Here is a 144179-nt window from a genome sequence, read left to right as displayed (position 1 = left end):
AAACTTTTCCCATTGTTTTGGTTTTGGTGGTGAGCCTGTGGGCTAGTTGAATTTCCTATTCGGCGGGTTACATTCCCCGTTGCCATTTCGTTTGTTTGTGGGTGGTGTAAAATCGATAATACACTTTGGGATGACTTTACGAGTGGATTGTAAATATGCAAACTACAAAAAACTGTCCCGTTTTATGCGTGTCCCTGGGGTGTACGTGCAAACAACTCAAAACTTAACAACAACCAACACAATGGTATTATGGTTCCCACCATCGAGCCGTGTATCAATTAATTGAATATTTGATATCAGCTTTTCATGTGGCTTATGGTTTCGTTTTTGTCACGAGTGTAAAACAATTTCTTTGTGCTTTGGTGTGGCATTTCAGCGGAAGAGAAGTAGTGGTTGTGTAAGGACTAAATCAAACAGCACAGCACAATTCGAGTGTGTTTTGATTTCAGAATGGCACTTTTGTGCAGCGATAGAATTGAATTGTGTAGCAGTTATTCCACCATACAGTTAACATAAGGGGTTTTGAAATATGTGGGTATTAGATTAGCGGACAAAAAAATATGTCAGTTAATTGAAAAAGGATTAATTTTGGTATTGTTTGATGAGCACTTTTCCTAGTGGAAGGAAATACAGAGTTGCTGTACAAACCCATTTCTACTTTGACGCTGAGAATCCAGATTTATCACGAAAATAATCAGATACAGGGTTTGGCGTTGACATGTTCGGCAGAATTATTGAGCGACGGTAGAACGTTGTTGCTAGAAAAGCAATTTGCAATGGACAAACAGCAATGGATTTGACAGAAGCTGCTAGACACTTTACTAGCTGCAGTGTTGCCAGCCCCACCTTTTGATGATTGCTCAATAGTTCTGCCGAACAAATGTTTTATGTACCCGTACAAAATAACATCTCGCTGAACTTGTTAATATTAACCCCAAGTTATTGCAATTAGTTTGAAGATATTCCAATTATTCCAGAGTTGTTTCGATTTCCCGTTACTCAGTTACTCCTGAATCAATACTCCTGAGTTCCTGAGAAGTACTCTGATTGTTATGGACTACTCCGAATCGTTTAATCAAAGTCAGCATTGGGTACAGGACGATGCATGTAGAGTAAAATGACAAGTAGCCGTGGGAACCTTTTTGACAGTTAGAAGAACAATTGTTTTCGTTTATCGTCCATACAAAAGTGTTGCTAAGCAGAGGTGGCCTCATCTTCAGTGATGGTTCAGAGTGGTTTCGTTACCAAGAAGATCGTTCATTTATTAAGGCTGTATGTCACGTTCAGGTATAAACGTAAGGTTAGTCTATTCAGAATTACATTCTATACTCTAATCTAGCAGTCTCGAATTCATCAACAATTCTTCTAAAGTTTTTCAGGGAGGTTACAACTTACCATCACTATTTTCCAAGAATAAATGGAGATGTTTTATAATCGTTATATTCACAAAGAGCTCCAGCAGTTTCTAATCTAACCTCATTTACTGAATATCACGCCATGTGATAAGATGTCATGTAGTAGAGCACAAATTTACTCATTAAAAGTTTTCAAGCGTATGTGTTCATCTGTGGTGAAAAATGAACAATTAACATAAATAAATGTTTTAAACATTGAAAGAATAATAAACTAATTTCAACAAACCGGCATCCAAAAATCACTGTCTGATTTTGTAAATTACTTTTAATCGCACTTCTTCAGCTGACCTATTAAATTTTAACAACACGACACAGTACCATCTCATCACCAGTTTGTCTGAGGCACCGTGTCTGAGGGCTTAATTTAATGAAGCTCCTTGAGAACTCCTATATCCTTGACTTGATTTGCTCCTTTCTTTAAAACCCAACGCGAACCCAACCCCATAAGAATGCCATCAAAAAGTGTAGCATTGATTTGAAGGTACTGCTTACGAAACCTCAACATTTATGCTGCTGACACCTGTCGGTGTGTTGTTGCGTGTATATAAGGCTGCCGAGACTAGGTAAAATGAGCACCGCATCGTTTCGCTTTGTGTACAACGCTGAAGTTCATGGTTTAAAACACCCAAAAACCAGCGCCTTCTTTCGTCCGGGTGCGCGAAGCATTCCCGGCATAACTTATCTCTTCATTAACATGCCATTGGTTGCTTTTGCACCCAGCCCGGTCGCTTGCTGCCTTGCTGTTCACGTAGGCTGTGTGAATGAAGTTCAAAGAGTAACCCTTTTTTGTGAAGCCATTCCTGCCCGACCCGGTACATCGGTTGTCTGCGAGGTCCTGTCATCCGAACTGGTTGCTTCCCTGTCTAGCAGAAGGCTTGGTCCCCGCTTTCGCGCATTCTCTTCGCAAAAGGTGTTTAAAAGCGCCATAAAAAAGGGTGCCACTGCAAATTCCCTACAATGTTGTAGCTTATTCTTACATTTTTCACCCTCCTTCTGTCCCACTGTTGCTTCCCACGCTTCATTTTTTCGGTCCACCTGCAAAGTCCTTGCACTGTGCAGTGTTAAATCCTCTCCCTTATTTGCACACTCAAATGAACACATTAATCTTGGCCTATCAGAAACCGGGGCAATAAAGTTCGTTGCACGTACCGTTCGCTTCCGTACCCATTCTGTCACGTTGCAAAACTTCCTCAATACAAAATCATTTATTTTGCGCAAGTTTTACATTTAACACTTGGCAGAATTGTTCGAATGGTTCGCAGCCGTTTGCCGTGCCGAGTTCACACCGCTAAACGGTACGCGGACGCTGAAGAAAGCAATGCAAACCCGCATCGCCGTGGTGGTGGGAGGAAAAGTTGGTATAAATAATCAACGAGTTGGAATATTTATTACAGCCAATTCTGCCACCGCTATTCCGCCCCATTCTATTAGCCGTTTGTTAAGTTGGAAATTGTTACTGGACCGTGTGATCCGGCCGGCCAGGCGGCAACGGTTCGACGTAGCATTACGCTCGGCGAACAACCTGACAACTCTTTAAGTAACCGATTCCACTTAATTTAACGCATTTACGCATGAAATTAAACATTACGTTAACGGTGGGAAATTGAAAGCACCGTACGCCACTGTTCGCCGTGTGGTGTGCTTTTGAAAGCGCTTTATATCTCAATCACAACAACGGCAACAACAACAAAAAAACAAGCCTCCGGAGGAATTGGTGTGGCTGGGCTTTGCTTTGTTTTGCAGAGGAAAACATGCAAATGCGGTGCCGAGCCACAAGCCTTCATTGGAATGCCTTACGTGGAGGTGGCATCCATCCATTGTGGTACCCTCGCGTCGGTTCGGTTACGGAATGTATAAATAATCATAAAACGATTCCACTTTTAAAAAGGTTGTGTGAATGCGTTTTGGCTCCATGGTCGAAGTCCCTTTCTTTTTCGCTTCTGCAAAGAATCATATTCGCAATCCGACCAGGGCATGGATTGAGAACCAACCTTCGAATGTATCTATTTCGCATAACGGATAAAACGCTTCAGCACACATACCCGTTTGGTCCATTTTACCTTCCCGCGAACGAATAAATTACTACCCCCCCACCCCTCTCGGTCTCTCACACACTCGAGGACTTAGTTCGCAGGGCTTCACATATGGGCCCTGATGTAAGCAACGACCCTGCTTTGTACAAGGAGGCGAGGCACTACAATAGCAAAAAAAATCGAAATCATATCAGGTAGTGTCCGTGTGCTTGGAAAATACACACACACACACACATATATAGATATAGAAGGGAAAGACAGTGCTTCTACGGGGTGGAAAGGGTTGCAAATGGCGGGCAAGGCGTTATAGGGCGTCCGGGTAGGTGGAACCTGTTGAAAGTGTTTCATAAATCAAACGGAAGCCTGGATGGATGCTACCAGTTGCTTTCTTTGTTCTACTAGTACACCATCCAGCCTGCTCCCTAGCCCATCCGTTCTGATGTGTACGTGAGTGTTGCGAGGATCACGTAGAACCCTAGCAGAAACATTACGTCGACAAGGCGAAAAGTTACTTCGGCGCACTGGGGAGTAGTGTATTTGATTTTAATTTTATGTTCGTAGTCAGTAAATTTGCATAATTTTCGTTGGGTTCAGATTGTTCAATAAGTCTCAAAGGTTCTAAGCGACTACAAGGATTATTTTGTCACTAACACCTCACGAGTAGCAGGTTGTATCGCGAATTGCATATCTTAGAGGGCATGTGAAACATTTCGCCTAAATGTATGCAATCAACTGTTTACAGATCGTTTATAAGCTTTCTTTTGTCTAGCTGTAGTAAAAAAATAAGGGACGAAGTAGTAAATAATTATGAATTTTAAATGTCCAGCAACAAAACTGAACACATTTCAGCCCACCCTCCTTTAAACATAATCTCAACGTTTAGCTTTATCCCTTACCCAGGACGTGAACCACCTTACACAAGCACGTCCGTGCTGACGGGCAGAAGGCCGCCCGACCGACTAGCGTACCGAAGTGTGCACACTTTGGAATTGAAAAATGCTAAGCGAGTGTGGAGTAAAAGCAGCGAAAAACGAAAGCAAGAGCCAAACTGGAGCGAACAGTTTTCTTCCCTTCCGCGACGGTGGTATCCCTGTGAATCAGAAAATCGTGCCAAATCGCTGGCTCGATGGTGTCATTCGGGCACTGCGCTGCCGTCGCTGCGATATACGATGTTTGCTGGCGTACTGAGGGTGGATGGTTCCCGTACTGGATGGATATTGTGCTGGAAAATTGTAGTTACAGCCAGGTTCGTTGCGCGTTGTTTGATGTTCCGCGTTAGAGGCGTTCAAATGCCAGACGGAGGCGCAGTTTGCATGGCTATGAATGATTAGCTTCGAATCACCTGAGCGCCATCAATCATGAAAAAAATCGTGCCTCCCACCTAGAAGAGGGCCACATGCCATCCCTTCCCGCCCAAAAAAAACCCCGAGAGGTGTGAGTGTAATGTGAATGAAAATCAAATGTTGACGTGTAGCCTTTTTTTTCCTGTGGTCCTTTTTTATTGTTTCCACTACCAAGTCCACCGGTAAGGTCCTCCAGATGTATTTTCATTCCGGCGCTCGGTGTTGCGTGCATAAATTTTCCCTTTTTCCAAACTGACACCTTCACTTTCCTAGGCCCTGCTCAAGCGACACTTCGGCAGTATTTGACATCAGGGCAACATGTTGCGTGCCGGTTGGCCGTGTTCGCCTCGATTGTTGGTACACCTACGATGGGAACCAAAACAAAACAAAAAAAAAACTGGGGGAAGGTATTTTGTTTCTTTGTTTACTGAATTTAATCCTCCCCGATCGGTTTCCAGGAAGGCAAGCACATGCTCGTGTTTAGAAAACGTTTATATGGCGGGTGGTGGGAAATGAATGGAATGGGTGAAGATTGAAGTGATTTGGACAATAAATAAGGCTAGAATTTATTTTCCGACACGTCAACTAAGGTCGTCTGGGTAGGACAAATCATTCATTATGGCAGGAAGAAAGCGCTCCAATTGAAGGCGAACGTTGAAAGCTTACCCCTACTGGAGGGCGTATCCATTTCGCTAAAGAAAGCATTAATTTTAAAGCGTTTTTTATGTATCTAGGATCCAGTAGTATCGTCAAACGTCGATTTAAATTAAATTTCGACCCATAGACATTAATGGACGCTGAATTAGTTTTATCTTTTATGCTTTTCCCGCGGTATCATCGTGCCGGAAAAGTCGACCCTGAATGCCAGAAAGGAAAAAACAACCATTAATATAATCTTGAAAAAAAAACCCCTTCCACCCGGCACCCGGCTGCTGTCCATTTCTACGCGCAAAACGTAAACCAAAAAGGAAAAAGGAATCCATTCCAGGCCAACAAGCTGTTTATTGATGTTACGTCCAAAATTTGCTCGATGGCGGGATGGTGAAAATTTGTTGCAAACGAGGATCGATCAATACCCACCGGAACGAAATCAGCTCGGCAAAAATCAACAACAAAAAAACACAGAAATCGAAGTCTCTTGCTGATGGTTTGACGGTACAGAATACGTCTGTTTGATTCGGATGAACTCATCTCGCTTCAATTGCTTCCGATATGGGTGATCCGATCCGGAGTGGCGGATGAAAATTGATGGTTTCCGGTCCCTCCCACCCTCGGGGGTTTTGGAAAGTGCGAGATGGGACAGCATAATGGTTTAATTTAGAAATAGAGGTAATGATGTGATTTGTTTTCCCCCTCTGGGGCGTTTAGCAATATGACTCGGTTCACACATTAATGAAAATATATTTCGAGTTTGGTTGGAAATAAATTTTAATATCAAGCAGGTTAAGGGGTTGCTAACATGTCCTTTTATCGAAACCGAACGTTTTTTGTGTTTTGCTGTGTTAGGAGAGAGAGAGAGCAACAACAAAAAAAAGGATAACACCCTTAATATAAGAATAGCAGGCGTGTAACACGGAGCGTTTCGTAATGTGCAAAATGGAAATTGCTCTAACATTTCACAACGCAAATAAACATACAATCGCACCACCGGAATGTAACGATTCGACTGTGCAAATGGGCGTTTTGGGTGAAACCTATTCCTACCCATTGAATGTTTATTTATTTACTTCAGTCTCTTTCTCTCTTCACCGCGGACTACAGACTGTTTCGATTACTACCAACAGTTTCCTTCCGTGCATCTGCTTTGCTCCACACACATGCTTCGGAAGAATGCCTGGTTCTTTTTGGGCGAAAAACCAAAAAAAGCATTAGCATTCAAAAATCTGTTGCAATCGGTTTTGACGAGTACTGTCGGTTAATTTATCGCTCTTCTTCGCATCAAACGCAATCACTCCGTTTTTTGGCAGGTTAGTTTGAATGGTGCATCAAAGCGAATCTGTAACGAATAGTAGACTTTAATTTGAAATTGAAAGCTTTCCAGAAGCGACTCGTTCGGAAACAACCCTCAAGTACAAACTATTTTCCCGTCGAGTTGTGTAGACGCTGTGATGCTCGACGCTTGGTTTCGCTTTCGTACTGCTGCACGGAACACATTTATCATTTATCTTGAAGATTGGATGGACGAGTTTTCCACCATCCACCGTGCCTTTGCGGCAAGTTTTACCCTCTCACCGACATTCGTTCGGTGGTTTTCCCCCCCCCAGACGATGCGGTTTCAATGGTGTTTGTTATCTGTTGCGCAATGATTCGTCTTATCGTCGCTGTCATCCCTGGAGCACCGTCTGGGTTGGGATTGTTGTTCAAAGTTGTCATTATGTTTGATCAGCTCGGTTCGCTACCGCAATGCATCGCACCCGACCGTTGGCGACGGCGAAAGATTATAAGCCCCACCAGTAGTATTCGCAAGCGGAGAAAAGACCGCTTTTGGGTGGTTCTTTTTTCTGCTTTGTTACACTTTCGCTCGCAAAAACCGATAAACGAAAGGCGATGGTTGGGTTTGGAGTTTCATCCACCATACAACCCGCGTTGGTCTGTATTGAAGCAAATTGAATTTTCCATCAAGTGGATTGGAATGAAAACGATACGACCAAAGAACAAAAGCGACCAAGGTGTTTTTTTTCTACCACCGCCATGACACGATGAAGCAGTTGGGAACAGAAAAAAACATTGGTTTAGTCTAGAGTTTGGAACAAGTTACGTAAAGAGCCGAATTAATGAACGAAATTGATAAATTGAAATGTGGGAAAATGCGCAACACGTGCTGTTTTCTTTGCTGTTTTTTGGTGTTCTTTTTGTAGAGATGTATCATGAAGAACTCTCTCGTCTTTCCTCTTCTTGTGGAGCTCAAGAAATGATTTTAATTACAGAGTAAACGAAAATGACGAACAGAAAATTAAATGAACCAATGTTTTAACGAGGCATTTTGGTATAGAAACGTCATATTTCTTAGATAAATCATTTCGGAACAAACTCAGGAATTATTAAACCTCGTGTAAAGCATATCAATTTCGGGTGGCTTGAGATGTGATACACTTTTTCATCGAGTTTTGGTTCAACTTTCGTTTCATTTCATTTATTCATTCCTTCCTTTTCGGTTTTTATTTTCAAGGTTAAATTCATATGATCGGAACGAATGTTCTTACCGCAGTAAAAAAGAATTCACAATCTTTCATCGCACCTTGTGGAATGCAAATAATTTCCTCTCCATCCGGTACCGGCCACAATCGACCACCGATACGGGTACGAGCCGAAATAGAATTGAAATATTTTGCTCCCTGCCCCCTGCTCTGGTCAGCTCCACAAACGGTCATTTTCCCGTACCAAACGCGCGAAGGGAGCAAAATCATGCAAAACATCTTGCTTCGCCGTACATCGCGTATTTTGTTTGGGCGCGTGGCAACATTTAAACACACCGCGCAACGTACCGAATCGGGTGTGGAGTCGCGTTTAATTCAAAGATTTAAATAGCGACTGCTGTGCCAAAGGGCCAAGAGCAGGGCCATACGCAGGGCGCCGGGCCCGAACTGAACTCTGAACTTCAAACAATCGATTCACCTTGGGCACACACGCTCGATGCTCGGGGAGTTCTGGTGTGGACTTGACCGTACTCTACCACCGATTGGGTGGTAGCGGAAACCAATCAGCACTAAAACAAAATCCAGCCGTCCGGCTATAAATAGCGCCAAGATGTTGCAGGAAAAGAATGCGGCCGGACGGCCCCACCTACGCAACATGGAACGGCTGGACAAATGCGGTAACATCGGGGTCAGCGGTGTGCAAATATTTGGACGCTGGTTTCATGTTTTCAATTTAAAATTAGCTTTTAATTACTATCAGCTAATGGCAGTGTTTATCAATCGCTTTCATGGTGCATGGAAGTGAAACCATCGGTAATTGGTAGCGAAGCGGAGATAAAAACCACAGCCTAATCCTCACCATTAGCCGAATAATGGGGATGGAAAACGTCTTCGGCAAAGCAACTCGATAAGCAGTTGCTGACCCGATGGGAAAGGTCTTTCTTGCCGTGAAATGAATGAATAGAAGAAACTAATGTTATAATCCAACAAACAAAAGGTTGCGGGTTTCGGAAAGGGAAAAGTTTGTAACTCCGAGCGGAAATTCTATTCCAGTGAACATTGGAACCTCCGTCATCATGGCCATCATCATCATTATCGCGATAGAAGCTGGGTGGAAGCGGGTAGAAGTTGTGGGAGACGATTGTAAAAATAACGCCAAGATGCTGGGCAAAATAGCGTGCGAGTAAAACCAGACACACTCAACAAGTCGACCCCCTACCCGTAAAACCAGGGCACCGGCTTCCAGGAACTTATCCGTCTGCTCAACACTGCCGAACCTTCAAATCATCCAACCAAGCGTTCCAGCGATCGACCGGCCACGACCTTCGACGGTGTATGTGAGCGACTGTGAGTTCAACTTTTTAAGTGATGCGTTTAACCTCAACATGGTGTGGAAATGGAATATGGATGGGAGGGGGAGAAAACAAATGGCAAGCCGACCGGAAAAAGCCGTTAGATGACCATTTGTGGTCCATGTTTCGTTCTCCTGTAGCGTTCCCTCGCCCTGTTTTACATCCTCCTCAGTATGTGTGTGTTGTATGTGGCTTGTGGGGCTTCTTCTCCTCATATCCATTGACTGGCCACACGATGCGACTCTTCTTGAAACGAAAACACATTTGACATTTTCCCACACCCCAACGATACCCGCGTATACTTAATCTCATCCGTCCATTTTGAGGTTAGTTTGTTACGGTCCATTTTGGATGTGTGTTTGGTTGCCATCACCTTTCCACGCGCCAATGAACCGAAGATCGGATTCCCAGATCAGATTTCAAGACCCGCTTTCACGGTTTTCCTGCCCGAACCAGATGGATGCCGTCTCGCCGATGGTACAAAACACGGTTAGCACAATTAGTCAACGAACTCCGCCATTAGGAGGGAGTTCCGGTGGGAGGGAAGGACCCGCAACGGAAGGTCTGGTAGTGACGTTCGGTATCTAACGGTCTTCATCCGGTTACGGTTTGAGTGATTGGTCATTGACAGCTCGAGATTTAGCGGGAGCGTAACTTGTGCCACTGGGGAGGGGGAGTGAAATTGGCGCTCTTTAACGATTGGCGACGATACTTTCTTTCGCATTCAGCGAATCGTGGCGTGATTTGTATCTCGATGATGGTGAACCGAACCGGCGGTCGTGCGGACCATTGACGTTGAGTGATGAATCTGTTTAGCCGCCCAACGGTGTACGGAGGGGGCGCGTTAATCTTTTGAGCCATTACATGGATCCGAGGTAGAGATTACTTAAGGCAATAAGAGCTTATTACCTGATGCGGATGTGGATAGGTGCAGTGAACTTCGTATACCACACACTGTCAAGCCGGTAAGACACAAGATCGACACAAGGTAAGCAACGAAACCGAACAGCCAAAACCACCGAATGTACCGACAGATTACACCCGGAGAAAAGTGACACCCACAATCGAACTCCGGGGTGAAACTCCAGTAATGGAAGAATAGCAAAACTTGTTCGTAACTATCCGGTTCCCGGATGCGAAAGTTCGCCTTCCTTATCGTGGAGGAAAAGTTTTCGCCATCCGTTGAACAAAAAAAAAAAACGCCGTCTGCAAATCGGTTCGAAAACTGTCCGCAAAACTTTCCACCACCGCTGTTGCGCTGTTCGGTTACACTAAATTTCCTCTCCATTGCAAACATTGGGTTGAAGTTATATACATTTCATTGCTTTTGCACACACACACCCACGTACCCGATGGTTGGAACGATAGTACACACTTACCTAAATGGCATTTTCTGAGTGGACAGGGGATGAAAACCCTCCCCGGAGAGGATTGTGTATGAGGAAACGCACCTCACCAACCGGTACGGTCCTGGGGTAACTTTTGCATTCAGCTGTAACTTCCCGATAAAACCGACAGGCAGCAACAGGCGATTGGGAAATGGGCAAAGATGAACCCAAAAAAAAAAAGAAGGAAAACCCGAAACCCCCAAAAACCACGATCGAATAACTTTTGCCAAAGCTTCCGGTCCACTGTTCTGTTGACACAAGTGATTACGAGCGTCGATCTCTTATCACCGTCGGCAGCATGTGCTTGTGTCTAGGTTCTGTGCCAGTTCGGAAATTCGGTCCAATTTTACTGCTGGCTCAAATGGCAAATGGTTCCTTCCCGCAATAGGTGCCCTTTGCGAGGAGGTGTTCCCGCACGCTAGGGTTGGTTCTGTTGCTAATTCGTATTCAAGCAGTATCGCACATCGTGCGAGACCCCACTGTGGACACTTTGGTAGCTTGCTGCCGGTAGAGCAACAGGGTGAGAAATTGAATCATGCTGTGGGATTCGTTTCGTTTTTCTTTCTCGGCAGAGTACTGAGTCGGGAATTTGGTCTGCACTCTCCATGGCACGAGTGCACCGGCCAAAGAAAACGATACAGCACGCTCCACTCCACTGGGTTGGCGTTTCTGCTTGGACCAATTTGCCCAAGAACTCGATTTGATATTCATATCTTATTGGTCTCGCAATCGGTAGTGGTACGGTTTACGGTTCTTGGCGTCCTTATTTCGTATGAAGACCAACACAAAAAAAAAACCCCGCCATGTCTGGAACACACACACACAGCACGGTGAAACACGAGTGGTGCACAAGTGGCATAAAAATATGCAAATCATACTGAAAACCGGCGGATAGGGAAGGAATTGAAAGCTATTTGATAGCGTTGCACCACCATCCATGTACGACCATCAAACCACGGGCTCGTGCAGACGAAGGGAATGGCTGTATCTTACACGTCGTCAAGTTTTCCCACCTTCTGCCCACGTTTACGAAACGACACGACTTCTTGGCTGGGTGGCGTCCCACGTACATTCGCGAACGGGTGGGAACTCACCTTCACAACACTGTTGTGCCGGGCGTGTCTAGGTAGCTTCCCCAAAGGACACGGTTACGGCAAACGCCCGCGAAGTACGTATTGGTAATCGAAAAACACATCAACATCACCATCATCATCATGAGGTATCGGTTGTGGGACCGTTTATCGGTGGCTCGTTAGTGCGAGATCTTCCCGCGGAACGTGTGGCCATATTTTCCCGGAAGTTGTCCTACGGGTGATAGGGTTTGTGAAATTGCTTGTACACGAAACGGCGCGTGTGCGATGGAACCGTACCACACTGGTGGGAAGGTGTTAAATGGGTTGTGAAAAATTGAATGTTCGGTGGAATTTGGTATCCTTGGAGGCGACCGTACGTAGAGTTTTTGAACTTCCTGATGTCTATCGTGTGTTGTACAACTGGAGAAGATGATAGACTTTTGCTTTGGAACATAAAAAATGGACAAATTCCTGGGATTCTTCATGCGAGTGCCATGCAGAAGAGCTCTGTATTGTTTCATGTTTTGTCGCTACCCTATTATGCACAGCCAACATTGGACAACGATGGCAGTTATTGTGTAATGGCCACTACGAAAATAGTAATGCATCTACTATGGAGGGTGAGTCACACTGGAGTGAAGAAGCTACTTCCTATCCATCCGATATATCAATCTGGTTTTTTATATCTTCTCCTGTCTTAAGAAAGACCAGAATGTCAAGTAGTAGTCCCCGCAGTATGGACCGACATGATAACAGACATCATCGTAAAGCGCAGAAGGATCTGAATCGCAGCAACCAAGAGAGAGCTCTGCGTTCTCCTTGGAAGTTGAAAAAATCGGTCAAACAGTGAGAAAGAATCAGGACAGGATAATCAGACTTTGTTTTATGTTTGTCAAGAACAGTCGCAACTGACTAGTAGACAGTCTTCTGGTTCTTCAAAAACAATGGACAAATTTTTAAGGACTTATCTTAATCGGAGTTTCTAATTCAATAACTCAAAGGACATATAAAATCAAACATTTTTGTTTCGGGTGGCATTAGACTTGGGAGTATTTGTGCTGAACGCTTATTAAGCATAGGGTTTAAGATAATATTATTGCACTTTATTATCAACAATGGTTTTTGGACAACTCTCTTTATAATTTGAAATTTTCTAAAAAATTTATTCGTTAATGTTGATATTCTTTGTACTACTGTACTGTACTGTAAAATGATTTATATATCTTCAGTTCATTAACCAATCATTTGCCCAACAATGGGAATTTTGCCGAATGCTCTATCTGCACTGAAGAACACTTCGCCAGTGCAAAACTATACAACGCAAAGTGAAGAATGAAATTTATCACAGCACACTGTCTTGAATGATTTATGTGCAACGGTAGCAGCAGCAAAGGGGGAGGAAAAAAAACGAAACTATTTTGCACGGGGGCCCACACAATCACGTGCCAAACGTGGCGGTACAATAGGGGGGTCTGAATGACTGACGATCGTGTGTCAAAATCGTGTGGCAAATGGTGGCTGAAATTTTGTGTTCCCATTCGCGCGTGTGTCTGCTGGTGCATTGAAAAATTCATCCCACTGCAGCACGGGCGTGTAATCTCGTTACTTATGAAATAACGCTGTTCGTCTGTCGGTGCGATGTCAACTGTCAATCTATTTAGCGTTTGCCTATTTCTCGCTAGTGAGACCGTTTGTCGCCGTAGTCGTTTTGTGAATTAACTAACGACCTCAATAGTGTTTTATGTTGTTATTTTTCTACATGCGTTAAGGTTATGCTGTAAGCTCGCCGAGTCGAGAAGACTCTTTTTGGTTTAGTAAGTACAGCAAAAAGTTTATTTACGATAAAAAAAAGGAAAGATATAAGCCTCTACGTACAGCTGTATCGGGCGGGCTTCATCGCTTCAGCGAATGACAATCCAACTGACAGCGACAACGATCATTGCCAAAGACGATTCACGATGGTGTAATAAATCCTACGAACACATGTTCATCGCTCCCGTAACCGTACCGATCCGCACATAAACAACGGGAAGCTCGTTGAACATCGTTTATTTGGCTATTAAATTGGGCGTATTTTGCCAGCCGCTTCCATAGACTGGTCCAGGCGCGCTAAGGCAGACCACGGAAATAGATTTCCCAGCGAACGGAAAATCTCCCCCCCTTTTAGACCCAAACGGTCGCATGAAGGAAATTTATATTGTCACCATCACGCATGGGATGGAATGAAACGGGCGGGCTAGTCATCTAACATCTTCTTAATAAACAGTTAACGGGGCGCTAACAGACCATGAACGAGCGACATCAGTCGGTGGGGTGGAGCAAAAGATCCCCCTCGTCCGTATGGATCATCTGCATTGGGGGGCGAATTTTCTCGGCCTTGCGAGACACGCCGGCGATGGTAGCTTTACGACGTAATAACTTCCGCATTTTATTTACCAGTGCGGTCAGTTCATCTTGCTGCATCTAATAGGCATGATAGAGTGAAGGCTCGTGTTGTCCGTCTTCTAGGACGATTGTCCTCTGTTAAAGATGAACTACCAACAAAAAACAAAACGTCCGGAAATAGTTCGATTTTGTAGCAGCAGAGTAGGGCGTAGCATCTGTGGGAGCGCTACCACAGACGTGTTGTGGCTAATCGGGTACGTGTCAACATTAAGCATTTGGCACAACGAAAGGAAACGTCTTTTTTGGACGAGTCTCGAACATTATCACTTCTCACCGACCGGCTGATTGGGACGTACAGCTCGCCCAGCACGAATTCCGGTTCCTCTATTGGACGTGCCCTTTGCCAGCAACTGAAGATCTGACTTATTGGATTTGTTATGCTTGACGTGTGTCCGAGAGGCCCATCTGTTCGCAAAAACCCACAGCGAAATGAACGCAATCGGACACAGGCTTTGCGTCAATCCTGCCCGGCCGGGGCCCGAATCTATCTATCCCAAGCGAGCAAACAACCGTGTCAGCAAACGCACGATGCGAAACACGATAATGATCAGGGACAACGGCTCGAGGCGGCTCCGATGACGTGACTACATTTTTATTCATCCATTTAGGGGCTGGCCCGATTCAGCCTTTGGGACGCATCGGCAACCGATAAGAGATCCGATACGCCCGATACGGACAACGATTACAACGGCCCGGGGGTGGGGGTGTGCTGGAGACAGAAGTGTTGATGGGGGTCCATCGACGATTAGCATCATCATCTGAAGCCGACGAACAACGACGGTCCGAAAAGGGCACAATCCGGTAGACAAATTTCAATTTTCCGCAATGGACGAATGTTTCGTCAAACTTTCCCTCCAAACAATTCCCCCCCAGGGTTTCGTGTGTTCGGGGGTGCCTTTTGCTTCAAGCGGGGTGAGATACTCCAGGGGAAACATTTCGAGAGCCCTTTAAGCCGTAGGGAGCACCCCCCCCCGCTAGACCAAGCGGTGCTGCTGACAGTGGTGTATTCTTCGCTCACTAATGGACGACATTATTTTTGCTGATGTTTCCGTCCGATCGTTACGGTGCTGAAGGTTACCGGCAGGGATGCAGGCGAGCTGTTGAGAACGAATTGCTCGAGGGGTTTTTTTCCGATGGAAGATATCCCCGGAGAGGGCCATTTTGAATGGGTTTTGTGTCATTTTTAGATCCTTTATAAATATCCTAGAGTGATGGAGCAGGGTTTTTTTTTTTTGTTGGCTCCGACTCGATGATAAACTGTTCCACCGAATGAAACTATTGACAATAAACCTTTCCCTTTGTTATTTGACTTTGGGGAAAGTTTAGCACCAGCGCGCGAATGTGTGCAATGGAGTGACCTATTTCTGATCCATTGCTACTTTCAGTCTTTAAAAGTGATAGCACCGCTTTGGTCGGGAGTGACAGATGGCTGTCAGAAACCGGACTGGTGAGCTTTGGTCTAACTCACCTGTAAAAAGGCATCTGTATTCCTACACCATTCGTTTGATTGATTGACATCGATACTCCAAAATATATCGACCGTAAAGCAGTAAAGCAATCGCAACTGGTCGTGGGTCGTGTATTCAACGAACACACGAAACACCGGTCGCCGTTGTGTTGAGGACGATCGTTGTCTACTGCCAAAACTACTGCCCAACCAACCAATAAACACACCGACTCACGCGCACACGTGAAATTTATGTCCCTTTGCTGCCACACACACACAGGTACGGGTGCGGAAATAGTCGCTAAAGGCACGCTATTATTTTCACCGAGTTTCGAAACGGGAGTTCGGATTATGTTATTGTTATTTACCACCCACAATGGACGCGATTATCTTACGCTCGGTTTCCAGCCTCTAACCTCGATGGCTGAACGGTGAACGCGCGGTCCCCGTTGGGTCGAATATTTTTACGCATGTTTACAGTAAAATTGGCGCACGTTCTGAAGGTTGGAAAATTTATGGACCACGATTAATGACATTTCTGGCGAGCTGGGGTGGAAGGTTAGTGGCAGTGATCGTGGTGTTGGCATTATCATTCGCATTTTCTTTCCACTGACTTTCGAATCGAGAGTTCCTATGTGTGTGTGTTTGGATGGATAAAGCAACCGTGTAAGTCACCAGCAAAGTCATCCACCAGTGCACAACGATTGATTGGGGAAATTGTAAAACTATTGACGTCCTCTCATCCATCTCCATTCTATCCACCTTCGGCTCGGAGTAGAGTGTGGTGAGAATGAAACGGTCCCTCTGTAACTACGGTGAGATGGTTCGACAGCTGGACGTCCCTAGTAACCGGAACGTTTATGGTGTCGGTTCGCTCGGATGATGGATCGTTTCTCCCTTGATGGAAAGCAGTGCCGATGGAGATTGTTGAAAGCGACCAATCAGCTGGGTGCGGTGCGGGTTTGTGAGGTAGTTCGTTTGAGATTTGGGGCACTGCTGCTGGTATGATGATGAGGCACATTATGACCATCGATTTACGACCCACCATGATTCAACGTACGTCCCATTGGGATGTCCGGTGTTAATCGTCATCCGATTTGCTACGTATCGATACACACTTAAACCGTGAAGGTGTTAACTGTGTGAATGTCATCGATATAGATCATTTACGCTTCTGTTTCCATCATTCCATATCGAGCAGAGCTTGACTATTTTCGCGTTCATAATCTCTACAGTGTTTAACTTAGGTTTAACAAATCCATATATCTCCATATCGATTTTAGGAGATTTGCTATGGATAAAAATTATTAGAATGTTCAGAATAAAATCATTTCAACATGCACGTATGCAAATGAGGATAATTACTTTAGGATTAATTTGAGATAATGAGTAGATAAAACCTCTTCAGGACTTCTGATTGCTACTAGTAATTTAATTGATATTGGTTTAACCTTAATCCTTGTTATTTATTATGTATTAATGTATTATTATTATGTATTAAGCATGCATCAGACGAGTTCTGATAAGTGTTGTGTTTAATTAATTCAATTCAAAGTTTCATTCAAAACCATGAATTTTACATTTATTCTTATATTGATTCCACGCATGTTAATTACATATTTTGTATAATAATATAAACCTTTACTGTTTGACGATTTTAAAACCAGTACTTGAGAACATTTAAGCCCATTACACTCTAGAGGTACGAAATCTTAATCCAAACGGCATTTCCCACTCACTCACTCACGCGCCAGAGGCACTCACTAAGTGTTCCTGCCTGTAAAGGCATACCTAAATTATCATCTGATACCATTCAAAACAAGCTGGGCCATTTAATTTAAAAAATACCAAGGTGTTAACAATAATTTCACCCATTTCGTTCTACCCTGCATGACCTAACTATCTCTTTTTTTTTGCGATTAAGCTCCACTTTCGGGTGTGGAAACGCATTTATCATGCGATAAACTAACCGCTTTCACCGATTTAACAATCTTTTTTTTCTTATCCCGTTTCGATGTAACACAATGCTCGGGTGGTCAGAGATTTCGCTTACGGTACAACGAACAAAAAAAACCCAAACACACACAAGCGATTCTCCGATCGTAATGGCTGTGTGTGTGTGTGAAGGGGGGGGGGGGGGGGGAGGTGATTGCATTTGGGATAATCACTCGATAGAACGGCTTCAGTTTGGCAAACGTTTTAACCGCACCACGAACGTTCGGTGGGTGTGCAGGACCCTGGTTGGTGGTGCAAAATAAAGGGAGGAACCTGCCCCAACCCATCGGAGCCGGTGAGGGTGGTTGGGGTGGAGGGTGTAGGGGCAGTGGGGGTAAAATATGATCTGTCAAAACAAATGCTATTTTTAAGACGAGATTTATTTTTCCCACTCGGTAGTTTATCTAGTAAAGATTGAACGGCTACCGTGTGGCTGCATCATCATCATCATCATCATGAATGGTCAGTAACGGGTAACGGCAGCATCGGCCTCGATCGGTTCGTGTATGGTACGTTGTGTGCCTTACACCACAATGGGGATGCAGCGTCATTGATTAAAAGTAGGAACACCGACAAAACGCCCATGCCCGTCGTGATCGTTTCGTTTGCTTGCATTACAACCGCCGCATGGCAGCTCGATGTCCGTGTCCCAAGGTGGTTGAAGCAAATCGAGCTTTAGCGTGATTGAAAATCTACCATGGTGTGTGAGTGTTGCGGTAAGTGTTGCCGTGTCATCGGAGGTTTCGAGCGCCGTGCAAACTATACACCACTTAGTGAGTGAATTGAACGTTCGTGATCGTGATGGTAGATTTTTCTCCCACAACCGGAGATAATCTATGGTCACGTACGGCCCAGAAGGAAAACATGGATGGAGAATTTTGCTCCACACTGAATCATTCGCCACAAAACGAGTGCTTCCGGTGGTAGTACCCAGTCGACCAGTAGAGCAAGTAAAGAAAAGAAAAATAGAGCGGATAACAAACGATCGTCCATCGACGGTAGCAATACGTGGCCCCCCGGAACCGAATGTCTTCCCGGTCGAACGTGAATTGCATTTTCGATCGAGCAAATCTATTCCCATTGTGCCATTTTTCCTTTTCACCGTACTTCCGTACCTTATGTCCGTGGCAGGAAAGCAGGACAATCACAATGGTAAACAACATATTTATCCACTGTTTGTGTGTGTGTGTGTGAATTCCTTTATCACATTGCTTCATGCTCCCTGGAGGAATATAGGCATGGCAAGTGATTTTTGGATTTCAATTTGCAATTTTGCACCCATCCGACCGGGGTTTTTTTTTCCCACGGTGGGACGTCCAACTTATTGGTCCCGTGAGACCGTCATACTCAAAACGCGCCCGATCACATGCCGTGCCATGATGATGGTGCCCCGAAACGCTTACAAATAGCTGTCGTTGGTGGTTGCCATCGAAAAGTTCTTCGTATTACACGCTCAATTAAATATGACATGATACGGTCACTGGTGTGTGCCGTTTTTGCAGCTGGTGGTGAGGAACGTGGAATTTCTTCCTCTATCTCTCTCTCTATCCTTCCTTTTCCTGCAACAAACTTTCTCCAGCGAAACACATTCCGCAAAGGCTCCACGTCGAAATAAGGCGAATGAACGTACACAAATTCCTGGGAAACGGTTCACCCTGCCATTCATGGGAAGTGTGAAGCAAAAAAGTTAGGTTAGAACGTTTTTTGTTTTTTACTTTATGAACCAACAGACACATTCGTTCCGTCTTTATGGGAACCATCAAATCCGAAATGTGCCACTGCTCAATAGAGTTGATGATGATACGGCAAGGTCTAATCGGTTATCGAAGTAAATTTCTGCTTGAACCTGCTCCGGAACTTTGTCCACTTTACGACAGCTTGCTGATGCTGACTCTTCCCCCACACACACAAATGTGTCCAAGAGTCTAGTGGCGAATAAGGTGCCTTCTTTTTTATTCGCAGGAAATGTGAAAGTTTCCCTCGTGAGTGGTGTGACTCTTCGTTTGAAACATGCACCGTTCGTGCGCTCGCTGACGTATGAATCATGCAGCACTTTTTCGGACATGTTTTTTTTTTTTTAAACTGTCCAGCAAAGATGGATGTTGTTTCCTGCCATCCCCCCCCCCCCCCCGAAAGTGGAACGATCTATCGCTGAACGAAAATACCACCAGCAAATGTGCGTTCCGTTGACGAGCCATCCTTAGCGGTGGAGTGTGCCGAGGAGGAAAGCAAGGGTAAAACAACAGTTCGATGGTGGGATAGGGTTATAAATATTCGACAATGTCCGGTTCGTCTGTATTTTTCTGCCCGTATTTTACGTTTCCTTGGTGTTTTTATTATTCATTTAAGCAGAACATCCCACGGTTGAAGCTCACAGTGCAGGGGGTTCTGAGGGTGATGTTTTTGTTGACCCATCTGGCAAAATGGCAATGAAGCTTAATGGATGTGTGTCTGTCCGGGTACGGTACGGTCGGTCCCTTCCTCCTTTCCCTGGAGATGTTACAGTATCAACCTTTCCATGGATGGTAAATCTTCGGTACCTTTTCGATGGGTCTAAGCTCTCAGAGGTTTGTCGTTAAACGATTTAGTTTGAGCTTTTTTTTCTCTCTCTCGTTTTCGAGGGTCTGTGAGTGTGTATGTTTAGGAATTTGCACGGAAATAACGTTCTTCGAAAGTGGAACGTATTGACACTTTTATCTTTGCTGTAGCCTGAATATCATCCATTCTCTACCAGTTCTTTCGCTTTGCTGGTCTTTCCAGTGTGTTCCCTCAAGGACACTCCAATAAAACCGAATGCACGTTTCCTACGGGAAAGCATGTTTGTTTGTGATACTGTGGATAAATATTTTCATTGAGTTTGGAAAAGAATGTAGTTGGGAAGCAAATGAATAATGTGAGAATATTTTTTCGACAAATAAGTAGTTCAATAACATACATTTACGATCTATGTGTGAAGCACAATTTTAAAGCATCACCAAACAGCTTTGAAAACCTTTCAGCGATTCCAATCTCCATCGTCAACCTTGGGACACTGAGGACACTTGTAACTAGTAAAACAATCGCAAGAACAACAGCTTACCAGTATCATACAAGGGTACTCTACAAGATAAAGGACATCATTACGTCAAGATTCACTCAGTATCGTCTGCCATCGGGACCAGATTTTCATGCCCGAACGACCACCGGACCAAACCGTTCATTCGGCGACAGCAAACAAAAGAGCATGTCGCATGTCGGCCACAAGAAGCCACGTCCATCCTCCAACGGGTGGGTGGATTGTGCACCGGCACTAGAAGCGAACGCCGTACCATTCCATTAAAGCGCATTCTGCACGGAATGGGAAATGGTTTTTCGTGTTTTTTTTTGCTGTTTCTATCCATCCCATTCTCGTTTGCCCGCTCGCTTCATAGCGTCATTTCGAACACTGGTCGTCCTTGCTGACGTCCTTGCCATTGTGCGACGCCACTATGGGGAGGTACTTAAACGTCAGCTAATGAGCTGCCGGGTCGTAAGTTGCTCTACCATATCGCTGACCAACCGTTCAGCTGTTTTCGGTCCGATAGGTTGATGGTTAGTTTTTGAGGTTAGTAAACTTCCGCCTGGCCAGCTGGTTTTGATGGGGTTTTGCGGATCATTCTGAAGTCATGTTGTAATGCACCGGATACTTTTTTGAAGCAGCTATTAACGGGATTCGAAGTGCTTTATACGAAAAATATAACTTGCACTTCCAATCCGTTCGCACTTTTAGTACCATTGTACGACCAACGATTTCCTATAACAAAATCTGTAACAAAGCTTTATAAATCCTATAAAAATAAGAGCAACATGTTCACATTGACACGAACCAATTCCAAGAAAGCTAATGTAATTTGATGTGGTAAAATCCTGTCGCATACTGGAATAATAAAAGGATGTTTAATTAAAATGGAAATGGGTCCCTTAACTGCACACTACAAAGGACTGCTCCGTATCCGATACAAAACCTAAAGCTAACGAGCTCCATAAAGACTGGGTATCAAGGGAAATATATATTTTTTTTCGACACAACAATCATGCCGTTCTGTTTCCGTTTATGTTTTCACTATAGACATGAGTTAGGAAGATCACTAGAAATTTTTAAATAATACGGTACATTGTTGGGATGTTGTTCCATCATATGTATGAAGAGAACTTTTTCCATGTTTTTAAAGTGGCGTTCAACCCTGATTTAAATAAATTTAAAATGTCCGAAATGATGAATATCTCACTTCTACAAAATTATACTACCTGTTTTTTTTTAATGTGATCCAACTTGCAAAACAGAACCCCACTCCATTATGCAAACAATCGTCTGACCTACGACAATCTCCTTTCGTCAAAAGAACACTGCAAAATTCACTTGCTGGTGAAATGCAAACTTTTCCTCTGTTCTTTGTCTACATCTACATCCTTCTTTAAACTGGCTTCATTCTAATTCCATGCTCCTTGCTCTTGTTTCAACTCAAGGCTCATTCCATGTCGGAAAGTTGCTCTTATTCAATTGACTCGGAAATAAGAAGCGCCAGATTTATGCACTTCCCGCACTTTATTTGCATTACTATGACGCTACGCTTTTCAACGTCCTTCGACGTTCGTCCGAGTTCTTGGCTAGAAGGACTGAAGAAGTGAGGAAAAATTCTATAAGCCTTCTTTGGTTACGTTAGCTCCTTTGCGGTGCTCAGTGACATCATTAACGCTGGTCTTTAACTCTTGCTTAGAACTGGACTTAATTTCGAATAAGGACTCTACCATCTTCGCTCTCCACCAAACGGAACGCCAATGGGACCAGCCTTGGTAAATTCGCTTCCACTTGGGGCACATTAACTATCCCGTTCCACCCGTACGTTGCCCTATCGGAAAACTTACGCACCCCATCCCCTGTGCTCGAGAGTGATTTATATTGCTCCATTTGCCGTTTTCAATTTGCCACCATTTCAATTTGTCCTTCCCTGAAGCTGACACAGATCGCCCTTCGCTTGCAGTGGATGATTGCTGTGTGTGGTGACATAATTCCTTTCCACTGTCGCTACAAAAGAAAGCGAACATTCACTCCTTCAGCGGAAGTTCGAAAGCAACCCCCGGGAAACCTCGGGCATGAGGATGCGTGCTAGTGCCTAAAAGTCGACTTGTCGCACGCTCTTTTAGATCTTGCCATCAGATTCGCTTATCTGTGACTCACGCTCACTCAAACCGGGCAGCTCGTTCCCAATCTCATCTGTCAGCTTACGCCCGGTTCGGCCGCTTGAGGTTGCGTTGCGGTGGTGGTGGTGTGAACAGTGGAAACCAGGGGGAAAGGAAGCGATGGTGCCGGAGTCGTAAAAAATCGTATGTTTCAGTTAGTTAAACTTTATGGCTACGCAGGGAGTGAATATTAAAGTTAATGGTGCTCGGTTTTGTTTACAAGAAGATCCCATTTCCCGCGAAAGTTGTGTATGAGAGAAATGTGCTAAGCGTGTGTGTGTGAGTACTTCGACCTCCATGAAGCATGATGCTGATGTACTGTGCGTTTTGTGCGTGTTTTCCGTACATGCTGCAAGACGCTGGAGAACGCAGCGTAAGCCATTGTAGCTGGTGAGTGGTTTCTAGGGAAATGGTTTACCGTGTGGAGTGATTTTTTCATCTGCGACGAATGAACTTGTTTAATGTTATTCGCTCTAGCAGTATGTTTGAGAGCTTCTTACCGATAATTTGTAAATAATGCGTGTGAGCGAAATATTAAAATGGGTTTCAATTTTGTGCATCATTGCGCTCGTAACATAAGCACGGCTACTAGGATTAAAATTCCTATTTTCATCATTTGCCGACAGAGGGCGCATTAATATCGAAGTGAATGTATGTGTGTAATAGGAAAGAAAATATTTTTTTCACAACAAACCATTCAATTTACTATGAAATCAATAAGCAAAAAAAGTAAAATATATCCCCATCCAATTTATCGTACGCCGTGTACAATGCAAATGGAAGCTTAATCGCTGCCTATTAACAACTTGCGATAAACTTTCCAATGATCGTAATTTTGCATCATGCCTGTACTAAGTTTGCAAAGAAGCCGTTCGGCTTTTATTTCTTTTCCTATCAGCACCATCCTTTTCATCTGGTTTCCCACCAAACCGTATGGAATTATTCGTTATTGATTTTTTGTCTGTGTGTTTCATTTCTTTCCTCACTTTGCTGCGCACGGAATCTTATTCCTGCTGGTACCAGCACCAGGCCGAATGAATAATCACTGGAGTCAGTGGGGTTCCGGTTTATCATTCGGATCGAAACGGAATCACAAATCATTTGCAGTTCCGGCCAGGTTTCTTAAGGCTATAATCCTGTAGAAGTATGATCGAAACGTGCCTTACCTTGGTGTAAAGCTTGTAGTGTAACTTCAAGCAACAAGGCAAACATTTGATCAAGACGCGCACCGTCACTGTTCGTCCAACCTGCCGTGCCCCAAACGAACGGTGGGACAACTTTTATTTTGTAATCTGCCAAACCAACCAATTATCGTGAACCATTTGTTGCTGCTCGAGTGGTGGTGTTGGTGAATCGGTGTATTTGTTGCCTCGCTGGTAAAGGCCACCGTAACTCATGGCCGGCGGTCTGCACACTGCGGTAGTCTTATTTGTTGGTGCAAAAAAAAAAAACATATACCAACCACAACAACAACAACGGAACCAACTCACCCGGTCAATAATTCTTCTCCTCTGCTTGGTTTCACATTATTTCCCATCGCACTGCTCAGTACCTCAGTGCACGTCGATCTCCGTAAAGCCGCACACCCACACACTGCAGGAGGTCCTGCCGGTGTACGGATTCCCGGTGGGCAAACGTCAAGCATGGCGTTGGATTAGGGCGCGTAAGGCAGTGCTTTATGGTTATGCCCCTACTAAAGAAAAAGAAACAACCCCTAAAAGCCCTACCCAACAAGACCAAGCACAGAGTAATGCTACACAAGATAATTTCTTTCCCCGTTGCGAATAGCAGACGAAAGGCACGACAGGGCACGATGATCACGAACGAAGGCAAAGTTGGCAAATTGAATATTATAAATTTCACCTGCAGCCGTTTTTTCGTTCCGATGCCGCTACAATAACGGGCGACAGATGAAGGGCACTGTGGACGGGTAAAACATTGAGAAGGAAGAGAAATTAAATTTACTTTGGCGTTATTGATTTTGTGGAATTTAATTAATTGCTCACTTACGAAAGTTCCGGCACGGTTCTCCATTTTTCGCCCCCTGTTTTTGAACCACTTGCTGCAGCATTACCTGGATGCAGGTGGAATTTGGTTGGAGAAAAATACCTTTGCACAGTACACAGTATGTGTCGTTACAGGGAAACAACATTAAAAATATTTTCTTACCGCTCGTCCGAGTCCCCCAAGGGACGGAAGTTGTTCGTTCGCACTTGAAAAGGTTATGTCACAATGTCAAACAGCTGACATTGAGGGGAGAAGCGGTTGATCGGTTGACATCTTCAAGACACGGGCAAGGGGTAATTAATACCATCGTAAATTACACCGATCCACGAGTGCTCTTAATATGTGTGCGTCGCGGCATATGAGCGACCACTCATCCCGGGACGGGGCTGGAAGGAATGCGCTCGATAACTGGTGGTGTCTTGGTGTCCCTTCAAGGATATTCACCCGGGACAACATTGGAACATTATTTTCGTGCGCTTTTCGTAGGCGTAGATGATATTGACATTTTTTCTCGCCCGGAAAAAAAGAGGAAAACCATGGCAAGTTTGCTGCCGGATGGCGCTTCCGGTGGAGTTAAACCTTCGGAAGGTAAAAGGGATTGCTACCAGCATTGCCACGTTTGATGTGGGTAAAAGTCGTTAAATAAACTGTCAGTTTCTCCTGGCCCTTTCGTGCGGTTCACGCGTCGCAGGATCTCGTCCGCGTTGAGGACGCACCGGCAAGAAAATATGCTAGGGTAAAAAAGAACAACAACGACACACTTACGACAACAGCAACAACAGCCGACGAGATTAATCGATTCTGTGATGTGATTATGAGCTATCTCTCCGCTCAAGTGGGTTCTTACCGGAGGGCGCACATAACGGACAGCAAACTGCGACAGCACCACAACAAGACAAGGTTCACCACGTCCACTATCGATTCGGGAACGTCAGGAAGGACCGACGCACGGTATCCTTGCGCCGTGTGTATCCTGTGTGGCTCGTTTTCGTCGCTATGGCTAACCTTTCTAACCCGAGGCCAATTCTTTACACCGGGATCGAACAACACGTCTAGCGGCGGATAGGGTTTTATCTGAGTGAAACCACCCCCCGGAGTAGTATGCCGGTTTCATGTTCCAGTGCACAACATGTTCTAGAACGAAGCGGTGGGGGAGCGAAATGTTCTATTGTGGAGCTTTTTGGCAGCACAGCACTATCTACTAGTGACTTCCATACACATTTTTTATATTAAATTATATTGAAACCTTTTTTCTCTTGTGAATTTTCTAAATGTATTCCACAAAATCAATGCTTGGTTCAATTCTCTTTCAAGAACATTTAAGAACACATTTTATAAATTCCTTTCCATTCCTTGTAAGCACGAATCGACCGTAAAGCAGATGATTTTTCGTTATTGATTTTCTTCCCATCCATTGCGGGTGCTTAGCGTTCGAAGCGCCACACAATTTCCATTGGAAAACCAAAGGCAAAAGAAAGGTAGAAAAGGTGTGTGAAGGAGGCCCTAAAGGGCGGCAGGAGTTATGGCCACTCGTTTCTCAACTTTGCTCGATTCGACCATTCGCTTGACCATTCGAGAAACTTCCCACAGGGTGAAGTAAACGGGCGACTGGGGAGGGAGGGGGTTTATTTGGTCAAATGTGTTTACCTCCTCCGCAGCTCAACCATTTGCCTCCGCGCGATCACGCTGTCGATCCGAAATCCGATTCGAAACCATTCCTCTGTAGCCCGGAAGCAAGGGCCAACTAACGCTGCGTGTCCCGCATGCCCTTCGTGTATGCTGTTTCACCGGGGAAAAAGGTTAGGTTTGTTGCTTTTTTTTTTCGTTCATGTTTGCCCGACTATCAGACAGAAAACAATGAAGAACAAATAGCACCAACGCCGGACACACACACATCGTCCTGCTTTTCCACCTGCAACGGGGTGTTGTACCCTTTAAGGGAACACACGTACCGTGGGGCTGACGTGGACTGATCGTTGCACACAGGTTAGCTGGCTTTGACCGTGAAAGTGTAACCTTTTTGAGTGATATTAATGGGTTTACTTAGCCCTTCTTTGCTGTTTGTAGTGGTTGTGGGGGATGGAATACTCGTCGAAATTGGTAATGTTGGAGGGGTTTTGGGGGATAGGAGGGGATGAGGGGATAGGAGTAAACATTGCAGGACAGATTACCTAATAAGCAATCTAATCAACATGCAGCAGCAAAAAATTATTTCTCGCTCTCTGTGCCATGCTCCATATACTGATACATCTTTCTCATTCTCGCTCTATCGCAGGTATGCTCCCGGAGGAATAAACCCATTGCAAGGACTCTAAGGAGGTAAGAAGTGGTCCATTTCAGCAGTTAGCAATATGGTTTATAAGCTTTAATTTATTTGTATATTCTTTTCAAATATTGATGGAGTTTCACTCACAATAAAACAAAATATACTAGTTATAATTAATTTTGCTAACCTTATCGGTTCAAGACTTAATTAAATAGTGTAAAACAGAAACATCTGATCAATCAAATCACGACCACCTTCTTTAAAAAACACATTAAATAGTCTTAATTAAAAAAAACAACCCAAAGCTACTTATCTGCTTGCGGTTTTATTTTTGGCCCAACAATTAACTGGCAAAGATCACATCAAATCTGGAATAAACAAACGTCACGCCAGCATAGCGTCCGTGCCTACCCAAGGTGCTACCCATAAACACGACATGAAATTTCATGAGGCGTCACGAGGCAACCTATCCCGTCGCCTGTCGAGTATCAGATTACCCTTGGCTTGCGTTTGAGATTTGAGCGTTGGTTGGGGCTGTTTTTTTTGCCGTGTGCCAGATAAAAGCTCCCATTTTCGCATGAGTTTGTCCATTTGTGCGTGTATGTCGGTTCTATAGCTTTATGAGCAATTTATTCGCATCGTTTTCTATCGTAATGTGGTTTTTCGGGGTTTTTTTTTTTTGTTAGGGGCAATAGGGGGCAATAAAATGTAATCTTATCAATATGAACTCGGTTCGTGTGCTGTATTATCAATCGCACACACATAGCCAGAACAGCTGCTAATTACAATCAAACATTCTGAATGGGTAAATAAAATCCACTCCGGCCGACCGCTACCGCTTGCTACCAACTCGTGTTGTAATTCAATTTTTCCCTCCATGTCGGACGGAAACTGGGTGAACTAGCCGCTGCCGAAATCTTGCCCGAAAATCACACAACAACGTGACTGCAATGCCTGTCCTAACAAACCATGAATGAGCATGTGATGAGCGAACCATTATGAACGAATTATGGTCACTCGACTGTATCTACCACGCACGTGCCACATCGCAGTGATGGCATGGTACACGAAGCATGTTTGTGCGGCCACCGTACGCTTAGCTGGCATGATTAATATCATCCGGAGGTGCGGACATCGTGCGAATCGTAATGTTAATATAAATATTCATGACGATGCGTACGCTTGTTGTGGATGTGGTTCATTTTGCGAACGGAATCACATTTTTCTCACTGGTTAATGTGATGTTTTTCTACTTTAACTGGAGCGATATCGGCGTAATAGCTAGACGGAGCAAAAACACGTCAACTGCACCCGTTTTCCGGTTCCGGTAGGGTGACTTGGGGTTACACAAATATTGAACTAACATTTACAACCCATCCGGACCGAAAATACCATCCCAGAACACGCGCTCTTTTCAGCACACATCCCTTACCTACACAACAAATCATAAGCGGCACGAACGAACTGAAGGCGACAACCGCTTCCAAACAAATCCCTGCTGGGTATCCGGCCGTATCACCCGTACACCCACACCACAAGCAGAACGAGAGCGAACGAGAGAAGAAGAAAAAACAAGAACGGAAAGAAAACATCATCCCTGTGCCACGGTGCTTGCCATCGTCGTTGTCGTAACGGCACCGGAAATAGATAACAAACAATAAAATTGTCAAATGCAATTTACACAAAAGATTTCCTACACTCGAGAGTGGCACCCGCAGTACTCGCAACACATACACATCGGAAGAAGACAGCAAGGAAGCAGGATACGTGTATGTGGCAGACGACACCATTGTCGGACCGAGCGTTCTCTTACTGCGCAAGCGAATGTATCCCTCCGTTGGCAGTTTTTTTTCCAAACGAACCGAACATTTCGATGCCACGCTGCTGCACACACAAAACCGGGGGCAGACTGCCTTCCTTTTGCATTGCCAAACCGAAGACTTACAGAAGCGCCACTCTCCGGAGATTTCATCCGGGCGAAGCGATCGAAAGGAAACAAAAAATTGTAACGAAAGCGCCGTCCCCCACACGCGAAGAATCCACTTTTTGGTCGGCAACAACGAAACGCTTTTATGAGGTTTACCACTTTTCTATTCTTTCCAACCCGGCCAAAGTCAAGCTGCACAATTGGTTTCTGCCAGTGTGGCGATGTTTAAGCAATTGGACAACTCGTGCTCGATGACTAGCATGGAGAGAGTTTTTTTGTTTGTTTGTTGAGAACACAAGAATGGCCTGCCGAGTGGTGGTAATAGAACCGACGGATGTACCGGAATGTGAGCATTTGTTTTGTGTGATCACCTCACCTCTGGTTTTCTGGTTTGCTTTTTTCACCCACATTGATAGTGGGTTAAGTACTTTGCGACAGTGTCCATCCCGTGGGTATGCATTACAGGGTGCGTAGGACCGATAGACGACCAGGCGCCTCCATTACTTGGGGGTGTTTTAGGAAATGGATTGAAACTAATGGCAAGAAATGTCTGCCCGGGTGTCTATTATTGAATGACATTTTTAAAATAAGTAAGTTCATAACATCGTATTGGTTATTATTACGAACAGCTTTAAATTTCGGACCTGCATCAGGTTTTAGCTGAATTTGGTCATACCCAGATTATAATCGAACCGTTCAATAATTGTACATGATTGTCATGACATACTTCGGTAAATTCAAAAAGTCACTGCTATCTTTTTGGCCTTGATTTCAAGATAATTAAATATTGTTCGCTTGTCAATTCTTCTAAAGCGGCTTTCTTATATTGAAATACATCCTATACATTAATAATTTTATTCAATTTCGTCTGGACGGCAAGACGTTAAAGATAGAGTTCAACTAGACAGTGTTTGTATAGAAAGTTTGCTAATCTAAATGTTGGTCAAGAATATCCCGAAATTAAAACAAAATGTCCGTTATATGAAACATAACCTACAATTTATGTGTCTTCTTTCTAAATATGTTTTAATTTTTGGATTCTGATGGTTTTTGACGTCAGTATCACGGTTGTTTGATTGCTGAACGATTGTTTTTTTAAAGAAAATATAAATGCAACAATTATTAATTTATTTCCATTACTCTTACGCACACACACACACAATAGGCCTCAATGGTCCACTCAACTAAGCAACATAGGAAGGCATTTATGACCATTCAATAAAAATCCACTTTATCAAACACTTCACACTGTCCGTTCGGTTCGGTGGCTTTCCCTGCGAACGCGTCCGCACAGTGCAAACAACACCCCTGCTGGATAATATCCCGCGGGATGTAATGAATGCCACGAGACCAAATAAAAAATCGGTGTGTATAAAGAATAAAAAATCAATTCTACCACAACCTCACACACGCACGCCCATAAACGTGCGCCTTCCGCTCACCAGGGACGATTGATTGGCCACTGACGCGGTAGATTGACGAATATCGATCATTTTCCCTTCTGCCAAGTCATTCGAAGTATGGGGATGGTAGCATTGGCTGCATTTTATGACCCTCCTAACACCCACCAGAATGCGATAAACGAGAAATGGTGGAAAAATAGCACCGAAGGGATGGATAATTCTGTTAGTAATTCTTTTTCCTCGTGTGGGTAATCGTTGACTGTGATTGAAGCATTATAAAACAACATAAACACATACACACACACACCACAAGCAAGACCTCCATATCATAGAAGGAACGGTACACCATGGCGTACGGCACCGTTTGGTCGGGGCGGCTTTTTTGTTGTTGTTTGGTGGAGAGAGAGAGAGAGAGAGAGAGAGAGAGAGAGAGGGGGCAAAAAACAACTATGCGGCCACAAATGTGTACCGCAAACGGGAGCAGAGCGTTGTACGTTTTGCTGCTTTTCATCCCGCAAACCGATCGTAGTTGAAAAAGTAGAAACGGAAATTTATCTTCACAAAACACCGGCCGACTACGCGCCGACCATCAGCAAACCACCAACCAACCAACAAAATACCATCCAACGTTGGTAATGAAATTATGTTTTATTGCAACCTCCAACTCCCAGCGAGACCGAGTGCGGGAAAAGATTTGCCGGTGTGCCTTCCCGCTTCAAACGCGGAACCGTTAATGTGCCGTTCGGAGGGATGGCGCAGACAGAATCTGTTTTGCAAACCCTTGGTTCCATTCGCTAGGTGCAACTAGAAGGAAGAATAATATTATGAAATTTGCTTATCGTCAAGCTTTTGACAGTGTAAAGCGCCCGTTTTTCTGTAGCTTTTCCAGTAAAGACTTCTATTAAAAGGCTCCTTTGGAAGAAAGCAACTTTTACTTTGAGCTGGAACAGGACGGTGTTTAGAACATAAAACCCAAACGGAACCGAGCCGATTTCGCGTACGTCGATCGTACATGATGAAAATAGAATAAATAATCACCTACATGGAAGTATTTCTGGAAGCCACTTGTTCGTGACTGCGAGGTGATTTTGTGGTTGGAAAATCACGCTGAACTAAGCTCCGAGCTGGACGATTTATTTATTTTATATCGCCAAATACCAAGGGCAGTCGTGAGTAAATTTATTGACACACTTACCTTTTCTACGAGAGCGAACAAAAAAATCGTGGCAGCTATTACACGGTGTGATCGGAATACTTACACGGCGTTTACATTTCGCGCGCGTTATACACGCACGAGTTGCCAATAATTCGGTCTAGCACGAGCTGTGGCACGATTAGTTCAATTTCAGACAAGCGCACGAATTGCGCACGTCCGCAATTGGCACAAATTTATTGACCCGCGGCAATAAATCGAACGCAAATGATTAAATTATCGTGTATCAATGCGAGGAACATAAACTACAATGTGGCATTTTTTTTTCGCTTTGACTCGAGTCGAGTCGAGTGAGGTCGAGTTAATTTAATAATTCTTCAGCCTTCAACAATAAACATTAATAGTAATACGTTTATTGAATCATTGTTTAACTCACATTCAAAGGCACATGGGCTCAATTGCCGCACTGGAAAAGCATCTTCAAATTAATTTAAAGCATTAAATTCAACCCATTTGAGGCAGCATCACCCGAACTGACCGCAGTACATGCAACTTCGTGACATGCAACCAGACACCCCGTTGGGTGTGCTAACGATGTTAGGCTGGAACCGTAATTGAGTTATGCATTGTGTGCACTATAAAGCGCCATTAAATGACTTCTCCTTCGGAAAGCTAACATCAACACCTGACTGTTTCCAAACTCATCTCTAATAGCTCACATAAAACAGTATTTAAGAGTACGCTGTGAGTCGCCTTAAATTATGCAATGGTAATGCATTCAGTGTTTAACACTAGAGCTACCAAGCGTTTTAAGCGTTTTTTTTTACTTTTGATAGCCACTTTACAATCAATTTTGAAGATGTATTTATGTTCGTACTACAGAATAAATACTTCGAAGTCTTTAATAAACTACGGTGGAATTGCTTAGCCCAAAACATTAAAGCGAAGAAAATGAAATGCGTGCCAGAAAATGTACCCAAAAGCAGTATTTAAATTTAATTGCATTACAACAATCAGTGTTGCCACCAAACAATGCCCTTCAACATATGCCCTTAACCTTGCACTGCTTTCAAACAAAAACCGGCATCCCAACTCAAGAAAACACGACCGCCTCGTTTACATACCTTCCCACGCAATGCGCAATCTTACGACCGCTCATTTCTCGACCTGTCTTACGAAAACCATCCTTCCGGTGCGGTGTAAGCACTCACTGTGCATCCGCTCCACGAAGCACATACATCGCCCGTACAGTGTCTCTACCGAGTTATTATTACAGTACAGCCAGCACTAACCCGGGCCAAGTGTCGTGATTAAGTTGGCGAGTCCCCGAACGTCAATCTAATTAATCCGGCACAATTCACTCTCGTCAACTCGGGAGTTTGCCACGATCGTTATTCCAACGGAACCGCCCGAAACGGTTGGGAACCGTGCGTGCCACGGTCCCTGAAAATGAACAAAAAGGAAAGCTGTTTCACCTTGCGGGTGATGGTGCCTTCTAATGCGGCTGAGACGTGCTCATCACGAAGTCGACACTTATTTGCGTTGCACGTACATCCGAAACGCACCGGAGAGGTCGTTTTTAACGACGGCAACGCAAATGATGTGCCCGCGGAAGTGTTCGAAGCGTACGGGTTAAGGTGGAAAGTTTTGCCCTTCGGTGCAACCTTCTCGCTCCACACTAGCACACGAGCCCACCCAATGCAGTGGATGTGCAGTTCCCGGGCAGCTGTTGCTGGTTCGCGAACGGGAAGTGTACCCCAAAGGCAGGGGCATGGTTTTGAAGTTTGTTGTCGCAGCAAAAGTTGAAGCTTTGTGTCCCGCCACTTCAGCCCACTCCACCACTCCCGCTTTTGTCCCATTATTTGCAGCACTTTGCAAAACCACACGATAATGGTTCACAGTGGTTTAATAGAATTAAGAACTTCCCGTCTGCTACCGGGAATGCAGAATGAATAGTGCTTCTCTTGCAGCACGTCATGTCACAGAGACCTTGTTGAGGGGGGGGGAAAAATCTCCGATATGGGCCCGCCAGGAACGCACGCCATCAATTCCATCCCTTTGGCAATCCGAAAACATGCTGGCAGTCGTGACCAAAGCCCGAGGAAGACCGGAGGTTGACACGCCAACGAAACCCATAATAAAACCACAAGAATCAACCCTCGAACGAGGGTTGACGTAGCAGGGTTTCTGCGTGGTTTTGGCAAACAGTGTCACTATTCATTTGCCGCTAATCGACAGCAAACAACCGAAGAAACATGCTTGCAACAGCAATCCGACCCAGCAGCGTGGACGGCGGATGGTGATGCACCTTCACTGTTGGATATTAGCGAGTGTCATCGATTGAGACAATATTGTTTCAATTTCGTGTTGGGTTTTTGTTGGGTTGTGTTGCCTCGCAAGGCAAAAATGCCCAATAGCCAAATGTGGTGTCAACTGATTTGATTTGAAGCCTATTACCCGTTAGCAAATAAATTGATCTCCATCTCGATCCAATCTATGTCGACGATGCGTTCCATATAATGAGAAAGGAAGAGGCTCTCGGTCGATGCACAACAACGCTCGTGCGTTGCTTGCGCCAAAATTCAAAGCCATTTTGCCGGCGGCTCGAGAAACTGTCGCGAAAACACACTATCAAATTAGAAAACCCCCAACGGGTGTTATTTTCCTGCCGCTTGCTGTGGAAAGTATCACTAACGGTTGGTCACAATAGATATTGATTTTTCTCCACAACTGGCCCCAACCGGTGCTGTTCCGTCCCGGGTGAGCAGCTGTGTTCGGTCCGTTGGTACGCGGCTCTTGTTTCCCGCATACGCCGGAAGGCAAATACTGACAAACGGAAGTGACAATTCAATGCACGTGCTAATCCGCATGATTCACATGGTGGTTTCCTTCACCATCATTCATAGCCCTTCCCTTCCACGCCCCTCGATTATGAGTGCGTTCGCAGTGAAATGAATGTCATCTGCACCATAGCAATACACCATCTGGGCGCTTTTTGGGTTGGGAAACACAGCGAAGCGAATCGTTTCGGAATGCGAAATATTATGTTAGGCTACTCAGCCGACCGTTCGTGCTGTTTCCTTCCTCCATTTTTGTTTTTGTTTTTTGTATGCTACAAAACAAAAACAGTCATCTATTATGGCAGCATCTGATACTGCTTTAGGCCAAACGTCCGAACACGTCATGCTTTTGTTGATTTTGCTTTACCGTAGAGGTAAAATAAAGGGGCCCAACTTCACAAACGAACGTTCAAGAGCGGGACACAGAGGCGGAAGAAAAAATAATGCCCTGCAACCGGGGCGAGCAAGTTTCGTCCGGTAGAGAAACCGCACCGCATCTTGAATCGCTCTTACACACAAACGCACGCGAATCGTCATAAGCTTATGGTTGATTTTGTGTTTCATTCTCTTTTCGCTTTCGTGAACCACATGGATTAGGTGGTTGGTATTGTGTTTGTGTTTCGGTTTTTGGACCAGCAAAAGGTCGTATGCCAGCTGCCGTTGGACCAGGAAACCAGGTTTTGCCCTCGTGCTGCCTGTCACGAATGGTTCTGGAAGTTGAACGATGCTTGTGGCATTCCGTCAGAACAATTCTCCCTAATAATATACATAACGCGGAACGGGAATGTATGCTTATGAAATTCTTCTCTATTTACGCTAGACGCTATGCTGCCAGTTATGCTCAAGAGTCAAGAGTCTGTGAAAGGGCCTGGAAATGATAAGGATTTGCCCCGAACAATAAATAAACTGTGAAATGACGTTCTCATTGAAATATCTTTCATAGTTAATTGGGTGATATTTCATCTAAATAGTTATTGTTTATTAAATTGCTTTTTACGCCTACTTATCCTCAGATGAATACTGTCAAATACTTTAATGAATACTGGTTGATGTGAGATGATTCATATATGGCATAACTTTAGGCGTTTTACTTGTCAGAACAGAATTGACAGTTTGAATGCATAATCAATTTGGAGTTGAATGAAAATTCAAGATCTTTCTTTCTAAATATGACCACTAACATACAAGTTAGTTACTTAATTCTGACAAATAATGTCAAGCGCTACAACGACTCCGTGGTCTTGAGATACTGCAGGAGTCCTTTAAATTGCTCACGGTCGAGCGCTGTCACCTGCGTTAAATAACCAACGCCATCTCTATCTACCACGCTTCCTTTATCCACGTAGACGACCTTAAAAGACTTTACGGGCTGGGACGTCCGGTGTTCGGTATTCTCATGACGTGACCAGCCCATCAAAGCCTTGTGGGCAGCTCCATTATTAGCAGTAAAACATGACATGTCCATGACCTTAACTAATCACAGCATATCCAACAGTGCGAGAACTCAACGAGAATTGCTAATAAATTGCTACTCTTTTCCATGAATGGCCTACATTCATAAACACAGCCCCTAAACCGTGGTCAATTAATTGCATTTCTCGCATCTTCTACGGTTTCCTCATTTTTCTCAAGTACCATTCATTTCCAGTTCGTTAGCCGTGTGTACTAGTGCGTATCTCATTCGATCGTACCTTGTTGGGGTCCGTTTGTTCGTACTTTCATCTTCTACCCTCCCGGCTCCATGGCCATTGTTCAAGTGGTCATGTATGCTTCTTTTTACTCGTTCTTACGGTCACGAGAAACATTCACAACAAGCTTTGGAATGGTGCACTACCGGGTGGTGTTGTGTTCATTCCTATACTCACAGCTCCACCGTTGCGTCACAGCTGAGGAATGTGAAAGACTTTGTTTGGTGTTTTTTGTTCGCCCACTATCAACACGATTTTCACATACGGTGCACGGAACCGCCAGCACGAAACTGCTGGAAGCAAACATTTATGTTCCTTTTGCGAACCGTGTACCTATTGTTTGCGATAATGATGAAAGTCTCGTTGAAGGTTTGGCGACTACACTTGGCGGTACAATAAATTGTATTCTTAGTTTTGTGCTGAAATGACCGTTGTAATCATGTTTAGCTCTGAAAAGAAAAACATAATGTATTAATAAAAATAAAACACAAAACAAAGATTGATGGTGAAATATATCGTTCGTGCTAAAACTGTTTACTATTGGTTCGCACTGAGGTAGTTGGAAATTTAAACCCCCCCTCAGTCTTTAAACAACGAAACAAAAGCGCTTCCACATCCATAATACGTAAAGCTGCTTGTCAAACAAAGTGAAACTCAATCAGCAAAACTTCCTACCCACCTCGCCCACCGCGAAACCGTTCGACTCGATAAGCTTTTGCGCAACACAAACTGTAGCAACAACAACAGGTACCGGTGTTGATAAATTAAAAACTCTGAGCCACTGAGCGACGAAACGTGTGGAGTGTACTGTGTCGGAATAGTTCTGACGTGGAACGTACCGAAAAAAAAACAACATTGACACATAACCAAACACAGCAGGCAACCTTTCGGGAATCATTGATCCACGCCCACTCGGATCGGAATGTTCGAGCAGATGCGAAAAATATAATACAAATACCGAATAGAAACACAGCCGGGTCGTACGAACGGAAGAGGCAACGTTTTCCTTTCTTTCAATCCGATTTAAAGTTTATCCAACACTAAGCAGCATAAGAATGCATTAGTAAGCTGTTCGGTTTGACATTTTAAGCAGGAGCAAAAAAAATCAATTCCATCCATCACAGTGAAGTGCGTTTGCTATCGTGTAAGATGTGATGGTGGGCTTCCCCATCGGTGTGATTTTATTCCATTTTCTTCTGCTCCCATTTCCATTAAAGCTTTCCATTTTGGTGGGTATTTTTCTTCTTGCTCATCATCAGTCAGTCCTATAAATATCGGAATCTGACGTTGGAAGTCGCTGGCTCAAAAATCACTTCAGCTGATCGAATGGCCAACTAAAAGTACAATAAAAAAGCAAAAAAAAACTTTCCGTTCCCACCGTAAAGCCTCTTAATGTTATGAGCTTAAAAACCGCCATCGTGCAAATGCGTGCCTCACTGATTCCGGGGGAGGGCTCGGTTGGTTTGAGGGAAGTAAAAACTCTTATCCTTCTTCCACCACCAAACCGTACCTTGCCGCCTGCACCGGTCTGCAGGGTTCGACGAGGTGAATTTATTTTTTTGGAATCGTTCTTTCCGTCCATTTTTTCGTCACAATTTACCGTAAATGGATAAACATCGATTGCGCCGGAAACGATGCGAACGTACACCACCGGGGCCAGCCACTCGGACGAGCGATACCCGAACTACTGTCAATATTTGACTAGGCGAGCGTGCCAATATTGATCGAATTGTTTACCGTACAGTGAAAACTGTTTACAGTACCGGCACCGGCGTGGCTTGGCTCAACTGACTTCGGCTGACGCGATTGACTGACGTGGACCGGACTGTCGTAGGCGGGTGAGGGAATTGTGTGGTGTGAGGGGATGTCTCCGACCAGATATCCCACCCGCTCCCGAAGAGGGATGGCGTTTCCTTTTATGAGTGGAATCACAGAACTGATACCAAGTGAGGCCGGGATTCATCCTAATCCCATCTACGCCGGTGAAGATGCCTAAGGTTACACGGTATTTCAAGTGATTAAATGGCGCCTGGGGTGTATGGTGTGATCCTTTTCGGGATGATTCAATAATTTATTACTGCCAAAAAGTCAATCACCGCTAGAGAGGTATATTAAAAGGACTGAAAAGCCTAACATAAAATTAGTGCAGTAATTGGAAAAATCTGCAATAACTGCAATAATATTGCTGTTTCACTACTCTATACTACTAGGAATATCTGGCATGGGTTTAGTAATTAATAATTGACTATGACGTAATACGTTTAATGCCCTTGAGATGTATCGTTCAGGTTGGTAGTAAAATAATGAATTAAAATATTGTAACTATTCTGCTAATCTGAAATACAAGTTCAGCAGCACTAACTATTGTCATGATAATCTGACTCATCTACAAATTCCCCCATTGAACATTGTCTGATGTCATGCAATGAACACGGATTCTTGTTTAAAACCTGCAGTCAAAACTCAACTGACCATCCCGAAACCACTTATCTAATAGCGTCCACTCGGACTGCAGACGGGGGGAGATAAAAAGTTAGTTCTACCCGAATGCTCTCATCACCGAAACTGCAGCGAACTGGTATCCATCCACACGGTGGTGCACCACTTTTGGGATTTACTAGAACCTGCTGACACAATCTCGCCATTATGAGTGTTATTTTTTTTTGTGAGCGGGGTATGAGTTTTATGACAAATGAGCCCAAATTTCTATGTTGACCTTGTCGGTGTTCTTGTTTTTTTTTGCTTTTCAAATCCCAAAACGGGGAGTGTGCCGGACAAGATAACACCCGTCCCAGGAGCGTTTTTTTTTTGTAGCAATGTGCTTGACCCAACACCCAACCCAACATCGTAATGGGGTCAGTTACACTTTAGAGTATCACGAAGGTTCGGCTGCGTACGGAGAGAGCTTTTTTGAAATATATTTCCACTCTCATTGTGCAATTCTAATTTACTCTTCTTCAACCGATGGATTCAACCGCTGACGGACGTTGGTCCTTTCCATCAACCTAAATTAAACCGACGAACAACAATATAATCGAGTAAATTGAAACGAAATCATACGCCCCACTTGCGAAGTGGTCCGAAATTCGATACAAGACAAAAAAAGAAACAAATAATCACGGCAATAAGGACCCTCCTCAATCAAACGATCGAATACAATCTGGTCTTTTTGTCTCGCGCAATGTAGGTAGTGAGTTGTAGAGAGCAGGAAGCGCCGAGTACACAGACCGAAAAAATAATCATTTACCAAAATCGACAAAAATCAAACAACGATAAAAATCGACATCGTAAGAATTTGCCGATAGCACGCCGCGGCGCAGCAATCTCCGCTTCGCACAGACGATGAAGAAATAAAATTTATCGATTTTTGATTTCGCATCGCTTTATCCGGTGCCGTTTTCAGCGTTCAATTGTTGTCGTTTTTTTTTTCGTACACGCCAGTGAGTCAAATATTGCGTTTTCATTCGTGGCGGGACGTTTCAAACGTTTTCGAAGTAATCTTTACCGCGCACGCAATGTCGCTGTTCACTAGCTGTGTCGCGAGCCTCGAACGTCTTCCTCAAGACACAGACACAACGCCAGTTTCTTAATAGAGTTAGCAAGGCCAACAATCATCCGGGTCTGGTTCGGTTGCGAGCGCTGGTACATTTTATGGACATTGTTAGGAAGCTTGTTTTACGAGCACATCGTCATTCTGCATTCACTGATCATCGTTCCCGTTCCCGAGACGGGACGACAGTGTCTTTGCGCGCATAGTGAAATACGAACGGATGTGAAGAAGAGGTCCGATGGAGTGAGTCCACAAACCGACAAGTGGAGTTGAGACGTGCGAAATAACCCATAAAATAAGTCCTTGTTCGATTTCTGTCCACCCGTTTCCGAATGGTTCGCTTTTTCGGAAGTATAGGACATGTTGTTATACATCCTGCCCGTACCGTACTGTCCTACCTTTTCTGTTCTGTCAACGATATTATATTACAAGCTGTACTTACAACCATGTTCTCGGCACGCGAGTGACAGCGAATGATCGTAATCGGTTTCTGGCGCCCTTCAATACCTTCTCTTCTTGCACCACGTTCATTCAGCTGGCGAGGTGTGTGTAAATACAGCGCGACGGTTGATAATGTTCTGCCCCAGTTTGAAACATCATCCACGAGAACAACGCGAGCTGTGTTTCGCTATCCTCCGGCTATAGTTCCTTATTTTGAAATCGTCTGAAACAAGTGGAGAGAACGAGCAGTGATCAAACTGACATTCAACGCGATAAGACGACATGAATCTTTGGTTCCGTGTTTCAAACTAGTCCTTGTTTACAACGCCAACGTTTACAAGCGACTTGCAGGATACAACTTCGAACAAGACTTACTAAATCGTGTCGGTTTGGGAACAAAAATTACACCGAAAACTGATGCCTTGCCTGTGTAGGAAAATGTAACAGATGGCGATAAATGTATTTTAAAGAATTGACATTACAACAACCACTTCACACAACATCAACAAAGTCATTACAACATAATTATACGAACAACCGAATTGCATGACGTTATGCAATTTGTAATGATAATTGCATACTCGCTTACCATGGAAACTTAGTCGCCGCAAAGTATGCAATCTGTTGCACAAAACGCCCTAAGGCATGCAATCTGCTTGACAAAAGATCCTCCCTGATGAAGGAACGAAGGTTGATCGCTGGTTTGTGCAGACCGAGTCATTAGTTAAGATGTTAAAGAGTAACATTAAACCTGTAGTTGACAGCTATGAAACTTTAACTCGACGCCATAATGATTAAATAAGTAGTTTTACAACAACATAAATGTCAGCATCGAGCCTCATCAAGAGCGTTTGCCAATATTTTTTATGTTCGAAGATTACTTAAAAATCGCTATTTTTCCCCATCATCCTATCGCGGCAAATCGATAAAAACTTCAACACCGCTCACGCCTGGCATTGGCGCACCCGCATCCCGAAACGATTTAATTACAACTCTTCACATCAACGCTTAGTCTTGCACATCGTCACCCCATCCCCACCGGTGCGGTGCTCCAAAATTGGAGGGCCAAAATAAATTATGTACTCACTCTCGCTATCAATCTATCTATCCTCATGATTTTAACACCATTTGTCAGCGGCATAAACAGGCGCCCTCCCGGTGCGCAAAATATCTTCACCGGAAGTACGCTAAGGAAGATTGATTTTCTTCATTCCTTTTCCCGGCGCTCGCACCGCCGTTCTTTCCAACGGCCAGCTAGCGATGAAGGAGGGTGCACCCTAGGTCCCAAACCTGCCGAATGGACGCGACTACCGTTTGATGCAAACAGCCGTGGTGGTTTGACATTCGGTCGTTAATTTTATCCTCACCGCAAGCCAGCACTTCGTTCATCGTTTGACGTTTTGCCGCTCCTCCCGGGCGGATAAATTTCACGGTGATGACAGGCACGATGAGAACCCGGTCCCTGCGCTGTTCCCGATCGGGAAGCGCCGTACCGTGCATCGCGTTAATAAGCTCTCAATTTATTCCACGGTGTCGAAAGCATCATCGTGCATATTAATTCACCCACTTTGGGCAGCTGAAGGGCCCGGTACCGGTTGGCCCATTTCGGACCAGAAGGGTTGGCGCTTTTAATCCCTACTTGACAACTTACGATGTCCAGCACGATGGGAAGTGTGGTGTGGAATGCACGTGTGGCAGTTGCGATGCGAACCAGATGGCCCGCGAACTGTGTTTTGATCGGCCGCGAACCTCGGGAAGGCCGTGCGATGTATAAATAGCGGAAGCCAATTAGATGACCTTGCCGGTTGACACGCGCTTCCGCTTACGAATTGAGTGAGAATTCTCAAACCACCTGACATGAGACATCGATCTCAATTAGCTGCCCGCGTACTGTTGCGCCCGTTGCGTGATGGTTTGTCGGAAGGTATGGTGGAATTAAAAATGGTTCTTCAAATACTGATCTCATCAATTATGAAACGATGTTCACTTCAGAAGGTACCCAAACGTTACATGGCAAATAGTACAACCCATCATTCAGTATCAAAGCATGTGCTTAAGTCCATTAGGCAGCGCACTCAGGTTGAAGACATCAAGGTGTAGACCGGTTTTATTTATGGTTGCTCATCAAGCATGTTGCATCGGCAAAAAAAAATGGAAATGAGAACTTGAGAGGAAAACTAATTTAACACACTTTCTGGTTTTAGAAGTGAAGAATTAAATGGATCTTTAAAGACCTTTGGGTTTCCATTTTTTTGTTTCGCTTTACCACTTGGGTATGACACCTATAACCTCTTTACGGTCCCATGCCAAAACGGTTTTCATGGTCACTAAATTATCCACCGTCTGCTCACCCCATTTTCCTAGCCAATAGTGATGGTTTGATTATTTTATGCAGCCGAATCCGCTTTACCCTCACTTCGAGTCCATCTAGAATTTCCCATCGCTCCCTGGCCGGCAGCCAATAGTACCGGACTGGAATGTGAAGTGTATCAGCCTCCGACTCCGGTGCAACTGGGCCATCAACAAACAACTTCAAAACGCCACAAAGGGAGCATTAAGGGATGGGTTGCTGCACCGTGTCTGCATCGTTACAGCAACTCAACCGCTCGGCTTGCACCGTAAACAATGCACTGCCCTTAGCTTACCGAAACGGGTCGGCACAAGTACGTCTACTGTTGACCGTACGCCATTCATATTCATCGCGATGATAATTGGTACGCGTACAATTATGGCCTGGTGCCTGGTGCGGTCAGTTGCAGAGAAGAAAATAAACCATTCAGCTCTAGCAGTTGGAGATTGTTTGCGTAATGGAATTGTATTTTCATTTCAGTATTTCGACATGTGGCGTTAATTTTGCATTCAATTAATAATAGAGCATCATTCACTGATTGAAGGCAATGGAGTGTTAGACACCGCATGATAAACACATAATTCCTTTCTGCGTCAAAATTGAGCTTTTCTTTAAAGCTTTAAAAAAATTTAGAATACACCCATTTCGCGAAGAATGGTTCACCGCAATTACCAAACGTAAGTTGGATTAGTAGCTCACTGAACTGTCTTGTAAGTATCTTCGGCATCCATCATTAGTGACTCGTAGCTTTCAACCCTTTACGCACACTCCAACTAACGAACTATCTCGGCCCGTGCCGCAAACACTGGGTGCAATCAAGCACGATCACGCGAGTTCATCAAGCCTACCTATATCTGCTGTAGGTCGGTTCTGGTCAACCGCAGCGACTTCATACCCATGCTGTGTTGAGCCGTCCAGGTTCTTATCCTCGCCACCCAGTGGAGTGGAGTGTCGGACTCGTTTGCATTCAATACCCCCGCCAGGATGAGTACGTTGTTCGAGTGGCATTAGCTGACAAGTTTGCCCCGTCAAGCGACCAAAACCACTTGACTTGTCTTTACTGCTGCTTACAAAAGGCTTTACCGGCCGGTGTTTGAAGTTTACCGAGCGACTTCAGTGACACATCATAAAACCCCCCCCCCGAACGACGCATACCAATTGGAAGGTGGCAAGGCTGGCTCTCTTTGTCTCTTTGTCTTGACGATTTAATCCCCATGCTTTATACGTCTTAACTCTTGTTTGCCGTGCTGTTGTCAGAAAAATATGCTTCACTTGAGACAATTCGATCTTAATGGAAGTATTTGAGAGTATTGTTTTGGTCCATTACGTTTGGCAGCTACTATTAACAAATGCTCGAGTCAAAACTAGTCAACAATAAAGAATGCATTTGTTCTTTATGGGAAAAATGAAGCATAAATGGTAACAATTATTTTCAATTATAGCAAACATATTCTAAACACTGTATGACTTTAAAACCATGAATTATTAAGCTCGGTTTTGGCTTTAACAGAAAATACGGCTTCAGTTGCTACTTTTCATTAAATTTTACCAAACTTTCCAAAGATATTCCCGTTGGCTGAAATACATAAGAGAAACCCCTCCGAGACCCGCTTGATGAAAGGCGAAAGCGGCAGGAATGAAGAGAACGGTGGCACACGAACAGGTGCGCAAAGAAATAAAGAAATTAAATGGAACATTATGAACCCGGGGCTGGCGCACCGGGTGAACCAGCAGCAGAGCCTGTTGCAAGAAATGATAATGAAAGTTTTATGCTACGGAGAGCGAAATAATCTAATTCGGCCCCGAAACCAGCATGCTAAACCACTCGGTCGAGCGCACGACGGAAAGCGCACACTTTCTTCAAAGAGGAGACATTATTTGGAAGATTCGGACCAAAAACCGAACCGACCGTCCCGATACCGGTGACTGCTGCAATAAAAGTGGCTCGCTAAGTGTGCGCATAAAATAGAATCCGCAGCGGAATACGTACGCTGGCACGAGTGCGGGGGGGGGGGGCCTTATGTAATGACATTGAGATGCGGCAGGATAAGGTGGTGGAAGGTGAGCGGGAGAAGAAAGAAAAAAAAACAACACCCGGACGATGAGCATTTGTAAAAGGGAAAATATATAATTTTCCATAACACATCAACCGGATGAAATTGCACACACACACACACACACACACACACAGAGGCCAGTCTCATCTGAAATGGTCGGTGTGCCGTCATGGCTGGAGCACGGCACGGAGTCTGGACCAAAGTGATAAGATCATAAACATTTCCATCCACCCAGGAGGATGCATGTAATTTTAACGACCCAGTTCTTTGTGTGTGTGTGTGTGTGTGTGTGTGTGTGTGTGTGTGTGTGTGTGTCACACGTTTTATGCTGCACACAAAGCGGTTTGCTGCCTTTCCCCTTGTGTACCGGTGCCATAACCAGCACTTGGCGATGGTGTTTTGCTTAAGAGTATGGTGTTTTTTTTTTACTTTTGGGCCAAAGAGCTAATGATATGCAAAACACAGCCAAAAAAAAGCCGAAGGTTCACTTTAGCGAAGATGAAATTTGTCGGTAATGTTGCCCAGCGTCCCTTAGGTGGTAAAATGCAAAGAGTAAGGTCAATACGCTGACAGCAGCTTTCAACAGGCCGTTGCGGAGCGGCACGTACGGAGCATATTGCACCTTAAAAATCTCATATGCCTTAAGTGAATGAGATTCCTGTGATGTGGGGGAAAGATGCGAGATGATATGAAATTTATGGATGTCACTTTTTTTGGCCACCCTGTATAAAGGTGAGGTTGTTGGAAGATTTTTGTGCATGTTGGTAACAATTAAAGCGCACTCAAGTGTTCTCTTTGAACTGTCAAATTGCTTCGTTTGCTTGGCAGTAGATGGCGCCACTAGAGCAACTGTATTCGAGCAGTTACTAAGAAAATTTTATTGTCAGTTAAATCGAACAGTTTTTTTTTTACAACTTGTATTACAAAGTACCCCTATTTCCCGAAAACATACCTCATTTACGTATGCATCTAAATGTACCTTCCCTAACTACACCCGACACCATTAATTTCGACCAGCAATCAGACTCAAAACGAGCCAGCTCCGGGACAGCTCCACCGGTTGCCCACTTTTAAACTTCCGTGATAAATTATGCATCTCCAATGGCAGCAAGCACTGTCCGGGTGGATGGTAAAATTTCATTTCAAAACTAAAATAGCATCCCAACACAACCGGAGCAGGGAACTTTGTTCCCAAAACTTGAATCTCACTTCAGAAACTAGTTTTACCCCGCCATTCGCACCCGGCTTTACACAAAACACCCGTGCAGGGTAATCGTCCCGGTTGCTGACTATTCAATTCAATATAGAGAAATGAGAAAGTGAAGATGGGAGAGAAAAAAACCCCCCATGACAGCTCGTCTCGTAAACTTTGCACCGAAAAGGGTCACGGAGCGACACGGGATGTAATGTTTCATATTTCAGTTTCAGCCAGAGACAGATGCAGTGGCCGAAAAAAAAAAACTAAAACGAAACCATTGCTCGGAAAAACTGAACCTGAAGTACATCGCCAAACAACGCGGCGGCTTCCAGCCTGACGCCATTTGCGTTCCGATGCTGAGTTGCAATTGAAAAGTCTATTACGGGGTTTTAAATCCTGCTGCAGAAACTTTCCATCCTGCACCGCGCACAGCATTGAGTTAAGGAACTGCACAGACTTCGAGTCGCGGTGGAAAAACGAAACACGGGAATGTGGCCGAAAATGTTGTGCTTTTCGTTTTTGGTCGTACGTTGATACGCGTGATCCATTTCTTCATTCAGCGGGTTTTTTTGTTTCCTACTCGCGGCCAGCGTCCGGCAAAAGGTGGGGTTAATTAACAATTCTGCCAGCCAATAGGGTTGGAAGTCGTAAAAGGATTTCACAAGATTCCATTCACATTTGAACCCTTTCAGTTTTCTACCGCCAAATTGACCGAAGCTGAACTGTTGAGTGCCGGAACCCATTTTGAGCGCCGGGTTTTTTTGTACTTTCCATGCCACGATCGCCGCCCCCCTTTCCTTTATCACGACCCCGTTACGCGATCGCAAAAGTGATGAAAATTGAAGAAGGATAATTGGAAATGTTTTCATTTTTAATTAATCGGCCCATTCGGGTTTTCCCGTTGCGTGGCTGGAACAGCTAGCTGGCGGAAATTAAATCGCACTGACTCAATCAAAAAAAAGGAAGGACATTTGGAAGCTCAAAAGGATAAGAGTTTAAAGTGGAACATTGAAATGAAAAACAAAAACCATCGATATTATTGTGTCACATTTTTTTACCTCTCGTTCTTTCGCCTATCGTTGCAAATCTGGAATTAACGTCGCCTGGAAATTACTTGTTTTGCACCAACACAGTTCCATAATAAAATTAGCGCGCTCAGTGTCGGTGGGAAATTTCGCTTTCCGTCCCGCTCGCGATCAGGCATAAATTAAAAACCAGATCAGCCGGAAGCTTAACACACCCGAACCGGACCACTGCAATGAGAAAGCAATGAGATGCAAAACGAACGAATTTATTCCGCTACACTAATTCCTTTCAGTCGTGCAGTCGTGGCTCGAATTAGGTGGTTTGTTTTCTGCCAATCGAGGACAGCGACGCGAAGGATAAGCAACATCCGGCCAATCGGGCCAATGTGCCCGGTTTGACTATTGGTTGGATACGGATGGAAACTCACCCAAGCAACCATCCCCTGCCCACGTCCTTCTCTTCTGCATCCCCCCGGGGGCTCGATCTGGTCCGTATGAATAGCTTCGCTGATTAGTTGCCGGCAGCTTGCAACCGAATGCGCCATGCGTACACGCTGGCCAGTTAGTCGAATTTTCGTTTCATATCCGCATCCGGTAATTGGAAATCGATTTTACATTTGCCAATTGGATGTTGCACATTGTAGCAAGCAGCTGCGGAGGAGCTACGTATGTGCCGCGCAACGTACCAGAGATGGATTGCGCTTTGCGTACACGGGAACCTGGTTTAGCTGTGCCGGATCGATTTGCATCAATTTCCTTTGCCACTGTTGCTGCTAATATGGTTGCCTTTCCGTTGCATGGTAAGGGATGGATTGACCCGGCTGGCATATTGTAAACATGTTACTATGGCTAAATCTTCCTGCAAACGCAATGAATCAACATGGAGATGTTCGTGTACATGGGCGGTGTAATCATTGGAAGATTACGAATTACTTCTGAGTTGGGAACTATTGATGTTCTGTACATTGTACAGTGCGGACCATAACTGTAAGGTTACTTATTTTCTTAATATCACTAGAATTCTTCAGAATTCTTGGATTTAGTATTGTGAATACTAAAATGTATATAATAGATAATAGATTGGGCCAGCAGAAACCGGAAAGCGATTGTACCGTGCAGTTATTATCCGAGATACACGGAATCCGCGTACATCGGAATTTCCGTTGAACTATAATTTCTCTATAAACATCGTTAATATGTCTTAATATGTCTATATATGGATATTTCTACATTTTTTTTCTAAAACCGCAGTCCAATGTTATCAACATTTCGATTTTGTCTAATAATATGGTTCAGCTTTAGAATGAAATGTAGTAATAAAGTTATTATTCGCCATTTATAAATTAGGAATTCCACGTACAAAACTCCACAAACCGTCGTCAGTAAGTCAAAACCCGCGTAACTCGTTCCAAAAACTGTATTCAAAATGTTGATACAATGTTGTATTCAAATGTTGAAAGAAAAATCTACTTTAAATGTAGTTACTTCACAAGAACAGGCATTATCCAAATTAAACTTCAAATTGAAGTTAAAAGAACTGAAACTACACTTTCGTGGCTATATCCCATCATAAAGGCAACGTTATTAATATCAATTTATATTTGAAATTAATATGAAGACCACTAGAACTTCATAAACCACTAGAAAACCTTGCACGGGACCATGACTATCACTCCCAGTGCCCTTTCCAACCCAACCTTTACAAACTACACGAACTAAACTTCGCTAGTTTTAAGCATCCCCACTGCATTTGTTGATCGATCTGCCACTGCTACATCGTACAGCATGTGAACCGTCACATTGCAACACCTTAGCCAAAGTTCTCTGTATGCTTTTCTCCGAATTTTCCCAGCACCAACAGCCATTGCCTGTAAACTCATTACATAAAACGAGCGATACGATTCGGAAGCTTGATCGATGACGATACAGTCAATTAAAAACTATTCGCATCGTGCTTCAGGCACACCGCGCCCGATATTGAATATCGCTGTTCCGGCAAGTCACTCCAGTCCGCGCGCTTCCTATCGATCTTCACTGGCAACGGCACTGGCGACGGGATATTTTACATGAAAACTTCCTCCGGGAGGTAACGAAGACTACCGGTACCGCGCTGTAATATTGGGTCTATCAATCTCTTTCCTGTGTAATTTCCCCAAACGCCCTGTTCTTCGTGCACCTTGACAACGTTTCCGGGTGAGATGGATTGGAAGTGGGAAGAAGGAGAAGAACCAACACCACGACATACTGAAAAGAAAACCTTCCTTCCGCCACAGGGTAACAAGAAGTGTGCCCGTTCTGCAGAAGAAAACTTTCCGAACCACTGAAATAACAAGATAGCGCCCGAACGGTTGCATTTGAAGAACGGTCGTCCCACACTAGTGCCACCCGCCACCGGATGAGTTGACACTAATTTGGCCCGGAAATCAATACCGGAAGCGGCATCGCGTGTACGGCGAACGGTGCTGATGCGGTGGGAGGTCAAACCCCACGGATCTGCCCACCCAGCCCGGTATCGTTTGACGTGATTTGGCTTGCCCCGTCAGCATGACTTGTGCTGGCCGATATTAAAACCCAACCCACTCGCCCCACCAGCAGCATCGGGTGCCTCGGAAACGCGTGGGAAACGATCGTTGGAGAAGGATTTTGCTGACTGAGCGTCAGCAGGCGGATGTCGCCATTAAAGTGGCCGTCAAGACGTTGCAGACGTTGGTTTCCAATCGACCGGATGCGGAAAATCGGAAACTTGCGCTTTCCCTTTCCCACCCTCTCTCTCTCTCTCTCTCCCTCAAGGCGGTGGTCTAAAACCGCTCAAAGACCAGACAGCTCTGGCTGTGGGAACCCCGTGGGTGGTATTGAAACATAGTCTTATCGGATTATTGAATCCCCATCCGTGCGTACAACCACAAAACCCCGCAAAACGTCATCATGGTTAGGGTGGTCAAAAACACACTCCAAACCCAATCATCGTTAAGTTTAATTCGATAATCTCCACTATCACCGCCACCATCGGGGCCCCAATCCCACCGGGGTAACGCTCGTACGGATAACTTTCCTACAGCACGCTCTTGTCGCTTGTCGGAGCTGGTCGGAGTGCGCTACATCAGACGTCGTTTCGTCGTTACGCCCATCGCTTAACGCCACTCGCTTAATATTTCATTAAACAACCGGTTTTACTTATTTAAAATCCTCGAATCTCGCTGCAGCTCGTGTGGGATGTGTCGCAAACGCAACGCACCACATAACACAGCACCAAATCCCTTTCGAATTGGTAAGAAGAAAAAAAACGGATATCGAGTACACTTGGCACGGCAACTCTCCAAGTCTCGTTTTACAACCGCGGTTATGAACCAGCTTTCGGGTGGGGTTAAAAGTTGAACCCCTTTTTGCGGACTATTCTCGGCGGAGGAAGCTTATTGGCTGGCTAAAGATTTGCTCTTTAAACTTTACCTCAACCCCCCGCTTTCGCCGGTTCAGGCGCCAAATCTTGGCACCGTTCTTGGGGCATGAAAATCCCACCGCAACGATGCTGTGCTCGCTAGCGAAAGCGCTCGAAACGAGCTAGTGCTGGCAGAAATTAAACAATAACACTACGAACAAAGCACCCTCTAGTGTGGCGTTGTTTTGTGGAAATGGATGCTAGCAGCGCATTCGCTCCTTCGCCATGCTTTAAACCTTCTCCGGCAGGCAAACCGGAAAACCCCGCGGAAATGAATCCGTTCAATTTGTCAGATTGTATTAATACGCATGACGATGGCGTGACGATGACAGGGATAGATGGATGAAATTGCCACTTTACCGTCCACTTCGAGCCCTGTTTTTGGGTACAAACAATCATTTCTTGAGGAAAAACTTTATTCATAACTTGAGGAAAAACTTCAAAACTTCGTTACTTCGAACGGGAAGATGCCATCAATGTGGGGGAAATTATTGATTAAAGGTGCAAAGGTACATCATACTGATACGACGAAAAATCTATAAAACTGCACTCCATCACAGAGGAAAGAATTTGTCATCCCTTACATCAAGGTTACAATCTCACATTCGCTGTGAGTAGTGAACACATGAAGCGAATACCTATCGCCGGAATCACTCACTACCGACGTGAGTAATGATCCAATAACATCCGGCAGAAGTAAGATTTATGACCGAAAGGTTCCTTTGTTGCTTTCTTCTTGTCCTTACTTTTACCCTTCATCCTGCAACGTCATTACTATTTCTTTCGCATTGTATCACTCTCCACACTGTCCACAAGACACAAGTTATTAATGTGACGCACCGGGAGTATTCGGTACGCCTTCAGCGGGAGTTTTGGCAAAAACCGACCTTGACGGGTGTAGTTGTTTACCCGTGGGCTAATTAAATTAATAAATTATTGCACCCACCATAATTTGTCCCCCAAAGGTAATGGTTTAATGAGGTTACCGTTCTGGTAAATGGGAGTTGAAGCAACTCGGTGCACTATATCGCTGTTGGAAGACCGGTTTGATGATCATTGTTTGCAGAAAAATGAGGTTGATTTTATTAAAGTTTTTGCTCCGATGTCTTCGATGTATTTATTTTTTATTGTAAAAATTGGAATTATTCAACTTCTCATCTACAATCGACTATTGCGACGAGCAACATAGAGCTTTCTCAAGTTTCTGGAATTAATCCAGTATAATAAAGGAATAACCGAAAAACATCAAGCAAAGCAAATCCTGGAGAAAATCTCGGAAAAACCGACAAATAAAAAAAACGCAACTCACTTACCTATCCCTCGGCTCGTTAGCTTGAACGACCACGGATGTTTAGAGCAACTTCTTAATAGACACCATCTGCAACAGTGGAGCAGTGCGAAATGATGGATATTCGACACACGCAAGCACCGTTTGACAGCTGTCAGCGCCTCCGACGCAAGAAGGCAAAAGGGAACGTCCGACATCGCAGCCCACCACAAAGTGAAGTGGGTCAAGTGGGTTTTTGGTTCGCGGCACTGGATCGTTATTTGATTTTCCGTCTTTCGTCGGCGAACTGATGGACTTCATTTGTCAAATTCGTGCAATTTATTCTTGCTTTATTATCATTATTTTTACTATTTTCATTTATTCTCGACCAGCTGTCATCTAGCAGTGGGGCTTGCCGTAAGCCTACACAGCCTACTAGGATTCAGATTGGTTTCGTTATGATCTGTCTGGTTCGCCTCTTGCCAACGAAATCTTGTCGCCGTCGACTTGATTTTGCCTTTCGGCTGGGCGTGCTGCGTCAGTGAGCCATAAATTTCATGAAGATTGATTTTCGCAGTCGCTCTTTTATTCGTTCCTTACCACATGGCAGTCCGATCCACAGGGCCGGCTGCAGTTAACACAGGACAGCAAGGAAACCTTTCTTTTCTTATCGTCCCGTGATTAATGGTCATAAATGAAAAGAATGTGTTCGCCTCCAAATTCAACACTCGAAGCACCATCGATGAATGATTTATAATTTCACGCTCATGTTTATTGCGGGCCGAACAATGGAAGTGTCCTTTTTTTATATGGTTCGACCGTTGAACCACCGCTTATCCACAAACAGTGCCTCCTAATAGAACATTCAGTGCGCGTTCGGACGGACGCAGCATCTGACACACAACGGGATTACGTGTATGCTTCAATTTCCAGCAGCTCGATTACGACCTCCTCAAAGCGCACGTATCAATCCGATGACAGACAGCTTCTCCCCCAGGGGTTGTGGATTAAGCTGTCAATGACAGTTCACTCCTCACGGTTGCTCACTAGGCGCACCGGAATGGGGTGGGATTATCTGCCATCAGGAGGCAAACTCAGGGACACATTTCGCAACAAAACTTCGAACGTTCGATATTGCTTCCCGATAAACCTCGACCGTATTTGCCCTTTGGTGCCATTTTTCAATGCTTCACCTGCTTCGCATGTACCAGCCAGGTTACCAGCATCTGCTTCACATAGGGAGTTTTTTTGTTGTTGCTCCATTCCTCACAGTAAACTTTTCGCAATTTTCTCACCTTCCTTGTTGGTGGTTTCGGTTCGTTGGTTCGTAAGTTGTGCCATTTTTGCATCTTCTCCGTCTAGTTTTTATTTTTGTGCCGTAGAAAGTAAATGAAAAATCAAACAACCGACCGTCGTTGTCGTTCTTGTTGCGCACCAGGTTGGCGTTATTTTTTTTCTCGTTTTCTTCCTTCCATACCTTCTACTACCGGGGTAACAATCAATCCCAGCCGTGTGGATTTTCTCGGATGAGTTGCACGAAATCACCGCTTTACCCGAAAGTTTGCTGCTTCTACGCCGTGCAACGGATAGAAATCGATCCCAAATCGTACCACGACGACGATCTCTCTTCGCTCCATTCACGGAGACGAAAGTAAAATCGACACGTTGTACCGGCATGTCTCTGCTGCTGCTGCCATTACGGCGTAGTCACAACCAGTAAACCCCTCGGAACGGTAGCAGCAACATTTGCCATATTTATTGATTATATCGGTCGAAATGGTGATTGGGAAAGAATAAACTATGCTTTCCCCGGGGCTCCCAACGGTTCCTCCCGCAACCCGCAAATATTCAAACATTTTCCGAATCTCAATTTCATCCCGCCTACACCACCCTCACTCACCCGGACGGGAGGAAAAAACCTTCCTTACCGTCGTTTCCACCGTATTTACATCAGCCGACCCGAGAAAGTTTCGCTCCGCGCGACAATAAAACGGTGACGGTGGCCGTCGTTTTTTGGGTGTATTGAAGATCGAGTATCGAGAATTTGTGGTTAGTGGATTTGTACGCCCCTTTCCCAATTTTCTCCACACGACACGGTACGTTCCGTTTCACCGGCTATTTACGCATTTCGATATCGGTTCCAATCTGGTTCGCAGCTCGGGGACTTGGTTGGATCATTTGCACGAGAAGACATATGGACCTGCCGGGCGGAACCGTTTGGGGATTTGGGGTGTTTAGCTTCATACCGAGCAGAGACGTGGCGTGGATCGGTGGTGTCAAATTGACAGACGCTATTAGTAGGGTGGTTTGTTTGGCAATGTGCGTTTCGGTCTGATTTCATGGTGGAGTCTGAGTCGTTGTGATTCGCGCACCATGTGCTTGAAGTACACACGGAAGAAGCGGATCAATAAGGTGTTCTACGGATTAGTTTCGATCCAATTGTCATTTGCCGTTTCTCAGTTGTTTTCGCCACTCGTTGGAGGGGGTGCTTTAAGAGTGGATCTAGGCGAGAAACTATTTCCACAAGTCACAGAATTTAATGTTTTTGGCCACCTTGTTTTTTGTACTGATTTCAAAAAAGTTCATTAAAAACTTAGTATACGAATCAAAAAATGCTTAAAACTATCACTTTTACCACTGCCAACACTGCCTTTTGGGAAATTTCGTGCCAACAGTTCGGCAGATTAATGACAACACACCATAAACACCTTATGCGAGATGAATCATCCGAGACACACCGCACCGGCAAACCGGGATGATTCGTAATAAAATATGACCGCTGGTAGGGCCATTACTCTGGCCAGCACACATTACACGCAGGAAGGAAATTTGTCTCCCATCATGCACCTGATTTCCCCGGTGAATGTCGGTTCGCCTTCACCAACCCGTGACTCGTTAACTGCAGACATCAGCCGCACACGAAAAGGCATCCCATTGTTTCCCAACTCCCCGTAACAACAAAAAAAAACACTCGATCTCGCCCCATTCCGATACCGCTGTTTCAGTTGTCGGAGTTGAATTCCTCCACGTTGCTCGGTTGCCATTCGCATGCCAGGCTCGGTGCGACTTCGGAACGACTTTTACTGCTTGCTCGCTTGATGGAAGCATGATTAATGGGTTCGCGTTCAAGATTTATTCAAACCCCGGGCACACCGCCGCATCTCCCCGTCGCACGCCACCACGTGGCTGACCCACTTTTCACACTCGGGGGTTTCTCGGGGCGCACACAATCGAACATGTTGGGTTTTTGGCCGCCTTTGTTTGAAGAACTTAAAACTCAAGCCAATCAGTTTTATCGTCATTCGGATTGTGAAATACGCTTAATCCCTGGAGCATTGAAGTGAAAACACTGACGAAACCGACGAAGGAAAAATAAAGAACAATCCCATCTACGCCGACTCTCACACAGCTCGTCCGCGGAGGTGTGATTGTTATAGTCGATTTAATTGGAATGCACATTTTGCATATACATCAACCAAGGATATGGAGCGTACACGATTTTCCCATTACCACCGACTGCCGACGGGTTGTTTGAAGCGAGCATGGCAACAGAGATAGCAATAAAAGAACAACAGAAAGGCAAAAATCAAAGCGTAGAACACCGTTTACCAATTGTTTCGAGTCATTTTGTTGCGTCGGTCAGTCTGGTTGAATGAGTTTCGTTAATGTTTGTGTGCGTTTCCGCCCGGTGTCTGTAAATTAATTCCAGTCGATTTAAATAACTGATTTAAATGCTGAACCGAAGTGTTTACGATTCCACGTCGACTGCTGTTTACCTCAAGGATGTTCTGTTATGATTAATTAACCTTTGTTTTTTTTCCGGTGATATATTTTTACAAAAGTTGTTTAAAAAAACGTTTCCTATAAGGCAGGAATTATTGTAAAAGAATTCAATAAATACAACCTGATCTTAAAATGTTCCAATCATCATCCTCGTAAGCTAATAAATGTCTGGCAGGAATCATCAGATATTGAACAATTTCCAACGTTATAAAGGGTATGCGATTCTTTTCAAATAATTAGGATATAAAATAAAACCCTTTGGAAGGCTTTTGGAAAATTTATTTAATTCAATTGCAACATCTTAACCATGCGCTTGTACTTTATGCTTAACTCCACTCATTTGTATTTCATGTTTTAAAATACATTTTCATCATGTATTTCTTGACAAACTTTGCAGAATTCTGTTATCTTAATTCCTCCGGACATCAAATTCGTCCTTAGTAATGAACAGTAACTCCGGATCCATGATGGGACAATGCGACTTGATCAACACTTGATCCTGAGGTGTTTTTCCGCGTGTTTGAAAGAAATTCTTTCCGCGAAGTTGTTTTTAAGATAATGCCATTTTTTCCTATTTTCTGAAAATTGGTATCGATCAAACAGCACGCTAAGTAAGTTCTACTAAAAATGTTAATTTTAGACATTTATGTTGCTCACTTTATCCACTCGATACTACACGAACTTTGCATACTACGAAATGCAACATAACAGAGCAAAATTGATCTGCGAAGTAATATTGGCACTAAAGACCCTCTTTAAGTTATCATCTGGTACCATTAAAAACAAACTGGACACTTTATTTAAAAATAAAAAGCTTTTAAAAAAGTGTGTTGTTTTGTTACAAAATTCGGTTAGTGGAGCATTTTTTAAAGTGTTGTACTATTAAAGCTGCTAACGTCGGCAGTATATCCTCATACAACAGCAACAGTTGAACAATTTCACCAACTCCCATAATGCTTTCCATTCGTTACCACCCTGGATGGATGTTATCGATTTTCTTACAGGATTTTGTGGCAAATTTAATTTTCCCAACCCTGCTGCGCCCCACCCTGCACGGAGTAATGCAATTCGGATCCGTTCGCAAAACCCGAAGCTGGTACACTCGCAACAGAACGAAACCTTCATCCTAACCTGTGTGATCAATCTAACAAGTAAACCTTTCTTTCTCTCCATTGCACCAGAGGTTCAGAGCTGGGATGAAGGTTACCCGTTAGCGCAAAGTAAGTGAAAAATGCTCATACACCCAGTCCTGCATGGGATGGAGCACGAGGAAAGAAAGTTACTCACAATCCATTTTACCACCGAAAGAACTTTCCACATCAAGCAAAACGATAGCAAGATGGTTGAGTGCATGTGATTGCTACAATTGGCACAATCCGAACCGATGTGATTTATTGCTAGCTACTTACACGCAAACCGAACCGCCACTCGGCATGTGGTAGGTGGTACGGAAATGTTGGAACGTGAAATTAAATCATCCAGACTGCATTGTTACCCTGTGACTGGCTACTATGACGAATAGTGTGATCGATTTTACCCAAAACGATTCGTTAGCAAAATTGTCATTGACACCTTGATGGAGTCCAATAAATGTCAACTACATGTCAACAAAACATTTATTTTATTGCATAAAAACAGCTCATTTCGAACATCCATGACATTAACTTAAAAATGAAATTGACCTTTGTCCCATTCGTCGACCTTTTTTTTTTTTTTGTTGTTGAATATGTTATCACAAAACTCTTTTTCCAATAATTAACAGACAAGCAAGGGAACGCCAAAAGGTTAATTAATGCAATTAATTCCTCCTGCATCGGGTTTTCAGGGTACTATTTTGCTGCAAATGGCAAATGGCCAACGGATGAATAATTCAGTGTGGCGGTGGCGTTTATCGATGTATATTTATCGCCATTATCAAATTTGCAACAATTTAAGTGCCCGCCCGGTGTGCCGCCCTTCACTGGCAGCTGCACTGATGTTTTTGTTTCGCATTCTCACACGCTCGGCGGTCCAGCGGGGCCTAAACCAGCTGGAGTTAATTGACTTATTCCGTGACCGATGATATCCCTTAATTTGGCCCGATCGTCTGGTATTATCGTCCCGCCATTGCAAACCCAAAGTCCCTAACATGCTACCGAACAGCGGTGGACGTGTTTTTGTGTATGGAAACAATAATTGAATTAATAACCGTGTAGCGTAATGTTTAAACCAAGTACAAACCGCACAAGGTCTGACGGGGTCGGAGAGCGGCTGGCTGGCTCATATCACCATTGTCGGGGTCACCCTTCTACTCCGTGAGCCGCTTTCATTTGAGCCAGCCAGAGCTGATGAATATTCATATAAATCAATAAAACCCTCCGGCACAATTACCGGCGTGGGGAAAGCATAAACCAGAAACGGTGAGCTGCAGTAATTTGTACATTGGATGTACTTTCAAAAATCAACAGGCACCCAAGAGACCCGCCCAGCAAGATGAGGTACAAGAGGTGCATTAACCCGATGTACACTCTCTTTCTCGCTTTGATGTGTCCGCACCGGATCTAAAACTTGCACCATTCCCCGGCACCCACTCACTTATGCAGCATCTCAAAACGTTCCAAATCGGATAGCTACTTCATCCGGGAAGTGCGCACCCCAGTAGAGCACCCCTTTGTTACAGGCCGTAGTACGCTCGCTCGCTCTTCTGTTCGTAATTTAGCGTGACATCGAAAACGAGAACAAAAGGCCCCCTACTGGAACGGAGTCACTTTTGGATAGACGATAACTAGCTGCACTAACAAAACCATGGCTTCGGCTCGGTGCATATTTGTGCAAACGTTTTATGGCCCGATAGCCTCCGTACGGTTGAACAATGTACGGGACACGTGATTTATGAGCACAGCCCGTACGGGCTGTATGCGTTTATCCTGCGGCAAGCTGAAACCATTGCAGAACCACTGCCCGATGAAACCCTTTTGCAAGAATTTCGACCCAAATGTTAAGCAACGCACTGCTGTGGGACAGTAACAAGTATGGCACAATGAAATGAAAAAAAAAAACAACACGAATCTTTCTGCTGCTGTCTTATCACACAACGGTCCACCTTTCTGATCGGGAGGCTATCCAAGAACCAGAGCGATAGTTGCTTTGAATACCTGTCCATCCCGCAAACCCCGGCAAAGAAGAATATTTAGTACCAAATGGGCGACATTGTTGACCCCGTTTCGGTTCGATAGTGGGCAGAACGGAATGCGGAACATCTGTCTTTTTGGGGTTGGGACAAGGAAGCGCAAAGGTGAGCGGGGAGCATGGTTGAATTATCTGCTGATTTGCTGAGTTTCAACAGTTGCTCGCTACTAATTGGTTCCACTTTTACAAATTGATAATTAGTGCACTGTGATGTTGGTGTTCCGTCACTGTAACCAAATGGCCTTCAAAAAACTAAAATATTAAGGGGCGATATACAGTAAGCCTGATTAAAATGTTTTTTTTTTTATTTACACCATTTTTTTAAGTTCAATTTTCCAAAAATATTTATAGAAACCACAACGAAGGAGTCGAATCGATTAACTTAAATTTTTCACCAGACATTGTATACCCAGATAGAAAGCGATACAGATATTTTCTTTCTTTATTGTATGAGAAGACCCGATGGTGTATTTGGCACCGGCGCCGGTCTTCACACAACAGGATCGGTCCAAAATCCCATCTGGATCAATCCAACGTTCGCAGATCTGGCTATCCAGGGTAGGACAACTCAGGTTACTGATAAATGCCATAAAAGAAACCCAGAAACCTCTTGACCTCTCGAGTGTCACCCTTGAAGAAGAATATTGTATGTATAATATTGGAATATTATTATACAAAATTTTTTAACACTCGTAATAACAACTCAATTTTAAAGTGATGTTTTACAGGGAAAGAAGTGACAAATTGTTGATATTATTGACAAATTGATGTTTTATAGACGAAGAAGTGGACGATCTAAAAGGACTTTACGGGCTGGGTTGTCCGGTGTCATTCTCATAACCTGACCAACCCATCGGAGCCTGGCGTGTCTAATCCGCTGGGCGACAGTAAGTTCGCCGTTACAGCTCATGCCGTACCTTCAAATTGAATCACTACCTTTGCCATCAGTCCATCCAAGAAATCCATCAGTTTTTATATTTAAAAATTTCCTTATTTTCATGCTTCTGAAAGTAAATCCTATGTTAAGGAAGATTTTCTTAGATGGGATTGTAATGATGATTATCATCAATAGAAAGCAAGGGCATATTTTAATTATTCTTTCGTTATTCACTTCAACTTTCGGCAGAGCACATGTACAACAACCTAAACAGATTAATACTTTGAAGTGACCATAAACAATCTCCGAGGTAGAAGTTTATTTTCACAACAAATTGAGCTTGTTGAAAACCGTACCCACTTGCAGGCCAAAAGCAAGAGGCAGCGTGAAATATTTCGTATTTTTTTACATACTTCAAGCTAACCGCAACAGCTCATTGAGACCCATTCCTGGTACGATCCAAGAGCGAACCGTCCAAAACCCCCAGACACGCAGTGGCAAGAAAAATATTCACTTCAAAGCTCATTTCCTACCGAAGTTAATAGACATAGTTTGCCGTGATATAAACAAAAGGCACTGCTCTGTTTACAACGGTTGTGCTGCGATAGTAGCTGGCGGGAAGTCGGAGGCACAGGGTGTTTAAACCAATTTGGTTCCAACCCGCGTGCATGTGTAGCTCCACTGTTTTACACCAACACGTTAGTCCACACCACAAACTGTCCGTTTCGCCCGTGCGAGTACGGTAAACCGCAACATCCTGCAACTGTCCAAACAGATTGAAGACCCACGATCGGTGAGTGATAGGGAGCGGTAACACAAACGATCCTAACAAGCGGGCTAGTTTCGCGCATGGGATGGAAAGAACAAATAAAAAAAAAACACAGGCAATAAGAAAAAATATATAAAACCAACTGCTAATCAACAAACCAACCGGCATTCAGCGTCCATGGGCACGGTGGAAATTGTTATGACTTCGGCCTTCAGCGAAATTCACGGCAAGATGTGTGGAAAAGGGGCGAGATGGGCCGAGTGCACCTTTTAATCATAACATCAACCTCGCGCGAACGACATGACGTCATCCTCGTGAAGCATTGGCCTGGGGAGCGCTACTAGCCCACCACGTGTTGACTGACATTTGACTTGTGTTTTTTTTTCCAGTTGTTAGTTCTTTTCCCTGATTAACTCGTACATCCTCCAGTGTATTCTCGCTGTGCTGACCTGAATCTTTTTTTTTTCGTTCTCTCTCACGCTCTTTCCAATCCACGCAGAGAATGTTTCCATAGCAATGGGAAAAGCCGCGCGACGGTCAGTTGCGTCAGATCCGTCGTCGCCGACCTTACCCTACCACTATCAACAAGAGCAGCAGCACCAGCAACAGCAACACCATCAGCGGCAAGTGCATCCGCAAGAGCACTTGTACTATCCCTCATCCTTGTCCTACTCCTCTTACACGCCCTCGTCACCGTCCTCACCGTCGGCGGCCTACGCGGCAGCGGACTCCTTCACCGGTGCTAGCTATCCGGTACCGTCCCTCGCTTTCTCCTCAACCCCTGCCGGTCCACAGCTGCAGGCACCGAGAACCGCAACGCTCCAGTCGGCTCCACCGGCCTTTGGTTCCTCATCGCTAGCACCGGGCGGGTCAGAACCCGGGTCCGGTACGAGCGGTCTCTTCATCCATTCGTCTACCGCGGCCACACCCAACAGCAACATCACACCGGAGTTCAGGTAGGGAACAGGCGGAAAACGCTCGCCAAACCTCATTCCCGAGCGCAGTTGGTTGTCACTTATTAATCCTTTTTCGGTCCTAGCATGTCAATCCTGTAATTTGTATTTACTGTCCAGATGCCTTTACACTCTTCTCACATTTCGCTTCAAAATGAAGTAGCTCACTTCATTATTAATGCTGCATGCAACAACCACCTCTTTCTTCATTACGTTAAAAATATGAAACACAAAAAAAACAAACACAAGTTATGAAATCAATACCCTTTTCACCCATAAAAGCTGAAGTTCCACGGACAATTTTCCTACCCCTACAACACTAGCACGAAATGTTCCCTTTCATCTTATCTCTTTATCTCCCATCAATTATGGATTTGTTCGTGCGGTTTTAATTGCGTTGCACTTCCATTCGCACGGTGTGGCCTGTTGCACGAGTGCATCCTTTCACTAGCATCCAGCCCCGCAAACGCTCCGTGCCACTCGCACGGCCAACACAATTCTCACTCCCTGCATCAACACGACCTTGCTAACAAATTAACGACCGCACGCCGACGGGGTGGATCGAAAGGGCCACCCATTACACGGCTTCGCACCGGAGCACTCATAGCTCTACGTCCGATACAAATGGTTAGTAATTTAATCTTCGCTCCATCCGCGTACACCGTATTTGCGGTGCCGGGATAGATTATCATGTTGTTCGTTTGCTGAACCCGCTGACCCCGTCGAGGTCGATTGGTTCATTTCACCGTACCTACGGCTGCACGGATACGATCTCATTAGTGCAACCTTGCGCATCACCGCACGGTGTGAAGGTCACTGCGTATTTCGTGCTCACAACTCTTGTGTTTTGGGTTTGATGGTTTAGCGCTAGGCATGGATCGTTCCGCTCCATTACACGCACAAGCTTACCTGGTTCGTCGGATGTACAGCTATTGCGTATGTATCATTCAGGCAGTACCATTACTGTGTTAATGCACCTTGAATAATTTTTTAATAATAAATACTCAAAACTGATGCAAACGCCACAAGGATTTTTTTGGTGGAGACGCCTAGTACTTTAAGGAATTTTGCAATAGAGATGCCTGGTACTTCAGCTTTCTTCGATAATGGAGACGGCTGGAAGCAGATTAAATTGCCATATTTTCGCGTGTAATAACACCACCCCTGTATAGCACCCGAAACTTATGGTTCATACTTAGTGGAATTTTTGTTTTTTTATCATTAAATATGTGACGATGTTGTCAATACACACCTGAAAATAAATATAAGGACACCCCTTTTCACTCCTTCCTCCACAAAAAACAAATTTATATTGTCCCATCGTTATTAATTCAACTTGAATTTAGTATCTGACGCTGTTTGGTAGTCAAAGATTCTATTTAGTTGATTTGAGAAACCAAACTAGTCTATTGAACTTAAATAAAAAACAATATTTAAAAAATGCGGGGGAAATGGAAGCAATTTTAGTCGAGCAAAGCGATTAGTGTCCTTATAATTATTTATGAAGGGCGTTTATTACACGTCACTACATCTTTTGAACGAAAGGAGTGAAACACGCATTCGAACGTGGACCATAATGGATAGTTTTAGTAAAAAAATGATTTGATTAATCGACGCAAAATTCATCCAATCACTCGATTGAACAAGAGTGTTCGCATTCTTAATTCGAGGGGTGTATTAGTAGTCTCAACATCATTTATGTCAAAATTCAAGTAATCTCCAGCTCTATACACAAATCGAAATCTACGTGTCACATCAAGCCTACTTTTTGACATAAAACTCGTGGTGGTGTTATACATGCGAAAATACGTTCATTAAAATGGAGACGCCTGGTGCATTTCAAAAATGTTGAGAATACTTGGTAAAAAAATTCCTGTTTGGTATTTTTGCAAAATGATCAATATTAAAAATAATAATAATAGTTTACTTCTGAAATGAAACCAACGAAAAACGCGTAGGCTCCTGTTCAGTATTTTTTTTACATGGAAACTCAATGGAAAACTCAGTTTGCAATAAAGTTATAATAGGCATAAAAAAATGCTTATCAAAAAAGCAGTAAATGCGTGTCGGCAAAGTAGAATTATGTTATTATTTTGGAAAATTATTTGTTTGTGCCATTTTTTATCTTTCTTATCACTACTTACCCCCGTCAAACCCACCGTACCGCTCTCGGTCACCTGACCGTCTAGACCAGCTTGATTGTAGACTTTCGCGAATTGTATCGCTAACATCGTCGAGTGCTTAATATACTGCCCTTCGAAAATTTGCTTTCCATGCCAACGGTCCATAAAGTGTATTGCCCTGTAAACGTCTGGGGTCAATAAATTAGGCATTACAATCATAATTTTTCCACCGTTCCGCAATGGGTCTCAAAATAAATTTCCAAATTTATCCACGAATACCCCATTACCATAATAGGCTGCGCTTCGTTATGCTGTTGCCTTCTATTTCTCGGCACATTCACTTTTTTTATGTTCCTTGCTGTATCCTGATGGCAGCAGCATCAAGCTGTGGTATTTACCTCCTGTGCCAACCACCTCCACCTGCCATTTACCGTCCCATAAATCTTTCCACTTTAAGCCCATGTCGTTGTTTCATCATCGTCCTTTTCGGAATGAGTACCCACTTTTTTGCCCACTGATCATCAACGGCAAAACGTTTGTTACGTTTTGAGTGAAGGGAGAGAGAAAAAAAAATGAAGCGTTGTCGGTTTTGTTGAAGGAATCAACCGGCGGGTTCCACGGTATCCGCATCTGTTGGGGATCTTTATGTCCAAGCGAAAACAAGGGTGTGATACACTTTTTATCCCTTGCCACCACTACAGATGCACGAACCCGGGTGGAGAAGGAGAACGAAAACGAACAAACAAGCACACGGGAACCAAACAAACCCCTGCACCTGAATGACAATGTTAATCTTTTGCGGCAAGATGGCGGCACACGCTATATTTATCCCGAGAAGGATATGCTTACTTATTACGCCACATACACACGACCCGCTTTACACGCGCACACGTTAATTGCTTTCACTTCCAAACCATGCAAAGATATGACCACAAGATGCAACAACACAAAAAATCCCATCAACTCGTTGTACTGTGTTGACCCTTACAGTCCAGCATCTGTTCATCGTACTATCTGTCTGTCATTGGGTTCTACATGTCTATCTGTCTCTCTTTCTCTCTTTTCTTTTTCTTGTCGTTCTATCCCTTCTCTCTCATGCGCTCTGTCTAAATCTAATTTCCTTTGAACTGAAACGTCCCCGGCTATCTCCCGTTGTCCCGTTGTTCGTTGTTTGTGTAACCCTTTCTGTTACCTGTCAATTTCCTCTCGACAACAACATACGAAAAAAAAAACCCTCATAATCCTTCAAACACCCGACTCCTCGTTTAATACGTTGCGGTCACTCTACCGGTGGGTCCTTTCTTGCGGTAGCCCCACACCCCAAAGCAGCCCCTTAGCGTTTGCTGCTCGTGCAAGCGAACCCAGCAAGACCGGACCCCCGGTAACTGAGCCTATCCAGCCCACCCAAGCCACCCTGTTACCGTCATTTCGTCTCTCCAGCAACCAAACGCAGGTCGACCGGGAACGGGAACGGCTCAGGATGGAGTTTTACGCTACGTATGATGTGATGACCGGCGTACGGATAGCGGCCACGCTCGGTGGTTTCTTCGGCCTAATGGTGTTCCTCGTCATCTACAAGAGCCGCACGCGGTCAACGGCTAAAGCACTCAAGGTAGGCTTAGACGTGAGGTGCATAATTTATTATGACACATTCCAACAAAAAAAAACTATTCTTCATCATATAATTTTCCTTATAGTTTTAACATATTTTTGTATAAAAAGATCTTATCTTAACACCTTTTAAAGCTTGTCGTTGTCAAAGTAGATAAAACAAACTAATTTTATCTTGCTTCCACGAGATAGCGAAACAAGTTCAAACAAACAATTGAATTGCAAAAACCGTGAAAACATTTCCGGCCATGCCTGATGGTAAAAGAAAATGCTGCAAAACGAGCAGAATCAAGCAAAGTGAACGAGAACAAAAGTAAGCGGAAGTTCGGGCAACGTCAATTAGCATATTGTTTTCGCAACATCAACATGACATCATTCTTGTTCGAGTTGGGTGCGTTTGTCGGAGCAAGTTTTCACTTAAATGCAACCATTTCTGTTGACCACTCTTCCCCTTCTGGGAACAAGTTTCACCTGTGATTGTTTGATAGCGTTTGAGTGAATGTTTACTTCCAAGTTTATGTATTGAAACTGCTTTATGAATGAAGTTTTGTTGCGATTCCGTTCAATTTTGGATTCGTGGATGATAAGTATTACGTGTAACACATTTTTCGTCAATGACATTTTGTGTCAGTACGCGTAGCTCTTAAGTAATAGTTGAAGTTTTGCTTCATTTGCGCTTCAAGCGACTTTTTGGTGGAGACGCCCAGTACTTTACTTTGGTGGAGACGCCTAGTACTTTACTTCCCTGTATTGATGGAGACGCCTGGTAGGGCTTAGAATTATGTACAATGGAGACGCCCAGTGTTTCTCTCAACTTAGCAAATATTTGGTTTAATAATTCATTTTTATCCTTCCGGTGTAGGATCCAACGATAGCGGCAGTGGCAGCAGCTGTCATACAGGAGGAGGAAGAACGTGAGCTACAGGAGGCAATAGAGGCGACGGCATTCTCGCTACTACAGGAAGAGCTAAACATCAACTATCCCGGACTGCAGCGGGACCGCTTACTGTCGCTCGGTAACATCAGCGCACCGCCAATGCTAAGCCGGGGCCGCCGAATGTCCTCGATTAGTGGCGGCTACAGCAGTCTGCTCAACCCTTCGCGACGCTTCTCGTACAGCAGTACGCGGGGGCACCGGAACAGCGTTTCGGTGTCCTCGCGGGTACTCAGTGCCTACAATATGGGTGGCAGCTTCGGTCAGGACGACTACGTGCTAGAGAGCGACGGTGAGGAGGCGGACGATGAGTTTGATCAGTTTACCACCACCGCCGAAATCGGGTACCCGAGCAATTACCTATCGGTGCCGAACAAGGTAAGATGGTTGTCTAGCACGGCAAATGGCTAACAATTAACCTGCTTTGTACTCGCTCCATTTTGCAGTGCAACGAATCTCGCCGCAGCAGTGCGATGACGTGCTGCAGCACGGAGAGTTCCTTCCTCGAGCGGCGATGTTCCGCCATCACGCTCGGCCTTTCCTCCTTACCACCGATATCGCGGTCACCGTCGAGGCAGCAGAGCCGCGACGATACGACCGACTGGGAACCGTTCTATCCCGGCATCAACATCATCGAAGCAACGCCCAAGTCGTCACCGTGCCCAAGTGAACGAATCGCCCATCGGAACCACAGCTCCATGGACTCGGAACGGCCTTCCACCAGCCGGGGACGGTCGGCACAGCTGCTCACCGCTCAACCCTCGAGCTCTGGTGGGCCGCGTGTTGTAACATCGATGTACGATGACAGTTCGATCGATTGCATCTCGGAGTATCCGATCGGATGCACCGTTGAGGACGGCTTCGGGTACCGTCAACGGCAACAGGCGTCCAACGCGCCGACCCGCCACTATGCCAACGGGCGGCAGTCCGAGGATGTTAGTTTAGCGAACGGCAGCGCACTGCACCAACCGCGTACGGTTAACGTTGCCGACAGTCGCAACGCCACCGTACACACGAATACCAGTAGTAATAGCGCAAATATTAATCACAGCACCACGGTTCATCCTAGCGGTGGTAGCGGTGGCGCAGTCCGACGCGCACCCTTAGCATCGCTCAGTTCCTTCAAGATGTCGTCGATAGACTGTCAGGATACGGAGCCGAAGAGCTGCGGTTCGGACTCGGTGTTCGGTGAGGATAGTGGAGCGGACACGGACGAAGATCTGCAGCAGTTCAGCACGGATAGTGATGAGCTGAGCCTAACCATGCCGTACGAGGATGAGGATGAATCGCACGATCCTCACCAACGGGTACAGCGGGGTGGTCCAAGCCGTGGTGCACTGTACCGGCGACAGTCCACCTTGGCGCAGGGTGAAGACGATGAAGATGCAGACGATGGGACCCTGCTGCCAAGGGACGAACGGCCCGGTGGGTCCGGTGACCGCACCATGTACGAGATTGAGCACGAGCTCAACGATCGGCACCAGCATCAGCTGCACCAGCCGACAACCGATACTAGTTATTTAAGTAGTCTTTCAATTAGCCAACGCACCGGCCCCAAACCCGGTGCGGGCACGCGGCCAAGCGAACGGGGCGGACCGGGCGTGGGGAAACGTATCGAAACGAAAGCAATCATCGAAAGACAGCAACCAAATGACAACGGCGCCGGCTACATCAGTAGCAGCAGCAACCAACCCAGGCAGTCACCGCTCGGGGCCATACCGAAGGTGCCGCTCGATTCGGACCGAAGGCGAGCGTCCGGTTCGACGCGCACCGCAACGTCAGCAGCGGTGCCACCAACCGTAATGGTACATCTGCCGGATGACGATCGACCGAGTGGCGGCAGTAGACGGCACACTAGCGAACCCGACAGCAGCACCGGCCGGCCGGGGTGTGCGGACGTGACGCGACAGCAGCAACAGTGCGTTGAGGTTAATGTTATCATTAAGAACAGTAGCAGTAGCAACACCACCATTAAAAGTCCTTCTGTGATTCTGGAGCTACCGATACTGGCGATCGACGAGGACGATGATCCGTCCTCGTCCGCGCCAGCCCTGTCGGCGAACGATCCCTGCATTCCGGGACCCTCGCGCAAGTGGTCCAAGGAAACACTCTTCTAGTTACGGGCGTGCAGCAGTGCGTTCGTTCTGCGCACGGCCACACCACCGATGCCGACACGGTGCGACACTAGCGCCACTGTTTCACCACACACCGATCGATCTGTCAATCCGTCCAGCGAAACTCCAAGCTCGGGGCCGCTCACTGGCACCTCCCGACCGAGCGTCCTCCCCAGCGGTCTGTTCTGCATGGCCCGGTCTACTACAGCTCGGTGCTACATCCACCACATCCCCATCCCCGTGGCACTGAGCTTGTTGATGCGTTCGTTAGGAAACCGGTCCGTAACTGCTGCTCCGCAACACCACAGTGTTATGAAAGGGTTGCTTTGTTGTTGATGTTAGGTAGAGACGAACAGTAGGCTAAGGAAAGCCAGTCTGTCAAATGTTTACCGCGTAGCTGTCACTTTCGGGTCCAACCTGATGCGATGCTTTTTTTTCGTGATGTCCAGTTGCTGTAGATAGTAGAAGCAGAAGAGAAACCAAACGGTTCACTAGAGTAGACTATGTACTATCCCTTCTTCTACCGTTTTTTCCACTCATTTCACAAACTCGCTCATCCAAACTCTAATGGACCAAATCGGAGAGATATTGTGGAACAGGCGGAGCGTACCGAAAACGTAATGCAAATTGATTCATCTCGTGACAATATCCCGTCCGGGGACGGACGGATGCGACAGGACATTCCTTCCAACACACAATTCATTGCAAAATTCCCTATGGCGTGTAACTTTAGAGCGAAACGATTTGAACAAGCCGTTCCTGCTTGGTAGCTAGTGGTTGGGTTATTATTTAGATCCTTTGCCGAACTGTCCACTCTCAACGCCAAACCAGGCGAGATGATGTGGTACCACATTCAAAATGTGTCATCCAATTTTTGGGATAGTTCTTTCCGCATCAAAAAAATTAACTCCCATTTTCTACACCATCGTCGCTCAATTTTTTTTTCAGGCGAAAGCAATAAAGGTAATGTCAAAATTAAGATAATGCAACGGCAATTGGCAGAAAGCTCACTTAGCATGGGATCGAATGTTTAAAAAACAATTATGTAATTGCAAAAATGTGCCTATTGACGGAGCGTTTGATTCCCCTCCCCGGGAGGGACAGCATCGAACCGGGAACGTTCAAGTCGTGTCGGTATGAAATTTCTATAAAAAAAAACACACACACACACGGTGACATACATACACACATTTACTTATTATACAAAAACTCACTTTCACATGAATAGTGTTTGATTCTACTAGAAAACGCCAACTAGAGCGATTGTGTGTAGTCATTCAATAGTGAGACAAGAAACAAAACATAAAACAAATACTACAGGTCAACGAGCTACAATCTACAACAACAAAAAAGGCAACAATCTATCTTCTAGGCAGCAGAAAGCAACACGCGGAAATAGTAATCAGTAATGTTTAATCGGAGGAAAACTAAAAACGGAAGGAAAGAAAAACCCTCTCCTCCCGCCAAGAAACAATGCCACGGTGGGGGGTTTTTTTTTAGCATGCAAATGGGGGAGAGTTTTATGTCGATGTAAAATGTGTAACCTTTAGAAAGCAATCAGTAGTTACCGATGCAGCCGTGCGGGATGGTGTCGTACCGCTACAGCTGTTGCGCTTGGTTCGTGAGCGACACCGAAGTTTGCCAGGAAATTGGCCGAAAAAAAAACGATGCAAAAATTGAAATAACCGCAATGTTTCTTTTTTTGTGTGTGTTCGTTTACGATGTTTCCTTCACACCGTTCCGGCAAACAATATTTGCCCCGTTGTGCCAAGCCCCGTCGGGCGATCGTTTTCGCCCATAAGCACTTATTTTACTGCTCATTTTGGAGTATCTCGATGAGGTTTTTGCTTTTCCACCATTTATGCGGGGGTTTCTTTCTGCCCTGGTGACTCTCACGCGAAAAACGAAGAAATGTTGCTTCACATTTTCCTTACCCGGATAAAACCACCCCGCTAGGGGGTTGTTGGTTTCGTTATACAGGCACACGGGTCGGGGCACTGCCAAAACCTGGGGCAAACGCTGCAATTTCATCGAAACTGCTGCTTAGCCCGGTGTAAGGCGCGAAGAGCGAAACAGTAAATGTTTAACCGAAATTGTGCAATGGAAAAGGCGAATTGAAAGCTTCCCACGCGAAGATGGCGCCAGAGCGCACTGGTGAAGAAATTGCATGGCGAAACGCCAGAAAACAGCGCAGCATGGAAAAAAAAAGTTTGCACCAACCGCCGCAGCTCATCAGAGAGCTTGACGCAATTTAAATATACATGAGTTTTGCTGAATCGGGCCGAGCAACCGACCGAATCTTCCGTCTTTCGGTTCGCCGAAATGTTACACTGTGTGTGTGTATGTGTGTACGGTCTTTGTACGAAGCGTTACGCTCTCAACGTGCCGGAAATGTGTAACTTCGCCCGGTGCGAACTATGAATGGCAGCAGGCACGGTGCAACAATCACAGAAAGCATGTTGGTACTGGGTAATAAGATTGGAAAACAGGTCAGAAACAAATCGTAGCCGACAGTGGAGCTCTGGTGTGGTTGGAGTACAGCCACCTTGTAATGGATCCGTAATACGTGCAAAGAATGCGCACAGGTGAGCGAAAAACTGCGGCAAAGTTTGCACGGAAAGCATTACGAGTACACACAAGACCAGCTCCTCCAAGACAACTGAAACATTTTTGGTGGAATTCTCCAAAACTTTTACTCTCCACTTCCTGGAACAGCTGGCCTGTATTCACCTTGGCATGTCATATCTATGTTTTTTTTATAATAAAAACTTCCCATGCCTCTCGTTCGGCGCAATGAAAGGAACGAAAAAAACGGAAAGTTAATCACTATTTTCGTGTAACTGTTGATAGCGTTTGGTAAATCAACACTGGTTCCGGGTAGGTGGTAATTGAAAATTAAATTGTGCTTATGGTTTTTACCACCCTTCAAACGTTCTCTTGATCCCGCGGAAGACTTTTCGTGGAAGGTGGAAAGCATGCGGGTTCGTTTGAAGACGTTACGAGAGTAACATTATTTACCGATTACTTCACCGTTTGAAGAAGGATTCTTTCGGCTGTGTGCTAAGCACATTTAAAATCACTTTAAAATTGCTAAAATGCGTTTATGATCAAACTTTCCCATCTTATGAAAGATATTTTTGCCTTTTTTCCTTACCATCCTGAGTACCATGTACTCTACTAACTTATTGAGTTTTTTCCCAATAAAGTGATACATAGCTCCCCCAAAAGTTTAAACATTTGCATTAAAAGATTAAAAAGATAAAAAGTAAAACTGAACGCTTGCTCTTGTAACGAATGATTAAGATAAAATCTAAAAAAAACATAAAAGAAACTTTAAAGCCTATCATTTGTCAACATCTTTGCAAATCAAAAGTAAAGAAAGAAAAACTTGATGGTATAAAGCACTAAAACGTAAAGACAAATCTTGAAAATGAAAAAAAAACAAAAACAGGAAAGTAAATTTGAACAAAACATTGCGAAAACAAACAAACAATCTAGGAATGATAAACTAACAAGAACTAAACAAAAATAAATAAATAAACAATCAATCAATCAACCAACCAACCCAATCAATCAACATCAATCATAAGTTACAAACTAAACGATAAGTATTTTACAAATCTTCATCGCACACACACTCACACACGGCAAAACTCTAGGCCATGTAGGAATTGGATTGATGGAATAAAACCAAAACAAACAAATACAAGCAAATAAACTCGGTGTACTATACACTATTCTATGTTGCCTTCGGAGTTGAACTGTGAAAGACCAAATCTGTTTTAACTGAGCTAGAATAATGTTCGTGTGTGTATATATATATATATATGTGTGTGTGCGTGTGTGAGGTGCATAGGTTTGCTGTGGCAACGGGAAGCAATCGATGTAAAAGAAGAAGAATCACGCACCACGGCAGCAAAACAACTCAATCTCAACACAGGTGCTGGAATAGGAATTAGTAGCAGATGTAACGATCGATAATCAGAATGTCAATTTCGAGCACATGCAAACACAACAAGCGATAAAGCGATGATAACGATCTTATTTTACGTCGGAACGTTTAGAACCATAGGTACACTAGCTGTTTATAGGTGGTAGTGGCACTGCTACTAATGCTGCTACCTGTCACACGCATTACTACCACTGACTGTACCGTAGTAGCTACAACTTCCAACGACTACATCCGCGTTCGGTCGGCATCTAATGTGATTTGAGCAGGGACAGCAAGGGATTGCATGTGTGCGCCGATGCTTAGTGCCGCTTTCGGGGAACATCATTACTGGTTTCTCTTCTGTGGTGTAGTGTGGCAAATGTCTAGTCAGTGCATCGCATATTCTGAACGCACAATGCGGCAATAGCAAGTAGCGGTATCGGTATACAAATAGACAAACAAAACAACGGAAAGCGAGGTTTAAGTAGCGGACGCCATGTAATTTAATAGTAGCACAGGACAAATCAAAATGGTTAACGATGTTACAAGAAACGAAAACAACAAAATGGCAACAAGGCGGTTAGTGTGTTTAGAGGCACGAGTTGACTGCTACAGTCCGAAATGCTAGAATACTCAATTGTCGTGTTGCTGTCGGTGTACTCTGCACACGTTGGTTTCGTTAGACTATTTCTTCTCGTTACTTCTCGTTACATTTCATTAGACCAAAGCCGTTATGCAGTCATCTTCTACCTTCTTAAAATCTTTACGCAGTGAGGCTGGAACCATTTTTGTTACCGTGCGTAATGAAAGCAAAGCGAATAACCACCACGATTACGCAACGCGTTGCGGCCCACTATTGCAAAATGTTACAAGCTAGCTGGTGATAAGAATGTTTTCAAAATTGTTAACTGCTTCGAACAGGTGTGCGCGATTGATATTTAGCTAGAATTCATAACATAAGCTAGAAATGGGCGATTAGAATGAGGGCGCGGTTTTATTTTGCAGGAAAAAAAAAGCAAGAGGATGAAAAAAGCAAACGGGAAACACGAAGATGCAAAACAAATTTGAAACGAAACGATAACTAAGTAGTGCAACCGCAACTTGGAAATCAAAGCTGTATCGGTGAACATTACCAAAACAAAAACGAAAACAAAAATAAAAAACACACACACACGCATACACCGATGACTAGAACAAAAGAGTAAAAAAAAACGAAAGAAGAAAAAAGCAAACATTAATAAATCACATGCATTAGCTTTAAATAGAGTATAGGGTATGAAACAAACAACATGAAATTGTGGCTAAATGCTTGAACTTGAGGCTTGACGGTGCGAAATTGACGGTTAGATAAAACACAATGTTGTGGGGTATCAAGAATGTGGCCGAATGCTCCGTAACGAATGGAAATGGACAATGCGCTGCGTGTCTTAGACAAGGATTTGTGATAGAACGACTCAATTTTGATTTGTCTAGTAAAACAGTGTTTGTGTCCTCGTAGCGCCGCTCTATATATGCTACTACCGAACCGAATGCTGGGAAGCGTTCCGATTGTCAACCTACTGACGAATATACCTCTCGTGCCGTTCTTGGTACACGCTATCGTTCTCGCTTCTCCACGTATCAACCCATCCGGGGAACCGGAACAAAGCGATCATCTATCGAGCCGCTGTAGGGTCCGATGGCTCCGGTTTAGAACGCAGCAAGGAAGGTAGCGAAACCCCAATTTTATTGCCGTAGCCACTTTACCACACCACTATACAGGTTGTCCAAACAGGTTGAACAGAAAACAAGGGCGCCACTCATATAGCTGAGCCTCGAAACATATACAGTTAGTAGAAGTTCAAAGTTTAGTAACGAAAAACAAAAAAAAAAAAACAAAACCCGGATTAGTATTCAATGAATGTAAGCGGTATTGAACATATCTAGCCCCAAAGTCAAATAGGAACTGAAACGAGTGAACTGAAAAAAAAAATTACGAAATACATTAACTTTACTTCATGTCCGATAAGCTATAAACAAACAAACAAACAGATCAAACCTACTTGGAAAATAGAGAAAGAGAGAGAGAGAGAGAGAGAGAGAAAGAGAGAAAGAGAGAGAAATAAAATCAACCAATCAAAGAAGAAGTAGCAAAACCATAAGCAAAATTGTTATACACATGTTATAATAATGGAAGAGTAAGTCATTACTACATGACACGACACGAGTTCCGTACAGTTTTTTGATTCAATATCAGCAAGTTAGAATTAAATTCTCGCAACGCATAGTAACGCGCTGCGCAAAAAGAGAAACAATAAATAACACTGTTGAACGGTCAGACATTTTAAAAAAACCAGCAACACCCTACGCTTCTGAGGTTCTTTGTGTCTGTTATTTTTGGTTTCTTCAAACCTAACTCTCACTGTGCTGAAGTTCTCGTTACGGTACGGCCCGGCAGCCCCGAAAGTTAGTTTGTGCAAACCCCTTTGCATGTAACGCGTAGGAACCAAAACTTAGCACTAAATTGTAACAATACACAACTGAGCTTACAATCCGTCAGAGGAGCATTCTAGTCGCAGATAAGTAGACGTACATCCCTGGAGTGGTATAAGAACGCGAATGTCCCGAAATGCCCCCCCTTGGTTGAGAAGCCCTGGCACGCTGAGTAATCGAAAGTACCCACGGTCCAGAGCGTTCGGGATGCTAACGCATTATGAGTTTAGCAATGGATCAATGCTCAGAACTGCAGCGAGTAAGGCAAGGCAACCATTACGCGTCATTGTTACTTGTACGAAGCTTACGAATAGTGCATACGGAATTCTAGAAGCAACACACCCATGTTAGGCAAACAATTAGACGTTCAGCAAAACAAACCAAAAAAACCCATACTATCAATAGGCAGACACACTCATCTCCTTGATGATGGCTTGAAGGAGACAAAACACAACAATCGTTATTACATAGGATAAAGCGAATACAATGTAACAAAACACACACACACACACACACACACACACACACACACACACACACACACACAAGTACACTCCTTTCCATGGCACTCCGGTTGTAGTTGCGGATGGAATGCTAAAACAATAAGCAAATGAAACATGAAAAAAATTAAATATAATACACAAAAAAGCCACACACTAATTGTTTAGCCGTTGAACACGTTCAAGCGTAACAGACATAAATCCCGGATGTTTATATTAGTACGTTAAATTAGCAGTTGTGTAATCATTACTGGAGGGCAGTTGCTTGCAGTGTCGTTGCGCCAAACAAACGAAACACCTGGCAACAAAAGGTGTAGGTACAGTTGAATTGAAACCTAATTGAAGCTATTATTAAGTAGTGCTAAATAATTGCCATCACTTGTGCAAAAACAAAACAAAACAAAGAAAAACAACACGGACGGACGGAGAGAGTATATTCAATAAATAATTTTAGGATTGCATGTAGTGGCCGCGATACCAACGGAAATCAACAATCAAAGCAGCAGCAAGATGCAAGCATGCATAAATCAACTAGCACAAACACAATGAACGAATCGAACGGAGAATATAGTTCATAACATAATAATTATTAAAAGAATAATAATAATAATATTGCGTATAATAACTGTAGGAAAAATAAAATATGCCGAAAAAAAGGAACACAACAAAAAAGGAAAAGGAAGGAAATCAAACACACACCCACACACATGAAGATCCAAGTTGTTTATCTTAATACTTAGTGCTGTATAAATTGTATAAAAAATGGCGAAGAAAAATAAAATAAAAAAGAAACCCACTTTAAGTTTCAACACTAGCATTAGCGAATGGAGCAAAGGTGAGACAAGCAAGATGGGATGGAAAGCCAACAAAATGAAACGAATGTGCGATTTCTGGACGTCAGCAATATGCATAAAACGGGGGAATGTGAACCAAACATAAAACGCAGATCATTAATCGGACCTTGTGGCAGTACAGAGTGTGTTACAAATTGATATGTGAAAAATAAAAGCCCAAAGATGATGAAATGATGTTGTGGGTTTGAATTCTTTTGCGTTGGTAAGCTGTTTGTAAGCTGATTAGAAGCGAAAAAAAAAGATACGGTGAGTTCCCAGTAATGTTTATTATTTATCTTACTCTAGCATCCCGATATCGTTTATCAAGAAAAATTTGAACGTTTTTCCCAAATAAAGGACAAAAGCATTTTTTTTAACAGACCAACGTACTTTTTGAATACCGAAAATACACTGTAAATTTGCAGCTCTCTTTCGAGCAGTATTTTCGAGCAGCTCCCCATTTGATGTGCACGAATGTCAGAATGTTTTTTGCGGCAAACAAAACCCACAGCAGTTGAACAAAAATGAACGACGACGAAACCGCGCTCGAACACATACGGATCCGAAAACGGTTCGAACTAAAATGGGAACAGAAAACACACCGCAAAAAGGAGCTCGACCGCAACCGGGCCGGTCTGGGCGAGCTGCACCATTCGATCGGTGTGATTGACCACATTTCCGAGCAGGAAATTAAAGGATTGGCTGGTCGAATTAAGCGCCGTAAGCGTTGCGATCCGTTGGACCTGGTACGGCTCAGTTACGGGTTTCAGCAAAGCCGTGAAAACATTTCCCACTTCATACGAATCACCGGTGCAATCAACGTGATTGTGAAGGAACTTACAGGGCACGATTACAACCTGCAGCTGCTGGCTGCTGAATGTCTGTGCAATCTGTCCCTGGGGGATGATGTGTGCTGCGAGAAGATAGCGAACTTTGCCGGCACGTATCTAATCGCGCTGGCCGAAAATCCCAACTGTCGGCCACTGCAGCAGACGTGTTTTTGGACGTTGCAGAACATCGTCGGATCGAGTCCGAAGGGTAGCAAGCTGCTGTTCAGCCAAGGGTTGGTGGTAGTGATGGTGCGATTGCTTTCAACCGTTACGGATCAGGAAGCTGCGGATGATATCATCTTAACGTTAGAATTAGCACTTAATTACGAGCAGGAGTAAGTAAAAAGACCTCGCCATTTTTATTCAGCTTTCTTCTAACAGCTCTTACCCTTTTTTCATCCACAGCATTGAACCGAGTACTATCCCACAAATAGTGCAATGTTTCGAAGGAAAGGAACTGCATCCCAGTAGTCTTCGGCTGCTGTACAAATGCTACGGTTTGCTGCACAACGACCTTCTACTAAACGGCTCATTTACCTACATTATTCGGCAATGTTTAAACTTTCTATCAAGCATTATGGACCGACATCTGCCAACATATGCAGCCTCGATTTTGCTTTCCGTCCGTATACTTGTACAGCACGTTGTGGCAAGCGCCAACTGCGTCGCAGAAATTCTTCAACACCAACTGTACAAGAGGACATTAAAATTCTCGACACTTTTTAACGGCTGCGCGAAAGAAGACATGCTTCCTGTTTGCAAGGAGTTTCTGTGGTTGCTAGGACAGATTCATAGCAACAGAGGAAACAACGAAGAATTGTTCCAATCGTATCTGGCTTTCGATAACTTTGTGGAACAAATTTCCGTCCCCCAAGCACTGCTCTGATATCTCTGAGAATTAGGTAAGAGCAAATGCCTTTTAATTTAAGACTGGCCTCGCACTATTGTTGAAATCTGAAACTGTGAATTAAAACGCGTTTTGAATTGAATTCCTTTATTTGTTTATACTTTTCCTTGCTTCGCCCTCGTTACAAGGTCTTGGACATATACGGTCCATCTAGCTCATAGCCAATCTTTCGATAGTAATTTCTCGTACCAACGCCGGAAATGACTGCCAGCTTTCTGCTGCCATGTTCTTCCCGTGCAATACGTTCCGCTTCCTCCATCAGCAGCATACCGAATCCTTGATGTTGGAATTTCGTAGGATCGCGTGCATTCACCGGCACTACCGATCCGTAAACGTGCAGCTCCCGCACAATCGAACAGTTATCGATCAGCTCTGGACGGAAGGTGTCCGGTGAGCACTTGCGCAACCGCAGCAAACCCACGAGAATGTCCTGCTTAGGATCTTCATACGAAAGGAACGTTTCCCAACCACCGTTCGCTACGTAATCACGCCGAATCAACTCAATCTGATCGGGTCGAACTTTGTTGTGGATTTCCTGTATGCCAACTTCGCGTGTACGCACATCCCTGCAGTCCGTGCCGAGATCTTTCATGCGTGCCAAAGCCAACTCGCGCAGATTTCCATGCTCCACACCCGACGTAACCAGCGGCATCGGAATGTCACGCTGTACACGATACACACGCGTCCAGGGAGGCACCAGGGCCAATATTTTCGCCACCAAATCCACCAACGTCGATGGTGGATAACTCTTGTAGCGTCCCGTCTTCCACAGCTCGTACAGTCCCGTGCCGCGGATGACGAGCGTAGGATAGATTTTCAACCCATCCGCTCGGAATTCGGGATTTTCGAAAAATTCGATAAACTGTTCAATATCACGCTCAATGTCCACGTTCGGCAGATCGGGCATCATGTGCGAAACCACCTTAAAACCGGCATCCTTAGACATTTGGAAGCTTTCGCACGTAGCCTTCACGGTGTGACCGCGATTTGTGTCTCGCGCTACATCCTCGTAGACGGACTGCACACCAATCTCGAGCCGGGTACATCCATACGACAGCAAATCGGAAAGGTGTCGTTTCAGACAGTAATCGGGCCTAGTTTCGATCGTTATTCCAATACACTTGGTATGAGATTTCTCCGAATATTTGACCGCTTCTGCCACACTGGAGCTGGTATGACCCGACAGGGCGTCGTGTAAGTTGCGTATGAAAAAATCTCGATAATCCTCCGGTAAGCACATGAACGTACCACCCATCACTATGAATTCCACCTTATCAACCGAATGTCCCAGCTGCTTCAGTTGCTCCACCCGATGGCGCGTTTGCAAAAACGGATGATACCGTGCACGAATAGCGCGCATCGATGTCGGTTCGTATCCGGTATAACTTTGCGTAGAATACTCAAAATCACTGTCCGGTCCACCAGGACAGTACACACAAATGTTTCCCGTCATATTGATGTGTGGACACCGGTGCGGTTTGCACATAACAGCAACAACAGCAATCTGTGCGTGGATAAGAAGAAGTAATATTAAAACAAACGTGTAACACGAAAGAAGCGAACCAACTTACACCACTCGCGGTACGAATTGGTTTTGCCCGAAGCTTCGGCAAAAGAATCGACTTGGCTTCGTGGGGAACGGCCGCAATGATGTCGACCAGGCGCGGTGCCGATTCTAGCCCATAATTCGACGAGATGCGCGTCTTCAATCGGTTCAAATTTACATCCTTGCCTTCGTGATGTGCTTTCAGCAGTTCCTGTATGATCTCACCAACCACGATCAGCATCCGTTCATCCCGGCTTAGTCCAACTCCTGCAACGGTGCAGAGGGATTTCATTAGCTTATTCTGTTTAAATTAGTTAACTATTTTACTTACCCAAAGGCTTCTTTTTCGTCATTTTTATTGTGATGAAATGAAAATGATTCGATTTGCACGATGTGCGGCAATCGCCAAAAAACAACACGCAGTATTTTGTTATTGTGTCAATTGACAGTTGTCAATTGCAGCTCTCGACCCATGGCTATAAGCACACCACGCTGCCATTCAACCCTGCAACACCAGCAGAAAATTTCAAACACGTGCGAGTTTGTCAGTAAAAATGGCGGTAAAATATTTACAAAAGCCCTTTCTATTTTGTGATTTTATTTTGTGCCGTCTGTTAACAAACGGTTGAGCTTTGTGGCAGTAGATCCTGAAACTGGTGAAGTAAACGATACACATTTTGATGGATTTACAGTGTTATCGGTACAGTTTTATTATCCAGAGATATAGGTAAAACATCATGTAATATTTTGTACACCATCCCAAAGAACCAACGAATAGCATCCCATTTTGGTTCCGAAGCAAGTGGCTCAGAGGTAAATAAACGAATCGAACGAATGGCGCCGATTCACATGCTCATGACGAGGGAACGATTAGCGGCCCCGAACTCGGACCGCTCCAGCCCTAATTAATCCTTTTTGCAATGGTAACAGGAGCAGTTTGTTGCCGACTTGAAGGTCAGATTCCGGATACCATTAACGCACAGCACACGCACCCGCACGTCTTCCGTCTCCATGATGTTGCAGCACTGTCCCACGGATGTGACAGGCTGCGGAGGTTTGTGACCGACGAGTGCGAACGGAGCCGACGGCACGGCAAACGATTCACAGAACCCACGGCACGCATTGGTGGTGATGGTAAACTCGACACAGTCCGGAATGCTTATCTTTCGCGTGTGTCCTGCAAATGGTGGACGAAGTGGAACGTACGTGAAAGTCAGCCTACCGCATTCACTCAACCAATCACTACTCACCCACTTTATGACATCCCGGCTTCTGCCAGGTTTCGCGTGCCTTCACCAGCATCAACGCACATAACAGAACCGACACGAGGCGAAGCCATGACATTTTTCCAACCTTGACCCTCCGGATCACCTCTAGTGGCAAGGTCTCTCTGGTGACCACCTTACACTAAACGTTTACGGTACGAAAACGTACGGTACGTTTACAGCAGGATAGCAGCTAACAGCCCGTTGGGCAAACTGATCTGGCACTGGACTTCTACTTTTAGGAACCCGAACGCATCCTCATGGTCAGAAGACTTGCACGCACTTGTTGGAGTATATGCAAGTCGCTCAATCCTACACTGATGACCGCTGGAAGCGATGGCGCAACGTTTTATACACCCGGGAAGATGCTTCCCCCATGAATCTTCGGTGTCTTTGCTGATCATGCGCAAACTGTTCCATGCACGAGGTGGAAAAAAAATGGTGGATTATAACCGTCAGGAACGAGATTGAATTGTCCTTAACGGGGAAACAGCTGATGTACAAACTACGAGCGAATCCGTAATCTCACATACTGCTAAAAATAAGACTTCAATGTCCACTCCGCAGATGCCCACGATGTCCAAGACGCGCGCTGGAGACGCTATAAATGGTCATTTGAATAATGAAAACAATTTACCAAAGCACAACATAAGACAACCAGCATAAATTAAACATTCTCGCTATCAAACAGATCATTAAACAAACTAATGGCAATGACATTGGATGGTCCGCTTGGTTTTTGGGGACAATTCTTGAGGAACGTTATGCCTAGCTCTGATATTGCAAGAAAACAACTTAAGGCTCTGGAATACTCGTTGGAACTTCCAGCAAGTCTTACTCGTCTTTTCCACCTACACACGACGGTCATGATTCAGCTACTTCAATTTATTATTTACAATTGCATTGATTCAATCTCAAATCGCCCAACAAAAAAGCACCCCACCCGACCATAGTCCCGAGGGAACTTAATTTTGGGAAAGTGAATCGGTCAAACAATTTCTTGCCCGGATGGTGATCAATTTCTCTCGAGACGATGATGATGCCGATTTTTATTACTTCCATCCTGCTTTGGTGCAACTACGCCAATTGTTGTCGCAGCACACACAGACCGTGCCAGTTTTTTTTTTTACCAGTTCGCCAATGTTTTCATTTGTTTCCGGGATATTGGCATATCTCACGTCAGCTTGGTAAAATTTCAATAATTTTCCAATTCTCCTTCCTCACTTGACTGCCAATCGGATTACGCGGCATTTGCATTTTGTCCTGCACTGCATCCAGTACCGTAGGACACTCGAACGTCAGCAGCATGTAGAGAATCAGCTGTTTCTGGCGTGTGCCACGCAATGTCCCCATGTCGAGGATTAGGCTCCGTTGTGGTGGAATGCGAACCCGGGAGGAGAGCGTTAAGTAAAGCACCCGCCCACACTGAGGATGAGTGGTCACTTTGCTCAACTGGCAGGACACGCGCGTGTGCGCATGTGTTCGCCGAAACGGAATGGAAACGTATAAAACGGTGCCATTTTGGAAACGGCAGCACTATTGTACATTGGAGCGCACCGCACAGCGGAAGTGATGGAAGTGATGCTGCATTTAAAAGAAGTGTTAACCAGTTCCTAAGTCTGGACCGACAGTCCCTCGTCTAAGCCCCGTTTCCCTTCTTTTCAAACGCGTCCCTTTTTCCACCAGCAATTCACCTTTGACGTGTGTGTACATGTGAGAAAGTGTGTGGCTTTTCCGTTGCTTTATTCAAATTTTGTTCCAAACACACTCCGGCGGCACAAGATGGCCGGAGGTCACGGGCGTCTGTTGCTGTCGGCGCTCTGTATGATCCTTACGCTCGGTGGTACGTCATCGGAGCCGGAAGCGGAACTGGCGGATCGGCCCAAAACCGCGTACCTGGGCTGCCACAAGCGGCTGTTCACGTACCGGGTATCGCAGACGGATGGGAAGGGGCGTGAGTGCTGGGATCACGTCAGCGTGCTGTCCTGCTGGGGTCGCTGCGACTCGAACGAAATCTCCGACTGGCGGTTCCCGTACAAACGGTCCCACCATCCGGTGTGTGTGCACGCCGGACGGACGAAAGCGGTAGCGCTGCTGCGCCATTGCCATCCGGATGCGGATCTAGCGGCACGCCAGTACGAGTACATGGAGCCGAAATCTTGCAACTGCCAGGTAAGGGTTGTAGAGTGTTAGTGCGGGTGTCCGAAAAAACCTTCCCTCCAGAGCACTCAATTCAAACTGCTTCTCCATCAGACCTGCTCCAGTACGGACACGAGCTGTGAAGGACCTAAACAACTCAACACGGAAGCAGTGACAAAGATATTTCAAATCGATGAAGAAGACACGGAACCGGAATATCCTTAAGGTGTACCGAGGATAAGCACCTTCCTTTCCCTCCCGTCACATTGGTAGCCATTCAACGTGTGTGTAGGTGTGTAAAATTGAGCCTTTCTCCAATATGCCGTGACGAGACGTGACGAGACCCAGGCTTATGCTCCAGCAGCACGACGCCAAAGGGGACAGAACGCATACGCAACATGTATTTTAAAAGCTAGCGCGACAGATATAATAATAAATGCGTTATTTTTATGCCAACCATGAATCGCAGAGTTCGCTTTACGGATCCATTCGTCTAATCACCTTTCCCCGAGAATGTTCGAGACAGTATCGTTTTAAATTTATTCACATACACTCTTTTGCTTAACACTTATCTAATCGCCACGAGACAAATAAAAAAAAGGTATTAATTGTAATTACAAATCATAAAATATAAACGTACTCCATTGTTGTACTTTTGGGGAGGGGAAGAGGGGGGAAAGGATAACCGCGTGCTGTGTTTGTCCTGTTGTTGGATACGAAAATGTTAACTAAACGTCCTGTTTGTTTCCTGCTGTCGGTCATCTCCCGCGTAAAGTTCGCTTTGTTTCGTTTAAACACACAACCGATAAACGGAACTATTGTTCTCTGTGATGCTGTCTGTGACATTGGTTCACGCTTTGTCCATGCAACTAAAAGTCAGCCTAGAATCAGTGACACAAACACACACACACATGCTACTCTCGTATCCTAATTCGTTGTTGCGCACACACCCTCTCCCACCACAGAATATAGGCGCCCCAACATATTGAAGAAAGTAAAATAATGAAAGTAAATGCAAATAAATCCACACGCACACGCGTTAGCTAGATAGAGAATGTCCTTATATCCGGTATTCGTTTGTTGTGTATTGTTTTGTATCCGAGTGAATAATGAAACATCTTCTCCTTCGCTTCCTTCATGCGGTCGGGCCGGTTTGCAGAGTTTTTGCTTTTGTGGAGGGTTGAAAATATCTACTCTCCCGTCCTGTATTTTCTGTGTTACTACGCCTGTGTTACGAACATACTCGGTGGTCTGAAAGTGCGTACTAATTGTAATGTCGCCTGTATGCTTTCCCTGTCATAATCTCCTCATTATTTTGCCTGCCTTCTTTCCTTGTGAGTATCTTTGTAAACAGTTGGTCCGCATCAACCACCACCGTTTAGTCCGCTGCACACACCGAAGGCGATTAGAATGAGTTGTTAGGTAAGGATACGGATAATTTCTTCGCGTTCCTCGCTGGCCGTGATTAAAGTAAGTAAGTTCCTACACATCCTTATATTTGTCTTTCTCGTCACCATACCACACACTACAGTAGAGAGAAATTAGAACCGTCCCTCACGATGATGTTGCTTGCTTCCTTGCTTTTTTTTGTTTGTTTTCTGTTTTGAAAGTTCTTGTGGCGTTCTACAGTTCGATTGCGCTTAGTTGTGATCTCCATTGCGATGGCGGGAGCGCGATCTCGATACCGATCGCGACTGTGAGCGTGACATCGATCGCTTGGCCGATCGGGAACGGCTACGCGATGGGCTGCGGGATACATTGCGGCGTGGCGTTTTGCTAACATCGCGGCTCAGTGACCGGTTGTTAGCCACACCGCCGCGCTTCGGTGTTGCCTTGGACCGAGAGCGACGGTCCCGGGAACGGGAACGGCTGTAGCTGCGCGAGCGTGTACGAAGCTCACGCGATCGTGACCTTGGGCTTCGCGATCTGTGTGAGGAGTTAAAGGGAAAATGGAAATTAATCGTTCGTCTGGTGGACTGCTCCGGTAGGTGGCATGAAACGTGCGACAAACTTAATCGAATTGAGAAAAAAAGAACACGCGATGGATATTAACGGCTTTTTGGAGTGTGAGTTTGGTTTTGTTCATATCTTACAAACGGTAGCATGCGATGTAGTATAAAGATCGTTGAAGACAATGTAAAAGAGATCGTCTAGAGAATTTTTCCTCAATCGTTACAACCATATACTTCAGGGTGGTGTTTCACTTTCGTACACAACCTCTTGGGCATCCGAGAGTTTCCTGCCGCTAATGGTGAGAGATAAAAGATGGCTACACAACAAATCAGAGGGATCATCCGCGCAAGGGATTAGTTTTTACCACAAACACACTCCATGTTTGCATGATTTACGGCCAAATTGTGACTCCATTCACACACGCGCATTAAAACCGACCGATCGGATTTTCGCTAAACGTATAACCCCACTTTCCGACACAGTTCTCTTCAGCTTCAATGGCGCTCGTTTCCCGACCGAGCGTACTTATAATGCGATAACGGGGGGGTGTATAACAATGGAAAAATACGGTTGAAACATGTTAAAATTGGAATGGCTTAACTAAACAGGAAACACTCACGCGATTCACTTGCAGAATTCAAGAAGTGGTGCTCTAGTAGCGCTCTAGCAGTTGTCTCTAGAACAGTGAAGTCGTAGTAGGCACACAGCTATTATTGCAAGCAAAACCATGGCAGAGAAGATGCGTTCGATCGCGTTGCCTTCGACGACGGAACCAGAACTCCTAAACAGAAGCCTCTGGCCCCTTTCTTTACTCTCTTTCGCACTGTGACGCACCACCACGCTGTCGAAACAACCTGGCTGAGTGGACGCTCGGTGTGGACGCGCGCGCTGTGGTTCCCCAAACATTGCTTTGTCCGGCCATGGGACGGTTTTATTTTTTAATCTTTTTATCGATTTGGTGAGCTCTCTCGACCGTTTGCAAAACTTGGCCTGTTTGTTTCTATTGCAGTTTTTTTTTGTTTTGGTTTTTGGTCTGTTCTGTTTTGGATTTCAATCGATTCCTATCTTTCCGTCGTCGGCTCTAGTAGCTACGATGGATAGCAAGTCGCTTCGATGCGGAACGGTGCCTGCGTTGGCTTCGCTGTTGCTGTACCGGGTTCGACTACTGTTGAGAGGTGGAAGCAATAAGGATGGAGTTTGTTTGTTTTTGCTTTTTCTGAATGTGTAATTTTGAAGGGACCGGGGGCGGGCTGGGGCATAGGATGTTTCATATGTAGGAGGCACACATTATGGGCGAGTAAATTTTGCATGGACTTCAATGAGGAAAAAGCGAACAAGAAGCAAATGCACTCATATATGATGACCCGGTCGCAAAAATAACAACAGATGAATTGACAGACTTGCGGTGCGAAAAGTACAAAACAATCCCACCCCGTCGAAGAAAAACAAGCTAAATATGCTCTACCCCATTTTGGTTTTCGCGCTATCCGCCCACCCATGTAACCTACCTTTTACGTCCCCTGCGCCCAGAACGTGCGCAATCGCGTGCAAAGTGGCCCCGGCCGCCACACTCGTAGCATCGATCATCCGACTGGAACCGGCCACCTTTGCCACCGCCGCGCGGTGGTCCACCACGACCACCGCCCCTTCCGCCCCTTCCCGTCGACAGCTCTACCCGGGCCCGGCGGCCGGAAATGGTACGTCCGTCCAGGCCGCGCACTGCATCCTCGGCGTCCCGTGCATCCTCGAACTCGACGAAGGCGAAACCGGGCGGATTGCGGGCGACCCACACGTTGCGCAGCGGACCGTAATACCCGAACGCTTCCTCAATGTCCTGTTTGCTGGCATTGTTACCTAACTCACCGACGTAAACCTTGGCGTCGTGCGGGTAGCGAGACATCTTTGACTGGTTTTCGTGAACGTTGCGTTCCGAGCCGGCGCGTGTTGTTGCAGAGCGAGAGAATTGGATTGGCAGAGAATAGTCAGCAAACAACAATGTTTACTACAAAACTACATTAATCACACGGAACTTGGTTCGTTACATGCAGCAGTACTTCAACAAAATGGAAAACGAAGTGTGTAAGCAACATACCATACTTTGCAAACCGGAACGGGTGTCTTTCAATGAATCCCGCGGCCGACGACGACGACGACGCTACCGCTTCCTTCCACCCCAAGCCGCACCAAGACCCAACCAAAACGCTGATTTACGCTCGAAGAAGCTTCGCAACGGGGGCTTTTTCTACAGCAAACTAATGGCGCGATGTTTCCCCAGCCCGGGAAAGCTTTTTCGCACGGTTGTGAAGTAATAAAAATGGTCAATTTGCCTTTTTTCACTAACTCGACCGAAACGCGGCAAATGTCGTTGTTCTTGCACACCAAACAAAAAAGATGTCCGCTTCGCCGCTGCCCAATTAACGTGCTGGGTAGAAAATCGACACTGACAGCTGTCAAATGGTTGTGCGCCTTCCGGATGACGGCGTTTTCGCCCGTTCCCCACAAAATGGTGTGTTTTACGGTGGTGAAATTATGTTTCTGGTAATTTTTTTAACGCATTCTCGTTAACTTGAGCATAAATTTTGAATATTTTAGGTACTATTCGAGTGTTCCTTCAAAAATAATGATTAATGAACTAAAGAAGACCTCGAATTTTTGGAAATCGAATCTAGTCCATGCACTTGTACCATGGAAATATTCAACAGCGCAGCAGAGCTTTATTGCCGAATGCGAAGGTCGGATGCCGTCGTCTGCCGACACAATATCAATCCCATTACTCCATCTCAATTCAGTCACTAAAATTCAAGAAATTGTTACATACCACATGGGCTACAGGAAAACTCTGCAACAAATTCAGCCTGAATTCAATTATCGATTAGACAATTGAAATTTTTCATTCTGACATCCAGTACTACTTAAGTATTAACAAAAGTATTGATTGTAGGCATGGAAATAAACCCTCAAAAACATTTTCTCCCACCTAATGCATCCTTACGCACCAACAAAAAAAAATCCGGCGCTGGATGCCCCCAAAACACAGCTCACGTTAAACACGTTTGCATGGGAGAAGAAACCGGTCTCCGACCGTAAGCCGCCAACTGGTGGAGCACGAACGAGAGCGCACAGCCAGAGCGCACGCTGTTCGCACGCTCTCGCCCCAAGACGGCTCCGCTTTTTACGCAACAACTTCCCAAGTTGATAAGAGAGCACGGAAAACCAAAACAATGCTTTAGTCTCGCGAGTTTACTGCTTCCGTTCGGTTGGGTCGTGACGGTCCGGCTGCCGCCAGATCATGCTCGAAGGGCCCCGGCTGTACGGTGTGCGTCTCCATGTGCGAAAACAAAAAGGATCACCACGCTTTAACGCATAAACGTTGTATTCGTCGACCGTGACCGTGAATAGGTTCGGCTGCTTAACCGTCACGAGCGTATAGTTATCTCACCGTGCGCACGGACGAATCCTTTGGCGGTGGCATAAGAAAAGAAAGCGCAGCAAAAGTGCGTGCTGAAAGCTGGCAAAAATAAATCGCGAATCAGATAAAAACGAAAGCAACGGCCGGAGCTGACGGTGGGTTTGCCAGCGTTGGCTAATTTATCACACCACGGGGCCGAATATTTATCCCATCACGTGCGTGCGTCTCTTGGCCGTTTTATTCTCGGAGCCCTTTTGTGTTTATGTGTGTGGTTACATAAATTGTTCGAACACCGATCAATTACTTCTTCGCTGCGGTTTATTTATTGTGGCGTGCGTTAAACAGTACTCAACACGAAAAGAGCATAAGAAAAGCAACAACACAACACTGTTAAAAGTTCGAATAAATCAACTTCGGACAGTGCGTATCCATGGTACCGGCTGTACACGATCGCAGCAATCGAGTATTTCGCGCCCTTTTTTTCCAATGTGTCATTGCTGTCACATGGTAGTGGCGATGCGAAATCAAAACATAACATGTTATCACACCGCCACGGCTGCTTCTAACCTAAACGTAGTACATCCTGCTGCCCCGCAGTGAAGCAGCAACAGCGCGTGTCAATAAAAAGGCCGGAAAAAGCGTGCGAAACATCTTGCAACCAAATTGGGCGCGCACAGTGATTGCAATCAGGGCGGGGGAAAGGGGTTTTGTAACGAAAATGCGACGCGCACTCCAATAGGAGGTGTAATTTAATTACCCTGTGTGTGCGCTTTTTTTTTACTTGTTCATTGTTGCCGGTCTAGTTCCTGCGGGGTTTGCAAGCTATCGGTACTTTATCACGCAGTGTTATCTCGTGCATGTATTTGTTTGTTGTATTATTATTATTTTTTTGTTGCGTGCCGTGTGGTTGTTTGTGAACCGATTGCAGGCCGGAGGTTGATAGTCGTGAAATGTGTCGTTTTTGTTGCGGGAAGGATCGAGTGTTCCGGTGGTTTTTTCGGCGGATGCAAGAGTGAGATAAAGGAAGCAAACGATAAACTAACAAAGTCGCGCTAAATAGCTGCCCAAATAGGCATTCGTGTTCTGTGTTTGTGTGCGTGTGTGTGTGTGGCTGGTGATAAAGTAATAAAAGCCAGCGCATAACAGTAGCCTCGTGTGGAGTCCGTTTGTGGAGTGATACTACCAAAGATAGTAGATCGTGTGTGGTGTACAGTGGAAGCGAGAGAAAGCGTGATAAAGAGGGAGAGAGCGCTATCACTGTTGAATATAAGGTTAATTTAGCAACAAACAGCAAAATGTCGTACAACGCAGATGATTGTCCCGATAGCGGCGATACGGTCGGGGCCGGTGGCGGATCAGCCGCGGCCGGGGGTGGCGGTGGCACGACCGGCGAGTTAAATTGCGCGACACCGACCTCACCCGGGATGACGCGGCAGGACGCGGTGGTGATGCACGGTGACGGTGGTTCGATCGATGGGGGCGATCCGGCCAGTATGCCACCGATGGCCGGCTACGAGCCATGCGATCCGCTAATTATCTTGAATCTATTTCAATCCCTTTCCGCCACCACCAACTCGCTGGAGCTGCAGATGAAAATCAATCTTCACGTAAGTGGCCACGGGGTTGTTTTTGTTTGCTTCTTTTTTTTTGCTCCCACCGGATCTGCCTGGCATTGGGGCCGCGAACAGATCGGGTGGATCGCGTCACGGATACGAAAGTGGCCAACGAAACCCTTCGGAGTAGCTGTCATCAATCGGTCGATTGTATTTCCATCCAGTTTCGGTAGGCATGCCAGGGCGCAAAAAAGGAAGAAGTAGTGGACTTAATTAACTTTGAGGAGATTCTGAAGCCGAGCGCTGATTGCATGGCGTTACGATACACGAGGTTGTCCGGTTTGTTGACTTTGTTTTCGTTTTGGATAGGGTTGCCAGGGGCTGGACTGGTCAAAATGGAGGGTTTTGAATGAAGTTTTCTTTAGATACATCATTGGATCTTCAGATATTTGGGGCTTCCAGATGGAAGATAACCTCAAATGATACGTTTTGTTTCGTTACTTCGATGTCTAGCTGCATTCTTCTTTTGATTTTATGAGAGATCCTAAGATTTGAGAATCATTGATACTACATGAATATACCAAGAGACTCAAGCATTTGTTGATCAGACTCGCAACTGTCGACTGATGATGACATTAAAACTGCCCATTTATAAGGTTTAGGCAGAGATCTGTCCATTACAATGATCATTACATCATCCTAACTGTTTGGTAACCTCAGTATACGATACATTGAAAGTGGAAATGCCCCGGAACTGCTTTACTATTGGGAGCCTCACTAACCGCTTGTTGTACTTTAAGCAATATAAAATGATGATGATAATGACAATGATAAAATAATTAATACTTTGGATATAAAACCAGACCAGCTTTCTGATGCATGTCTAACATTGTACTTACAAAGATGGGTCAAAAACATGGGTCTCATACGTACGTACATCAATTATACGATTGTGTTCACTAAAGTTAGGAGTAGAAGATAAATCACTGCACTTTATAAGGACATCACTGTTCAGAGTCAGTCTCATGAGATGCTCATGTTCTAGAACAGTAATGAGCGATGAGATACAGGGATGAGATGGGAAATTTAATTCTTTTCAAGGATTTAAATCCGAATTAAAGAGTTAGAATGAAGAGTTGATTCTTAATCTCACTTTTTTGGGAGTTAAATCGCGATTAATTCGTGAGTTAAAGGTCGCCGTGAAGAATTAAATCGCGAGTTAACTCCCGCAAGAGTTAACGATTTAAATCGTGAGTTGAAGGTCGTGGTAAAGAGTGAAAACTTATAATGTTGAATAATTTTATTCTCTGTGAATGAGTTAATTCGCAAAGAGTTATAATAGTTCTTCTTGGAGATTTGATACAAATCAATCCCTAGAAAGATTTAAATCATTTATTCATTCTGAATAACTGTGCACATCACTAGTTTGGACCTATTGTCCCTATTGTCAGCAAGTCTTCATACGACAGGCTCGGTTCAAAATCCGGACCGAATTCCCGTACCCAGGACTGATTGGACTGGACGATGGGTAAATAAAATCGATGGAAGTCAGGAATGACAGATCCTCTTGAGGTTGTTGTGCCGATATCGAAGAAGAAGACAGACCTTTCGTCCTTAGACTTCAAGAATCTTTTCATTTTCAAGTATTAAAGAGTTTACCTCCTTAACACAAATCCTCAAGAATCCTCCTCAGCACGGGAGAACTCTTTAGACTTGGAGTTTATCTGGGTCTTTTATTTTTGAGTGGAGTCTTTCAGATTTTTATCAATTCATTTATGTTTTCTAGTCTGACATTCGTTAAATATATACTTTAAATGTATCAAAAATTGCTCAAGAAAATTCCACAAACAAATTTGCTGTCGTGATGAGCTTAATTAGAGCCCATGACATTGATTACGCATATGTTGACAGCAGTGCTAGAATCGCAGAAACACTAGAAGCAAAGACAAACCTTTCACCCTAGTACCAATTTGAATATGTCTAATTTGCATAATCTTTATCAAACTATCGTACCACCCTTTTTTATCGAATGATCTTCACTAGCAACACACTTGATGCTGCACACTCACCTCAATCATAATCCGCCCCGTTCAGGCACGAAATCGGTCATAAAAGCGTGTTTGCCAAAGCCACCGGGGGCCACACGTTTTACTGCTAATGGTCCATGGGCTTTCCGCTTATCGCGTGCTGTCTCGTCATTCGTCGTTCATCTGCGAAACAGCAGCAACACAAATGACATCGTTAGTGTCGCCCGCCAAAAACGATCATCATTACAGAAGCTGTCCGGGGCCGTTTTTTTGTCGGTGTGGTTAATGTACGCGCAAAGTGCTGATGAAGTGCCGATGCAATCTGCGTAAAATGGCTCCACAGCACAGTCGTATCGCTACGAATGTCAGGCAAATTTCGGCATTTCGTCAGCCAAAACTCATCAACGATATTACCAAACAGCAGCGGGCGCATAGTGTGTACATGGTGGTTCCGGATAAAGGTACACATTAATCAATCCGGAAGTGCGCCACACGGTTGTCTCCGACGGGAGATGCGCGCTGAGTAATGAATAACAACCTGACGGAATGGCATGGGCACATCATTATTGGAGCATGATTGGAGTATCTTACTGTGGGCTATCAGGCGAAAACAATCCCGATGAGCATTATGTTTATCTTGCAACTACATCTTCCAGTGCAGACGGTGGCAGCTTGTACGCTGTTTAAGAGCTGCTTAGCAGCACGACGGTTTTATGTTAACTGTTTACGAATTATCGAAGCACGTCTAATGGCTTTGAATGTGTGTTTTTCTTCTTCTTCCTTCTCCCAAACAGCTGAAGGCCCTCACCAAATCACCGTACGTTTTTCTCGTGCCGATCCTGCATTCCAGCGAGGAAGGTCTCATACAGGTCATTAACGATAACGTGCTCGAAAAGGAGATTCGCTTTTCCGTAAGTACCTTCCCTTGCCCATGGCAGCTTTTATGCATTTAATGCGCGTTAATGTGTTGGGTAGAGGTTTTCGGTTTTTAAAGTGTTTATGTGCGCGATAAGCAAACAAAAAAACCAGCATATCACACCATTCACGGTTCGATTGATCGATCGTCCGCTACACACCGAGGGATGGGGGTCACCAAAACAAAAAAAAAACGGGTTTGAACGGGACAAAGGCGCGAGGTCGTTGGGAGCAGCCAAAAAAGAAAAACACACACACACACACACAAGATTAAAAAACAGCGCTGCTTGATTCGCTCGTCTGCATTCGTGAATTCTTGTGATTCACCATTCGCGGGTGAGCTGAGATTGACGTCGCAATTTACGTCACGCCCGCCGCCCCGACAGCTTAGGCAGCTTAAAGACTGATCGGTTATCTCTCAAGCAGCTACTGGTTCTGTTGCTGAAGGTATCGGTCGGAGTTTACCTTCGCTGGTTTTTTTTTTTACTCGCTAGTAAATGTCAGCGAATGTGTGTCCGTTCTTCCCTACCCTTTCCGCGGTCTGCGGTCCGCTGGCAACAACGGGAAGCATCTCTATAATATCGTCATTAGATGGCGCAGATTTTCATTCCGTCTGGCATCTACGTTGTTCCCGTGGTTTTGGTTGCGCCTTTCTTTCTGCACAACACCCCGGCGTGTGCCCGACACTGTACCGGCTGTCTACTGTTCTCGTGTCAGACTGACTGGCTGACTGCAAACGTGCCGTGAAGTGAAAGGGAATGGCACATGTCTCGTGCGAGATTGGCAGCGACTTGGGCGAGAACGATTGTTGCGGAACTTGTCGCAAAAGGTATGCAAAGCTTCCAGAAGTCCGGAAGTTGTAGAGAGCAATTGAATATGAAGTGTTAATTGTGTCATAGCATGTGAATATTGCTTTTCAAAATTCCGTTAATTGCAGTATTTATAATATTTTAAAGGATTTTTTTTGTTGGGAATTAAGATCCTTCAAAACATTAAGAAGACATTCATTTATCCAATTTAACAATAATTGTTGCTTTGTATAAAAATGATCATCGCTTACTAAGAGCGTTACTAAGAGCAACACAGCTTCCAATGTTCGCACACCAAATCCAAACCTATCCACCCATCATTTAATGAAGGCAAATGTAATTTGCCCATAGCCCCCAGTGCAATTTGTATCGTCACCGTACCGTGGACCCGGAGCTCTGCCTTCCCCCCCACTGTTCGTACATGTGTAGTGCAATTACTTTTCCAATCAATTCCTATTTGGACGAATAGATTTCCTTCCGCCATTGGGCGCGTGCTGCTAACGGTCGCCGGCAAAAGAAGCGGCACAGAGTCGGTCATACGGTGGGAACAAATCGTTTTTACCAACTGTGTGCCGCTATTTATTTCGGCAAGCGGAATGTGTTTCCGCTGTTGGATGTTCGGAGGCGGTTTTTCCTCACCAGCCAAGAAGGTACACGCTCTACTTTTCGATGCTTCCGGATCGTAGGTACGGCGGTATGCTACGGAGAGTCGTTTGCTGCTGGCGCCGTCATCGGAAACATTCTGCTTGACGCTTTCACCAACCGTGATGGAAACCGCAAAGTGCGAAGATTGGCCTTAAACGTGTTGGGTGGCATGAATTTTGATGAGCTTCTTACCGCACACGAGAAAATATTGGGAAGAAAGATGATTTGGGGTTCACTCGTTCTGACATTGTAAATTCAATATACTAAGTGAATATATATGCTTTTGTTTAGCGTAAAAAAAGCTAATCATATGAAGCAAGACGAGTGTGTGTTAAACGTAATACTGACTAGCAATCCAACAAACTCTTCCGTTGTGTGATTTCCTGCGGGATCGCCCGAACTTTATGATCCTCCATCAATGCCATTAAATAGTGCTTGATTTCCCAGCGTGCTCAAACTAAACATACTATTGCAATTACTACTAACCACCCCCCAACACTATCCATGCCTAGCTCCAACCCAACACCCCAGCGTGTCCGACAAACGGTTCGTTGCTTGGGGCTATCTGTGTGCCCTAATGCCTTTCCGCTAATTTCTCGCTTCACTGGGGTCCCATTCAGCTAATTGTTCGGTAATAAGTTAGCTCTTGCGTTGCCTTCACCGAGGAGCACATTCATCGTTTTGATGGTGTTAATCCACAGCGTGTCCGGCGATACCTGGCGAATGAAATAATTCCAATTCCGGCACTGAATAAACAATTAGCTTTGCCGAAATGCTTTTCGGCAAACGGGGATACCAACTTGCCAATAAGTTTCCCTTGCGGCTTTCCGGGCGTCCCCATCGATACAACGGGTCGGTGTAGGAATTAAATGTATTTAAGATGTTTCGTGTCATGAGTTAGCGAGCAATGGTGTAGCTGATTCGTTACAACCCGTGGCGATACAGACGCACGGTGAAGGTGTATGTGTGTTTTGAAGGAATGGAGCCGTATTTTCCGCTTATGGACAGAGAACTTATGTTATAAGGTTTTCTGCTCCGCCAAACGGTTAGGAATCGAGAGCTGGAATACGATGATTTTGACCTATTTTACGGCGTTCTCGGGTGCTTTTCATCACCATGGGCGAACCGTTTGGTCATAATATGGTCAAAAGTACGTCATATTTTATTCAAAAGAGAGGTTGTTTTTGGCTAGAATGACCACTCCGTAGAGAGGCATTAAGAGAGAGATAACCTGTATGAGAAAAGAAGAACGAGAGTTTTCTCTCGCGAAAAGTGTGACGAGCGTGCGTACGGATCTTATCAAGATTTGAACTCGTGCCCCTGTTTACGTCGCAGAAAGGTCGCGAGCGTTCACGGCTATAAAGCAAGTTGATTGTGGTGTCACTTAAATGTGTCTTTATTGTGGATTTTTTCTGTTCTTTCGTATTACTAATGCTTTTCGCCAGGAAAATAATTAAGAAATGTTTAATAAACACACAGAAATCATTTAATATTTCCCATCATCCAAATACAGTGTGCTGTTGGTAATGTTGCCTTTTAAAATCCTTTCCATGATATAATACGGTTGGCCTGGGCGCCAATACACCATACCGCAGCTTAGTGTGTGCTAACATTTGTCTTTTATGCTACCTTTTGCTCCGCGTTTCGCCGAAAGTCTTCTCCTGACTGCCGCACCTCTAAAACATTATTGGGCTTATCGCAACAAGAAAGACCCTCGGCTCGGTGATAAAGATAAAACCCATTCTCTCCCTCGCTGCGGATCAGACTGTGTGTGTGTGTCTGTTTGCACGTTGTTTTTTTGCTTTACTCTCTTGTTCAAGCATTATAATGGCACGGCGAGAGCTTTTATCCGCTTTTCTTTACGCTTTTTGTTGTTGTTGTTGTTGCGTTTTCTATTCAATTCCATCATCGGTTGATGAGCCGACGAACCGTTGGGTTTTCGCGCGGTGTGTTTGTGTGTTTTAATATCGCAATCGATGTAAAGTTTATCCTAGCGACCAGACCGCACACAGCAAGACCGTACTGCCTTACTTGGGTATTTTCTTTTTGCAGTTTTTGTTGTTGTTTCCTTCCTCCGAGGACCGATGAGCGGGGTCCGTTTTGCGCTTTTCCGCCGAGACGGAAGCGATGTTCGGTGTGCCGCAACCCTTTTGGAAAATCCAAGGTTTAGAGATAGGGTGGCGTAAAGGTGGGGATGTGAACCGTACACACACACACACTCTCACATCCCTCCCCATGCCTTGCTCAACGTCTGATGACGACGTTTTCTTTGGCAAAGGAAGGAAGTAGAGTCACATGGTGGCAACACCAGAGACTGCTTGCTGTGTCTATCGCATCGGCTCATCTGTTCATATCGCAATAAATAGCCCCACCATTGACGTCAGCCGGAACCGTTGCAGAACTTCTTTTACATTTACAAAAGACGCAGGGTCAAAAAAAAAAAAAAAAACAGAACACAGCTTAGACTGTAAACCGGGGGAGGTTGAAAGGAGTATGCAAAATCTGGGTAGCTTTTTTTTTGTTTGTTGTGTGTAAATTGTTTTCCCTTTTTTTGTGTCTGCTTTGTGAGTTAGGATTCCACAACACGGATACGTCTTGCAAATATATGCAACACAGAAGATTTGTTTTTATTCGCCCCCTTTCTGAGCTTCTATCGGAAAAGAATAATCATCGTGCCAGTGGCGCTGCTTTGACGGTTGATGGTCGTAGATAATTGGATGGAATTGTTTTTTTTTTCTTGTCCTTCTAAAGCTGTGACCGCAAAGCCTCGTCATTAGTAAGTGTTTGTTTTTATTTCTTCACCCAAAAAAGGCACTTCAACGTCTTTTTTTTTACTAACTTGCTATAAAGTACACGGTGCCGGGTTTGTTGTTCTCTCTTATCGTACCATTTACTCGTCACCATGCAGCAACACTCTCTTGCATTGTCGTAGCCGAGGAGAGATTGAATTTTAAACTGTCAGATGTTCGTACTCGTAAGTCCATTAGACCGCTGGCTTTAGCAAGCTTTAGGAAAGGCAGTGCTGAACTGAACGTCAACAACAATATTTAGTGCTTTCTTTCTTGCTTTTCTTTGTGCAAACAAAACTTTAATGTGATGCAAATTTAATTGCACCGCCTGGAAGCATGGCCACAGTGTAATGAGCCCTGTTTCGTTGCTGGTGCTTCCATTCGCCTAAGTTTGCAGGAACAAGAGCAAGGGTTTTTGGTGCGTTTCCCCGTTACGGATTCATCGGGGTTCGGTAGCAAATTTGGATGAAACTCTAATTCGGGAAGGTTGGGTCGTTGGGTCAAACGAACGGATGCAATAGAGAGAGAGAGGGAGATGGTTGGTCATATTTTTGACGGAAAGCGAAAGAAAGCTGAGCGCAGGATAAAATTTAATTTTCTTCGAATATGTATAATTATGCGAGCGGTTAATTACAGTACAGCGGGATAGAGTTTAAGCGTTTTGTACTTGTTCCCTTTTTTTATTTGCTTTCTAATTACACGAAGCTTATCTTAGCTATTTTTTTGCTCTCCATCGATAATGATCCATTCTTGATAAAATGCTGATACAACACTTGGTTGACAAGGTAACATCCTATTATCCACGTCCCGTTCAGCTTCCGCAGCGATCTTAAGCATAATAATGGATAAAGAAGCACCTCGAAAGTTGCCAGCTAAGCATCCTTCATGTAGGCACCCGATTGCGTGATTGAGTGGAACCGAATCGGGGAAAAATCGTGGTCCGTTAGGCACGCTCGCAACCGTGTCGGTTCGTTTCGGTTTTTTGTTTGTTTCGTTTCTCGCCTAGGGGATGTGCATTGGTTTCTCAGGCGGTTCCTATCAAAGCGTGAATATCCTGCCAGGAAACTGGACCTTGGTATCGTTTCGATTGTGCCTAGCTTGTTACATTGAGCTTCCTGTTTGTCTAGCACTTTAAGCCATTTCTGCTCGGTTAGCGATTGCAGTGCGGAATCATGAGCACTTTGAGTTGATTGATAACCTTCCTCTATGGCTCGGTTCGTTACCTTGGGAAGGGACATTAGGTTGTTCTGTGGTGAATTAAATTTTGTTCAAGATTTTGCTGCCACTTTATAGCGTTTTTTTTAATGGATTCCACTTCAAACATATTTCATTCGAATCCTGTCCATCATAACATGACACAATGAAAAGGTATTCCATTTGGCCAGAATTTAACGCCAACGCACATAAACCTTCTTCACATGGTGGTGAATATCCTCCGCACAGTGTGCCGCGCCTGAGAACCGTACCTGTTGTGTGTCGTGCTATGGAAAGGTTTTCCGAAGATAAACGCCTAGATTTCCAGGTGTACCGCAAAGGCCTCAAGCTTCCGAAAGTGCCATCGCGTAAAGGTGAACACATAATATGATAATATTTCGGATCCTTTCGATTTGCATTCCTCATGGAGCTTGTTGTTGTGGAGAGTTTTGAATGAAACGTTGTTTTTTTTTGGCAGCAGAAAGTGGAAACACACGAGAAGAAAAACCGCTTACCTGTTCACGGTGATGGAATGCTGGGAATGAAATGGCTGTGAGGGTTTTCATTTTTCCCCCAAATGGAAAGAAAAGCATTCTTTGTTTGGAAATTTTGATGAAGATACTGGTTTTTCTTTCGGTGCTGCTTCCTGATGTTATCCGTCGGCCTAAGTCGGTGTACGAGCCAAACATTTTTTGAAGAAAAACCATACGTTGATCGTTTCGATTACATTCTTTATGGGTCGGTTTTAGATATCATAAGACGTTGATTATCCGTCAACCTTTTTACGATCGATTCACGCGAAGGATTTCAAGCTTAATAAAGGTTACAGAGCATATGATGGCAGTAAAACATGTCGTTTTATATCATACCAGTTTGATATAAACAACGCCAGCTCATATTTAATTTCACCAGCATTTAGGGGCTTACACCGACACACATATTAAAACGAATTACTTTCCCTTTCATCCCTTTTTTTTTTGGGTGACCGACCACCTACCTGTCGCTTGTGATGTCTGATTGTTTACTCCGTGTCCGTTCGCAATGGAAGGACACGGTCAGAGTTCATGCACGACCTTCAGGATACTGGATCAAACGGTTTACCGTTACTCAAGGGCACCCCAACAAGTATTTCGATAATACAAGCTGTAACTATTTATAATACATAAATACTCGGTAAATAATACCCGTGGATTTCCTACAGTGTGTACGTAAGTTATACGGTCGCTTGATTTTTTTTAATTAAAAAGAAAATGTTGAAAAGATTTATAAGATTAAGTAATTTCTTAGTATAAATCTTATGTGGTTTTTTATGTTAAGCAATTGTTCTACTTAATTTAGTTGTAAGTCTACTCACCCAAAATTTCCTTCAATTCGAATAAAAAATTATAAATATGTTGAAAAACACGTGTGTTTTTGAAGTCCCTGGAGTAATGTAAATTAATATTGTTATGCCACAAAAATTTGCTTTAAAGTAAAACTAACTATGCTATAATGGACGATTGTGATTATTGATTTCCTACAGTTTTATATTGGAGTAAGGTTTAATTTTATTTTTTAGCATAATGTTAAACAAAAAATCTTTTAAAGTTTTTTTTATATTAAACCATGATTCCGTATTAAAAAAATTTTACTAATTTTTTACTTTTATGCTCAACAAAAGGACAAACTGTATGATCGTTCGGTGTCATGTACGTGACATGACCGTCAAAAAATTTATGATAGAATTATTAACAGTAAATTTGTAAAGAAAAACGATAAAACCTAATCATGGTCTGAATGGTCGTTGTCTATCGATAATCGCTCTTACGTTACACTATTTTTAACCTTTATCGAAGATTGTCTAATGGAAGAATTGAAAATTGATAAACTACTCTGATTCAGCAATCAATAATGCACACCTTTTGTTTTCTTTCTTGCTCTGAATTCTCTCCGCATTATTCGTGCTACCTATTTTTACTGATACTCTATTCGGTTCAAATTTCACCGCTCCTATGCCCCGTAATAGTGTAGATAGCGTGTGTAGATTAAATCGAGCTTCGAAAAAAGAAAAAAAAAGCACCACCCACTCGTTCGCTGTAGAACTGAACGTTGAACCGAACGACCGGATTGGGACCGAAGGGGTGCATTTTCCGCGCCAACACGATGGACTGTGGAGTGAAAATGGCTGAACGCTCCGGTAGAACGGGGGGCGTCGATCGGGGCAACATGCAACTGGTAGACCGATTTCGTTTGACGTTTCGTAATCATCGTTCTATTGTTGTGTGACGTACCACGGGCACGAAAAACCGTTGTGCAATTGCTGCTGCATCGCGCTCACGTCCTAGCAGCAGTATTGCGCATGATGCAATAGATTGGGATGGGATAAAAGTTAAAGCCGTTCCGTTTTTCCCCGTTTCGCTAGCGCTGCTCGTTTTGCGTTGGAAATGGAAATGTGTTTTATTAAAAAGATACCTGTGTTCCTTTTCGTTTTCAAACACAAAAGGCAATCATTAAAAGCGAAATAAATATTCATTCCGCTGGGGTTTTCGAAAAGTGCCTTATATTAACCGTTTCGCTTGAAATCTACATCCCCTCGAGACACCGGACGATTATTCATTATCGTACCGCAACATTTCACGGACGCAAAGGTGTGCTGCACTGTGGAAAGTTTTGGCAAAATTTATGAATCCCCTTACCGTCTAGTTCCCCTTCGTGTACTGCACAGACCAACCAACCCCCCCTCCAAAAACTACCCTCGAAGCTGGGTTAGACCGGGTACTGAATTTCTCATAAACGTTGTCAAAAACATTTCCTCACTTGCTTCATTTTTTGACTTCTCACTCCACTGTTTTCCCTCACCTGGTGCCCTGCATCACACCACCGGTTGCAATCTTTTCATCTAACCTGGCCGGGTTCGGCCGCTCGGTGTCGGAGATTGTGACCGGCCGATAGCAAATGGCTAAGCAGGAAAGCAATTTTTGGTACGCTGCCAGTAAGCTGTCTCAACTCTAATTTCCATTCGGTTTCGCATTTCAAAAGCTCTTTCAAATGGCAGCGGGAGTTTATAAACAGTGTTACCGGGATTGAGGGCGATGGCAATAATGGCGCGTACACACGGTACACTATGCGGTATAGTGACTTTTGCGGTGGATGTTTGGAAGCCAGAGGAAAGGTTTGTATGTTTCTCTCTCTCTCTCTCTCTCTTGTCCACTGCTGGGAATTTGTTAAATGTTTTTCTATGTTTTTTTGTCCCTTTCCTACCTTTAGTTTTGCATGTTTGCTGAACGATGCTGCTTGTCATGGATCGGAATGATTGGCTTAAGGTTTTCTTTTATGTTGGAGTGTTGATGCATGCTAATACCGTAGTACATTCGAACATAATCCATCCAAATCGTTTCACAACATAGTTCTTCAAATGCTTTAACAATAAAGTTCGTAACATTCGTAAACAAAACGGAATAAATTCCCTAACCAACGCTTCAGATTTTGAATTATGGCCCAAAGCGTCACCGTCAGAATCAGAACAAAAGAATACGAAGCGTTCGAAGGGGGATAGAAAAATCCATAAATCAATCATGGCCGGTAGAGGCTTTTTGTGCGCTGTTTCTTACACGACACTCTATAAAGATGTCAGTGGTACGCCGTGTGTCACTTTTGTCTACGTGGCAAAAATTAAACTACCTCCCTAAACCGAGGTCGTCGCCGTTACTGCAGGGGGGTTCCCGTTTTTCCCTCAGCATATTTCATCGATATGAGTTGCTTCAAGCTGACAAGGCTGGTGATTTTTCGATAAAATAGATGGAAAAAGCCTGAAACATAAATACTTACTCTCAAACACACACACGTACTGGGGCAGTACAGAACACCAGTGTGCAGTCGGAAAATGAGTCCCATCGAAGACCATCGATGAATGCCGATTGGATACGCTGGATGTGTTTTCTCTGGCTCGTTTGGCTGCTGGTGAAGTAGCAGCTGCTAGTTTCGTTTTATTGCCTGCTGATGTGCTTTGTGGGGATGTTGGACAATCCGCACAAAAACACATACGATAGGTGGCACTTGGCTCGCTCCGGTCACCGGATGCTCGTTCGTTGAGGGGCGTGCATTGCATTTCCAAAAAAAAATGCTCTCAGTAGAACATGCGGGACAATCTTGGGTGAAGTTATATTGCACACTCATATTGCACAGATACGTCGGTCTGGTATGGTTGGGGCCGGATTTTTCGAACCGATCCGTGTTTCAGATTTCAGAAGATGAAAGACGAAACAAAATACAGCCTCCATTAGGTGTCGCTCCACGCTGGATGGGGATGGGGATGTTGCATTTAAAATAAACATGATAGCAATAAAAAGTATAACAGCAGCAGAGTTTGATTTTCCAAGGCCACACAAGAAGCAGCTTCTAAGCCCCCCCAAAAAAAAAACGAAGGTTTCATAGGAAAGATTTTCCACTCGCAGAAAAGAGCAAAAACAAAGACATTTAATAATACCGTCATTATGTCCCATCATCGTCGGACATCGGGTGAAATTCGGGCGAGCTGTTTGCATTTTGAAGAGGATGGCGTTTTATTACGCTCCCGACGACCGTTTTGGGAAGCACAGAATTTGGCCTCGTTATTCGACGGCGCGCCCCGTTGTTTTCCATCCCGAAGTGATGAAGGTAAAGCCGGCGAAAGGCATCAAAGCTCCAAAGGCTCCTGGGATGGAGAGTACCGAGCACGTTAAGGTAAACGTTAATCTCTTCCGAAAAAGTTTTCAATTTATGTGAATTATTTTCCATTAACAAAACCTAATGCCTGCCGGAGCGGGAGGTCTGGCCTCGGATTGGTTGGGAAATGCATTATTCGTTCGCGTTACGCGCCGATCGTGAGTGCGGTTCGTTCGCCGGTGAGGATTAGCGCTCGAAACCCCCATTTGTACACAGTGCCATCTCATTATTACGGTGACGAGGGTACTGTACGCCTTTTTTTTCTAAAGTATACAGCGGAATGTTTGAGTGATAAACAGGCTCAAACAGTAACCCACCCAAAACGTTAGTGACGGACGCAAGAAGCCTTTTTATTCTGACAGGTTATGCTGCCTTTTTTTTGTTGTTTTGCTCCTCCACTGTTGCTTTCCTGTGGTCATGAGTTGACGGGACGCCATGTTAGGGGATTTTCTGTGGATAGATTGATGGACACTTTTGGTGGGTAGAATAAAGTGCGGCCACGACAAAGCGCGCAGTGGTTAAAATTTGTCCAATTTGCCGGTATAAATTATATGCCATCAATCGTGCAAAGCGAAAGCTCGCAGGGATGTAATTTATAATTCATTCCGAAATGGTTCTCCAGTAAATTGGTTCCTCTTTTAGTAGAAAGAATTTCATTCAAATATCTTGGTCACGATAATTGATTCTTTGTAAAATGTGTCAAAAGAATGTTTAACATCGTGGTGAGGAAGTAAAGTAGTAAAGAGGTGAACGTTTCGCGACAGTAATGAAGTAGAATTTCAATAACTAGACACTTTCCAAGGACCATTGGTAACATTAAATAAAGTCGCCTAATAAATCAGCTCAAGAATGTGCATGCAAACTTCATTAAATATTACTTTACGTATCTTTCCTTTTTATAAACAAGATGAAGTTCTCCTTCAATTCAATCTTTTTTCCCTGATAAGAATGCCGTCCATTCCCTCGAGATGAAGATTGGAGACCTGTTGCCAGATTCAGAATCATTTTTTTTTATTATTTAATAGAACGATTAAATGACGAAGGGCGAGTAGTATCCCTTTGATGAGGATTTATTACATTACTTTCATATTTAATAGTGTAACGATGTACATTTCTACTCCCCTTCATGATGATGATCTGAGGCATTTTTTTCAGTGTTCTGAGATTAAAACCACCTGAATCATGTGTGGCAACTACACTAACCTTTGCGTGTTTAATTCATTCAAACCCCAATCATCTGCTGGTTCATCAGCACAATATTGACTTGGGTCGTGGGCATAGATCAACATCAATCATCTGCAAACTCCAATGTCATCCATCTGGACGGAGCTAAATCACGCAGAAAATGCCTTATCCCATCGTACGGATCAATGGAAATCCAGTGGAGACTCCCGTTGGATATTTGCTTCTCAATGACACGATATATTCCGCCCGGTTGCAAGGGAAAAAGGGGTCTGTTCGCTGCGTATTTCTCCTGTCGCACAGCCCGACAGTGCTGTATGGTGAAAACATGATACGCAATAAGGAAACGACTCGTTCCATCGATGATGTTGATGATGATGATGATGGGGTTTCTGAAATTTAAAACCCGTTCCCTCCCATGGGGCGGTAATGGTGTGTCGATTCGTTATAATATTTTCTATGGGCAATTTGGCCGGTGGGTTGCTTTTATATGCGCAGGGGCTTTTTTTACTTGAATGTTTTAATTAAATTTAATATTCACTTTCGTTTCATGTTTTTTTTTTTTTAAATTCACAGATCAACTCGTCACATTTCCGCAGCGGTTCACAGCACAACGGCTACCCGTTCGTCATCGATGACCTTAACAAGGATTTTTCCGAAGTGATCGAAATGGTAGGTAGCGAGTTTTAATGATGGATTCGTAAACTTTAATTAGTGCACAAAGTTCTCTGCACGTCGCAACTGGAATTTATTTTATTTCGATCTAAATTTACAACGCTCCACAACAATCATAACGCTTCCGTGACCTTGAGAATCGATTTCAACTTGCTCATCGCAACATGGCTAATGCCGCTGGAACGATACATCTAATATCGTCTTACTTATTCATTCTGATTTCCACATTATGTCCTTTGTTCTTTTCGAAAATGTGGAAATTATACCGCCAGCCAAACTGTGCACTTATTAAAGCTGATCATAAAATAACAATGCTCTTGCCCACATACTGTGCCGAGAGTGCTCATCGGAATAGATCATCCACCACATCTGGGTTGGCTCTGCCCCGACGTCGTTAATGCTACACGCTCAATGTCAGGGACGAAGTTGAAACCCGGTCCCGGTTTCAAGGTCCACGCCGGCGTTTGGCAAAGTGCCATTACAGGAGGAGGAAAAAAAAACACACACACGCACATAGCAACGCAAAACCCGGCACCGGCTTGGGGTGGTGAATCTTGGCTCTAAAACGGGCTGACTCACGGTCGGTAAATTGTAGCAAATTCCACTGGCGCAACTCGTTGCCATCACCACGTGACACAGTCAGCACATTGGGTAAATGGTACGGGAGCAGTGCCAGCGCAGGGTATATTATCTCTTCTGCGCCATAGACGAAATCTCATCCTCCATTGGAAAGTGTCGAGTTTCCATGGTCGGTTCCAAGTGGGGGATGTTTTTTTTATTTGTTGTTCCCAAAGATGTCCTTCCAAAAGATCGTCTTCTGAAGCCGAGTGGAGACGCCCGGTAGCTTATGGAATCAATTTGATACCATCGCACATGTCGCGGTGTGCGTTCAAGGACACACACACGTTCTCTCTTTGCGACCACACTAGACGACACACAGCCAACGCATATTAAGCGCATTATCAGCATCACTGATCTCTACGAAACCCGAAAAATTGTGTGGTTTAGCGTGAACGTGATTTTAAAGCGATGAAAAGCGATCCCGCGATAGTGCGTGTCTATCAACAGCGCGCGAACGTGCACTTTGGGGGAGTGCATTCTGTGTAAAAAGGTTGTCACCGTCATTAATTTATGTCATCCATTTCCCCTCCTCATGGCAGCTGCGTGGTGTTGTGGTAGAAAAAATTTCAAACACCGGTGCGGCGCCGGTCATAACACACTTTGACATGAAACTGCGAAGCGGATGATAAATGTACCCAACCACAAAAGCGAATGCACAACAAAAATGAAAACAAAACGGACCAGTGGCAAACATCAAAACAGTGACGTTCATCCGATGATGATCGAATTTATGGGAAAAGAAAGTGGTGCAAGAAAGGACGTGATAAAGCTGCCAAGATGCTATCTGATTCAATCGGTTGGAATTGTTTTTCGTGAGCCGGGTTGGTTTCATTTTCTATGTTTTATAACATCAATAAGCGGTTCATCGGCCACACAAAACAAGAGCCAATTATTTTTTGGTTTAAGATCCTTGTCTTTGGAAAATATATTTTGATTGTATTGAAAATGGTAAAGCAGCGTATGTTGCTAGCTTGTAATTGTACGTTATTTTTGTGAATAAATTGTTGTAAAAACAGAATAACACATTTTTTTTAGATCACAAATGGATTTATTAAATGTGTACCTGTTTATAATCAGTATTGTCACTAGTGTCCACACTCATAAAGCAGCTGTACGATTTGTTTGCTTCCGATGTCCGGTTGATTGCATACATTCAGGCGGCAAGCAACGCGGGCAATTATCTTTATTAGTTGCTTCAATCAGCAAAGCAAATGCTTCATTTTTGTACGATATTAATAACTGATCAACGCCAAACTAAACAACTTTTCTTGCGCCGAAACAAAACAAAACCAATCCGCCTGTATAAACACACACCCAGCACGCCTACTTGATTGAAATATAGCCACCTGTCACTGGCTACTCGAAACCAGCAATCGTCATAAAAGGATCTCACTCCTTGGTTTTTCCTTCCATTTTTTTTTGCTGTTGCGGGTTTTTGTGCAAACCATTTATTGTTACTAAGTGGCTCAACCCTTGGTGTAGCACCCGTGTGGCCGTGTGGGTTGATGCCACCGTATTGGGTTCCGGCCAGTGCTGGGAAGGAGGCGGCTGAGCAAATTGTGTGAAATGTGATATTTATTACGGGGAAGTTTTTTTTTTTTCTTTACGACCAAACCCAATGCTTCAAGTGTGGCCATCGTGAACACGATCGTCAGCCAGGGGTTGTAAAACCGGGGCAGTGGTGAAGGCATTGTGTGTCCTGCTAGAGGGCGGATATAGCGACACACTGTCCCCATGGTAATCCTTCTGTAAGCTCGCCCATGTGTAAGCCATTGCTGGGTAATGATAGAATTTCGATGGACACAGCTACACCGCAGGCTAAAGGCGCCTGCAACAGCGTTGTTTCTCCCCTTTTTGGCCAGGGCGCAAGCTCATGCAAAGAGGGATTTCAGATACTCCAAACACACGGAGAACTGGCCCTAGATACACTCGTTCGCCGCTAGCTCGTGTCAGAGATTGGGAAGGAATTTAATCGCAAATTGGATCCCACATTAACGCAACCGCCATGAAATGAGATTCCGGTAAGGGGAATTTTTCGATATTTTTCCACCTCACCGCGCACCGATGCTGGGCAATCTTGCACGGTGGGCGGGTATTAAGGTACTACGTGACAGTGGCTAAGTTAGGTGGATCCCGCTCGACGCAAAATCTGCTTCCTTTCATCCGATAATAGCCTTAGGGAATGTTTTATATTTGCTTTTTGTGACAAGTTCTATTATGCCTTCAAATGATGAAATATAGAGCATCTTAGCGATGTTCGAATTTAAAGTTTTTAAAGCTATCCTGACGCAATTTTTTGCCAGAAAATAAAACAGATTTCCCAATGAATTCAATCTGTTCCTTTCAGGGATGAGTCGGTATTTTAGCGCTTTTGTGTTTCTCCTTCATTTTGCTTCTTTTAAAGCTTTTATACATTCCACTAACTATCTGGGAAAGCTTCTTAAGCATCACCATGGTTACGAACTGATTAGGTATACTAACATTCATTTAGCTGCCTCATTATCGTACTGCCATGCTAGTAAATGAATGCAGCTGATGCAATAATTAATAAAAGAGGAAACGAAAAAGAAAGGAAAATCTTCCGCAAAGTATCTTAAAGCTTGTGAAGTGAAACATAAAACAGAACACCACTTTTCTTCCCCACCCCAAAAAAAGGTTCTTCTGCGTAACGTTTCGCTATAGAAACGCTTTTTGCATCCTCCCAGCAAGAAAACAAAAAAGACAGAAGGATTTTAATAAATTATATCACCCTCGGAACAAGATGTTGCGTCCCGATCGTACGGGTGCGGGCAGCACAGCGGGACGACCGTCGAATAAATCGTACCATCACACCCATTTAATGGGCTGGAAGCAGTAAATAATTTGCAGCGAAACTGCGCTATGCAAATGTAACGCTCTGGAAGCTTTCCGGTGAACTTTTTGGTGCACTTTTGTTTTTCGTGGCTTTAACAGGTTGATGGAGCACATCCGGGCAGAAGAAAAAAAAACAGATGCGAATCAGCAGGGATGTAATTGTAGCGGAAAAGGGAATGATATTGTGCTTTCTAACAATGCAGGGTTTTCCGAGCATTTTTGTTGACGTTTGTATTTCATTTTACCGCACCAAACAATAACACTCAATGACATTGTAAGTGGCAAACGATCCAAGTAGTGCAGCTGCTTGAAGCGACTTCACAAATGCACTTCTGTTTGAAGGATTTTTGTTTTGTTTTGCTTTCGACTCGTTTACCCGAGAAACAATATAGAAGCAACGGACCGTTTTTCGTTACCATCGCGCCATTTGCAACAAGTGTCCTCTTTTGTGGCATCTTCAGCTGTGATCTCCCCTTCCCCCCGAATCGTTTATTGCAAGCTGCTGTTTCTTCTTCGGTAGTTTTCCCTTTTTCTCCCTTCTATCCCTGTTACCTGTAGTTCCAGGGAAGGACACTTATGGTGTCACGATTGCCGGTAAGATGCAACGGATTGTTTCGTGTTACGCCAGGTACATAACCCGCACGTCGGTTCACAACCTCCCGGATAAAGGTGAAGCAAACAGGGCAAGGTCTGCCGTCGGTCATCACACGCTTGCTACGATGCTGTTGCTCTCTGGCAGTGCAGTGCGAATAAAGGCTTACAGCAAATGCTGCTCCTTGTGCTACTTTTCCTTCGCTTAATCGAACCATTATACTGCAGCAACTGTTCCTTCCTCGCGTACACGTACGCAACCGGCTACGGCTATTGCGCCTCGTGCCCTACATTACATACTGCCGCCAGAAAGACGCGCGCCTTGGGACTGTTTTGCCACCCTCTCGAACGTATTGGATGTTTTTGGGGGTTTGCGCGTTTGGAAGCGCCGCTGTAACGCTGGTCTGGCGTGAAATATGATAACAATTTGCAAGTCGTCCCCGAGACATGCGCGCCCCGCTGAAAGGAAGGAGGGAACTGTAATTGGGGATGCTTGCCGATGTTTGGGTTGTTGCCACCCGGAAGAGTGAACAGTGTCGTCCCCAAAGCTCCCCGTCCCCAACATGAGTGACGATTTTGTGTGTTTCTTGTCACTTTTTTGTTCGTTGTCAACATTGACCCAGTGGACGTCGCAAATGACCAGCCGTTCGTTGGGGAGCTTCGATGGATGTCGTTTGGATGGAGGTTTCGTGTTTTGTTCGCTCCCATCTGTACTTGCCTAATAAAGATTGCCCTTATTTTGGGAGTAGTGTTTTTGTGACGGAATAAAGGGAAAATGTAATTTATGTCAACTATGAAGGGAAACCGAGCCCCAAACATTACATTGTAACCGGGTGTTATATGTCAAGGTTTTTTTTTGGTGCTGTTGACATCTTTATACAGTTGGGGGAAATTAATTTACTCGCTTATCCACTAATTGGGAAATTAAAATGGTTCCAATCGTGAGAAACAATTATTGTTAATACTAACATAATTTTTTGGTCTTGTTTAGAAGCAATTCAAGTGCTATTCAGGTGCTTCTACTAGTTGAAATTCGGCAAAGATGATCTTCAACGTGTAAGCTAAAGAGAAGAGTCTACCTGCCATGACTAATTCGTTGGTTCACGTGCTCCAAATTTCACAATTTCGTTCACAGTTTGCTCAGCGTTGTTTATTTTAAGCGTTACCTGAAACAACGACGAACTCATGACGAACTCTTCAACGGCACTACCATCTAACACGTCAAGCATGTTGGTTACTGTTCCAGTTTGCATGAACTGTCTGAATCATCGCTTTAGACTCACTTTTGTCTAGTCCAGTGGGTGATAATTGCGCGTAGGTTAACATCGTTTCTAGTCGCTAATAACTGCAGCGAAAGCCGTTTTCGAGTTGCCATGCGTGAAACCATGCGTCATCGGGGTCGTTTCATACCCGTGACTTCATACGAGAAATTCGGCTGGTACTTTTCTGATGCAATCCCCGAGAGGTTTTCGGACAGATTATCAAACTTGTTACGGTTTTCCTTTCATTCTATTCGCTCGCCGTATCTTCTGTGGTCACCGGAATGGACGACACGAGGTCGCATCGGTTGCTGCATTGCGTACCCGACGGGGTACTTATCTTATCTTAGCCTAAGGCGAGGCGCTTTGGGGACATTTTGCGTGGTTAAATTTTGAAACCGGTAAGCGAATGAAGGTGATTTTTTTGTTGGCATTTTAGTTAGCACTTTGGGCAGATCTTTTATGGCAATATTTTATTGTGATTTTCTCTTCTTCTGTGGATGCAATTATTGAGGGATTTTTTTTAATCCATCTAGTTTGCTAGTGATCGTATGTACCCGGCTGCAGAAGCAATAACGAGCGAATATTCATTATTGAACAAGTAAAGCTAGCAGATTTTTTTTTCTTCGTTAGAACGGCCTGGCCGTATCGACTTATTTTACCACGTAGCCGGATAGTCAGTCCTTGCTACGGGGGATTGACCCGGATGGGATTTTGGTCCGGTCCGTTCGTGTGAAGACCGGCGCCGCTACCATCATGCCACCGGGCCGCCATAAAGCTAGCAGATAGTTAAATAAAATAAATAAAGCTAGCAGATAGTTAAATACAAACCGGCTCTTCAGCTCCACTTCGGGGTAATGAGCTTCGTTTCGATAAAACGGCTTCAAACGCTTTAAAGAAATGCCCCGGAGACACACAAATATGAAACGCTTCGCTCCGGTCTCTAACTTCATTACTTAGAGATGGCAAAAGAGGCACATTTATTTCGAACAAACGCTAAACGGACTGGTTCCCTAGTGCGTCGTTGCTTCCGCTTTGCACTTGTACGCATCCTACCAAGGACCATTAAAACTCCTCCAAAGCGAAACGTGAAACGCGCAAACAGCGCCATTTGGGCTCGAGCAAACAGCGAGCAGAAATTAGAATGAAGCCTACAGCAAATGTCGGACGGAGAGTCCTTGAAAGTGTAATTAATTTTCCAGCCGTTGTTTTCCAACCGTCTTCGCATTCTCGAGCGCCAGCGCTAAGCGAACGCTAAATGGTATCGACCGTTAAATGTCTGCCGTGATGTGATCCTCAAAAGCGTACCAATCGTCGCGTAGTTCTGCGAAACGTTCGTGGGTTTGTGGGACGTTACGTCGAGTCACACGTCCGCTAAGTGAGAATCTAATGCACAACGCTTAACACCTTCCATCGCGGGCAGGTGTTACTCGTCGTTCGTCGCGGTCGTGGCAAACAACTCGAACAGCGCAGTTTGACGTCACCGTGCGCATGCGGCGGTTATGTTTCACCATTTCCAAGATCATGACGACAGACTGGCTTACGATTTCGTCACTAACGCTGTTTGTCTTTTTTTTCTGTTGTCGATTTTCCCATTCGTCTGACGTCACACCCCCGGTGTGTGTGTGTGTAGGTCGTCGGTAATAAGCACAACACCCTGATCTACGACATCCTCGGTCCGAAGGTAAGCAAACTCCAGTCGCAAACATCGACGACATCGGCCTCCTCGACGTCATCGCTGAACGAGCTGAACTTCACGTCCGCCCAGCAGTCGCACAATGGCGCAACAATGGTCGGACCGCACCAGCAACAGCAGATCGCCCTGTTCGTCTGCATTGCCGGTGACAGTTTGTCCCGATCGCGGTATCAGTTCTACATCGACGATACGTTCCGGTAGGTGGTAGGGAGGGTCGGGATCATCGGCCAGATGTGGTACGGAATCTCACCGGTAGGTTTGTTTGTTTTTTCTCTGATTGTAGGTACGTACTCGGACACCTGGTGACGGCGTTCGAGCTGTACGAGGAGAAGCGTGTTCGTGACCAGTGCCAAAATTTGCTGCAAGTGGCCCGCCGGTTGCTGGGGAAAATAGGTAAGCTGCCGGGGTGCTAAATGGAGCAACATTTTGGAAACGATTTGGGGTTGTTGGGTGTTGATTAGCTGGTACAAAAATAGCTACGGCAACGACAATAGTGGATCGGGATGGAAATTTCCCAGTGGAATTTGAAGTTTGAAGCCCACATGATCCACCATTCACCATCACCATGACATTTTTCCCCCCCCCCCATATTAGCACCTTATTTACGTACGGAATTTATTTCATTTCAATCAAACCCTCGAACCGCACAATTCGCCCACTGGAATGGGTTACTTTTTAATCATGCTTGCCCGCGATTATTTTATAACTTTAAATTTTATTCAAATACCACGCTGTTCTAAACACGATAGCAATAAAAGCATATAGCACTTGTCAACAGCAATTATCTTATCGTAAACAACGCCGCACACACGAACAAAAAAAAATCAATCAATCTCGCACCACAATTCCCCCGGTACACAATGGCACATGATTCCGGCTCACCGGTCACCCACCGTCGCACACCTCCCGCGTTCGAGTGGTTGTATGTAGTCGGCCCTGGAAACATATGCTATTGATCATTTGATAACGATTTACACCGTGTTCCCGGGATTTAATGGAAGCGTGCAGCGTGTTTACCTTCTAATCAGATGCGAGCTGTAACCATCATGAATGCATGATTATCGGTATTAAGCGATCACTCGAATTGATCGTTTATTTCATGGCTTGCTTTTTTTTTTGGTTTTGGACGCGCTGGTACGCACCCCGTCAAAGCCCTTCCATGGAACGATTTCTAATTTAGACATCGTCGAAATGAGAAATAATTAATCTAACCCACGCGGGAAATTAATGCCTTTTAATAAAAAGCTTTCGGGGCGCTATTTTCGACAGCTTTCCGCGACATGAATGGAGAAGGTACCGGGACGACATTTTACAGGCCACGTTTAAACCTAAACCACAAGAATGCTAATGCCTGGGTCGCCTTGGTATCTTCAATTTAGTTCAAATGACACGTTTCAGAGCTTGCACCGCCCGCTTGCCGGTTTCATATTTCCGATGATCCGACATCCGAAGACAGAAATAGCAGGACTAGAAATATTTGGACCAACGATACAAGAGGAAAGAGACAAAATGGAAGTATGCGCGCTCATTAATGCTAAACAAATTATCCCAAATGTCAAGTGTCAATCTTGTCACCGTTGTCGATGGTTGGTTTTTTCGAAAGGATCCAGTCACTCCCACCAAGCAAGAAGGGCGCAACCAACTAAACCTGTCATCATCAGGTACGCAGGTACACAGGATTATCCTCCCGAGGACGGTTCCTCCTTTCCAAACGGGTCTTTAGTGAGTTCCAGTTTTTTTTTTGTTGAGACGAAAATTGAATTCCCAGTTAAAACGTCATCGCTAATGAGGCTTGATGAGGCACGGTTGCCGAACCGGGGGATGGGACGACAGCCGTTGACGGCGCTTCTTCTTAGCAATTAGGCACGTTTCGTGTCATGTTGATCGTGCAAATGCGATTCCAATCTACAGCGCACTCACGAGGTACCTCGCACACCGGGGGAAGGGGTTGTGGGTAGTTCGGGAAGGTGAGCATTGCGCCGTTTATCGCGCGGCAATCGTCGTCATTAAGTCTACTCGTTAGCATTCTTCTGTTCGGCTGAAGGGGCTACGGTATCTTACGCTATCAGGTTCCCGTGTTGTGTCCGACAATAAGTCAGCACGAGGTGACGGAACGGAATCACGCTTGCTTATCAAACTTATAATACCTTTATTGTATCGCCAGTGTTGGCGAAGGAACACACACTTTTGGGTTGTGACGTAAGGGGCCTGGGATCGGAACAAACATGGAACGCGGCGAAGGTTATCTAATCGTACATGTGTTCGATGTTATTTCATGATACTAGACTTCTTCGCCTTCCGGTCTTCATCAAGCTATTGAGATAGTCCAGATGAGCTAACTTTGCGGTAAGAAAATGGAATATTTGACATTCAAATCTTCCCCGAAATGGTTAGAATAAGGAAGTACGAAGTCAAATTTACCATTTAAATCACCAAAAGAGTCACAAGGAATTTTCTTACGCAGTTCATTGATATGCGCAATAACATGTAGAAAATTACCCACATGTGTGTACTCCCGTGTGGGAGATTTGGCGGAGGCTCCCCCAAGCAGCACTAGCGAGCGGTGGAGCAGACGATAGCAGCCGCAGGGCAACGATTCATTTACATACGCGAACTAATTCAATTCGATTTAATTAACAATCGGAACCGCGTCGCCGCACTGGATGCGATAGCAGACGGTTTTGTTGGTTGTGGGCTGGTATGGTTTCGATCGTTTTTAGTGAAGGAAAAATGGGTGGGGTGGGTGGGTGACTAGTTTTATCACTGGCGCGACATAGCTCTAGCACCGTTTTCTTGTCTAACTGGGTTTCTCAGGAGGTAGGTTTGGACGGACGGAAAAGGGGGTATATGTTGTCGTTGCGTGTGCTCGGAGTAAAGATATCTGAGCAATGGCGGGGAAATTGAATGAATTTACTCTGGTATTAGTATTACAGGGTTTTACAATAGATAAGATATGGCGAGAACGATTCACTGTTTGTTGGGAAACAAAGAAAGGAATAAGACAAACGGGGAGCGAAACATTTACTGAATCGGAAAAAACTGGATATAGAATCTCGTGCACTATTTACTGAATGCCAAATCGGTCAGTCTGTTTACGTAACAGTGGGTTCAAGTGTTGGGATGTAAAGTACAGTATATGATATTTTGAACAAACGACAATGATTTTGAAAAACTTTCAAACAAATTATGTATTTAATACATTTATCAATAATTTAAATTGACAAATAGTTTTGCATAGTTTCCATCAAAATAAATCTTCAAAAATAGCATATCAACTCTTGAACTCGCTGTTATATAAACCGACGGCCGATGTTCCATTCACTAAATGGTGCAAGCGATACCATGTGCAGTTTTGGTGATGCAGTAGTACGCAATTCTGGCAACTATACCTGGCATATTCCAAAATTGTATAAATAATACAATACAATATAATACAATGCAATACAACAATAAACGTACACGGTACAATAAACAGCAATTAAGATAAGCAAAATTGGTTGCTACATGTTTAATGACATTAAAAAGATTTTTGTTGAATATTAAATTTGACATAAACTAATTTGAACATCAAACTGCCAATAAACTGTTTGAAATGTATCTTTGAGCTCAAAAATTTGTTGTAAAGTATTGGAAATAATTGTGCGTTAAGCATGTTTGCTTAATATTTGAAGAAATGTAACATCATTATTTGACGGTAGTTGAATGAACTGCATCACATACATTTGAACGATTCTAATTCGAACGAAACTAACACAAACCTCGTATCTTTTTGCATAAACTCCCCCAACGGAACGTTACATCAACAGCGTTAATGTAATTGCATAAAGTTCTGCTGCAAAAGCCTCGTCCCGTGATAACTTTTCAATCAATTCAACAAAACAAAATGGGTTTGGCGAACCCATCCCTCCGCTAAAGCACAACCCACCCCCAACCCGGGACACTCCGGCCTAACTTAATTTCCTATCGGCGGCAGTTTTGCGAGTCGCGTAATTCGAAGACAATGAACCGGTGCGGTTAATTACTTACCTAACCTAGCTGAAACCGAATCGAATCAACCGCTCCTTTTCAAGGTAGATGATGAACACTATTTTGATGGATCATAAAGCCGTCGTATGGGGTCGTTAGGTTGCGGGGGAAGCGATGGGGGCGTTCTGGGCGTAGAACAATGGCACTACTCATATCACTACCCGTGTTTTTGCCACCTGTCAAACGGCGGAAGCCGGGCCCGCGGTCGCTGCATGGGTCCGATGAATTATGGTCGGGACCATCGGGTATGCCCAGCTGTGGATGGCGCATTTTGTCTTTTGTTTGCGTTCCCTTGCCCATTGGACGTGGTGAGTTAACGCTTTATCAGTGCAGGGCTGTTAAGGTTGGAATGTGGCACGATTGACTGCACGAACGGGATGCAAACAAAAGGAACAAATGAAGCGCAGGAGGTTTGTCTATTTGCCCAGTTGAAATAGTTCCCAACTGGATTGATGTTGGGTTTTTTTTGCAAAAAAAATATAATTTAAACCGAAATTGCATATTTCTCATCTCGGTCCGAATCATAATCCCCAGAATCAACATTTCCCCCTGCTGATTCCAATGCAATTCTCTAACATTCCTGCATCACTGCCCGATCGTAGTTTGAATTTTTATATCCCAAAAAAAAAAACAAAGGAAAATACAAAACCAACTTAAAACAATCATATTTACGATGTGTACAGCGGGGCGATGGCTGGATGTGTTCGTCCGAACGTGTTTCGGGTCAACGGTAGCCGATTCCGACCGATAGTTTTATAGGCGATTGCAGCCTCACCAACGGCCGGATGTGCCGCTGTTTGTAATAAAGCAAAGGTTTATTTTATGTTTGCTCAACAATTCGTGCTGGAGCGGATTTGTATGTTGCTGCCCGATTGATATATATCACGTACTGCACGTGCACTGGGATGGTGGAGTGATTGCATTTTTTGCCTAGCGCTTTTGTTTGCCTGCCGTGGGCAATTCAGGAGTTAGGCGCGGCTTTGGCAATTTCAAATATGACGTATGCAAACGCGAGCCATTGTCTCGGCTAGTGTACGTGTAGGTTGAATGAAGTTTTATGATGAAAACCTTCCTCTAAAAAGGTTTCTCATCTGGGTTTCTCGTGCAGTGGTCGGCAAAGTATGGCTCCCGTGCCGCATGTGGCTTTTTGATACTTTGTGATAAGCTTAATCTGGTTCTTCCTTTCCATCAGCCGTCTAGTCGCTTCCGTTTCCGTCCATATCTTTTTATGAAACTAATTCCATGTGATTTTTTATTATATTTGGCTATTTTTCCTAAAAAGTTTGCCGACCACTGACCTTATAGTTCGTTACTGCTATATAATCTAAGAAACTATTATTCATAAATGCTTTATATTAATTGCATCAAACACACGAATTTTCCTCCCGAGGCTAATTTTAAACGAAACTTATTACTCTTATCAAACCATCGTTGAGTGCATTGAGTTCAGCAAATTTTGATTAAATTTAAACAACCATTTCGCATGTGCCGCAACAACTGCACCGGCAGATCAACGATATAATTGCCCTCGCCGTTGACTGACTAGCGCTGTCTAATAAACGGTGCTGCGCATTATCGTTCCCCTAAATCATGCCCACCGGGTGCGGTTGTGATTTGTATAAATTTATGGCTTTTAATGCACCAATTTGACAGGCCGTAATTGCTTCCTGTCCAAAAACAGAAACAAACCAAAAAAAACCTGGGGTGTTTAAGGTCGCAAAGCAGCCAACCTTTAGGTTTACCTCTTTCAATCGGTGGCCGCAGGGGAGGAACACATTTGGGGTCAACTTTTCGCCGTATGGTAGCTGTGTGAAAATGGTAAACAATAAAAAAAAAACAACTGTTTGCCCTTTATCGGATGGAGATAGGCCACCAGGGAGATCAAACATGTTATGCTGGTGCCAACAGGGGGAAGCAAAATGGGAAACTTCTCGAATGGACATCTATCTGTCGAAAAATATCTTTAGCAGCTTTGATATTTGAACCTCGGTAAACAAAACGAACTTTCATCATGGTCATTCGAATGGTTTGGAACAATCAAAAGGGAAAACTTTTGCGAGCCAAGCTCGTGAGGAAACTGTGGAAACAACTGGGAACCAAACTACTTCCAAGGAACTTCAGCTACCTATCGGATTTTGTGGAAGATATGGTGGTGTTGTACAATTTTTTCATTTACCACACTGTTTCGTACTTTCAAACTGGATACGTTTAAATATGAAATTAATTTATAAAAAAAAAAAACACAAACACAAAAACGAAATAACAATTCTTCCTTCCGACTTCACGGTCCAGCCATAAGTTGCGAAGAAAGTTGGATTGTTTTTTTTTCCTTATTGCAATCATTTTTCAAACAGGATACAACAACCAAAAAACTTACCGCAAGAAAATTGTTCCACTGGCACAGAAAAGGAATACGATTAGGGGGGCATTTTTGTGTGCAACTGGTATTGGTGGACGGTAAAAGTTTCCTTTCGATGGCACCCCTGAGAGTAAGCGATCTATTGTACCTTCTCGTTCTGTCCTTACTGCCCTGGTGGTTAGTTTCGGTGAGGTTTCCCGCCCCTCCCCCAACTGGCACACTGCAAATGCGCTTCATCTTCACCGTTTTGCATCGTAAATCACTTTCATCGAGACATACGAAAGTTTTTTACACCGGCACCGGAGAATAAAGGAAAAATAGCGAGCAAAAACTACCATTTCCAAAGCTAAAACTGCACAATTGTAGTTGAATATGGTGGAATGGCACTGCAGTTGGCACGGGCAAATAGAGTGAATTCTTTTGTTTGATTGTTTTTATTTGCTCACCAGTTTTGAAACTATTTTTAAGCGGTTTAAAGCCTGGTGTGTTTGTTGATATAAATAAAAATTAGCTAGGACAAGAAGTTTCCGTGGAGTTGAGATGAGAGAAGCTTTTTAAGTTATAATGTTAGTAAAATGCCTAAATGTCGCACATGTTTCTGAGCTTTCATCTTTGTTTAAAACTGAGGGAGGTCTCTTATTTTTAGTTGAGAGGAAGATAGCAACATTTGGACCATGTATGTGTGGAATATTTGTCGTCCAACAGGGGTTGGAAGTAACCAAACTTAAGCAGCAGCATAATTAATCAGAATCTCCAATGATACGTTAATGGTTCAAACTTTACGTCAAACACCTTTAAGTCCTGGGATTGTGGATGGAAGTACTTAAAGCTTCAGGTTAACTCAACTTTAAGAGAAAATGTTTGAAGTCTCTCAAACCATACTAATTAACCATAGATGCTACTAAGGATCCAAGGATGTCTTCCATCTCTTTTAATAGCACCACGCGCATCCTGAAGACCAGTAGATCAGCAGTTCCTTATCTAAGAACATTGTTATATATACTTATTTATAGATAGTTTAGGCTAGAGTGTGCACAATATTTTAGAAGAATTCGTACTCCAATCGCATAATTTATTCCAGACGTTAAAGAGTTATTTGGAGTAGAGTTGAACTTTAGTGTCTTTTTAAATTCTTTAATTTACATCGATGAAAATGACACCATCAGCTCGAAATGGAAGTATTATACAGTGTATAAAATGTATCCTCATGATACTGGCCGATGATCTGATTATGTTGTGAGCATGACACCAAACAATCAAATGTTTGTAGCATCCTTTCAGACCTCAAAGTTCCTAAGCTTACTCCAAACTGTCATTGATCGATTCGTGTCAAAGACGCAACTCTAAGATATCACAAGAAATATTGTGCAGTCCCATTTTCGCCATAGCCATAAGGCGTTACGTCGTAAAGAAAGCCATTGCGGTAATTAATTATATCATCCCCCCAGCATTAAACATTCAACCAATTGCAAGGACGTTTCCGACGGCGATGGTTTGCATTTTGCCATGCACAGGGAGCCAATTCCCCGGCCCCTTTATCGAATGGCTATTTATTATGAAACCAAACAGCAACTTCGTCGCACCCAAAACGCACAGTAAATGATGGATAATGATGGCCCGGGCAAGCCGGCCGGTCTGAGCTATGACAACGTGCCGAAAAACCCCGAGCGAAATCGCAATTAAACTGTGTACGATCGAATGTCCCAATGTCCTCAAAAAAGCAAAAACAAAAATGTCACACCAAGCCCCAAACAAAACGGAACGCACCTTCCATCCAGCCGTGTTCCATCGAATCGTATAGCTCATAAATATAATTGACTCAGCAAAATACAAAACCCATTACGTACGTGTGAGACCGTTTCACGTTCCCGAATGGCGTACGGGCAATCCTTCCGTCATCAGCTCGACATGACTCCGGCCCTGCCACGCGCTGCTCGCCGGTGTCGCAACATATTAAATGTGTATATGTTTTTATTTCATTTTCCTTAACCCTTCTCCCGCGGCCGTTTCCTGTTGCGCCAGAGCAGAAGGGAAGGATTTTTCGTTCCGGGCGGTTCCCATTTAATGACCATTCGGTATCGGTCCCGGGATCCACATAATCTTTCATCCCTTGGTCGTCCCTTATGGTCGATGTGTCATACCAGAACGAGCGACTTTGTTGGCACTTAATAAATGAGCTTACAAATTTGTCACCGTGTGCCGTGGTCTGTGTGTGTTTTTTCGTGTGTGATTTTAGGTCCTTTTCCTTCCTTTCCTTCCCGTCCCCTTTCCCTTTCCGACCAAAAACATCACAAAGCGCTCTGGACATGGCATTCACCAACGGATAGTCACGGCACTGGTGCTGCGCTTTTTCTGGTGCGTTATTTTATTTAATTTCTGTCCCTTTTTTCCCACTGCTACACACACACACAGTCGTAGGCTGCAAGGGCCGGACGGGCGTACGTACGTCTTAAATCTCGACTCGAAAACAATTCGTCCAGCTCCGGCGAGGATCGGCCCGGTTGGCGTTCGCACGCACAGCGTGTGGCCCAGCTATGCTTAGTACATGTGCTAGTGATAAATTGTGATTTATTTTTACGATTATTTCTCGCAATAATAATAAATTGTGCTCCATTTTTAGTTGACGCGTATTCGGGGTGGAGGGTGAACACATTCGGTCCGGGTTCACTATTTGTTTATCCGTCTGTCTGCATATCATCTGTCTGTATGCGCTGGGTGCGCTGATGGAGTCGTAATGTTTTCGTGTTCGATTTATTAATTTATGTGCCAAATGTGCGGAACAAATTTAGATCGCATCGATTGCGTTCCGATTGGGAAGTAGTTGCTTCATTCACTTCATTCAATGACCATTTCTTTTGAGTAGCTCTTTATTATGCTGAAGGACTTCTTCATTTGGGGGCACTCCATTGATTAGTCGGCATCTTCTAAGAACTGCACTGGTGGTAACACTTTAAATTTAAAGCAACCACACCGTATGCCAGTTGTTGGTTCTTGTGGGAAAGAATCACCTTCAACAACTGTCCCTTCCTGGGGCATGCTCGATCACATCTTGCCATCGGAAGAAATTCGTTCCTCCTACAAACACAGGACGGTCTGAAGAGGGTTAGTTTGCATCATGGAGTGCGTAAATAAACAACCCCTACCAATTGGCACCTACCAGTAGATTGGTCAGTAGTGACTGCTGCGTTACAGCACAGCACACGGTGCCGTTGTTGATGCTTTAGCGCCTTCTCAGGGCATCAAGAAGCGACGGTACACACTTCCATCAACGTACACACTCGACCGGCTGTGATGTTTGCGCAAATGTTATATTAGCTGCTCTACCCTCTGTCTGCCGCTCTGCCTCAATTCCTCTATTGCTGTTTTTTCAACCCCGATTCCATACCCCGTGTCGTATAGACTTCGGTATTTTCGTCAACATGATTGTGTTGTTGTGGAGTGCGATGGAAGTAAAAACGGATTTCTTTGCTCCAGATATTCGTTCCACCGACGATTAGCAGCAGGCCAAAACAATATGTGATCTGTATGTTATTTTCGGGTGAGTTGTTTTTCTGTTTTGTTAATTACGATTGACTGTAACCGTGCTTGATATTATTGAGATGATTTAAAGTGGAAGTAATGTATCTGTAAGAATGTAATAGTTGGAAATTTTCAGATTTTCTAACGCAATGTTATTGTTTCTTCTAGTATTTAGTATCTCCTACTTTCTGACAAATTGCTGGAACCTTATCTCCCGACCTTTGTAAGGTTCTAACACAGATGTAAACAAAACTTTCCGAATTCAAATCCGCCTTAAAGTATGCAATTAGTAAGCTTTACCTATGTAACAGACCGATCCAAAGCGTTTATTGTTACAAAATCGCTTTAACCACTTTGAACTGTTGTTTTACAAACAACAGGAACACGAGCTAATTGCTTGCCAACTTCACCTTACCTTAGCCGCACAAACCCAAACGGTAGTAAAGTTTTTCCTTCCCTCATTTCTTATGACATCATATTTGGGTGCCCCATGTTTTCACCTCCCATTTCAGTTGTTCCGGGAGTTAGTCAAGTTTGTAGCGTGTCTTTATAACGATGCCCCAGCATTATAACGGAATGTCTGTTAAATGCATCCGCGCTCGCTGTGCCTGACGCGTTTTTTTGGGGGTCATATTGTCTGCAGCAACATTATGCTTACTGTTTTAACATCACTAAAGGAACGCCGAGGGAAGCCGGGCCAAGCAAACGTAACGTACACACGTGTTCATAATCAGGATAATAGCGACAGAATGTTGTTGAACGGATGGAAAGGGGACAAAATCAACAGCGAACGTAGGACACACATGTAGACAGGACAAAAAAAGTGGCAGCTCCCACACAAAAGGGCAGCCCTTTTGTGTGTAGCTGCCACGATTTACTTCTCGTCCGGATACCCGGCACCTTCCCAATATCTTCCATGTCTGACCTGAGGTTTTGTGCTGAAAAGCTTCCATCGGGAGCGAAGGGTGTGTTTGTATTTCATCACCCGACACCCGACGCTGCTTTACGACCGATGGCACAATGTAACACAACAACGGAACCTCAACAATGGAGCATTGTTGCAATGTTGCTCCACGGCACATGCAGACGCGGCTCGGATAATACAGCACCGTGTCGGAAGTGTGGACCATAAAAGGCTCGCTGCTTCCGTACATCCTGCTTACTGCCTTTATTTTGCTCCCGTCGCTATCTTCCTCCATTTCTTATCCATCATTTTGATCTATGCTTCGTCAGGTCAGGCTCACCTGGCTCTGGCCTCACCGCTTTTTAAAAATATGTGGTAATGAAAATCTCCTAAGCGATCACCGTCGAGCTTATTGCTAAAATGATTAGTTTCTCTATTATAATTTTGCCTTTTTGTCCACTCTTTTCAACTCAAACTCTCTACGAACCACAAGGTAATATGGCCTCTCTGAACGATGGTGGTCTTTTTATGGGCAAAATAAAAATTGGCCTGTACGCTTCGTCGGTCACTTGGTTCTGATCCCCTCCATCGTCCAGTAGCGGATGGGAAAATTTTCCAATTAAGATAGAATTGCAAGCGTTTGGTCGGTAATAGTAGTGGAATAGATTGCGGTTGAGTCGTTCAGTTTGTGACGGAGAAAAGTCCTTTAGGAATAGCAGCTTTGCAGTGTATTATGATACTGCCAGCACGAGAGGGGCATACTCTTTTCAAATGCAATTTTCATCATACGTCAAACAAATTTAATCTTTGCTATAAAGAGGAGCATTGCAAGTTTTGCTTTGAAAGCCATCAATGTTCTCCTATTCAATTCGTTGTTAACTTAACAGTTGTTATTTTTACAACGAATCACTATCTTATACAAGAAGGTTTCACGGGAAATTTAATTAAAAATCCAACATTAAAGAGCAAATAGCACAACAAGAAAGGAGGTTAGATATTCATCATACAATTACTAAAGCTGCTCGTTTTTGCGATCTAAACCCTCCTGTTGCATCGAGACTCTATTTAATTAACTTTTTTTTTCCCGGCATGAAGTGACTTTCGCGTCTAATTGTGTACCATTTGTGTGCTCCCAGCAGTATTTTCCATCATGCAAGAGTAGTTGTTGAACGCTTACGCTTACGCTTTTCTTTTCGTTCGTGCTTTTCCAAAAAGGTGATCTGGGGCAGCTGCTGCGGGGCGTCATGACGGAGGCGAAGGAACTGGCGGCTGCAGAACGATGCTCTCTATTTCTGCTCGACAAGCATACCGGCGAACTGGTTTCGAAGGTTTTCGATGGCAATGAGGTAAGTTGTTTGGTGACGTTGTGAACGTTACCGGGGATAGAATTAATAAAACTATTCAATAATAATCGCTCTTTCGATAGCGTGTCAAGTACTCACTTTGAATGAGGTGCATTTGCTGGAAATTGGTTCTACTCCGCTGCTGGCCATTGCCACTCCTGGTTAGAAGGGACGATCTATATTGATGAAATATTGTAAATAGTTTCCAATTTACATTACCCCAAGAGGAGGCTAATTTCAAACGGGAATAGATCGATTGAACGTTAATGATGCCGGGGATACGTTTTAATTTATGGTTGCAGCGATTTGATTGCCGTTCTGCGCCATTTGCACCAAACGAAGCGTGTCATTTAATCGGTGTGCCGCCATGTAAACTTCTGACGAAAGTTGTGTGTTTGGCGCTTAAAATGGTGCTTACAGTCGAATATTCGGAACCGTATCGGAAAACGAGCCATTTAATTAAATCCTTTCATGTTAATCGGTGTGTTCAATATGTTGCAAAATTGTTTGAGAAAGGCTCAACGTTTCTCTTGGAACTTCATTTTCCAAGGAATTTTAATTAAAAACGTTGTTTATTTAGTTGTTTGAAAATTTATTTCGAATGGATTCATCGAAATAGTTAATACAATCAATCATATCTACATCAAAATAAATGGAAATTGATTTTACTTAGTGAGACTAGGCTTATGCTGTATATTGTGAGTAACTGAGTCACACATGGAAGTTAAACACATAATAGCATATTATTGAATTAAAATATCATCAATTAGACATTAATACAATTAGCTTTCGTTTGAATAATCTAGTAGCAAAATGAGATCAATTATTTCACTTTTAAAACTCTGAACGAGTCAAAACGACTTGTAGGTCTTTCTAGCGTTAAGCCAATATGAAGGTTCCTGAAGAATAAGTGCAGAGATTATTCGCTTTGCTAGCACACATAGTTTTGGCAATACAGTAAAACAAATTCTCCGAGCGTTACACCGCAATCAAAATTTACTACCACACAGGTAAAACGCTGACAAACTTAATTTTGAGGCGTACTGATATGTGGCGGTCGTGTTGTCTGTGGGTGGGTTTGATCGATACCGTATAAACCCGCCCGTGCAGAAAATGGCACCCATCAAAAGCACAAATCTCGCCACGTAACGCGCAAATAGGTACTTAAAAGCAACATCCCTCTTTCATTGTTTTTTTTCTCGGCAAGGCTTCGAAAGAGATACGCATCGAAAGCGGCAAAGGGATCGCGGGCTACGTCGCACAAACTGGCAAACTGCTAAACATTCGCAACGCATACCAACATCCGCTGTTCTACAAAGGGGTGGATGAGTCGACCGGCTTCAAAACGAGGTAAGCATCCTTATTCTAGCCGCACACACAAAATACAAGCGGTGTGTGTGTTTTGGCGAGCAACGGGAAGGAAGATGGCAAGGTGGAAAAGCACTTTTGCGACGGATACGACCTAGACGTCGAAGAGTTGTTCAGCGGGTTGTCTATTTTCCACGGGAAAACCCCAACGCGTTTATTTCTTTTCCTGCTCGGATGCATGGCCGCGACGGTGCGCCAGGGCTGCCAAGGTTTACGGAAACCAAATCACGGCACCAGCGTACGATTTCTGGCAAACGAAGCAGAAGTTGGTTCTGAAGCTGTGGAGCTTGAAGTGTTCACAGCATGCAAATCATGCCCGTGTCGTGCTGTTTGTACTAGAGGCAGTAGCTGTTTGTTTAAAGAAACAAGCTGTTTAGTTAATGTTGATGGATCACTCCCAGTTGATGGGTCACCGGGGCGTTGTATAACGTTTACTACCAGACATAACATTAAAGTTGTTACCAACAACTTTGTTTCAAGCGCTATTTAAAGGGAAGAGTAGTTAGTAGTAGCATCTACGAGAGAAATTAAAACATAATAGAAATAATGAGCTTCCTTCGCGGTAAGCTTCAAATCATTTGCAACCTCTGTAACTGTTCTAAACACATTACACTCTGTGTCCTGAAGCCCTCCACGATATTCCCATCAACGCGCCAACAAAGCCGATTAGAGTCTTTCATTTATCAATCAGACGCGACTGGCAAAGTTTTCCAATTAGTGCCAACAAGTTGAGCGAAAGGTTCGCCTTCCCGTTGCCGGAGCTTGCTTTCTGTTCTTTCACATATCGTTCGTGTGTGGTCGCAACATCACCATCAAATGCACGGCAAAAATTCGACTCCCATAACTTTGTGCCTCTAATTTCAACTGACAAAATCCGAATTCACCGCTCACTCGTTCACTCGTCTCGTTTGGCTCTATTGCAGGAATATACTGTGTTTTCCCATCTGCGACGAGGAAGGCGTTATCGGTGTTGCCCAGCTGTGCAATAAGGTAAGATGATTGTGAGGGATGAAGAGTATAAAAAAAAACCACCATCGTCCACCAGCGAAGATTTCACCGCTAAAGGCTGCACTTTGGACAAGCTTTTGTTAATCATCAGGCGTCTCCACCGGACTCTAACAGCGTAAAGGGCGCAAAAGAAACGCTGAACAAGACCGTGTTGCCATATCTTAATCCCGTACCGAGCCCCACGATGGATAGCGGAAACAATCGATAAGCAAATCTTTCACCCAAGTGCTATAAAATAGCTGACAATCTCACTTAGGGCGCAAAAGAAACATGCTCCTGTTCCGTGTTGCTTTACGTGTCAGATTTGGCTGTGTGAGCCAGGGCCAGCCGCTAGCTGGGCTAAGAAGAATGAAATGATTGATTGATTTAATCGCTCTCCGTCAGCGTCAGTAGTCAAGTGTGGTCACCGGGCTGTGTGGGGGGACCGGAGGAGGAGCGGGACAGGGTAGGTTTATCTGCCTCGGGCTGAAACGCAGACACTATTCGTTCGTATTAATATGCCAATTCCGTTTTCTGTGTGCTTCCGGGGTGTTTTTTTCTTCTGCCCAATGGGAAGAAGCGAAGGTGTGGTACGAAGATTACTGGAGCTCCATTTTACCAACCGTCCATCAGGATCAGGTGCACGCTGGGCGATTACGATCCACTTGGAAAGGTCAAAAAAAGGAAGCTAAAACGGATATTCTCCCACATGGTTCCTGCTGCAAACACCATTTTCTAGAATCGATTGATAGAATTTAGGAGCCTTACGTGGAAAATGTATTAAATACTGTTTAATCCAAATTCCCAAGGATGTCTTTCGGTAAACATTCCAGAGAATAGACTTCCTAGAAAAATATTTCATCCATAGTGCCGTCAAAGCAAAGATGACAGCGCAAAGGAAGAGTAAAACATCACTCATACAAAATGGACAAGAAAAATCACCAGTTGTACACTCGCCATAAATTGATTACCATCAAGATACAAGATTGAGCAGAAATTGCGTTCCTGCAGTGACGTTGCAGGCCTCGCTGTCACAAGACACATCCGGACACCCGGTAGGCGATACGAGCCGGTTCGCTTCCGTAGCGGAAATGATTGAAGCGATTTGTATTCAGCAGCTGTAATTCAATTTTGCAAGGGTTACTCATGCCGAATGCCGTGGCCTTTGCCCGGGAGGCGAGATGGTTTATGATTTTTCATACTTCCACCCCGCGGTCGTTTTTGCGCGCGCCCGTAAGAAAACCCGGATCCTCCCGGGTCCTCCGGGTGTCGGGGCAGTGTCTTCTAATGCTCTTTGGTCCGACATTTACTACACTGCGAAATGGGATTTCCATTAACCGTATCAGTTGCCGTGGAGATCGTTCGTAGTAGCAACCGTTTTCATTGCTTTTCCTAAGGAGTGAACCAACGGCGTAAGCTTGCAAAGCTCACAACAAAGCTATTGAAGCAGTGTGTACATTCAACGGGAGGTGTTTTAAAGAAAAATAAAGGCTTATTTTTGTCGTTTTCCTCATCGCAACCCCTGAGGGTAGCATATGGGGTGAATTTAATGAACTTATGTCGAGCCTGACAGCTGTTCTCTCGTTCGTTCCAAACCGAAAGCATTAATGGTATTTTCGCACCAAAGAAGATTGGATTGGGAGTGAATTCAACGGCACCGTTCTTGAAACTGTCACAGGTGCTCACTGTTGTTGTCGGGAAAAAAGCGCAGGTGTTACTTCCGTTTCGTCTCAACGTTCAATTTGCAATTGCAGCTTCACGCAGACACGCAGAGCGTTAAATTGGTAAGGGCACTGTAAGTCAGTGGTGCAATATAAATTGTTGCTTGAATAAATCTACCATCATCGTGTGCTATAAATCTTCTGCATTTAACTTATTCGCAGGCTAAATAACATCGGAAGATATTTATTACCATTGCTATGCCGATCATCCGAGAAAGCTAAACCAGAAAGCACATCACGGCTCAAACTTTACCACAAGCGTTTCTACACAAAAAAGCACACCCTTCTCAAACCCAGAACGGAATAGGAGGAGGTAACGAAGAGAGCATCGGGAAGAGAAAAAAAAACCCATACACACAAATAATAGTACTTAAAACTTTCTCCTGCCGTTTCGACTTTTCTCTACCCAAACCGTACCCTTGCAGATCGCTGGTCTGAGGGTGTCGTCTGGAAAGGCGATACGTTCCGATGCATGTGCGTGTGTAAAACTTTCCATGCGCCTCATGAAATATTATTCAGTTTCACAGTTCGTAAAAGTTCGACTGGCTCCATTCGTTGTGCCATCGCAATCAAATCAGAAGTCTTCCGGGTTTGGGCAAGACACCGCTGTTTGGGGGCGTGTGTACCAGGGGTTGTGGTAGGTGTGGAAGGGTATCATATGGAGTTCCGGGTGTGAACAGGAAGTGGCAGTATTTTATGTGTGGCAGACATTTTCCAATTTGAGCGGAAAAGGTTCAAATCTGCCCATATAAGTGGGGGAGATTTATTGATAAAATTCTAGCAGAACTTATTAAGATTTCCTCGACAGTTTTACTATCATATTTACACTCTTATAATACATATTTTAAAATATGTTATACTACTTTTGAAAATTTCCCTTTTAAATTTTAATATTCCTGAGTAAATTTTGTCCGCCGCAAAACAAAACGCCTAAAAGTATGCAATCTGCGGGACAAAATTACAATTTTTTTTTTGCTACGATGATTTACAATCATAACTGTTCTGTAAAATCGTACACCTCTGAACATATGTGATTTTGGGAACTTAATATCTATTAAACATAGGCAAACCTCATCTACAGCTGTCGGCAATATGTCCTTTCGCACATGTGTGTTGTTCTAAAACATATTCCCAGTAATATGTAGTTCCATGTGTAAACAGCATTCATTGTCAATTCACCCGGAACGAGCATCAAGATTATCCCATCCCTGCCCAAATAACATCCATTAATAGCACCGGACAGGGTGACAGTGTGTATCGTCAACGGAAATCAACCTGCACCACAAATAACCTATAACCCGGCACCGATGATGATTCTTCGAACTGGAGATACAATTCCACTTTAATTACTCTTTCCCTTTTCCCTTTTGCCAGCGCTTTTCCCACCGGACAGTTGCTGTTTTCATCCGTATTATCTCGCATTAGCTTCACACTACGATTAGATCGATCGATCGATAGGAGGGTGCACATCACACACACCGCCAGGGAATGCAGTGTTATGCGATGATTATTGAACCATCGTCCACCATCGTCCCACCGCATTACATTGTCGGATATGGGTTGTTGGAAAAAACAGTTCGCTACCCACCTGTAGCGAACACCTCTTAGGAGGGTTTGTGTGTGGGCAGAAGGTGAAGCACTGATTCCAATCCATTTGATGGTTCAATTTGAAATTCTCTAAAGATCACCGAAAGAGGGTCCTTTTGGGAGTGATGCGATTTTATTCGTTACTTCTGCCGTTCCCTATCGAACCACCAAGGGAGTACTTGTTGGAATGTTTGGAACTCCTTCAAACTCTTTCAAATGGAAAAGTAAAGTACAAATCGTGCAAGCAAAAGAAGAAAGAAAAAAAAACAAGATACCAGTTTGATATCCATCCCATCGCCTCTGAGGGAATGTTGTAAAGTTTAATGGGCAAAAAAGAGGGCTAGTCTGTTACTGTTTCCCTTTTCTTTCCAAACCCCGCTGGCACTTTTTCTCGCCCGATTGAAATAATCCTTTCTGTTTTGCTTTTACATTCAATACATTCCCATTCTACATGGAACTACAATCACGGAATGTTGTACGAACCGGGTGGGTGGGAACAAACAGGCATGGAAGCTGGGTAGCGATTTTGTGTTTTATCCCAGTTCGTTTTGAATTTCTCCCACCCATCAGCTCAGCGTAGAGGAACCGCAAATGTGCGCTGCAGTAGAACAACATTGAAACGTTCAGGATGCATGTACGACAGTGGCGCTAAAGCTGCACACTCCTAATCCCCTGTCGCATGTACGCGATTTGACATGACCGCCCGGAGCCGTACAGAGGAAGTTGTGTGCATACGTCGGTATCTGCTTTTACGCTTCGTAAGGTTATCAGGTGCATAGGAAGATACGGGATGGGATGTGTATTGTACGAACTGCTTACTTGTTTTTCAGTCGAGAGCGCTTCTGTATATACACACCCGTACCGCACGAAAATGGAGTTGCTACCGACGTTGGATATTCCTACTGGCGCACCGCCTGAAAGTAAAAGGCAACATGGTAGAAAATGGTTTCAATGGTAATCGAACACAAAACCTTTACCTCTTTCACAGTAACTTGTCCGGTTTTGTTCGTTTGCATCCTTGCCTAGATATTGGTTGTTCGGTGGCAAAAATAGACTTCCGCAATAAACAAACTCCATTGACCCGTAGCTACTTTGATTGTGGAGGAGCACGGATGACTAGATGTGAATATTTGCTTTCATCCGCAATTCGGGGGTTTTTTTTATTAACTACCCGTTGCACATATGTAGAAGAATGGAAAATTATTTCTATTCGTCCAGTGTTAGTAATGACAGTATTGACATTTTTGACAGCTGTACAACTTAAAACGAACTGGTGCGAAATATTCAGTAGAATTCTAATTGCTTTTGCTTTCTTCCATTCTGCAAACAGTTGAACGGGTTCCATTTCGACAAGTGTGACGAAGAGGTGGCGACCGCATTCTCCGTGTACTGTGGCATCAGTATTATGCACGCTCTGGTGCACAAACAGGTCCAGAAGGCCGAGGCACGGTACAAACTGTCCCAGGAGTTGTTGCTCTATCACATGAAGGTATGCAAGCCGAGTCGCCACATAACGTGGCATGAAGCAATGTGTTACATTCCCTTCTGTCCCTTTTAAGGTGCCGGATATGGAGGTAAATCACGCACTGGAAGCGGTGAAGGAACCGGACCGGGAGCAGGACGAACTCTATCGGACCTTTCCGCGCTTTGATTTCTGTCCGCGGGATGTGAAAGATCATGCCCTTTCGGTGCAGCTGGCGATGCGAATGTTCTACGATCTGAACTTTGTCGGCAGCTTCAAGATACACGAGTACAAGCTGGCCCGGTTTGTGTTGCTGGTGCAGAAGGGTTACCGGGACACACCGTACCATAACTGGTGGCATGCATTCTCCGTTGCGCACTTTGCGTACTCGCTCATAATGAATCTACGGTTGATTGAGCGTGGCATTATAACGTAAGCGTGCGTGTGTTCCATGGTTTTTGGAGTGCAAAGTTTAATTTCACCCCTTTCGCTTTTTCTCGTTCTTCCAACAAACAGCAAAATGCAGGGCTTTTCTTTTCTGATTGCGGCCTTCTGTCACGATCTGGACCATCGGGGCATTAGCAATTCGTATCAGACGCAGACGAGCAGCCCGCTCGCTCGGCTCTACAGCAGCGAGGGAAGTGTAAATGAGCGTCACCATCTCTCGCAGGCTATCTGCATTCTGAATGACTCGAGCAGCAAGATACTGGACGGACTATCGACGACGGAGTTCAAGGAGTGTATCGACTATCTCCGGGAGCTTATCTTGGCCACCGATTTAGCGAACCATTTTCGCATTCTGCCACGGTTGAAGAAGTTGCGGGCAGAATATTTGACCGAAGGTTCCAACCAGCGGCTGCTCCTATCCCTCATGATCACTTGCTGCGATCTTAATGATCAGGTCAAATCCTGGAAAACGGTGCAACACGTAGCGGTGAGTGTGAAACGCTATCTTGAAAGCGATTAATTTTTTTAATTAAAATTTATTTCTCCTTCAAACAGCACTTGGTTTATGCGGAATTCTTCGCCGAAGGCGACCTGGAGAAGCAGATGGGTCTCCGGCCGAACGCGATGATGGATCGCAAAAAGGCCTGCATACCGATGTTGCAGATCGAATTCCTTACCACCGTCATACGGCCGACGTTTGAAATATTGGTGCAAATCTTTCCGGAAACTGGTTCATTTCTGGACACGATCGATAGCAATCGCGAGCAGTGGGAAAGGGTACGAAACCGGGCCGCACAGCAGCAAGGCAATGGCAGTGATACATCCGGCAACGGTACAACCGAACCGTGCAACGGTTGTAATGCGACTGCAGAATGTTGTGATTTTACCTGTTACACCAAGGTGAACGATTAAGCGCGGACAGTTTGTATCAGAATGGAATGATTTTTAAGGCAACCTTTAAGGTTTACTGGTAGAGAGGACATCATGAAAGACAATTTTAATTTATTTGACAGTATTTGTAATAGCATATTGTGACGTATCTTTCCTGTGCGTCGGATGTGCGCAACAGCTTACAATGGGGGGTCTTCAGAGATAAGCTATGAGACGCACATCGTATATTCAACGCCTATCGAACAATACACGAAGGAGAAGGATTAAGGATTGTTTGCTGGCAAACAGATCGTTTACGTTTTGTTCACTTTCGCACAGTCTGGCCCTTTTAATGCACTACCAACTATCAAACCCCCGCACACAACCACCGTCATCACAATACGATACCAAAGGATTCGGATTCATCTTGCACAGCACCGCCACGCGTGTCCAGTTGTGCGCACGATGCTATGAAACAACGCACAAATGGAAATTCGTCGGTAGTGGAAGTTAGCGTTAGTTGGAAGCAAAGGCTGCAGCAGTAATAAGCGTAGAGTAGAATTTCAACAATGTTGTACTAGAAGCGAACCAGGCCATAAATGGGGTTGTGGTGACTCTGTAACGATTCCATTCGATGTGTTAAATCAAACCAACGAGCTGAGCAGGTACGGTGAACAATGTTCAACGAAAGAGAATACACGAAAACTTAGCTAAACCAAGGAATGAGCCATGAGAAAGCAACGAGAACAATTTCTTCGTGGATAATAGATGTAGAATAAAACGATAATAAGAAATTAAAATGTTCACAATTGTTTGGATGGTTTGTACGTTGGTGTGCAGAAGATTTCAAGGATTAATAAGCCGTTTTTGTGGATCACTGAGGAATCCGATGACAATTTTTAACGACCTGTTGTGGATGGCGTTCGTGTTTTCTCCATATCAGATATTTCTCGTGATCGTGCGCACATTAGCAACTGTTGTCAACATTCATTAATAGGTCATCTTAAACGCCAGCATCCAACTTTTACTTTAACACCACAAATAGCTGAATCTGCTTTCAACAGCTTTTGAATGCCGTTCAATGTATTATTTATTTGTGTATTACTGTGAACCATTGTACACATTTACCAATGTATTACATACTACAAGCCAAGGTTTGAGATGTCGTTTCGTTCTGCATCCGTGCTAAATTTTCTTCATTGCGGATGTAGTGCCTGAAACCCTGCTGAACCGGTTATAATTATGTTCGTTTGGTTTTGTCAACTTGGAACTCGTTAAAACGCATAAATAAATAGTAACACATCTATGGGAACATTGCTTCCCAACTGCAAACACTTGTACGTGGATAGTTGATTATACAGTTCGTATGAGCGCTAAAAATTGAATGTATCTATTACACACATGCGTTCGTTCTATAAGGAACTAAAATGTTACAGAGTAGTTGCTCTTAAAGAAATGGTTTTAAAAATGTTACCCAACATCAAGACGGTTGACGGAGAAGTGTCTCTTTGCAGGTAGTAGTTATAATAGAATAATAATTGTCAATTAATGCATGCCTCGGTGAGCTTCACATCCTATCGAGGTATGTTCCTCGATTCGAGATTACAGCCAGCTGTACGTTCTTTACCCCTTGTGTGTGTGTGTATACAGTGTGCACGTACACTTCAACATTGTACGTGGAGTGGTTTTGTTCACTTTACGGAATGATGGATAAGAAGCGACAGGACAGCCGGCAAAGATCAGCAAATGTTAGCTGTGTTAAATGAACCTAGCCTCACCGTTCGCTTAGTCGGATCTTGCAGTGAGATTATTTTCTTTCGGCTGCAGCAATTCTTCCACGATACAATCCACCATCTCGCGTAGTGTTGCCTTCGAACCGTTCCAATCGCTAAAATGAAGCAAAAAGAATTAATTTAAATTCGCGTCTACCGAATTGTTTAGCACCCTGTGAAGATTCGAGCAAACTGCTCGAATCATTCATTGGAAGCTTTGCGGTAAGCTTTTCTTTAAAAGCACTCCCACGTACCGTTGTCCTGGCTGGGCGCACATTTCGGCGTAATACTTAATTTTCGGCTCGGTACCACTCGTACGCAACGTAACGACGGCACCATTTTCAAACGAAAACGTTATCATCTGGGAACTTTTGCTCGTCGGCAGCACGGCACGTCCGTCCGGTTGGGAGGAATCGTACCCGGTGGTAAGATCCCGCACGTCCGCTATCTTAAACCGTCCACCGCCAATCGATTGTGGGTAGTTCTGACCTTCCGTACACTCCCCAGCAGGCCCCAGGTTACGGATGCGCTTGAAGATACGCTCGATAACGGGCGGTTCGTAGCAGAAATGGTACGACGCGAACGTACAGTGGAACCCGTATATGTCGTACAGCTCGTTCAGCTTGTCTGCCAACGATTGGTTGGAGGTTGCGCGCAGATAGCATGCCATCGTGGCCAGATGACAGGCCGCACTGACGCCATCCTTGTCGAGCACGGTCGGAGAAAACATGAACCCGATCGCTTCCTCGAACGCGAACAGTACCGTTTTGCCTTGGGAAAGCAATTCCACCGATTCATTGCCTGCAAGTAAGGTTGAGAAGCGTGTTAAACGAAGTGCTTCTCCAAGACGCACACTGGAACAAGGCAATTAATTGACTAATGGAACAAGCGTGCTGCTACCGCTGTTCCTGCCACTGCTTAATGGAATTAAATTAAAACTACTCCCGGTTTTACAACAGTGTTTATGAGGACGCGAGCTTTCACTCGAAGAAATATACTACGATTACCGTCAATTAACTCTCCAACATTAAGCAATGTAATCTAATTAAACGCTTAATCTAGCTACTTCCACCGGTCAACTTACCCATCCACTTGAAACCGGTCAGCGTTTCGATAAAGTTCAGCCCGTCAACGTTCGCAATCGAGCGGCACATCTTGCTGCTTACCGTGCTCGCTATCAGATAGCAGTCGGACAGGCTCCGGTCCGGGTACTGCTCCCGGTAGCATCGTATAGCCCACCAGCCCAACAATGCTCCGAGCTCATTGCCACTGAAAACACGCCATTCACCTCTGCAGCATGAACAAGTGGAGGGGTAAAAAAACAACAACAAAACAGTACAGAACCATGACCCAAAGCAGCGCACTCAGACCAACCACTCACTTTGTATCCTTTTCGGCACAAGCCAACCGGTCGGCGTCCGGATCGTTAGCCAGTATCACGTCGCATCCGGTTTCGTTGGCAAGCTGCATCGACAGCACCAGACTAGATTTGCCCTCCTCCGGGTTCGGGAACTTTACCGTGCGAAACTCCGGATCGGGATCGCGCTGTTCCGGCACGGCAATGACGGCCGGTAGCCGGGCACACTCGAACGCTTTCACCACGAACGGATAGCCGACACCGTGCATGGCGGAGTAGACAAAGCGCAACGGGCTGACGGTGTTGTAGTCGCTGATGAACGGTTGCGGTACGTTCGCCTGAAGTTTGCGGAAGTACAGCTCCACCATCTGGTCGTACGGATCGTTAAGTTTGTCCGACAGCAGCAGCTCCAGGTTCCAGGACGTTTCAAGTGGTCTGTTGCGAAAGAGAATAAACGCCAGAGACGCTTTAGGTTAGCTCTTTGCTATTACTTTGGATGCAGTTGTTACGGCTTTGAGGGATGATTTATGCTAGAAGTAAATGAGAACGCTTTTATACGCGTCTGTTTGCTACTTTGCTATCTGTTCTTTACGTGAAAGCACACTACTGATGTCGCTAAGGACAACGGATTGATGCTTTCCACGAAAGAAAGAGTCTCAATGTCAAAGAGCTTGTTCTGTTCGCAACAATATCTTTGTAACATTTTAAGCATCCTTCTTAGAACTAACAATAATCTCCAACATTATCCTTTCCGGTGCAAAAGGTTCACCGTTTACAAAACAATTCTAGAACATCTCTAGGAGCATCACTCCGTTCTAGTGTTCCTAGGGCTCATCCTAAATTCTTTCAACCAAACGTCTTCGTTAGTGAAAAGTATACGCTTGCTGTCAACTTTCACCGACATAGCTTTCCCTTTTTTGGCCATTCCGGGTAGTAAGCGACACCAGCGGTCTCCTACCAAAGTCTGCCACAACCCAAGTAACCGACTCGTTAAAACCGATCAACAAGCTACTAAACAAACCCAACAATAATAAAATTCTGCTGTACCGATTGCATACTTGCAGGAGCTTTTTAGCACTCTCGCCGAAGTATGCGAACGGCCAGTGTCTATCAGTTACTTTCAACAGTTTGACAGATACTTTTCATCCAGAATCTGTCACCTGGGATTAAAGCTTCCGTGCCGTGGTACTCGAAACTAATTTTCAAAGTGCTGAAAATATCGTTCTGCAATTAATTTGTACGGTTTCCAGGCAACCGGCTGGCGGTGAAAAGCCACAGGAAATTTGCGCTTCGTTTGATCTACGACAAACGTCGCCGGCTTCGCAAGCAGTGTAAAGTGAAAGCCAGTACCGTTTGCTCTTTTTTGTTTTCACGCCAAGGGAATGAAAACTTATTTCATACTCCCCCCTCTCCTTTACCTCAAATTCAAAGGTTTATCCTTTTCCAGCTCAGACAGAGCAGGCTGTTCTTTGGACAGTGTCAGGAAATTGTAAAGAAAAAAAAACCCAGGAGCCATTCGTTTCGCACCACCATAGTTTTACTTTCATCCTTTTCCGATGTTTCATTGCTAGGATACGGAAGGCTTCGCTAGCAGAGCAGCACACTGATGGAGACAGTTAAGTAAAAGTCACACAGAGCGGTGGGCACACCGAACGGAAGAAAGGACATTTGCGTGGTTACGGGGGGAATCGGAATGTGCTTTTACTGCTGGAATGGTTAATGGTGTTCCACCGACGGAACCGGGTTTGGCGTTTGCATTTCAATTAAAGTATTAACATCAATTTAAAGGTTTGATTTACGTACATCAAGCGGGAAGACCCGGGCAAAGTGAAATGTAAAACTTCCACAGACCGAGGCAACCATTCATTGCAAATAGTGTGCTCCCTTCGTCCGCTTTCAGCGAGAACATTAAATCACACTAATATTAAAGTGTTCTATTAGTACCGAAATGTCACGCGGTTACTTACTCCAAATTCTCCATAATGGATGTCTGAATGTTTTTGTCGTGCGGTGGTATGATCTGTGCGCTGTTCGTCCAGTACACCTTGTAGCCGTTGTCTTCCTTCGGGTTGTGGGACGCCGTTACCATGATGCCGGCCAAACATTTTAGCTCCAGCACGGCGAACGGGACGAACGGTGTTGCGACCGTACGGCTGTACAGCCAGACCGGAATGTTTTCGTTGAGGAAAACGCATGCACTTAGTTCGGCGAACCTGCGGAAAAGTGTACCAAACGGATGCGTTAGGGGAATTTGTTATTTTATTTTTGGGAAGAACGTAGGTTTTTTAGATAGAATCAGGGATGTAAATTTGGAATGCCCAACGTATTAATGGTGTACGGTTTAGCCTTGCTGTTACTAAACAATTTTAAGATTATTTCACTCCCTTATCTGCTCTCTTTAAGGCGCACTTAGATGTACATATCCAAGCTGAGGCATTCATCCGGCATATTTTGACACCATACGCTGGGGTTTAGTTTGGAGTCAAGATGGAGTTTTAGTTTGTAGTGGTATCTTTATCGTTCCAGCGAGGTATGTTTGTCCAAATTTTCAATAAACATCTATTCTGTGAATAATCAACAAGTTCTTTAGTTCTACTGATAAAATCATCTCTTTTTTTCACTTCTAGATATTCGTCAATAACTAATGTCCGCACTAAAGGACATCCGATGTTGTTCTATCCGGAAGACACTTATTATACACTGAAGTTCACGATTCGTGTCAAAAGCTGCTTAATGAATAATTTATAGAAGAGAGGCAGCGTTCATCTTTCAATGTTAGGACGGGGCCTGAAACAGACACTTCTCTTTGCGTTGGATACTGTCTATTGTTACCTTCAGGAGGGATATCTGAGAGGTTTGTACTTGACGAACAAGCGAATTTTTGAAAAGTGAGTCCCTTCCATAGCCAGCAACATCACACCTTGCTGACACACAACACATTGTGATGTACTACCACAAACCTATCCGCGTGATTCAAAGAACCCACCCCGCCGACCCACCTTTTGCTGTTGTACCGCCCGTCGTATCCCAGCACAACGCCACGCGACCGTTCCTCAGCGGTCGGGTAGCACTGCAGCAAATACTTGGCCAACCCTTGCGCCGACTGTATCACCACCAGATCGTTCATCGCATTGAAACCGGCCTGCATCACACCACGCAGTCCTGCCGTCCCGAAGGTGAGCCGTTGCAGCAACCGGTCTCCCAGCACCTTCCAATCGCCACGCTTTGCCAGCACGCGAATCTCTTCCAATGTCTTTTCGTTCTGAAAGCAGAAGAGACGAGTGAAGCGTACAAAATGTCGTTTTAGCAGGACAGCTTTTTGCAAGAAAAAAAAACAACAATAACAACACAAAAGCACCGTAACCGGGCGCGGATTGAATTTACGCTCCACTTACCTTATCCCATCGCAACCATTCGGCTATTCGTTGGTTCAGCTCAGCGGAACCGGAATCAAACTCCATCCTGTTTTCACGCAAAAATTCCGTCCGCTTGGATCGCTGTGGCGGTGGTCGGTGCGTGTGTGGGTGTCGTTCGTATCGTGACGGCACTGGAAACTATGTTCGACTTTAACCCGCCGGGCGGGTACTTGGGATGTGAAATTTCAACCGTCGCGTTTGTGACGGATTATGTCACAATTCGTTCACGTCCGTTTCGTGAATCGTACGGTACTGGTGCAGTCGGTCGGAAGGTTTGATACCCCCGCTTGCTTGTCTGTCCGTGTATGTGTATCTTATGTTGAGTGGGGCGGCTGTACGATGCGGCTAAAGCCTAGGGCCGTGTTTTGCGGAACTGAAAAATAAATAACGTCAAGTTAAGCACATCGGAATAGATTAGAAATTGTGTCTGTCGTTGGCTCAACATTGGCAGCAATGAGCCTGCGGATGGGAACGGAGAGGGAAACCGGACAGTACAGAGGTATTATAGTGGTCTATCTCTTTCTTATCAAATGTAACGCTGGACACGTATTTTTGTTAGCGCTTCGATCGCGAACTACGATGCGTCCGATTGCCGCAAGCGTTTATGGATGGTGGCGCGACCGGCGTACATACACTTCCACACTGGTAAAGACACACGTCATAGCTACATACCCGGCAGTGGTATGCGTTTTTTTTTTACTGTGCCCAATAATAAGCTTATCAAATTTTCGCTTCAATTGTCGGCATTGTGTCGCTTTTGGGGATGGATTATCGGCTTGCCTGCGAGTCGCCTGACGTTAGCATAACTATTAATCATACAAATGGCCATGGTTCAATGTCAAGAGCGGTTCGAAGCAAGCGGTCAAATAATTGGATGGTTAAGAAATATTTTTCGAACAATTATGTAAACGTGTAGATCATGGCCTCGGGTTGCAAAGGAAAAAAACAGTCTGTAAATTTACGCTTTTCGAATGCATTTTCATTGTGCAACCGCTTCTTGAATTACATCGACAAAATAAATTCCATCGCAAACAAACTGCAAATGAAACGTTTCTCAAACCAACTGTGTTGGATGTGCTCTTTCGACGGAAAGCACAAAAAAGCAGCACGAAACTGTTGTTCAAGTTGGATTTGAAATTTAAATTGCATTTTTTTCCTGTGTTGTTTTCCTGTTGTTGCTTACCGGTGGCCCTCCACAGCTGAGCACAATCCGCCTGCAGTGCAAAGGGTGCTATAAAATGAAGGCACAACTTTTCCACCGGACAGTAAACTAATTTCAACTATCGGCCACGAGCAAACAACCTCACCTCACCAGCGATAATCATGAGATTCTGGTTCGTCTTACTGCTCGGTGCACTGTTGTCTGGCCAGTGCATTTCCACCGACGGTAGGTTGCACATCGGAGTAGTGCGCGAAGTTGGGATAAATATTGAGCAAAATTAAACATAAGATAAGAAAAAAAACAGAAGTCATAAACAAGGCGTAATTTGTGCCCGTTACAGATGCGTACAAGGAGCTGGAAAGTTGTGGTGTTAAGTTGTTCAGCTTCATTATGGCACGACTTCAGCAACAGATTGAAGAGTATACTGCATGCCAACAGTTAAATGCCGGCGATTCCAATTATAGCTGCAGCGAAAGTATTCAACGTGCGACGGTCGACATACAACAGGCACTGCTGAGCTATATGGAGTGTACCAAGGATATACGGTAACTGGTTTCATGATGTTCAAAAGCAATAAATGGTCTTAATAAACTTGTTGTGTGTTATGAAATAAATACAAGTGAAGTTTTTTTCCTACATGACATTTTCCCACATTGTTATTGCCAGTTGCCCATCACCGTTAAGGGTGTTATCGGGCAGCCCGTTAAGGGTGTTATCGGACAGCCCGTTAAGGATGTTATCGGGCAGCCCGTTAAGGATGTTATCGGGCAGCCCGTTAAGGATGTTATCGGGCAGCCCGTTAAGGATGTTATCGGGCAGCCCGTTAAGGATGTTATCGGGCAGCCCGTTAAGGATGTTATCGGGCAGCCCGTTAAGGATGTTATCGGGCAGCCCGTTAAGGATGTTATCGGGCAGCCCGTTAAGGATGTTATCGGGCAGCCCGTTAAGGATGTTATCGGGCAGCCCGTTAAGGATGTTATCGGGCAGCCCGTTAAGGATGTTATCGGGCAGCCCGTTAAGGATGTTATCGGGCAGCCCGTTAAGGATGTTATCGGGCAGCCCGTTAAGGATGTTATCGGGCAGCCCGTTAAGGATGTTATCGGGCAGCCCGTTAAGGATGTTATCGGGCAGCCCGTTAAGGGTGTTATCGGGCAGCCCGTTAAGGGTGTTATCGGACAGCCCGTTAAGGATGTTATCGGGCAGCCCGTTAAGGATGTTATCGGGCAGCCCGTTAAGGATGTTATCGGGCAGCCCGTTAAGGATGTTATCGGGCAGCCCGTTAAGGATGTTATCGGGCAGCCCGTTAAGGATGTTATCGGGCAGCCCGTTAAGGATGTTATCGGGCAGCCCGTTAAGGATGTTATCGGGCAGCCCGTTAAGGATGTTATCGGGCAGCCCGTTAAGGATGTTATCGGGCAGCCCGTTAAGGATGTTATCGGGCAGCCCGTTAAGGATGTTATCGGGCAGCCCGTTAAGGATGTTATCGGGCAGCCCGTTAAGGATGTTATCGGGCAGCCCGTTAAGGATGTTATCGGGCAGCCCGTTAAGGATGTTATCGGGCAGCCCGTTAAGGATGTTATCGGGCAGCCCGTTAAGGATGTTATCGGGCAGCCCGTTAAGGATGTTATCGGGCAGCCCGTTAAGGATGTTATCGGGCAGCCCGTTAAGGATGTTATCGGGCAGCCCGTTAAGGATGTGTTATCGGGCAGCCCGTTAAGGATGTTTTGCTGCTATTTTTTTCTTAAAAATACAGACACGGCTTTACCGATGGCCACAGATGGCTTTCGATATAGAACCTTGAAATTATCCCATCTGACGCGTAATATCATATTTATATTGTTCATTGTCATACAGAGGATTAGAGTCGCCAGGCTCCGGTGGGCTGATCATGTAATGAAAATGACACCGGAAAACTTACCCCATAGGGTTCTTTTAAGACCACATGGATAGAGAAGGCGTGATAGGCCCAAATTGGGGAGGAGTTGATGTGAGTAAGACTGGGATATTCGATTCGCAGAAGACGGCGCTCGACCGTGAGCGGTTTAGAGTATTCCTTCAACAGACCAAGATCGCGAAGATAAGTAAGTAAATAAGACAAGCATGAAAAGAAGCAATATACCACATTTATGGGCATGGTTCTAATCTTCACGGGTACTCCCCATAGCAGATTTATGCAAGATATGCGTTGTGATTCATTGCATTCACGGAGATTTAATAGATATGCTATAAAGAGAGTTAAAAAACTGAAGAATACATTTATCTTGACGAACATCACGATTTGGATCCACTTTGGAGAATATTTATAGGGTAAATAACCTTTTGTTAACCTAACCTCAGGTCATTGCAAGGCAAAAACACCACTTTCTGTGGTTATGGTTACACCAATAGCTCACATATAAACGAACCTCGTTCGGGAACTGAACGTTTGCCTGTTATGTTTGGATAAACCCCCGAAAACCCATCCTATAAATAAGGGCGCTTTGAATATCGTGTTTTATTAGCAGTTTACCATTTATCTGAAGTTCGTGATGAATGATTTTTGTGGCATTCTTAAAAGCGGGTCGGAGCAAATATTTGTGCAAGTTAAAGCAATATTTGAAATGAAAAAAATGTGGAACAAAAACCTCGAAGTAATCCAAATGATACGGAATATAAGACGTCATCGCTCTTCGATTGATTACTTCTACATATTTACCATGCAAAAGCTCCCTCCATCAAAAATTGAACGATTGCAAAATCGTTCATGTTGACTCACGATAATTGAATAAGTAATGGAAAGCAACATGTCAGAAACCGAATTGGAAATTAAAATTGTATTTTTGCAACAGCTGTGTCGGCCACCATCGGCAAAGTCTACACAAACCGTACAGCCCAGGCAGTATATAAAATGAGTACACAATTTACTACCGACCAGCAGATGCAGCAGTTCTGTGTTAACTTCAACGACGGAAGATATAATCATGAGAGTTTGGGTCGCGTTGGTGGCAGTCTTACTGATTGGAGTTCTAACAGCTGAAGCTGATGGTACTGGGAGCTTGGGATGTTGTTGGGATGAAATAATAGTTTGTGTACCAAATAAATATTATCTCCCATGTTACAGATTCGCGCACAGAACTGATAGCGTGCGGCAGTGCATTGTTTCAGTTGGTAGCGTATCGCCTGTCGTACCAATTTGGAGATTTCATCGAATGCAAGCGGCAAGACGCGGCTAAAGATTGCAGTTTGATCGTACAGCGAGGAACGGCTGACCTTCAACAGGGAGTGCATGATTACATTTACTGTACAAAAGATATGCAATAGTCGGTTGGGTCGTTTTGTTAAAAAGCACGCAATAAACAACCCATCAATCTGGGAAGAATTCTAACGAAAATAAAAATGGCCCAAACGATTCCCATTCCCAAAACTGTGGTTGGATAGCACTGACAGGCGTGCCTCGCGACAAATGGGACAAAAGTTTTCAAAATGTCAATTAGCCTGCCTTACGACTTACAAGGTCGGGGTATCGTTACTACAAAAATCCACTGTTGAGCGCGCACATCAATCAACCAGCAAACGCTCATTAATTTCTTTTCAATTACTGTGTTGCCGCCAATTATTTCTCATCGTCACCATTAGTGAGCCGCGGCCGGAAAACATTGTACAGTGTGATCCATGTTTGCACCGGCCATCATCCCATCTCCGTTTGCTCATAATTAGTTGTGCGTCCCACGTGCCGAATGTGCGCAGGAGAAAAGGATGTAAGGAAGCGAGAGCTGATCAATTAATCAGCCAACTGGTCCGCGCTGGAGGTTGGAACCCATTTATCATAACAGTTTCCACCCGGACAGGCAGCCACAGTGCCTTGTTTGAAGTGAAAGTGTGCAAGCCTTCAAGTCAAACAGTGTGCACAGCGCAAAAGACGCTTACAAATGGGAGGTGGTCCCTGTGGTGGGTGAAGTGACAGCGAAACAGCGGGGGGGGAAAGGGGGAACTTTGTTTGGTTTGAACCGTACGAAATTGCAAGCCGCATTTTCTTTTGCATTCATTAGCAAGTTGTCGTACGGTGGGACCGAAAGTTGATAAGGGCCGGACTGACGAAGGACCTTTTCCTAAAGGTCAGATATCATTCGTTTGGTAGGGCTTTCATTTTCTGCCCTTTGCATAAACATTGACTTGAAGAAGCATGACTAAGCTTCTATACTCATCCATGCCGTTGGGATTGGCAGAAAAAGATGGACTAGCTTTAAGAGATTAAATCCCAGCTTCAATTTCGTTGCCATCAGATTTAGTGATGTGAACCTTCGCTTGGTTTGCTAAATAAATAAATAAAAATAATCTTTTTGTAAATTAATTTCACAAAAAAAACCTTTGAGTACAAAATGACATAGACATATTACAATCTATTTCAACGCATACAGAAGAGAGATTACAGTGGATTTAGTTTAACCATTCCCAACTTTAGCCATAAGTTATGGATGGTTATTCAAGTCAGTTAACATGATGAAAGTATTTCTTCTGCCTCTAACTCATTGGTACATTTTAACGTACTTTTTGCTGACAGTAACTCAATTACGCACAATCCAGTATCGCGAACAATCTGATACGCTGCTTACACCCTCCGCCGTGCCAAGCATAAGCCACACTGTCAAATTCAAAGCATTACTTATCGTTTTTCATCTTCAAACATGCCTACGGCAACAGCCAGACCCATTTAAAGGAGATACTTGCCATAACGACCCTATTCTATTATTCATGCGAGATCCACCCACGGCACAAACGAAAAAAAAAAGAAGTGAAACGAAGTTTAAGCACTTGTACCGTTTGACTGCTCTTGACTTGACTGCTAACAATTTGGG

General features: G+C 44.3%; 9 protein-coding genes across 9 annotated transcripts; 5 read left to right on the top strand and 4 right to left on the bottom strand.

The window, feature by feature from the left end:
* The first annotated feature begins 60548 nt into the window (after positions 1 to 60548).
* On the top strand, positions 60549 to 67770 carry LOC128714827 (uncharacterized). The gene is made up of 4 exons (XM_053809708.1): positions 60549 to 60988; positions 64420 to 64720; positions 65582 to 66031; positions 66100 to 67770. The coding sequence occupies exons 1-4, from the start codon at positions 60549 to 60551 to the stop codon at positions 67768 to 67770; spliced, it is 2862 nt and encodes a 953-aa protein (XP_053665683.1).
* Positions 67771 to 76027: 8257 nt separating this feature from the next.
* On the top strand, positions 76028 to 77219 carry LOC128714847 (uncharacterized). The gene is made up of 2 exons (XM_053809728.1): positions 76028 to 76668; positions 76739 to 77219. The coding sequence occupies exons 1-2, from the start codon at positions 76028 to 76030 to the stop codon at positions 77217 to 77219; spliced, it is 1122 nt and encodes a 373-aa protein (XP_053665703.1).
* Positions 77220 to 77361: 142 nt separating this feature from the next.
* Positions 77362 to 79045, bottom strand: LOC128715183 (elongator complex protein 3). The gene is made up of 2 exons (XM_053810066.1): positions 78812 to 79045; positions 77362 to 78744 (listed from the first exon to the last, which is right to left on the bottom strand). Exons 1-2 carry the CDS (start codon positions 79025 to 79027, stop codon positions 77362 to 77364), a joined length of 1599 nt encoding a protein of 532 aa, XP_053666041.1. The 5' UTR covers positions 79028 to 79045.
* A 646-nt stretch (positions 79046 to 79691) lies between these two features.
* On the bottom strand, positions 79692 to 80130 carry LOC128716378 (thyrostimulin alpha-2 subunit). The gene is made up of 2 exons (XM_053811298.1): positions 80037 to 80130; positions 79692 to 79963 (listed from the first exon to the last, which is right to left on the bottom strand). The coding sequence occupies exons 1-2, from the start codon at positions 80128 to 80130 to the stop codon at positions 79692 to 79694; spliced, it is 366 nt and encodes a 121-aa protein (XP_053667273.1).
* Positions 80131 to 81833: 1703 nt separating this feature from the next.
* Positions 81834 to 82415, top strand: LOC128716146 (thyrostimulin beta-5 subunit). The gene is made up of 2 exons (XM_053811067.1): positions 81834 to 82223; positions 82305 to 82415. The coding sequence occupies exons 1-2, from the start codon at positions 81834 to 81836 to the stop codon at positions 82413 to 82415; spliced, it is 501 nt and encodes a 166-aa protein (XP_053667042.1).
* Positions 82416 to 83830: 1415 nt separating this feature from the next.
* LOC128715116 (serine/arginine-rich splicing factor 7) lies at positions 83831 to 86044 on the bottom strand. The gene is made up of 2 exons (XM_053809998.1): positions 85652 to 86044; positions 83831 to 84116 (listed from the first exon to the last, which is right to left on the bottom strand). Exons 1-2 carry the CDS (start codon positions 86041 to 86043, stop codon positions 83831 to 83833), a joined length of 678 nt encoding a protein of 225 aa, XP_053665973.1. The 5' UTR covers position 86044.
* Positions 86045 to 88847: 2803 nt separating this feature from the next.
* Positions 88848 to 131679, top strand: LOC128715114 (cGMP-dependent 3',5'-cyclic phosphodiesterase-like). Its single transcript, XM_053809996.1, has 12 exons — positions 88848 to 89159; positions 91927 to 92043; positions 103926 to 104021; positions 110982 to 111241; positions 111328 to 111437; positions 123068 to 123198; positions 124403 to 124545; positions 125487 to 125553; positions 130189 to 130347; positions 130418 to 130752; positions 130837 to 131254; positions 131323 to 131679. Exons 1-12 carry the CDS (start codon positions 88848 to 88850, stop codon positions 131677 to 131679), a joined length of 2505 nt encoding a protein of 834 aa, XP_053665971.1.
* A 1743-nt stretch (positions 131680 to 133422) lies between these two features.
* Positions 133423 to 138227, bottom strand: LOC128710743 (phosphopentomutase). Its single transcript, XM_053805599.1, has 7 exons — positions 138162 to 138227; positions 137766 to 138028; positions 136734 to 136979; positions 134791 to 135201; positions 134494 to 134699; positions 133664 to 134210; positions 133423 to 133525 (listed from the first exon to the last, which is right to left on the bottom strand). The coding sequence occupies exons 1-7, from the start codon at positions 138225 to 138227 to the stop codon at positions 133423 to 133425; spliced, it is 1842 nt and encodes a 613-aa protein (XP_053661574.1).
* A 1278-nt stretch (positions 138228 to 139505) lies between these two features.
* LOC128714858 (uncharacterized) lies at positions 139506 to 139893 on the top strand. The gene is made up of 2 exons (XM_053809739.1): positions 139506 to 139569; positions 139685 to 139893. The coding sequence occupies exons 1-2, from the start codon at positions 139506 to 139508 to the stop codon at positions 139891 to 139893; spliced, it is 273 nt and encodes a 90-aa protein (XP_053665714.1).
* The last annotated feature ends 4286 nt before the right edge of the window (positions 139894 to 144179 follow it).

This window comes from Anopheles marshallii, chromosome 3 (genome assembly GCF_943734725.1).
Source record: "Anopheles marshallii chromosome 3, idAnoMarsDA_429_01, whole genome shotgun sequence".
Classification (NCBI taxonomy): domain Eukaryota; kingdom Metazoa; phylum Arthropoda; class Insecta; order Diptera; family Culicidae; genus Anopheles; species Anopheles marshallii.
This window is presented reverse-complemented; position numbering and strand designations above follow the sequence as displayed.

Coding starts and splice junctions, on each gene's coding strand:
- LOC128714827 (XM_053809708.1), top strand. CDS start 60,549: ATGGGAAAAGCCGCGCGACGGTCAGTTGCGTCAGATCCGTCGTCGCCG. Junction 60,989..64,419: donor AACATCACACCGGAGTTCAG/GTAGGGAACAGG, acceptor TTCTTGCGGTAG/CCCCACACCCCAAAGCAGCC. Junction 64,721..65,581: donor CAACGGCTAAAGCACTCAAG/GTAGGCTTAGAC, acceptor CTTCCGGTGTAG/GATCCAACGATAGCGGCAGT.
- LOC128714847 (XM_053809728.1), top strand. CDS start 76,028: ATGAACGACGACGAAACCGCGCTCGAACACATACGGATCCGAAAACGG. Junction 76,669..76,738: donor GCACTTAATTACGAGCAGGA/GTAAGTAAAAAG, acceptor TTTCATCCACAG/CATTGAACCGAGTACTATCC.
- LOC128715183 (XM_053810066.1), bottom strand. CDS start 79,027: ATGCTGATCGTGGTTGGTGAGATCATACAGGAACTGCTGAAAGCACAT. Junction 78,745..78,811: donor CAATTCGTACCGCGAGTGGT/GTAAGTTGGTTC, acceptor ATCCACGCACAG/ATTGCTGTTGTTGCTGTTAT.
- LOC128716378 (XM_053811298.1), bottom strand. CDS start 80,130: ATGTCATGGCTTCGCCTCGTGTCGGTTCTGTTATGTGCGTTGATGCTG. Junction 79,964..80,036: donor GCCGGGATGTCATAAAGTGG/GTGAGTAGTGAT, acceptor CACCATTTGCAG/GACACACGCGAAAGATAAGC.
- LOC128716146 (XM_053811067.1), top strand. CDS start 81,834: ATGGCCGGAGGTCACGGGCGTCTGTTGCTGTCGGCGCTCTGTATGATC. Junction 82,224..82,304: donor CGAAATCTTGCAACTGCCAG/GTAAGGGTTGTA, acceptor CTTCTCCATCAG/ACCTGCTCCAGTACGGACAC.
- LOC128715116 (XM_053809998.1), bottom strand. CDS start 86,043: ATGTCTCGCTACCCGCACGACGCCAAGGTTTACGTCGGTGAGTTAGGT. Junction 84,117..85,651: donor GGGCGCAGGGGACGTAAAAG/GTAGGTTACATG, acceptor CTCCTCACACAG/ATCGCGAAGCCCAAGGTCAC.
- LOC128715114 (XM_053809996.1), top strand. CDS start 88,848: ATGTCGTACAACGCAGATGATTGTCCCGATAGCGGCGATACGGTCGGG. Junction 111,242..111,327: donor TACATCGACGATACGTTCCG/GTAGGTGGTAGG, acceptor CTCTGATTGTAG/GTACGTACTCGGACACCTGG. Junction 130,753..130,836: donor ATTGAGCGTGGCATTATAAC/GTAAGCGTGCGT, acceptor TCCAACAAACAG/CAAAATGCAGGGCTTTTCTT.
- LOC128710743 (XM_053805599.1), bottom strand. CDS start 138,227: ATGGAGTTTGATTCCGGTTCCGCTGAGCTGAACCAACGAATAGCCGAA. Junction 138,029..138,161: donor AATGGTTGCGATGGGATAAG/GTAAGTGGAGCG, acceptor TTCTGCTTTCAG/AACGAAAAGACATTGGAAGA. Junction 136,980..137,765: donor GGGCGGTACAACAGCAAAAG/GTGGGTCGGCGG, acceptor ACTTTTCCGCAG/GTTCGCCGAACTAAGTGCAT.
- LOC128714858 (XM_053809739.1), top strand. CDS start 139,506: ATGAGATTCTGGTTCGTCTTACTGCTCGGTGCACTGTTGTCTGGCCAG. Junction 139,570..139,684: donor CCAGTGCATTTCCACCGACG/GTAGGTTGCACA, acceptor TGCCCGTTACAG/ATGCGTACAAGGAGCTGGAA.